Genomic DNA, 144,179 nt, shown 5'->3' on the forward strand with positions numbered 1-144,179 from the left:
AGTTGGATGTATTATGAAATGGTGTGCATACCGTCAACTTTTGTTGTAAAGAAAGTTTGTCTTTTAAAAACGAATGCAATGTTTGTAAAATGTATCATATAGAGGTCAAATACCTCGCGATGTAATCAACTATTGTGAATCGTTTATAATGTATATGAACGGGTCCTTTCAGTTGGTATCAGAGCGGTGGTCTTAGCGAACCAGGTCTTGCATTAGTGTGTCTAACTGATAGTTGTTAAGATGCATTAGTGAGTCTGGACTTCGACCGTGTCTGCATGTCAAAAAGTTTGCTTATCAATTCTAGTCGGAAATCATCTACTTATCATCCTTAGGAAATTACTTGCTTATCATCTTAAGTCTAGACGCGTTTTCCTGCATTTATTGCTTAATAGTGTATAGACGGATTCTTATCTTAGCACATCTATTATTGTGAACTTTGACTGACATCTTTTCAAAGATTCTCCGTAATTTACGGAATTTTGGTATTATATATACATATGCAAATTATGTAATTGAAAAATACCAAATCTAAATTCTACAATCTATTTCATACCAAAAATTCTTTCCCTAATCCTACGAGATGGATCCCTCAACCAGTTCGAATTCCTCAGATTTCGACAGCTATTTCGATATGGATATCTACCTGAGCTCCGAAAGTAGCATCACTGGAATGGATCAACCAATTTCCCATCATCTATTTTGGATGAATTGGGGATGGGTCCGTAGTCAACTCAACCATTGGAGACAAGAAGAAGGTGATCCCTTCCATCCACCACATTGCCCTCTTGGCGATGAACCTGAAGCACTTACCGGCGAATCTGTTCGAGACACCATTTTCTCACTCATTGCTAGAGTATCTCGTCATGATTATATACAATCCCATATTGTGAATCTTATTCATTCGCTCGTTCCAACCGCCAATCATCCCGGTGTACTAGCAGAAATTAACGAACTTCGCGCCCGAGTAGTGGCTTTGGAACACATGGTGCAAGGATTACAAACACCATCAGCAGCACCAGCAGCATAACCAATACCGCCAGTAACATCCACATCGCAAGCCTCAATACCACAAGCTTCAGCAGCATCACCAGCAGTTACCGGCAGTATCATCAGCATCAACAATATCGTCAGCACCACCATCACCGTCAGTACTGTCAGCATCATCAGCACTAGCAGCACCTATAACATCACAAGTTCCGTCAGTTCAAGAATCGCCGTGGACGTCATCATTGATCAACAAAGAGTATTTTGTATCAACGAGTTATGAAGTATTAACTCATTCTTCTGAAGAAATTATATATATATATATTTTATATATATGAATGCTGAAACTATAAAAATCTTTCGTACTAAGCTATTGAATATGAATTGAAAAAGGGTAGATACTACTCAGTTAAATTCATATTACTAATATGCTATGATGTACATCCTTCGTTAACAACCTAACCATCGTAACTACAATCTTTGATTCAATTAAATGAATTCGGTTTCATAATAAACCAAGTGTATCATTCATTAACATGTTTGATTTTACACTTTCATCTTCAATGTACACGAAACTTACTGAAAAACAACATTCGTATCTTGTGAAGTTAGCAAGAGTTCTATGAGCATCAGCATAATTCACTAAGGAAATATCTATAAGAATAAATATTGAAGTATTGATTACATTAGCGAAATACTCCGCGAAGATTATGTAATATCTAATATTTTAGAGATTATTCTTTACTAATCCAAGCCGAAAATCAAATGAGCTTAATATGATATTAACTCATTAAATATGTATTACATCTGAAGAAAATATACATACATATATTTTCATAAAGACTGTAATGAAAAATTCTTGTTCAAAATATTATCTGTGACATTTTTTTTAACGGGTAGGTAATACTCAAGAGATATGTAAATGCACAATTAATATATTACATTCTTCGATTCTAATTCAGTATATCATCAACTACACTCCCTATTTTCACAACAATATACCTTCTTTTATAAGAAATCAAAACAACCATACTCATTCAAATTCAATCACCTATTGTGATTTTTAAAATCTCAGAATGCAACTCGAGATATAAGCAAAACCATCACTCTTAAATCCTTACATTTTTTCAAAGCTATACTTTGACTTCAAAACTGTGATAGAACATCACTTTTAATTGTAACACTCAAAAGGATACGAGAATCAATCGAGATTTATGACGAATTTATCCTTTGGATATTGACAATGACAAGCTACATTTAAAACGCTTCAAAATTTCAGAAGACACTTCAAATAAGGAACAATCGAGATGATGATCCAATCACACATTACCCGAAGTCTTGTACCTGAAAAACTCTCGAACCCAAAGTCATAGTTTAACACGTACCCGCTTTGAATTGTTTAGCATTTATTAGCAAAAACAACCTTACGATTCTTTTCAAAGTAGCCAGTTTTGTCACAGCTCCAACAAGTCAACTTCGACTTTTCAGTAAAACTAATTTTATTATAAATTCGATAGATACGCTGCCCTTTCACCATCGTTACTGGGGAACCTTTCATATCTCACCACATTAGCAGTAAACTTATCAACAACTTCATTAACCTTCAACCTCTCCGAAAAGTCACTATACTTATTCATTGAAACTCCATCTCTTACTCATCCGCATCTTGCAACAAGAATTGCCATACCAATTACTGAAAATCAGCAATCAGTATTTTGAAATCTCGCAGCGTTTCTACTTCAATAGTTATATATACATATAACGTCTATCTCCTAAACTTACACACTTCGAATGTGAAGTTTCTGAAAAACATCTCAAACTGTGAATTAGTTCTCGAAATGCTAATGAAGCAGCAGAAACTGTAAACGACTTTAACAGTCAAAAGTTTGATGACAAAGAATAATGTGTTGGTAAAGCCCAGAAAAAGAGAAGAGTTGGTACTGAACAATGGATTGAGCAGACCGTGAAGGAGACCAAGGACAAATACAAGGACTAAAGTCTGTATTTAAAGAATCTTGATGATTCTGTTTCTGACGAAGTCATTAACGAATACCTTGCTCCTAACTCTAAACCTTTGCGGACCTTATTCTTCATCATCATCTTATCTTAAATATTATAAGATATCTTCGTATCTCTCATTATATATATTCTCCATATTTCTGGAGATATTTTCACAACTATTCTTATCTGAGATCATTTATCTCTCCATAATATCTGCAACATAAAAGAAACTGTGTTGGTTTCTAAATTCTGAAAAAAAAAATTCAAATATGAATGTTTTGAAGTAGTGTTGGGAACTGAAGCATGAGTTAGTATAATATAATGACACTTGATCAACGTGATTATATTATAGTAATTCATGCTGAGTTTCTAATGGAATGTGATGATTCACAGAACATACCGTCATCATGTGCCATTTACATGACTCTTACATTCTACCAAATCTCCAATCATATTAAGAACATATCTTCTTGATAGTTCTATCTTTCTGGATATTCTGGTAATTTGCCAAATCAAGATCGTACCATTACGATTTCCTTCTTAGAACATAAACTATGTTCATCCAAAACTTCATACCTACTAATTCTAGACCATTATTCGCTTGACTTAAAGCCGGGAAGAGACAACAAAAGTATGAAACTCCGAAATGTAATGGAGAATATAAAGTCCAATAACAACACATAAATTACAAACCGTGTATATCAATGTTTATCGCAACATAAAGACACGGGAGAGTTAAAAACACTATAACCCCAAGGGCGAAGTAGAAGAAAACAGATTCCTCCGGTGGAAGTTGGAAAAGGAGAATGATTGTTGCGATAGTAAGGATAAGAACAAGGATTAGAACTGGATTAAGCATTTTCGCAATCTTTTGAAATTGGAATTGATTATAGAAGTGGTAAAAACTAATGGAATGGAAAAGGTAAATATATAAGGGAAATATCAGACGTAGTAATCGGGACAGATCATCGCATTTAATTAAAGAGATCCTAATTTCCTTAAATCTCGAAGAAACAGATCTTATAGATTTCCAAGATTTTTTTTTTCTTGAATCCCTTGAATTCCGGAATTCAACCATGACTACGTCAAAAATTATGACGAAACTTATTTTCCTCATTCCACTATTTTGTGATAGCTTCACTCATACGCTTCGAGTAATCGGATCATTTTATCCATATTACTCTATGGTAATAAAATCCTATTTATCAACACATATCCGTCATGAAAACATTTTTATGGTTAGCCATGACGACCTCGATCAAATTTCGGGACGAAATTTCTTTAACGGGTAGGTACTGTGACGACCCGGAAATTTTCGACCAAATTTAAACCTAACCTTTATATGTTTCCGATACGATAAGCAGAATTTGTAATGTTGAATCTCAAAAAGTTTGGAACTACATTCATGTAATCAATTACCCTTTGACCATGTTCGACGATTCACGAACAATTATGTGTATATAGATATGTATATATAATATATAATATTAACTAAAAACATTAACAAAGTATTAGATATAAGATACTTTACATGAACGTATTTGTTTCGATATATTTATCGACAAAATTAAGAGATAATATCAAATGATTGAATTATCAGATACATTATGATATGATTACGGGCCAATGTTATGAGGTCCACTGTGATTTAAGAAATCTATTCTTTTTGACAATATTCGAAAAATGGTAAAGTGATCTATAAGTAAGAACGTGGAGTGTAAATAACTTAGATGTTGGATATCGACAAGTTAAGTAACTCGACATTTTTCATTAAGATGATTTCATACGTTTATTAAACCTTTGGACTTTATCCCATGCTTCACCAACAGACTGTAATTTAAAAACTTAAAACCTATTATGAATATATATAATTCTACTTTTCTAAAATGTTTTATGATATAACGATTTAAATTAATATTAAATATATTTATACGCGTATTATACGTACATAGTTTTATACTTTTACTATACTTTAACTTTACCTTTACTTTACTTTTACTTTACTTTAACTTTAATAATTCACTTTAATAATTCATACTTTAATTTTACTTTACTTTAACTTTAATAATTCACTTTAATAATTCATACTTTAATAATTCACTTTAATAATTCATACTTTAATAATTCACTTTAATAATTCATACTTTAATAATTCACTTTAATAATTCACTTTAATAATTCATACTTTAATAATTCACTTTAATAATTCATACTTTAATAATTCACTTTAATAATTCAAAAATCTATTATAAATAGAATTCAATAGGTTTCATTATTTTATAGAAACTTGAAAATATATTTCTCTAAACTCTCTCAATCAAATTACATATATATATTTACTTAGTATTATTTCAAGATATTATTAGTATACATAAAATACTACGACGGAGTTATATTCAGACGATTTCAAAATAAGTTTTCAAACGGGATAGAGCTAAGGAAATTATGGGTTATAGCTATGGAGGTTATGGGTATTGTTCGAGGGTATTGCTCGTGAGGTCAACCTAACGTTTATCATTTTCGTTGCGTCTGCGTACTTTCCTGCAATATTGAATCACAATATTGATACGTGAGCATTTATATCTTATCTTTTATATATTAATAGTGTATCTCGGACTAGTGCTCGAGTATATATGATTATGCATGTTTGTATGCTTAGTTTCGTCGTTAAATAGTTTATGATAAATCACGAATTTGATACATATGCTACTGAGATAAGGTATATGATATGCATGTCGTTGAAAAGTTAAAGAAAAATTAATAACTTTTCATTCAGAAATCGTGTGGGTTCGATGAACGGATTAAAAGATATGGTTAACTGAATTCTTATTAATTTTAATATTATTATTAAAACGATTATTATAATTGTTATCGGTTGATGTTATTACTAAAATTATCTTTATTACTAAAAATTAATATTTTTATTGAAACTATCATTTTATTATTTTTATCATTATTATTATTATCAATATTATTTTATCAAATAAATATGCGTACAAAGATATTTTTACCACACGTAATATAATTACATTAATAATACATACCACTATATTTTTATTATATTAAGTGAATTTTATAAATTTTATTACTTGAGATATATAAAAGTATATTTTTATCATATATGAATTTAAATATAAATTTTTATTTATTAATAAATAACTTGTATTATTTAGTATAATAAGATCTGATAAATATATTTAAATATATAAAATGACTATATATAAGTTATATAATAAACATGTATAGATTTTGGAAGTCATTTTGGGTCAAGTTGAATTTTGTTGACTTTTGCATGTCGGTCTCGAGCATTAGGATTGTGATACACTACGACTTGACCTAAATTGTTAGACAAATATTGACCAACATTTAAATATATATACTTAATATAGGTTCGTGAATCCGAGACAAACCCTGCACTTGTTCAGTGCCGTCATATACATAATTGCTACGAAATACAGTATTGTGAGTTTCATTTGCTCCCTTTTATATATATTTTTGGGACTGAGAATACATGCGCTGTTTTTATAAATGTTTTACGAAATAGGCACAAGTACTAAAACTAATTCTACGTGGGTTTAAACCAGAAATATACCCTTAGCTTGGTAACATTAAACTACTTGTCTATGTACGGTAGGCGCGAATCCTAAAGATAGATCTATTGGGCCTGACAAACCCCATCCTGACTATGGGATGCTTTAGTACTTCGAAGTTATATTAAACACACCTGATCTGGTGTACTTTAGAGGGTAAAACATGAACGTTAAGGCTTGTTACCGGGTGCCTATAACTTATAGAATACTTTAATACACTTGCGAGTGTACATATATTTATAAACGGAAATCTTGTGGTCTATTAATATATTGAAATGATTGTTATGATAAACCTATGAACTCACCAACCTTTTGGTTGACACTTTAAAGCATGTTTATTCTCAGGTATTAAAGAAATCTTCCGCTGTGCATTAGCTCATTTTAAGGATATTACTTGGAGTCATTCATGGCATATTTTGAAAGACGTTGCATTCGAGTCATTGAGTTCACCAAGATTATTACTATGTCAATTATAGTTGGATGTATTATGAAATGGTGTGCATACCGTCAACTTTTGTTGTAAAGAAAGTTTGTCTTTTAAAAACGAATGCAATGTTTGTAAAATGTATCATATAGAGGTCAAATACCTCGCGATGTAATCAACTATTGTGAATCGTTTATAATGTATATGAACGGGTCCTTTCATCTTCTTTGACTTGGAACTAGATTGACTTATTGCTTGACTTTCCTGTTAAACACTTACATTTTCCGTTCTATGATTAATTGCAGCCTTAATATCATCCTCAGCCATTTTTGCCATAACAAAAGCTTGAGACAAAGTGGTGCCAATTCTTGCCATGGTTCTGTACTTTGGCAACAACATCTCCACAAAATGATCAATTTTGGATTGTTCATCAGGAACCCATTGATGTACAAACCTTAGTTTATCAGTATACTGTTCCATTGCATCGTCTACAGACATCTGTTCGGTCATCTTTAACTCCAAAAATTCTCTCCTCAACTTTCCAATCTCATACGGGGTACAATACTGTTCGCACACTTTTTCATAAAACTGCTCCCGAGTGATTTGATTGAATTGTTCCTTTGTTACATGGGTAATGACAGAATTCCACCATACCATAGTTTTATTCTTCAATAACCGACAAGCAAAATTAACTCTGAGTTCCGGTTTACATTGACACGCTTCAAATTCCCGGTCCACTTCTCTCAACCAATTTAAAGTGACATTCAGATTAGAACTGCCCGAATACGTAGGAGGATTATAATTTAAAAACTATTTATAGGTACACTTCTTCTTGGTTTCTATTAATGATTGCTGAAATATCTGATATGGATACATCACTTGGTCAGAATGTGAATAATTGAACTGGGGTGAAATTTAGAATTGTGGTTGTAGTTGTTGTTGTGCGTCTCTAACAGGCACAGACGCATATTGTGGTATTGAAAAACCTGGCGGTGCTGATGAATTAGTTACGGTTGGGGTAATAGTGGTATTAACTGGTTGTGACTGTTGTTGCTCTAATTCCCGTATTCTATCCCTCATTTCTTTCAACTGACTATGTAATTAGACTTTCGCAAGTCATCTTCTGCACTATGCTCCTCTGAGGACGCTCTCACTATTCTGGGGATCAAGGGGGTATCGATGTCTCAAGTTTGATCATCCATACCTGTCTTATCACAACATCTCACAAAAGCTTAGTGGATAATCGGTTAGTACCTAGCAACTAACACGTATTCCACCTACATTCGCTTTCCCTTTCCCCCACTAGGATGTTTGACACAAATCCAATCAAGATTTGGGAATATGACATTCATTATAATGTACATGCTACCAAACCTATGCTCTGATACCAACTTGTAACACCGTATTTTTTTTTAAATCACAGCGGAAGTATTTAAAGCATATAACATTTACATATTATAATACAACTGGTGTTACTTTTCAAAACAGTTATCCATTGTTATATTAAACATCAGAGTTCTTCAGTGTGTCAAACATAACCCAAGCACGATTATCTTCTCCCGTCCCTAGCATGCAAAACAATATAACCTGCAGGGAAGAAAATGTGGGGGATTAGCATAACGCTAAGTGAATGAGATATCCCAACAGATATTACTATCAAGTACCAAGCCTAGCTTTTAGGGATCATGCATATGGTCTTGGTCATGTGGACATAGCGTTACATAGCTATCATATAATAAAGCATCACACATCGGTATCATACAGAGCTAGGCCACCAATCAGAACAGCAATAGCATAAACAAGCTCTACACAGTTATACAATAAGGGTATCAATAGCTCTACAGTCACTACACTAACATAGCTCTACACAGTTATACAATAAGGGTATCAATAGCTCTACACAGCTATTCACTAAGTATGAATAGCTCTACACATCTATTCACTCTCATAGCACTAACGGCTATACATAGCACTAACGGCTATAAATACAAGAGGATCGTTGACCCTGTCAGGTCTACAACTACTAGCTGATCAAGCTAGAGCTGTACCGATAGCCCTCATTATTGTCACACAGTATACCTCTCCTGGCGTTTACATACATCAATTGCAATATACTGTCATTACAATAACCAATGAGCCAACCCTTCTATACACGGTTGACCTCTTCTGTCCCTTCTATACACGGACAGTTCTCACATATGAATATAAACCACCTACAACCTCATGGTAGGTAACATCACTAATAACCACAGGGTACCCTAATCAAGCACGCTATAGATTCAATAAATCGGGCAACCTGATAACAGCAGTATCACCTACTACTTATAATTACAACAGTAATCAACATGCATATATAGATTATCATAATCTTTAATAACATAAGAGCGGGTAGTAACTACACTTGTTACTAAATACCAATATCTATAAGGATAGTCCCACTCACCAATTACCAGCAAGAACTCAGTGGTCTAATGTTACTGAGTCTTCTCTGTTCCTTTATCACCTGAGAATGATACAATCCGAGTCAGTAATCATATCATGATAACAACCCGACAATAAGAAAACAACACCAAAACCAACACTTAATCACTTTACAAGTGGTCTGCCAACCGTACGAGTAACACCATCACACGCACGTTTGAGAACACTCAACCGTGCGGTTGACAACTCACTCGTACGTTTAGTCTATGACCAAACATCTTACAATGAATCACATGATCCGTACGGTTCATCACATGAGTAACTAGTGACTCGTACGAGTCACGTATCATCCGTACATATCATCACAATCAAAACATAAGTTGCTCATCACCACTCACTCGCACGGTTCACCACACGGTTGACTACCTCAACCGTACATGTGAATGCTTACTCGTGCGAGTGATGAAGAACAGTAGTAACATTCAACAAATAATAGATATCATACCATAAAATCATGCTATTAAGTCACTCAAATAAGTCTATGATCCATTATGGGCAAGTTTACCCAAAATCCCCTTCCATAGTAACTCCCGTATGAGTGTAAAATGGAGCATACACGCCTCCGAATAACTTCGACCCAAAATAAATTTGTATTTAGTGTTTTAAAACCTTATCATTAGATACTACACCTCAAGATGATTCCAACGATAGTTTATTCGTCGAAAACGGAGTTACGGTTTGAAAGTTACAGCCCTTTCAATTTTCCCAAAAACTGGCCACTGCTCACTCGCACAGCTGAGGTCTCACTCGTGCGAGTGACTCCTCAACTGCGTGGTTGAGCCTCAAAAGTGTGTTCATGCGTACAGTTGAGCTGCAAAAGTGTGGGTGTTGAAAATCAGTTCCAGCGTGCTGTTTTCGCGTTTTTTGCACACAAAACTCGATTTTTGCTTGTTTTGGTTGACTCAATACATCAAGAATACTACATAATACATATATAAACTATTTCTAACATCAATTGAACATAACAAACACATATAATCAAGAATCAAACCCAAAAATCATCAAAACCCTTTTTAACCCAAAACCCACTTTAAAACCCAATTTAATTCATCAAATTCAGAGTTGTTTACCTTGTTTTGATCAGTGAAATCAGTAGAATAATATCATTAAATTACAAGCTTTGATCTTAACACTTTGATTTTATGATTAAGGAGAGCAAGGAGGTGTTTAGGGTTTATATTTACCAAAAATGGTAAGTAAAAGGAAAGTATGGTGTATATATCTATTTGGGGTTTCTTCATTGTAAGGAAACCTCATTCCTCCCTACACACGAGTATTTGCCACTTATCTAAAACACAATGTACCTAATTAGGTGGCCCTAACGAGGTCCAATTCACATAACGAAACCTGTTCTGTGTAGTGACCCAAACTTTTCCATGTTTATATATATTAAATGAAATTGATATTTATATGATTAAGTGTTTCCAACATCTTAAGCAATCAAACTTGTTAAGACTTGATTAATTTAAATAGGTTTTATATAGACAATTGACCACCCAAGTTGACCGGTGATTCACGAACGTTAAAACTTGTAAAAACTATATGATGTCATATATATGGATATATATATATATATATAGTTAACATGGTATTATGATAAGTAAACATATCATTAAGTATATTAACAATGAACTACATATGTAAAAACAAGACTACTAACTTAAGGATTTTGAAACGAGACATATATGTAACGATTATCGTTGTAACGACATTTAATTGTATATATATCATATTAAGATATATTAATACATCATAATATCATGATAATATAATAATTTAACATCTCATTTGATATAATAAACAATGGGTTAACAACACTTAAAAGGATCGTTAACCTAAAGGCTTCAAAACAACACTTACATGTAACGACTAACGATGACTTAACGACTCAGTTAAAATGTATATACATGTAGTGTTTTAATATGTATTCATACACTTTTGAAAGACTTTAAGACACTTATCAAAGTACTTCTACTTAACAAAAAATTGTTACAATTACATCCTCATTCATTTTCATCAACAATTCTACTCGTATGCACTCGTATTTGTACTCGTACAATACACAGCTTCTAAAAGTATTTACTATACACTCTAATGATCAGCTCTTAGCAGCCCATGTAAGTCACCTAACCATGTGGGAACCATCATTTAACATCTAGTATGAAATATCTCACAAAATAACAAACTAATGGAGCCTATATGACACCTCCATTTTCACGTGAATGATGAAGTCCACAAACACTTTCATTTTGTAACTTACATGCATCAAACTACTATCTCTCAAGTGTTCTTACTTTGTTCTAAGTGTTCTTCATCATCTTCAATAAAATCTAGCTCAATCTAGTTCATAAATCCATATATAAACCAAGTTATAAAACAACTACTCAAGAACACACCAACAACACTTCCAAGTTTGCTAGCTTACTTCCAATCTTGCATATCCACTTTGAGTGATCATCCAACCTCAAGAAATCTTTATTATTTACAGTAAGATATCTTTCTAATAAAAGGTAATATTCATATTTAAACTTTGATTCATTTTCTATAACTTTAACAATCTTATTTCGAGTAGAAATCTTACTTGAATTTGTTTTCGTGTCATGATTCTACTTCAAGAACTTTCAAGCCTTTCAAGGATCCTTTGAAGCTAGATCTATTTTTCTCATTTCCAGTAGGTTTATCCAAAAAACCTGAGGTAGTAATGATGTTCATAACATCATTCGATTCATATATATAAAACTACCTTATTTGAAGGTTTAAACTTGAAATCACTAGAACATAGTTTAGTTAATTCTAAACTTGTTCGCAAACAAAAGTTAATCCTTCTAACTTGACTTTTAAAATCAACTAAACACATGTTCTATATCTATATGATATGCTAAATTAATGATTTAAAACCGGAAAACACGAAAAACACCGTAAAACCGGATATACACCGTCGTAGTAACACCGCGGGCTGTTATGGGTTAGTTAATTAAAAACTATGATAAACTTTGATTTAAAAGTCGTTCTTCTGGAAAAATTATTTTTCTTTTGAACATGAAACTATATCCAAAAATCATGGTTAAACTCAAAGTGAAAGTATGTTTTCCAAAATGGTCATCTAGACGTCGTTCTTTCGACTGAAATGACTACCTTTACAAAAACAACTTGTAACCTGTATTTTTGACTAAAAACTTGTACTTTTTCTGTTTAGATTCATAAACTTAAGTTCAATATGAAATCTTAGCAACTTGAAACACTCAAAACGGATTTAAAACGAAGACGTTATGGGTAAAACAAGATTGGATATTTTTGCTTGTTGTAGCTACGTGAAAATTTGTAACAAATCTATATTAATCATATCCTAGCTAACTTATATTGTATTATACATGTATTCTAATATATTATGTAATCTTGAGATACCATAGACACGTATGCAAATGTTTTGACATATCATATCGACCCATCTATATATAGTATTTGGAACAACCATAGACACTCTATATGCAGTAATGTTGGAGTTAGCTATACAGGGTTGAGGTTGATTCCAAAAATATATATACTTTGAGTTGTGATCTAGCCTGAGACGTGTATACACTGGGTCGTGGATTGATTCAAGATAATATATATCGATTTATTTCTGTACATCTAACTATGGACAACTAGTTGTAGGTTACTAACGAGGACAGCTGACTTAATAAACTTAATACAGTAAAACGTATTAAAAATGTTGTAAATATATTTTGAACATACTTTGATATATATGTACATATTTGTTATAGGTTCGTGAATCGACCAGTGGCCAAGTCTTACTTCCCGACGAAGTAAAAATCTGTGAAAGTGAGTTATGAAATGTCCCGTTCTTATTGATTAAAAACGTTCCATATTAATTGATTTCGTTGCGAGGTTTTGACCTCTATATGAGACGTTTTTCAAAGACTGCATTCATTTTAAAACAAACCATAACCTTTATTTCATCAATAAAGGTTTAAAAAGCTTTACGTAGATTATCAAATAATCATAATCTAAAATATCCTGTTTACACACGACCATTACATAATGGTTTACAATACAAATATGTTACAACAAAATAAGTTTCTTGAATGCAGTTTTTACACAATATCATACAAGCATGGACTCCAAATCTCGTCCTTATTTAAGTATGCGACAGCGGAAGCTCTTAATAATCACCTGAGAATAAACATGCTTAAAACGTCAACAAAAATGTTGGTGAGTTATAGGTTTAACCTATATATATCAAATCGTAACAATAGACCACAAGATTTCATATTTCAATACACATCCCATACATGGAGATAAAAATCATTCATATGGTGAACACCTGGTAACCGACATTAACAAGATGCATATATAAGAATATCCCCATCATTCCGGGACACCCTTCGGATATGATATAAATTTCGAAGTACTAAAGCATCAGGTACTTTGGATGGGGTTTGTTAGGTCCAATAGATCTATCTTTAGGATTCGCGTCAATTAGGGTGTTTGTTCCCTAATTCTTAGATTACCAGACTTAATAAAAAGGGGCATATTCGATTTCGATAATTCAACCATAGAATGTAGTTTCACGTACTTGTGTCTATTTTGTAAATCATTTATAAAACCTGCATGTATTCTCATCCCAAAATATTAGATTTTAAAAGTGGGACTATAACTCACTTTCACAGATTTTTACTTCGTCGGGAAGTAAGACTTGGCCACTGGTTGATTCACGAACCTATAACAATATATACATATATATCAAAGTATGTTCAAAATATATTTGCAACACTTTTAATATATTTTGATATTTTAAGTTTATTAAGTCAGTTGTCCTCGTTAGTAACCTACAACTAGTTGTCCACAGTTAGATGTATAGAAATAAATCGATAAATATTATCTTGAATCAATCCACGACCCAGTGTATACGTATCTCAGTATTGATGACAACTCAAACTATATATATTTTGGAATCAACCTCAACCCTGTATAGCTAACTCCAACATTCATATATAGAGTGTCTATGGTTGTTCCGAAATATATATAGATGTGTCGACATGATAGGTCAAAACATTGTATACATGTCAATGGTATCTCAAGATTACATAATATACAATACAAGTTGATTAAGTTATGGTTGGAATAGATTTGTTACCAATTTTCACGTAGCTAAAATGAGAAAAATTATCCAATCTTGTTTTACCCATAACTTCTTCATTTTAAATCCATTTTGAGTCAATCAAATTGCTATGGTTTCATATTGAACTCTATTTTATGAATCTAAACAGAAAAATTATAGGTTTATAGTCAGAAAAATAAGTTACAAGTCATTTTTGTAAAGGTAGTCATTTCAGTCGAAAGAACGACGTCTAGATGACCATTTTAGAAAACATACTTCCACTTTGAGTTTAACCATAATTTTTGGATATAGTTTCATGTTCATAATAAAAATCATTTTCTCAGAATAACAACTTTTAAATCAAAGTTTATCATAGTTTTTAATTAGCTAACCCAAAACAGCCCGCGGTGTTACTACGACGGCGTAAATCCGGCTTTACGGTATTTTTCGTGTTTCCAGGTTTTAAATCATTAAGTTAGCATATCATATAGATATATAACATGTGTTTAGTTGATTTTAAAAGTCAAGTTAGAAGGATTAACTTTTGTTTGCGAACAAGTTTAGAATTAACTAAACTATGTTCTAGTGATTACAAGTTTAAACCTTCGAATAAGATAGCTTTATATGTATGAATCGAATGATGTTATGAACATCGTTACTACCTTAAGTTCCTTGGATAAACCTACTGGAAAAGAGAAAAATGGATCTAGCTTCAACGGATCCTTGGATGGCTCGAAGTTCTTGAAGCAGAATCATGACACGAAAACAAGTTCAAGTAAGATCATCACTTGAAATAAGATTGTTATAGTTATAGAAATTGAACCAAAGTTTGAATATGATTATTACCTTGTATTAGAATGATAACCTACTATAAGAAACAAAGATTTTTTGAGGTTGGATGATCACCTTACAAGATTGGAAGTGAGCTAGCAAACTTGAAAGTATTCTTGATTTTATGTAACTAGAACTTGTAGAATATATGAAGAACACTTAGAACTTGAAGATAGAACTTGAGAGAGATCAATTAGATGAAGAAAATTGAAGAATGAAAGTGTTTGTAGGTGTTTTTGGTCGTTGGTGTATGGATTAGATATAAAGGATATGTAATTTTGTTTTCATGTAAATAAGTCATGAATGATTACTCATATTTTTGTAATTTTATGAGATATTTCATGCTAGTTGCCAAATGATGGTTCCCACATATATTAGGTGACTCACATGGGCTGCTAAGAGCTGATCATTGGAGTGTATATATCAATAGTACATACATCTAAAAGCTGTGTATTGTACGAGTACGAATACGGGTGCATACGAGTAGAATTGTTGATGAAACTGAACGAGGATGTAATTGTAAGCATTTTTGTTAAGTAGAAGTATTTTGATAAGTGCATTGAAGTCTTTCAAAAGTGTATAAATACATATTAAAACACTACATGTATATACATTTTAACTGAGTCGTTAAGTCATCATTAGTCGTTACATGTAAGTGTTGTTTTGAAACCTTTAGGTTAACGATCTTGTTAAATGTTGTTAACCCAATGTTTATAATATCAAATGAGATTTTAAATTATTATATTATCATGATATTATCGTGTATGAATATCTCTTAATATGATATATATATACATTAAATGTCTTTACAACGATAATCGTTATATATATGTCTCGTTTAAAAATCATTAAGTTAGTAGTCTTGTTTTTACATATGTAGTTCATTGTTAATATACTTAATGATATGTTTAATTATCATAGTATCATGTTAACTATATATATATCCATATATATGTCATCATATAGTTTTTACAAGTTTTAACGTTCGTGAATCACCGGTCAACTTGGGTGGTCAATTGTCTATATGAAACATATTTCAATTAATCAAGTCTTAACAAGTTTGATTGCTTAACATGTTGGAAACATTTAATCATGTAAATATCAATCTCAATTAATATATATAAACATAGAAAAGTTCGGGTCACTACAGTACCTACCCGTTAAATAAATTTCGTCCCAAAATTTTAAGCCGTTGAAGGTGTTGACGAATCTTCTGGAAATAGATGCGGGTATTTCTTCTTCATCTGATCTTCACGCTCCCAGGTGAACTCGGGTCCTCTACGAGCATTCCATCGAACCTTAACAATTGGTATCTTGTTTTGCTTAAGTCTTTTAACCTCACGATCCATTATTTCGACGGGTTCTTCGATGAATTGAAGTTTTTCGTTGATTTGGATTTCATCTAACGGAATAGTGAGATCTTCTTTAGCAAAACATTTCTTCAAATTCGAGACGTGGAAAGTGTTATGTACAGCCGCGAGTTGTTGAGGTAACTCAAGTCGGTAAGCTACTGGTCCGACACGATCAATAATCTTGAATGGTCCAATATACCTTGAATTTAATTTCCCTCGTTTACCAAATCGAACAACGCCTTTCCAAGGTGTAACTTTAAGCATGACCATCTCTCCAATTTAAAATTCTATATCTTTTCTTTTAATGTCAGCGTAGCTCTTTTGTCGACTTTGGGCAGTTTTCAACCGTTGTTGAATTTGGATGATCTTCTCGGTAGTTTCTTGTATAATCTCCGGACCCGTAATCTGTCTATCCCCCACTTCACTCCAACAAATCGGAGACCTGCACTTTCTATCATAAAGTGCTTCAAACGGCGCCATCTCAATGCTTGAATGTTAGCTGTTGTTGTAGGAAAATTCTGCTAAAGGTAGATGTCGATCCAAACTGTTTCCGAAATCAATAACACATGCTCGTAGCATGTCTTCAAGCGTTTGTATCGTCCTTTCACTTTGCCCATCAGTTTGTGGATGATAGGCAGTACTCATGTCTAGACGAGTTCCTAATGCTTGCTATCATGTCTGCCAGAATCTTGAAATAAATCTGCCATCCCTATCAGAGATAATAGAAATTGGTATTCCATGTTTGGAGACGACTTCCTTCAAATACAGTCGTGCTAACTTCTCCATCTTGTCATCTTCTCTTATTGGCAGGAAGTGTGCTGATTTGGTGAGACGATCAACTATTACCCAAATAGTATCAAAACCACTTGCAGTCCTTGGAAATTTAGTGATGAAATCCATGGTAATGTTTTCCCATTTCCATTCCGGGATTTCGGGTTGTTGAAGTAAACCTGATGGTTTCTTGATGCTCAGCTTTGACCTTAGAACACGTCAAACATTCTCCTACGTATTTAGCAACATCGGCTTTCATACCCGGCCACCAAAAATGTTTCTTGAGATCCTTGTACATCTTCCCCGTTCGAGGATGTATTGAGTATCTGGTTTTATGAGCTTCTCTAAGTACCATTTCTCTCATATCTCCAAATTTTGGTACCCAAATCCTTTCAGCCCTATACCGGGTTCCGTCTTCCGGAATATTAAGATGCTTCTCCGATCCTTTGGGTATTTCATCCTTTAAATTTCCCTCTTTTAAAACTCCTTGTTGCGCCTCCTTTATTTGAGTAGTGAGGTTATTATGAATCATTATATTCATAGATTTTACTCGAATGGGTTCTCTGTCCTTCCTGCTCAAGGCATCGGCTACCACATTTGCCTTCCCCGGGTGGTAACGAATCTCAAAGTCGTAATCATTCAATAATTCAATCCACCTACGCTGCCTCATATTCAGTTGTTTCTGATTAAATATGTGTTGAAGACTTTTGTGGTCGGTATATATAATACTTTTGACCCCATATAAGTAGTGCCTCCAAGTCTTTAATGCAAAAACAACCGCGCCTAATTCCAAATCATGCGTCGTATAATTTTGTTCGTGAATCTTCAATTGTCTAGACGCATAAGCAATCACCTTCGTTCATTGCATTAATACACAACCGAGACCTTGCTTTGATGCGTCACAATAAATCACAAAATCATCATTCCCTTCAGGCAATGACAATATAGGTGCCGTAGTTAGCTTTTTCTTCAATAACTGAAACGCTTTCTCTTGTTCATCATTCCATTCAAATTTCTTCCCTTTATGCGTTAATGCAGTCAAGGGTTTTGCTATTCTGGAAAAGTCTTGGATGAACCTTCTGTAGTAACCAGCTAGTCCTAAAAACTGGCGTATGTGTTTCGTAGTTTTCGGGGTTTCCCACTTTTTAACAGTTTCTATCTTTGCCGGATCCACCTTAATACCTTCTTTGTTCACTATGTGACCGAGGAATTGAACTTCTTCCAACCAAAATGCACACTTTGAAAACTTAGCGTACAATTCTTCCTTCCTCAATACTTCTAACACCTTTCTCAAATGTTCACCGTGTTCTTGGTCATTCTTTGAGTAAATAAGTATGTCATCAATGAAAACAATGACAAACTTGTCAAGGTATGGTCCACACACTCGGTTCATAAGGTCCATGAACACAGCTGGTGCATTAGTTAAACCAAACGGCATGACCATAAACTCGTAATGACCGTAACGTGTTCTGAAAGCAGTCTTTGGAATATCATCTTCTTTCACCCGCATTTGATGATACCTGGAACGTAAGTCAATCTTTGAATAAACAGACGAGCCTTGTAGTTGATCAAATAAGTCGTCGATTCTCGCTAGTGGATAGCGGTTCTTGATGCTAAGTTTGTTCAACTCTCGGTAGTCGATACACAACCTGAATGTACCATCTTTCTTCTTGACAAACAAAACAGGAGCTCCCCACGGTGATGTGCTTGGTCGAATGAAACCAAGCTCTAAAAGTTCTTGTAATTGGCTTTGCAGTTCTTTCATCTCGCTGGGTGCGAGTCTGTAAGGAGCACGAGCTATTGGTGCAGCTCCTGGTACAAGATCTATTTGAAATTCAACGGATCGATGTGGGGGTAATCCCGGTAATTCTTTCGGAAATACATCGGGAAATTCTTTTGCAATGGGAACATCATTGATGCTCTTTTCTTCAGTTTGTACTTTCTCGACGTGTGCTAGAACAGCATAGCAACCTTTTCTTATTAGTTTTTGTGCCTTCAAATTACTAATAAGATGTAGCTTCGTGTTGCCCTTTTCTCCGTACACCATTAAGGGTTTTCCTTTTTCTCGTATAATGCGAATTGCATTTTTGTAACAAACGATCTCTGCTTTCACTTCTTTTAACCAGTCCATACCGATTATCACATCAAAACTCCCTAACTCTACTGGTATCAAATCAATCTTAAATGTTTCGCTAACCAGTTTAATTTCTCGATTCCGACATATATTATCTGCTGAAATTAATTTACCATTTGCTAATTCGAGTAAAAATTTACTATCCAAAGGCGTCAATGGACAACTTAATTTACCACAAAAATCTCTACTAATATAGCTTCTATCCGCACCCGAATCAAATAAAACGTAAGCAGATTTATTGTCAATAAGAAACGTACCCGTAACAAGCTCCGGGTCTTCCTGTGCCTCTACCGCATTAATATTGAAAACTCTTCCGCGGCCTTGTCCATTCGTGTTCTCCTGGTTCGGGCAATTTCTAATAATGTGGCCCGGTTTTCCACATTTATAACAAACTACATTGGCATAACATGCTCCGACACTACTTGATCTACCAATACTCGTTCCGACACCATTTGTTCCTTTCGTTCTATTAACCCCTGGTCCATAGACCTCACACTTCACTGCGCTATGACCATTTCTTTTACACTTGTTGCAAAATTTGGTGCAGAACCCTGAGTGATACTTTTCACACCTTTGGCATAGCTGCTTCTGATTGTTGTTGTTGTTGCGGTTATTATTGTTGTTGGGATGATTGTTGTAATTGCTGTTGTTGTTGTTGTTGTTGTTGTTGTTGGGCCGTTTGTTGTAGTTGCGATTGATGTTGCGATTGTTGGGATAATTGTTGCGATTATTGTTGTAATTGCTGTTGTTGTTTTATTGGTGATTCTTATCACCGTTTTCCTCCCACTTTCTTTTGACTTGCTTCACATTGGCCTCTTCAGCAGTCTGTTCTTTAATTCTTTCTTCAATCTGGTTCACTAGTTTGTGAGCCATTCTACATGCCTGTTGTATGGAGGCGGGCTCGTGTGAACTTATATCTTCTTGGATTCTTTCCGGTAATCCTTTCACAAAAACGTCGATCTTCTCTTCCTCATCTTCGAATGCTCCCAGACACAATAGGCACAATTCTGTGAATCGTCTTTCGTACGTGGTAATATCAAATCCTTGGGTTCGTAACCCTCTAAGTTCTGTCTTGAGCTTATTGACCTCGGTTCTGGGACGGTACTTCTCGTTCATCAAGTGCTTGAATGCTGACCACGGTAGTGCGTACGCATTGTCTTGTCCCACTTGCTCTAGATAGGTATTCCACCATGTTAACTCAGAACCTGTGAAGGTATGCGTAGCGTACTCCACTTTGTCCTCTTCAGTACACTTACTTATGGCAAACACCGATTCGACCTTCACCGTCCACCATTTCAATCCGATCGGTCCTTCGGTTCCATCAAATTCCAAAGGTTTGTAGGCAGTGAATTCTTTGTAGGTGCATCCTACACGATTTCCTGTACTGCTAGATCCAAGGTTATTGTTGGTATGTAGCGCAGCCTGTACTACGGCTATGTTTGAAGCTAGAAAAGTACGGAATTCCTCTTCATTCATATTCACGGTGTGTCGAGTAGTCGGTGCCATTTCCGTCAAAATAGTCAAATGGAACAAGTTAATCATACAGAATATTAAGAGTAGTTAATAGTATTTCGTAGCATAATATGAACTCATTTATAAAAGCTTTTTCTTCATATTAGCGTTTTATAAGTTTAAATTCGGGTAGTACCTACCCGTTAAGTTCATACTTAGTAGCTAATATACAATTCAACTACTACAATTCTATATGAAAAACTGATTATAATAATATTTCGCGTTCAAACTTTTACACAATATTTTACAAACTTACAATACCGCTTATTTTACATATAGCATGAAATATAGCACACAATAAATTTGATACAAGATGGTTGTGAAGATAATTCTAGCTAGTACACAAGTCGTTCAGCAAAGGCAATAAAGACACGTAATTCATACGTCCAGAAACAAGTCATGCATTCTGGTTTTACTAGGATTACTTCCCATCCTTGGTCTTGTGGAACATAACCGTTATGGCCGTTGATAACATAGTGTGTTGTAACGTCGTCAAAGGGACGAAGGTTACGTAATGTCCAACAGACCCGTAACAATCTAAAAACCTCATTTCTTACCCCAATTACCGACTCCGTCACTTGTGGGAACGTTTTGTTTAATAGTTGTAGCCCGATGTTCTTGTTCTCACTTTGGTGAGAAGCGAACATTACTAATCCGTAAGCATAACATGCTTCTTTATGTTGCATGTTTGCCGCTTTTTCTAAATCACGAAGTCCAATATTCAGATATATTGAGTCAAAATAATTTCTTAACCCATTGCGTAAAATAACATTTGGGTTCCCCGCAATATATGCGTCAAAGTAAACACATCGTAACTTATGGATTTCCCAATGTGATATCCCCCATCTTTCGAACGAAAGCCTTTTATAAACCAAGGCATTCTTGGAATGTTCTTCAATTGTCTTACAAACTGATCTCGCCTTAAATAGTTGTGCCGAAGAATTCTGACCGACTCTAGACAAGATTTCATCAATCATGTCTCCGGGTAGGTCTCTTAAAATATTGGGTTGTCTATCCGTTTTGTGTTTTTATACTATGAAATAGACAAGTGTTAGATTCATAAAAAAAAATACTTATTAATACAAGCAATTTTTACATTTATCATAAAGCATAAGCACACTATATTGCATATATTACACTACACGAATACAACTATCTTATTCCGACTTGCTTGTTTCTTCTTCTTCGGTTTTGGTTCGTTTTGCCAAGTTTCTAGGGATATATGATGTTCCCCTAATACGAGCCGTCATTTTCCACATTGGTTTAGAAAAACCTGGTGGTTTAGAGGTTCCCGGGTCATTGTTACAACTTAAGGACTTCGGGGGTTGACGATACATATAAAGTTCATCGGAGTTGGAATTAGATTTCTCTATTTTTATGCCCTTATTATTTTCTTTTGCCTTTTTAAATTCAGTTGGGGTAATTTCTATAACATCATCGGAATTCTCGTCGGAATTCGATTCATCGGAGAATTGGTAATCCTCCCAATATTTTGCTTCCTTGGCGGAAACACCATTGACCATAATTAACCTTGGTCGGTTGGTTGAGGATTTTCTTTTACATAACCGTTTTATTATTTCCCCCACCGGTTCTATTTCTTCATCCGGTTCCGATTCTTCTTCCGGTTCCGATTCTTCTTCCGGTTCCGACTCTTCTTCCGGTTCCTCTTCGGGAACTTGTGAATCAGTCCACGAATCATTCCAATTTACATTTGACTCTTCATTATTATTAGGTGAGTCAATGGGACTTGTTCTAGAGGTAGACATCTATCACATAATATCAAACGCGTTAAGAGATTAATATATCACATAATATTCACATGTTAAAAATATATAGTTTCCAACAAAATTTGTTAAGCAATCATTTTTCAAGTAAACACGGTCGAAGTCCAGACTCAATAATGCATCCTAACAAACTCGATAAGACACACTAATGCAAAATTCTGGTTCTCTAAGACCAATGCTCGGATACCAACTGAAATGTCCCGTTCTTATTGATTAAAAACGTTCCATATTAATTGATTTCGTTGCGAGGTTTTAACCTCTATATGAGACGTTTTTCAAAGACTGCATTCATTTTAAAACAAACCATAACCTTTATTTCATCAATAAAGGTTTAAAAAGCTTTACGTAGATTATCAAATAATGATAATCTAAAATATCCTGTTTACACACGACCATTACATAATGGTTTACAATACAAATATGTTACAACAAAATAAGTTTCTTGAATGCAGTTTTTACACAATATCATACAAGCATGGACTCCAAATCTCGTCCTTATTTAAGTATGCGACAGCGGAAGCTCTTAATAATCACCTGAGAATAAGCATGCTTAAAACGTCAACAAAAATGTTGGTGAGTTATAGGTTTAACCTATATATATCAAATCGTAACAATAGACCACAAGATTTCATATTTCAATACACATCCCATACATAGAGATAAAAATCATTCATATGGTGAACACCTGGAAACCGACATTAACAAGATGCATATATAAGAATATCCCCATCATTCCGGGACACCCTTCGGATATGATATAAATTTCAAAGTACTAAAGCATCCGGTACTTTGGATGGGGTTTGTTAGGCCTAATAGATCTATCTTTAGGATTCGCGTCAATTAGGGTGTCTGTTCCCTAATTCTTAGATTACCAGACTTAATAAAAAGGGGCATATTCGATTTCGATAATTCAACCATAGAATGTAGTTTCACGTACTTGTGTCTATTTTTTAAATCATTTATAAAACCTGCATGTATTCTCATCCCAAAATATTAGATTTTAAAAGTGGGACTATAACTCACTTTCACAGATTTTTACTTCGTCGAGAAGTAAGACTTTGCCACTGTTGATTCACGAACCTATAACAATATATACATATATATTAAAGTATGTTCAAAATATATTTACAACACTTTTAATATATTTTGATGTTTTAAGTTTATTAAGTCAGCTGTCCTCGTTAGTAACCTACAACTAGTTGTCCACAGTTAGATGTATAGAAATAAATCGATAAATATTATCTTGAATCAATCCACGACCCAGTGTATACGTATCTCAGTATTGATCACAACTCAAACTATATATATTTTGGAATCAACCTCAACCCTGTATAGCTAACTCCAACATTCACATATATAGTGTCTATGGTTGTTCCGAAATATATATAGATGTGTCAACATGATAGGTCGAAACATTGTATACGTGTCTATGGTATCTCAAGATTACATAATATACAATACAAGTTGATTAAGTTATGGTTGGAATAGATTTGTTACCAATTTTCACGTAGCTAAAATGAGAAAAATTATCCAATCTTGTTTTACCCATAACTTCTTCATTTTAAATCCGTTTTGAGTGAATCAAATTGCTATGGTTTCATATTGAACTCTATTTTATGAATCTAAACAGAAAAAGTATAGGTTTATAGTCGGAAAAATAAGTTACAAGTCGTTTTTGTAAAGGTAGTCATTTCAGTCGAAAGAACGACGTCTAGATGACCATTTTAGAAAACATACTTCCACTTTGAGTTTAACCATAATTTTTGGATATAGTTTCATGTTCATAATAAAAATCATTTTCTCAGAATAACAACTTTTAAATCAAAGTTTATCATAGTTTTTAATTAACTAACCCAAAACAGCCCGCGGTGTTACTACGACAGCGTAAATCTGGTTTTACGGTGTTTTTCGTGTTTCCAGGTTTTAAATCATTAAGTTAGAATATAATATAGATATAGAACATGTGTTTAGTTAATTTTAAAAGTAAAGTTAAAAGGATTAACTTTTGTTTGCGAACAAGTTTAGAATTAACTAAACTATGTTCTAGTGATTACGAGTTTAAACCTTCGAATAAGATAGTTTTATATATATGAATCGAATGATGTTATGAACATCATTACTACTTCAAGTTTAGTAGGTAAACCTACTGGAAGTGACAAGAAATGATCTAGCTTCAAAGGATCTTGGATGGCTTGAAAGTTCTTGAAGTAGGATCATGACACAAAAACAAGTTCAAGTAAGATTTTTACTCGAATTAAGATAGTTTATAGTTATAGAAATTGAATCAAAGTTTGAATATGAATATTACCTTGAATAAGAAAGATAACCTACTGTATATAACAAAGGTTTCTTGATCTTAGATGATTACTTGGAATGGATTAGAAAGCTTGGAAGTAAATTATTAAACTTGAAGGGATTTTTGAAGTGTTCTTGAAATGTTCTTCCTATGATGATTATAGCTTGATTCTTGAAGTGATTTTTGATGAAGATGATGATTAACTACTAGAAAAATACGTTCATAATAGTGTGTGTGTGTGTTGAGAGAGAATTAGAAAGAGAATTGGAAGTGAAATGGAGTAAATGATGAGTGGTAATTGGTGAGTGGTGAGTGGGGTTAAAAGGAGTTCTAGTTAGTTGACTAGCTCATGGTAGAAGTTAAAATTGATTAGTCATACATGACATAATTAAGAGTGGAATCCAATGCTAGTTCCTATTGGTATATACCCATAGTAAGTACGTTTTGAAGCTGTGTATAATACGGGTAAGAATACGACTAGAATTCTTGATGAAAGAAAAGAATGGGAAAGTAACTGTAACCATTTTCGTTAAGTATGAGTGTTTTGATATATGTCTTGAAGTCTTCCAAAAGTATTTTAATACATCTAAAAACACTACATGTATATACATTTTAACTGAGTCGTTAAGTCATCGTTAGTCGTTACATGTAAGTGTTGTTTTGAAACCTTTAAGTTAACGATCTCAATTAATGTTGTTAACCCATTGTTTATTATATCTAATGAGATGTTAAATTATTATATTATCATGATATTATGATATATTAATATATCTTAATATGATATATATACATTTAAATGTCGTTACAACGATAATCGTTACATATATGTCTCGTTTCGAAATCCTTAAGTTAGTAGTCTTGATTATATGTATATAACTCATTGTTAATATACTTATGGAGATACTTAATTATCATAATCTCATGTTAACCATATGTATATCCATTTATATATCGTCATGTCGTTTTTACAAGTTTTAACGTTCGTGAATCGCCGGTCAACTTGGGTGGTCAATTGTCTATATGAAACATATTTCAATTAATCAAGTCTTAACAAGTTTGATTGCTTAACATGTTGGAAATATTTAATCATGTAAGTATCAATCTCAATTAATATATATAAACATGGAAAAGTTCGGGTCACTACAGTACCTACCCGTTAAATAAATTTTGTCCCGAAATTTTAAGCTGTTGAAGGTGTTGACGAATCTTCTGGAAATAGATGCGGGTATTTCTTCTTCATCTGATCTTCACGCTCCCAGGTGAACTCGGGTCCTCTACGAGCATTCCATCGAACCTTAACAATTGGTATCTTGTTTTGCTTAAGTCTTTTAGCCTCACGATCCATTATTTCGACGGGTTCTTCGATGAATTGGAGTTTTTCGTTGATTTGGATTTCATCTAACGGAATAGTGAGATCTTCTTTAGCAAAACATTTCTTCAAATTTGAGACGTGGAAAGTGTTATGTACAGCCGCGAGTTGTTGAGGTAACTCAAGTCGGTAAGCTACTGGTCCGACACGATCAATAATCTTGAATGGTCCAATATACCTTGGATTTAATTTCCCTCGTTTACCAAATCGAACAACGCCTTTCCAAGGTGCAACTTTAAGCATGACCATCTCTCCAATTTCAAATTCTATATCTTTTCTTTTAATGTCAGCGTAGCTCTTTTGTCGACTTTGGGCGGTTTTCAACCGTTGTTGAATTTGGATGATCTTCTCGGTAGTTTCTTGTATAATCTCCGGACCCGTAATCTGTCTATCCCCCACTTCACTCCAACAAATCGGAGACCTGCACTTTCTACCATAAAGTGCTTCAAACGGCGCCATCTCAATGCTTGAATGGTAGCTGTTGTTGTAGGAAAATTCTGCTAACGGTAGATGTCGATCCCAACTGTTTCCGAAATCAATAACACATGCTCGTAGCATGTCTTTAAGCGTTTGTATCGTCCTTTCGCTCTGCCCATCAGTTTGTGGATGATAGGCAGTACTCATGTCTAGACGAGTTCCTAATGCTTGCTGTAATGTCTGCCATAATCTTGAAATAAATCTGCCATCCCTATCAGAGATAATAGAGATTGGTATTCCATGTCTGGAGACGACTTCTTTCAAATACAGTCGTGCTAACTTCTCCATCTTGTCATCTTCTCTTATTGGCAGGAAGTGTGCTGATTTGGTGAGACGATCAACTATTACCCAAATAGTATCAAAACCACTTGCAGTCCTTGGCAATTTAGTGATGAAATCCATGGTAATGTTTTCCCACTTCCATTCTGGGATTTCAGGTTGTTGAAGTAGACCTGATGGTTTTTGATGCTCAACTTTGACCTTAGAACACGTCAAACATTCTCCTACGTATTTAGCAACATCGGCTTTCATACCCGGCCACCAAAAATGTTTCTTGAGATCCTTGTACATCTTCCCCGTTCCAGGATGTATTGAGTATCTGGTTTTATGAGCTTCTCTAAGTACCATTTCTCTCATATCTCCAAATTTTGGTACCCAAATCCTTTCAGCCCTATACCGGGTTCCGTCTTCCCGAATATTAAGATGCTGCTCCGATCCTTTGGGTATTTCATCCTTTAAATTTTCTTCTTTTAAAACTCCTTATTGCGCCTCCTTTATTTGAGTAGTAAGGTTATTATGAATCATTATATTCATAGATTTTACTCGAATGTGTTCTCTGTCCTTCCTGCTCAAGGCATCGGCTACCACATTTGCCTTCCCCAGGTGGTAACCAATCTCAAAGTCGTAATCATTCAACAATTCAATCCACCTACGCTGCCTCATATTCAGTTGTCTCTGATTAAATATATGTTGAAGACTTTTGTGGTCGGTATATATAATACTTTTGACCCCATATAAGTAGTGCCTCCAAGTCTTTAATGCAAAAACAACCGCGCCTAATTCCAAATCATGCGTCGTATAATTTTGTTCGTGAATCTTCAATTGTCTAGACGCATAAGCAATCACCTTCGTTCGTTGCATTAATACACAACCGAGACCTTGCTTTGATGCGTCACAATAAATCACAAAATCATCATTCCCTTCAGGCAATGACAATATAGGTGCCGTAGTTAGCTTTTTCTTCAATAACTGAAACGCTTTCTCTTGTTCATCATTCCATTCAAATTTCTTCCCTTTATGCGTTAATGCAGTCAAGGGTTTTTCTATTCTGGAAAAGTCTTGGATGAACCTTCTGTAGTAACCAGCTAGTCCTAAAAACTGGCGTATGTGTTTTGGAGTTTTCGGGGTTTCCCACTTTTCAACAGTTTCTATCTTTGCCGGATCCACCTTAATACCTTTTTTGTTCACTATGTGACCGAGGAATTGAACTTCTTCCAACCAAAATTCACACTTTGAAAATTTAGCGTACAATTCTTCCTTCCTCAATACTTCTAACTCCTTTCTCAAATGTTCACCGTGTTCTTGGTCATTCTTTGAGTAAATAAGTATGTCATCAATGAAAACAATGACAAACTTGTTAAGGTATGGTCCACACACTCGGTTCATAAGGTCCATGAACACAGCTGGTGCATTAGTTAAACCAAATGGCATGACCATAAACTCATAATGACCGTAACGTGTTCTGAAAGCAGTCTTTGGAATATCATCTTCTTTCACCCGCATTTGATGATACCCGGAACGTAAGTCAATCTTTGAATAAACAGACGAGCCTTGTAGTTGATCAAATAAGTCGTCGATTCTCGGTAGTGGGTAGCGGTTCTTGATGGTAAGTTTGTTCAACTCTCGGTAGTCGATACACAACCTGAATGTACCATCTTTCTTCTTGACAAACAAAACAGGAGCTTCCCACGGTGATGTGCTTGGTCGAATGAAACCACGCTCTAAAAGTTCTTGTAATTGGCTTTGCAGTTCTTTCATCTCGCTGGGTGCGAGTCTGTAAGGAGCACGAGCTATTGGTGCAGCTCCTGGTACAAGATCTATTTGAAATTCAACGGATCGATGTGGGGGTAATCCCGGTAATTCTTTCGGAAATACATCGGGAAATTCTTTTTCGACGGGAACATCATTGATGCTCTTTTCTTCAGTTTGTACTTTTTCGACGTGTGCTAGAATAGCATAGCAACCTTTTCTTATTAGTTTTTGTGCCTTCAAATTACTAATAAGATGTAGCTTCGTGTTGCCCTTTTCTCCGTACACCATTAAGGGTTTTCCTTTTTCTCGTATAATGCGAATTGCATTTTTGTAACAAACGATCTCTGCTTTCACTTCTTTCAACCAGTCCATACCGATTATCACATCAAAACTCCCTAACTCTACTGGTATCAAGTCAATCTTAAATGTTTCGCTAACCAGTTTAATTTCTCGATTCCGACATATATTATCTGCTGAAATTAATTTACCATTTGCTAATTCGAGTAAAAATTTACTATCCAAAGGCGTCAATGGACAACTTAATTTAGCACAAAAATCTCTACTCATATAGCTTCTATCTGCACCCGAATCAAATAAAACGTAAGCAGATTTATTGTCAATAAGAAACGTACCCGTAACAAGCTCCGGGTCTTCCTGTGCCTCTGCCGCATTAATATTGAAAACTCTTCTGCGGCCTTGTCCATTCGTGTTCTCCTGGTTCGGGCAATTTCTAATAATGTGGCCCGGTTTTCCACATTTATAACAAACTACATTGGCATAACTTGCTCCGACACTACTTGCTCCGCCATTACTCGTTCCGACACCATTTGTTCCTTTCGTTCTATTAACCCCTGGTCCGTAGACCTCACACTTCACCGCGCTATGACCGTTTCTTTTACACTTGTTGCAAAATTTGGTGCAGAACCCCGAGTGATACTTTTCACACCTTTGGCATAGCTGCTTCTGATTATTGTTGTTGTTGCGGTTATTATTGTTGTTGGGATGATTGTTGTAGTTGCTGTTGTTGTTGTTGTTGTTGTTGTTGTTATTGTTGTTGGGCCGTTTGTTGTAGTTGCGATTGATGTTGCGATTGTTGGGATAATTGTTGCGATTATTGTTGTAATTGCTGTTGTTGTTGTATTGGTGATTCTTATCACCGTTTTCCTCCCACTTTCTTTTGACTTGCTTCACATTGGCCTCTTCAGCAGTCTGTTCTTTAATTCTTTCTACAATCTGGTTCACTAGTTTGTGAGCCATTCTACATGCCTGTTGTATGGAGGCGGGCTCATGTGAACTTATATCTTCTTGGATTCTTTCCGGTAATCCTTTCACAAACGCGTCGATCTTCTCTTCCTCATCTTCGAATGCTCCCGGACACAATAGGCATAATTCTGTGAATCGTCTTTCGTACGTGGTAATATCAAATCCTTGGGTTCGTAACCCTCTAAGTTCTGTCTTGAGCTTATTGACCTCGGTTCTGGGACGCTACTTCTCGTTCATCAAGTGCTTGAATGCTGACCACGGTAGTGCGTACGCATCGTCTTGTCCCACTTGCTCTAGATAGGTATTCCACCATGTTAACGCATAACCTGTGAAGGTATGCGTAGCGTACTTCACTTTGTCCTCTTCAGTACACTTACTTATAGCAAACACCGATTCGACCTTCTCGGTCCACCGTTTCAATCCGATCGGTCCTTCGGTTCCATCAAATTCCAAAGGTTTGTAGGTAGTGAATTCTTTGTAGGTGCATCCTACACGATTTCCTGTACTGCTAGATCCAAGGTTATTGTTGGTATGTAGCGCAGCCTGTACTGCGGCTATGTTTGAAGCTAGAAAAGTACGGAATTCCTCTTCATTCATATTCACGGTGTGTCGAGTAGTCGGTGCCATTTCCTTCAAAATAGTCAAATGGAACAAGTTAATCATACAGAATATTAAGAGTAGTTAATAGTATTTCGTAGCATAATATGAACTCATTTATAAAAGCTTTTTCTTCATATTAGCGTTTTATAAGTTTAAATTCGGGTAGTACCTACCCGTTAAGTTCATACTTAGTAGCTAATATACAATTCAACTACTACAATTCTATATGAAAAACTGATTATAATAATATTTCGCGTTCAAACTTTTACACAATATTTTACAAACTTACAATACCGCTTATTTTACATATAGCATGAAATATAGCACACAATAAATTTGATTCAAGATGGTTGTGAAGATAATTCTAGCTAGTACACAAGTCTTTCAGCAAAGGCAATAAAGACAAGTAATTCATACGTCCAGAAACAAGTCATGCATTCTGGTTTTACTAGGATTACTTCCCATCCTTGGTCTTGTGGAACATAACCGTTATGGCCGTTGATAAGACAGCGTGTTGTAACGTCGTCAAAGGGACGAGGGTTACGTAATGTCCAACAGTCCCGTAACAATCTAAAAACCTCATTTCTTACCCCAATTACCGACTCCGTCACTTGTGGGAACGTTTTGTTTAATAGTTGTAGCCCGATGTTCTTGTTCTCACTTTGGTGAGAAGCGAACATTACTAATCCGTAAGCATAACATGCTTCTTTATGTTGCATGTTAGCCGCTTTTTCTAAATCACGAAGTCCAATATTCGGATATATTGAGTCAAAATAATTTCTTAACCCATTGCGTAAAATAGCATTTGAGTTCCCCGCAATATATGCGTCAAAGTAAACACATCGTAACTTATGGATTTCCCAATGTGATATCCCCCATCTTTCGAACGAAAGCCTTTTATAAACCAAGGAATTCTTGGAACATTCTTCGAATGTCTTACAAACTGATCTCGCCTTAAATAGTTGTGCCGAAGAATTCTGACCGACTCTAGATAAGATTTTATCAATCATGTCTCCGGGTAGGTCTCTTAAAATATTGGGTTGTCTATCCATTTTGTGTTTTTATACTGTAAAATAGACAAGAGTTAGATTCATAAAAAAAATACTTATTAATACAAGTAATTTTTACATATATCATAAAGCATAAGCACACTATATTACATATATTACACCACACGAATACAACTATCTTATTTCGACTCGCTTGTTTCTTCTTCTTCGGTTTTGGTTCGTTTTGCCAAGTTTCTAGGGATATATGATGTTCCCCTAATACGAGCCGTCGTTTTCCACATTGGTTTAGAAAAACCTGGTGGTTTAGAGGTTCCCGGGTCATTGTTACAACTTAAGGACTTCGGGGGTTGACGATACATATAAAGTTCATCGGGGTTGGAATTAGATTTCTCTATTTTTATGCCCTTTCCCTTATTATTTTTTTTTTGCCTTTTTAAATTCAGTTGGGGTAATTTCTATAACATCATCAGAATTCTCGTCAGAATCCGATTCATCGGAGAATTGGTAATCCTCCCAATATTTTGCTTCCTTAGCGGAAACACCATTGACCATAATTAATCTTGGTCGGTTGGTTGAGGATTTTTTTTTACTTAAACGTTTTATTATTTCCCCCACTGGTTCTATTTTTTCATCCGGTTCCGATTCTTCTTCCGGTTCCGATTCTTCTTCTGGTTCCGACTCTTCTTCCGGTTCCTCTTCAGGAACTTGTGAATCAGTCCACGAATCATTCCAATTTACATTTGACTCTTCATCATTATTAGGTGAGTCAATGGAACTTGTTCTAGAGGTAGACATCTATCACATAATATCAAACGCGTTAAGAGATTAATATATCACATAATATTCACATGTTAAAAATATATAGTTTCCAACAAAATTTGTTAAGCAATCATTTTTCAAGTAAACACGGTCAAAGTCCATACTCACTAATGCATCCTAACAAACTCGATAAGACACACTAATGAAAAATTCTGGTTCTCTAAGACCAACACTCGGATACCAACTGAAATGTCCCGTTCTTATTGATTAAAAACGTTCCATATTAATTGATTTCGTTGCGAGGTTTTGACCTCTATATGAGACGTTTTTCAAAGACTGCATTCACTTTAAAACAAACCATAACCTTTATTTCATCAATAAAGGTTTAAAAAGCTTTACGTAGATTATCAAATAATGATAATCTAAAATATCCTGTTTACACACGACCATTACATAATGGTTTACAATACAAATATGTTACAACAAAATAAGTTTCTTGAATGCAGTTTTTACACAATATCATACAAGCATGGACTCCAAATCTCGTCCTTATTTAAGTATGCGACAGCGGAAGCTCTTAATAATCACCTGAGAATAAACATGCTTAAAACGTCAACAAAAATGTTGGTGAGTTATAGGTTTAACCTATATATATCAAATCGTAACAATAGACCACAAGATTTCATATTTCAATACACATCCCATACATAGAGATAAAAATCATTCATATGGTGAACACCTGGTAACCGACATTAACAAGATGCATATATAAGAATATCCCCATCATTCCGGGACACCCTTCGTATATGATATAAATTTCGAAGTACTAGAGCATCCGGTACTTTGGATGGGGTTTGTTAGGCCCAATAGATCTATCTTTAGGATTCGCGTCAATTAGGGTGTCTGTTCCCTAATTCTTAGATTACCAGACTTAATAAAAAGGGGCATATTCGATTTCGATAATTCAACCATAGAATGTAGTTTCACGTACTTGTGTCTATTTTGTAAATCATTTATAAAACCTGCATGTATTCTCATCCCAAAATATTAGATTTTAAAAGTGGGACTATAACTCACTTTCACAGATTTTTACTTCGTCGAGAAGTAAGACTTGGCCACTGTTGATTCACGAACCTATAACAATATATACATATATATTAAAGTATGTTCAAAATATATTTACAAGACTTTTAATATATTTTGATGTTTTAAGTTTATTAAGTCAGCTGTCCTCGTTAGTAACCTACAACTAGTTGTCCACAGTTAGATGTATAGAAATAAATCGATAAATATTATCTTGAATCAATCCACGACCCAGTGTATACGTATCTCAGTATTGATCACAACTCAAACTATATATATTTTGGAATCAACCTCAACCCTGTATAGCTAACTCCAACATTCACATATATAGTGTCTATGGTTGTTCCGAAATATATATAGATGTGTCAACATGATAGGTCGAAACATTGTATACGTGTCTATGGTATCTCAAGATTACATAATATACAATACAAGTTGATTAAGTTATGGTTGGAATAGATTTGTTACCAATTTTCACGTAGCTAAAATGAGAAAAATTATCCAATCTTGTTTTACCCATAACTTCTTCATTTTAAATCCGTTTTGAGTGAATCAAATTGCTATGGTTTCATATTGAACTCTATTTTATGAATCTAAACATAAAAAGTATAGGTTTATAGTCGGAAAAATAAGTTACAAGTCATTTTTGTAAAGGTAGTCATTTCAGTCGAAAGAACGACGTCTAGATGACCATTTTAGAAAACATACTTCCACTTTGAGTTTAACCATAATTTTTAGATATAGTTTCATGTTCATAATAAAAATCATTTTCTCAGAATAACAACTTTTAAATCAAAGTTTATCATAGTTTTTAATTAACTAACCCAAAACAGCCCGCGGTGTTACTACGACAGCGTAAATCTGGTTTTACGGTGTTTTTCGTGTTTCCAGGTTTTAAATCATTAAGTTAGCATATAATATAGATATAGAACATGTGTTTAGTTAATTTTAAAAGTCAAGTTAAAAGGATTAACTTTTGTTTGCGAACAATTTTAGAATTAACTAAACTATGTTCTAGTGATTACGAGTTTAAACCTTCGAATAAGATAGTTTTATATATATGAATCGAATGATGTTATGAACATCATTACTACCTCAAGTTTAGTAGGTAAACCTACTGGAAGTGACAAGAAATGATCTAGCTTCAAAGGATCTTGGATGGCTTGAAAGTTCTTGAAGTAGGATCATGACACAAAAACAAGTTCAAGTAAGATTTTTACTCGAATTAAGATAGTTTATAGTTATAGAAATTGAATCAAAGTTTGAATATGAATATTACCTTGAATAAGAAAGATAACCTACTGTATATAACAAAGGTTTCTTGATCTTAGATGATTACTTGGAATGGATTAGAAAGCTTGGAAGTAAATTAGTAAACTTGAAGGGATTTTTGAAGTGTTCTTGAAGTGTTCTTCCTATGATGATTATAGCTTGATTCTTGAAGTGATTTTTGATGAAGATGATGATTAACTACTGTAAAAATACGTTCATAATAGTGTGTGTGTGTTGAGAGATAATTAGAAAGAGAATTGGAAGTGAAATGGAGTGAATGATGAGTGGTAATTGGTGAGTGGTGAGTGGGGTTAAAAGGAGTTCTAGTTAGTTGACTAGCTCATGGTAGAAGTTAAAATTGATTAGTCATACATGACATAATCAAGAGTGGAATCCCATGCTAGTTCCTATTGGTATATACCCATAGTAAGTACGTTTTGAAGCTGTGTATAATACGGGTAAGAATACGACTAGAATTCTTGATGAAAGAAAAGAATGGGAAAGTAACTGTAACCATTTTCGTTAAGTATGAGTGTTTTGATATATGTCTTGAAGTCTTCCAAAAGTATTTTAATACATCTAAATACACTACATGTATATACATTTTAACTGAGTCGTTAAGTCATCGTTAGTCGTTACATGTAAGTGTTGTTTTGAAACCTTTAAGTTAACGATCTCAATTAATGTTGTTAACCCATTGTTTATTATATCTAATGAGATGTTAAATTATTATATTATCATGATATTATGATATATTAATATATCTTAATATGATATATATATACATTTAAATGTCGTTACAACGATAATCGTTACATATATGTCTCGTTTCGAAATCCTTAAGTTAGTAGTCTTGTTTATATGTATATAACTCATTGTTAATATACTTATGGAGATACTTACTTATCATAATCTCATGTTAACCATATGTATATCCATATATATATCGTCATGTCGTTTTTACAAGTTTTAACGTTCGTGAATCGCCGGTCAACTTGCGTGGTCAATTTTCTATATGAAACATATTTCAATTAATCAAGTCTTAACAAGTTTGATTGCTTAACATGTTAGAAACATTTAATCATGTAAGTATCAATCTCAATTAATATATATAAACATGGAAAAGTTCGGGTCACTACAACATTGACTCACCTAATAATAATGAAGAGTCAAATGTAAATTGGAATGATTCGTGGACTGATTCACAAGTTTTCGAAGAGGAACCGGAAGAAGAGTCGGAACCAGAAGAAGAATCAGAACCGGAAGAAGAATCGAAACCGGATGAAGAAATAGAACCGGTGGGGGAAATAATAAAACGGTTAAGTAAAAGAAAATCCTCAACCAACCGACCAAGGTTAATTATGGTCAATGGTGTTTCCTCTAAGGAAGCAAAATATTGGGAGGATTACCAATTCTCCGATGAATCGGATTCTGACGAGAATTCCGATGATGTTATAGAAATTACCCCAACTGAATTTAAAAAGGCAAAAGAAAATAATAAGGGAAATTGCATAAAAATAGAGAAATCTAATTCCAACCCCGATGAACTTTATATGTATCGTCAACCCCCGAAGTCCTTAAGTTGTAACAATGACCCGGGAACCTCTAAACCACCAGGTTTTTCTAAACCAATGTGGAAAACGACGGCTCATATTAGGGGAACATCATATATCCCAAGAAACTTGGCAAAACGAACCAAAACCAAAGAAGAAAAAACAAGCGAGTCGGAATAAGATAGTTGTATTCGTGTGGTGTAATATATGTAATATAGTGTGCTTATGCTTTATGATATATGTAAAAATTGCTTGTATTAATAAGTATTTTTTTTTATGAATCTAACTCTTATCTATTTTACAGTATAAAAACACAAAATGGATAGACAACCCAATATTTTAAGAGACCTACCCGGAGACATGATTGATGAAATCTTGTCTAGAGTCGGTCAGAATTCTTCGGCACAACTATTTAAGGCGAGATCAGTTTGTAAGACATTCGAAGAACGTTCCAAGAATGCCTTGGTTTATAAAAGGCTTTCGTTCGAAAGATGGGGGATATCACATTGGGAAATCTATAAGTTACGATGTGTTTACTTTGACGCATATATTGCGGGGAACCCAAATGCTATTTTAAGCAATGGGTTAAGAAATTATTTTGACTCAATATATCCGAATATTGGACTTCGTGATTTAGAAAAAGCAGCTAACATGCAACATAAAGAAGCATGTTATGCTTACGGATTAGTAATGTTCACTTCTCACCAAAGTGAGAACAAGAACATCGGCCTACAACTATTAAACAAAATGTTCCCACAAGTGACGGAGTCAGTAATTGGGGTAAGAAATGAGGTTTTTAGATTGTTACGGGACTGTTGGACATTACGTAACCCTCGTCCCTTTGATGACGTTACAACACGCTGTCTTATCAACGGCCATAACGGTTATGTTCCACAAGACCAAGGATGGGAAGTAGTCCTAGTAAAACCAGAATGCATGACTTGTTTCTGGACGTATGAATTACGTGTCTTTATTGCCTTTGTTGAACGACTTGTGTACTAGCTAGAATTATCTTCACAACCCTCTTGTATCAAATTTATTGTGTGCTATATTTCATGCTATATGTAAAATAAGCGGTATTGTAAGTTTGTAAAATATTGTGTAAAAGTTTGAACGCGAAATATTATTATAATCAGTTTTTCATATAGAATTGTAGTAGTTGAATTGTATATTAGCTACTAAGTATGAACTTAACGGGTAGGTACTACCCGAATTTAAACTTATAAAACGCTAATATGAAGAAAAAGCTTTTATAAATGAGTTCATATTATGCTACGAAATACTATTAACTACTCTTAATATTCTGTATGATTAACTTGTTCCATTTTACTATTTTGAAGGAAATGGCACCGACTACTCGACACACCGTGAATATGAATGAAGAGGAATTCCGTACTTTTCTAGCTTCAAACATAGCCGCAGTACAGGTTGCGCTACATACCAACAATAACCTTGGATCTAGCAGTACAGGAAATCGTGTAGGATGCACCTACAAAGAATTCACTGCCTGCAAACCTTTGGAATTTGATTGAACCGAAGGACCGATCGGATTGAAACGGTGGACCGAGAAGGTCGAATCGGTGTTTGCCATAAGTAAGTGTACTGAAGAGGACAAAGTGAAGTACGCTATGCATACCTTCACAGGTTCTGCGTTAACATGGTGGAATACCTATCTAGAGCAAGTGGGACAAGACGATGCGTACGCACTACCGTGGTTAGCATTCAAGCACTTGATGAATGAGAAGTACCGTCCCAGAACCGAGGTCAATAAGCTCAAGACAGAACTTAGAGGGTTACGAACCCAAGGATTTGATATTACCACGTACGAAAGACGATTCACAAAATTGTGCCTATTGTGTCCGGGAGCATTCGAAGATGAGTAAGAGAAGATCGACGCGTTTGTGAAAGGATTACCGGAAAGAATCCAAGAAGATATAAGTTCACACGAGCCCGCCTCCATACAACAGGCATGTAGAATGGCTCACAAACTAGTGAACCAGATTGAAGAAAGAATTAAAGAACAGACTACTGAAGAGGCCAATGTGAAGCAAGTCAAAAGAAAGTGGGAGGAAAACGGTGATAAGAATCACCAATACAACAACAATAGCAATTACAACAATAATCGCAACAATTATCCCAACAATCGCAACATCAATCGCAACTACAACAAACGGCCCAACAACAACAACAACAACAACAACAACAACAACAACAACAACTACAACAATCATCCCAACAACAATAATAACTGCAACAACAACAACAATCAGAAGCAGCTATGCCAAAGGTGTGAAAAGTATCACTCGGGGTTCTGCACCAAATTTTGCAACAAGTGTAAAAGAAATGGTCATAGCGCGGCGAAGTGTGAGGTCTACGGACCAGGGGTTAATAGAACGAAAGGAACAAATGGTGTCGGAACGAGTAATGGCGGAGCAAGTAGTGTCGGAGCAAGTTATGTAGCGACCCGACCAAATCGTCATTGACGGCGCCGTCTACTTAGGTCCCGTTACGTGGTCATAAGTCTTTAAAACAACATTTGATCAAAAGATATGTCGCATTCATTTCAAATGTAAAGGTTGTTCAAGTTTACAAGAATAGTTCCACCACAAGTTACGATACAAAGTTTTAAGTACAAATGAAACTTATGCGACACAATTTAAAAGTATCCAAAAGACGCTCCATGTATGCATATATACTCGACATCCAATGCAAGTATCAAAATAATGAGCGGAAGCATGTATCATGTATCGTTCAAGGACCTGAGAAAAACATAGAAATCTGTCAACGAAAACGTTGGTGAAATCATAGGTTTAAGTAAGTAAGTACAAGTGAACCACAAGATTTGCATCAATGAAATAATGGTAATACATTCCAAAAGTTTGTTTCACGAGCACCCAATTATCAATGCTTAACATTCCTTCCATAGAACCCCATCACTTAGTGCTAGAACATACACTGTTTCTCGAAAATATATTTCATTCGTAAACGGTAGCGAACCGTTTGAATGAGGGTTTGTCAAACCCATATGGATCCATACAACATAAGTTCTCGCTTACACCCGGCAAGTGTAACTAATGATAATCGAATTGAGGATTTTGTTCTAAACTCGTATGTAGAATGTTTGTTTTCCTGTACTTGTGTTCACTTAGTAAAGAAATGTTTATGTTTTCTCATCCCAAATGTAAGTTCAAAAAGAGTAAAAGTGGGACTATGATCTCACCTTGAGTGCACGAGTAGTAAAGTACTTCAACAAGTAAACGTGTGCAAAGAACAATGCTAGTCTTGACCTAAACAATAGGTTGTATCAATAACGGTAAACACGATAGGTCAAAGATGTTCAATTAGTCCTATGGCTCGTTACGACTCGATTATGTAGCACGTGAAATCAAATTGTCAAGTTTCATGCAAGGTACAAGTATATAAACAAGTTAGGAGGGTTGCATAATCATTTGGTTAAGTTTGACAAAAAGTCAAACTTTGGTCGGTCAAAGTCAACAAAAGTCAACACGTTCGGGTCGGGTCCCGGATAAATTTTCTATGCTAATTATTCATATACAAGTATATTAAAACAAGTTTCATGTGAATCGGAGGTCCGTAGGTCATCAAACATTTCACGTGAAATGGGACGAGGAGGTCAGAATCTGACCAGGCACATCTGCGCGTCGCGCGGGGATGGGGCGCGCCGCGCCACCATCTGTGCAGGTCTGTTTCTGTTTTTCCCAAGTATGCACGAGCCAAAATCAATTCTAACACAACAATTGACCCGCAAACACTTATAATGCCTATCATATATCGTTGGAAAGGTATTTTGACGAGGAATACAACTAAGCACTTATGGTCCAACAATAACATCATTTACAATAGCCGAAATCTCATCAAGCGAACAATAAAAGTCCATTTTCAAAGTTTCAAGTTCATCAATCGCATTTTGAGTTTCGGGAAACCAATTCACACATATGATATGCCGTTTTGAAGGTAATCAAGCATACAATCCAACTAAACACTTACTAATAATAATCCATGGCATTCAATGCATCAAAAGTCCATTTCAAGCTCATTAAACCCTAACCCAAATTCACCAAAATCAATAATCAAGTTCATGAAGTTTTCTAAGGCAACCTACACATCAAATTGAAGCTAGTGATGCTAGTAACACAATTAAAACATCAACTTTTAACATCTAACAACATATGATCATCCAAAATTCAAGAACAACACACCAAAATTCAAGTTCATGCTAGTTACACTAAAACAACGAGATCGAGCATATAAATCATATATTCATGTTAGACTTGAGCCATAGACACTAATTAACACTTTTATAAGCTAAAAACATCAAGAACACAAAATCTAGTGATTTTAGAAAGTTACCCAAATGAGATGAAGTTGGTACCAAAATGAAGAGGATGAAGAGAGGATCACAAATATGTAGTTTATTTTGTTGTAAGCCTCCTAGATCGAATTTAGATGATGATTGAATGAATATGGTTTTTGGGTGTGTGTGTTCTTGCTAGAGAGAAAGAGAGAGAGATGGAGATGAAAATGAATGGGTGAAAGGGGTTTGACCCTTTGACCTAGTCAAGGGTTTGATCCCTTGTCAAGTTTAGTCCCTCAACTTTCGTTCGGGTGCGGGAATTACCTAAACGAGATAATTTAAAACGCGTATCAACGGGAGATGTTATAAACATATAACGGACTTTATATTAGTATAACGGAAAAGTAAATGGAAAAAGGCGGGATGTTACATTACCTACTCCTTAAAAGAAATTTCGTCCCGAAATTTAAGTAGGCGTAGTAGTCGTTGTTTCTTCCTCGAGATCTTGCGTTTCCGAATTCACGAATAGATGAGGATACTTCCTTTGCATTTGATCTTGTCTTTCCCAAGTAAACTCGGGTCCTCTTTTGGCATTCCAACGAACCTTGACAATCGGGATTCGGCTTTGTTTCAATGTCTTGACGGAGGTGTCCACAATTTCAACCGGTTCCTCCACAAAATGAAGTTTGTCATCAATAGTAAGTTCTTCGAGAGGGATGACGATATCGGGTTCGGCAAGACACTTTTTCAAGTTAGATACATGGAAGGTAGGATGAACGGAGTTCAATTGAGGCGGAAGATCTAAACGATAAGCAACGGTTCCAATACGCTCCAAGATTTCGAAAGGACCAATATACCGCGGATTTAGCTTCCCGCGTTTCCCAAAACGGATTACACCCTTCCAAGGTGCGACTTTTAACATTACTCGGTCACCGACTTGAAATTCAAGATCGTTGCGTCGTTTGTCGGTATAGCTCTTTTGACGACTTCGGGCCGTCCTAAGCCTATCTCGGATTTGAACGATTTTCTCGGTGGTTTCGTGAATGAGTTCGGGTCCGGTGATTTGCACGTCGCCTACCTCGGCCCAACAAAGAGGTGAACGACATTTGCGGCCATATAGCGCTTCAAAAGGTGCGGCTTTAATACTCGCGTGATAACTATTGTTGTAAGAGAACTCGGCGAGAGGTAAGTGCTTGTCCCAAGCTTTTCCGAAATCAACCACGCAAGCTCGTAACATGTCCTCTAAGGTTTGAATTGTACGTTCGCTTTGTCCATCGGTTTGAGGATGATATGCGGTGCTCATGTCTAAACGCGTTCCCAACGCTTCTTGCAATGTACGCCAAAATCTAGAAACGAAACGGCCATCTCGGTCGGAGATAATCGATAATGGTACACCGTGTCGGGCTACGATCTCCTTAATGTAAAGTTGTGCAAGTTTCTCCATTTTGTCCGTTTCTTTCATGGCAAGGAAGTGTGCGGATTTGGTGAGACGGTCAACAATAACCCAAATGGTATCATAACCGCCCGTCGTTTTTGGTAGCTTGGTGATAAAATCCATCGTTATCCTTTCCCACTTCCATTGCGGGATCTCGGGTTGTTGAAGTAGTCCGGACGGTCTTTGGTGTTCGGCTTTGACTTTGGAACATGTCAAACACTTGGAAACATAAGTAGCTACGTCCCTTTTGATGTTCGGCCACCAATATAGTTGTTTAAGGTCGTGGTACATCTTATTGGCACCGGGGTGAATCGAGTATCGTGACTTATGGGCTTCATCTAAAATAAGGCTTCGTAGATCCCCATAACTAGGCACCCAAATTCTTCCGGCGAAATATCGGAGTCCGGTTTCTTTAACTTCGAATCGAGAGGTGAGGACGTTCAAGTGTTCGAGAGAGATGTTTTCATCCTTGAGAGCCTCATCTTGGGCTACCCGAATTTGGCTATTAAGGTTTGTGTGGATGGTGATGTTTAAGGCTCGGACACGAAGAGGCACCGCTCTTTCTTTTCGACTTAAGGCATCGGCTACTACGTTTGCCTTCCCGGGATGGTAACGAAGCTCGCAATCGTAATCGTTCAAAGTTTCGATCCACCGTCGTTGTCTCATGTTTAGTTGCTTTTGATCGAAAATGTGTTGGAGGCTTTTGTGATCGGTGAAGATAGTACTCTTGGTTCCATAAAGATAGTGTCTCCACATTTTAAGTGCAAAGACAACGGCTCCGAGTTCGAGATCATGTGTCGTATAGTTTCGTTCATGAATTTTGAGTTGTCGAGAAGCATAAGCAATGACTTTCGTTCGTTGCATCAATACACACCCAAAACCATGTTTTGAGGCATCGCAATATACAACAAAGTCATCATTGCCTTTGGGAAGTGACAAGATAGGAGCGGTGGTTAGCTTCGTTTTCAAGATTTGGAATGCGGATTCATGTTCGGTCGCCCAAATGAATTTCTTTCCCTTGTGAGTCAATGCGGTTAGAGGACGTGCAACCAAAGAGAAATTTTCGATGAATCTACGATAGTACCCGGCGAGACCCAAAAATTGACGAATGTGAGTAGGAGTAGTAGGAGTCTCCCATTTGCTAATGGCTTCGATTTTCGTTGGATCGACTTTAATACCTTGGTCACTTACAACATGACCAAGAAATTGAACTTCCTTTAACCAAAATTCACACTTGGAGAATTTGGCATAGAGTTGTTCTTGTCTTAAAAGTTCAAGCACAAGTCGGAGATGTTGTTCGTGCTCTTCTTCATTTTTAGAATAGATCAATATGTCATCGATGAACACAATAACGAATTTATCGAGATACGGTTTGCACACGCGGTTCATAAGATCCATGAACACCGCCGGTGCGTTAGTGAGACCAAATGGCATGACAAGGAATTCATAACTACCATAACGAGTTCGGAAAGCGGTTTTGGAGACATCTTCCCCCTTAACCCTCAATTGATGATAACCCGAGCGGAGATCGATTTTCGAATATACACAAGACCCTTGTAGTTGATCAAAGAGGTCATCGATGCGAGGAAGAGGATATCGGTTCTTAACCGTCAATTTATTTAGTTCACGATAATCAATGCACATTCGTAGGGATCCGTCTTTCTTTTTAACAAACAAAATCGGAGCGCCCCAAGGTGAATGGCTAGGTTGGATAAAACCACGATCAAGTAGTTCTTGGATTTGACTTTGCAATTCTTGCATTTTAGATGGAGCGAGTCTATATGGTGCACGTGCTACGGGTGCGGCTCCCGGAATAAGATCGATTTGGAATTCAACCGGTCGATGAGGCGGAAGACCCGGAAATTCGTCGGGAAATACATCGGAATAGTCACTAACAATTGGCACATCATCGATGTGCTTCTCATCGGACTCGACTTTCTTAACGTGAGCAAGGATCGAAAAACAACCCTTACGGAGTAGTTTTCTAACTTTAATACACGAAACGAGGTTGAGTCCGGTGCAACTCTTATCGCCATAGACGATCAAAGGTTCACCATTCTCGATAGGAATTCGGATTGCGTTAAGATCACAAAGAATGTGAGATTTCGTTTTGACTAACCAATTCATACCGATTATTACATCAAAGCTTCCTAGTTCCATGGGTATCAAGTCAATTTCAAATTCCTTACCCAAAATGTTTAACGTACACCCCCGGTAATATGTGTTGGCACTTAATAGTTTCCCGTTAGCCACTTCAATGGTATAAGTGGTATCTAATGGAAGAGGTGGAGTGCTAAAAGAATGAGTCAAAGTCTTGGATACAAAGCATTTATCGGCACCCGAATCGAATAAGCAAGAGACATAAGAATTGTTGAGAAGAAACGTACCCGTGACTAGTTCAGTGTCATCCCGGGCTTCCTCGGTGTTGATGTTGAAAGCTCGGCCGCGCGTGTTGGGGTTATCTTTCTTCTTTGGGCATGCATTTCTATAATGACCCGTTTGACCACATTCGTAACAAGTGCCCGTCTTTGGTGCATTGGGCCACTTTCGAACAACGGGAGTGGCACTTTTACAATCGTTGGCCTTATGACCAACTCCTTGGCACCGGTGGCAAATTAACTTGCCACATTCACCAAAGTGATGTTTGTTGCATTTGTTGCAAAGAGGTAGGTTCCCGGCATAACCCCTCTTGCCGTCGGAAGTGAAAGATTTCTTGGCAAAGTTGTTGTTGCTTGATTGGGAGGGTTCCCACTTTCTTTTGTTGCCGCCCGATTTATCCTCGGCCTTAGGTGCCGGAACTACGATTTCGTCAACCGTTTCAATTAGTTGGCGAGCCATGTTCATAGCGGCTTGATGAGTAGTGGGTTTGGATGACATCACCCCTTGTTTGATGCTTTTTAGAAGACCGAGCATGTAGAGCTCAATCCTTTGAGATTCGGGGTTAACAAGATTAGGACACATCAAGGATAGTTCGGCGAAACGTTGATTATAAGCTTTAAGATCGTTTCCGACCGCTTTCAAAGCTCTTAGTTCTTCCTCAAGCTTTCGGGTTTCTTCGCGCGGAAAATACTCAACAATCATCTTTTCCTTTAGATCGGCCCAAGAGAGGGCATGAGCTTCATCGGTACCCACCGATTGAACATAGGTGTTCCACCATGTTAGAGCAATTCCGGAGAAAGTGTGAGTGGAGTATTTGACCTTGTCTTGGTCCCGACAACCGCTTATGCTAAAGACGGCTTCCGTTTGCTCAAACCATCGGGTGAGCACGACCGGTCCCCCGGTTCCATCAAAAGTGTGAGGTTTGCACCCCATGAAAGCTTTATAGGAGCATCCCTCGTTTGAGTTTCCGGCTCCATTGTTGTTGTTGTTGTTGTTGTTGTTGTTGTTGTTGTTGTTATTATTATTGTTGTTGGGTGAGTGACCGGCCATGGCCGCATCTACGGCGGTAGCTATCATCCGTTCGAGAGCTTGTTCAGGAGTTTCATTGCGGCGTACACGACGAGGAGCCATTGTTCCTTCAAGACACAAGAATATCATTGATTAGTATTCTCAATAATACTAACCGTGATATAGAATAAAGATAAAGAGAAGTTTTTTTTTTTTTTTTTTTTTTTTTTGTTTTGTTTTTTTTTTTTGTTTTTTTTTTTTTTGTTTTTTTTTTTCCTCGACTCGCCTTAAATTCTTTATGTCATAATGCCGGAACGTTCATATGAGTCACCGTAATATAATCCCGGAAATTATATTACCCTGATTCATATGTGCATTCGACATCATTTCATATAGTCAAGGTGGCGCGTCAATCAAATTAAACAACGTGAGATTAAGATGAACTAAGAGTAGATATGAGTAGAAGCGTTCGAGTATAAATGCACAAGTAGTCAAGTAATTCCTACTTCAAGTCTATATGCCGGTTGTAGTCTAGACTCACCAATGTACCCTATGACTCGAGGTTGACACTAATGAACTCTAAATCCCTACAACCAACGCTCTGATACCATCTGTAGCGACCCGACCAAATCGTCATTGACGGCGCCGTCTACTTAGGTCCCGTTACGTGGTCATAAGTCTTTAAAACAACGTTTGATCAAAAGATATGTCGCATTCATTTCAAATGTAAAGGTTGTTCAAGTTTACAAGAATAGTTCCACCACAAGTTACGATACAAAGTTTTAAGTACAAATGAAACTTATGCGACACAATTTAAAAGTATCCAAAAGACGCTCCATGTATGCATATATACTCGACATCCAATGGAAGTATCAAAATAATGAGCGGAAGCATGTATCATGTATCGTTCAAGGACCTGAGAAAAACATAGAAATCTGTCAACGAAAACGTTGGTGAAATCATAGGTTTAAGTAAGTAAGTACAAGTGAACCACAAGATTTGCATCAATGAAATAATGGTAATACATTCCAAAAGTTTGTTTCACGAGCACCCAATTATCAATGCTTAACATTCCTTCCATAGAACCCCATCACTTAGTGCTAGAACATACACTGTTTCTCGAAAATATATTTCATTCGTAAACGGTAGCGAACCGTTTGAATGAGGGTTTGTCAAACCCATATGGATCCATACAACATAAGTTCTCGCTTACACCCGGCAAGTGTAACTAATGATAATCGAATTGAGGATTTTGTTCTAAACTCGTATGTAGAATGTTTGTTTTCCTGTACTTGTGTTCACTTAGTAAAGAAATGTTTATGTTTTCTCATCCCAAATGTAAGTTCAAAAAGAGTAAAAGTGGGACTATGATCTCACCTTGAGTGCACGAGTAGTAAAGTACTTCAACAAGTAAACGTGTGCAAAGAACAATGCTAGTCTTGACCTAAACAATAGGTTGTATCAATAACGGTAAACACGATAGGTCAAAGATGTTCAATTAGTCCTATGGCTCGTTACGACTCGATTATGTAGCACGTGAAATCAAATTGTCAAGTTTCATGCAAGGTACAAGTATATAAACAAGTTAGGAGGGTTGCATAATCATTTGGTTAAGTTTGACAAAAAGTCAAACTTTGGTCGGTCAAAGTCAACAAAAGTCAACACGTTCGGGTCGGGTCCCGGATAAATTTTCTATGCTAATTATTCATATACAAGTATATTAAAACAAGTTTCATGTGAATCGGAGGTCCGTAGGTCATCAAACATTTCACGTGAAATGGGACGAGGAGGTCAGAATCTGACCAGGCACATCTGCGCGCCGCGCGGGGATGGGGCGCGCCGCGCCACCATCTGTGCAGGTCTGTTTCTGTTTTTCCCAAGTATGCACGAGCCAAAATCAATTCTAACACAACAATTGACCCGCAAACACTTATAATGCCTATCATATATCGTTGGAAAGGTATTTTGACGAGGAATACAACTAAGCACTTATGGTCCAACAATAACATCATTTACAATAGCCGAAATCTCATCAAGCGAACAATAAAAGTCCATTTTCAAAGTTTCAAGTTCATCAATCGCATTTTGAGTTTCGGGAAACCAATTCACACATATGATATGCCGTTTTGAAGGTAATCAAGCATACAATCCAACTAAACACTTACTAATAATAATCCATGGCATTCAATGCATCAAAAGTCCATTTCAAGCTCATCAAACCCTAACCCAAATTCACCAAAATCAATAATCAAGTTCATGAAGTTTTCTAAGGCAACCTACACATCAAATTGAAGCTAGTGATGCTAGTAACACAATTAAAACATCAACTTTTAACATCTAACAACATATGATCATCCAAAATTCAAGAACAACACACCAAAATTCAAGTTCATGCTAGTTACACTAAAACAACGAGATCGAGCATATAAATCATATATTCATGTTAGACTTGAGCCATAGACACTAATTAACACTTTTATAAGCTAAAAACATCAAGAACACAAAATCTAGTGATTTTAGAAAGTTACCCAAATGAGATGAAGTTGGTACCAAAATGAAGAGGATGAAGAGAGGATCACAAATATGTAGTTTATTTTGTTGTAAGCCTCCTAGATCGAATTTAGATGATGATTGAATGAATATGGTTTTTGGGTGTGTGTGTTCTTACTAGAGAGAAAGAGAGAGAGATGGAGATGAAAATGAATGGGTGAAAGGGGTTTGACCCTTTGACCTAGTCAAGGGTTTGATCCCTTGTCAAGTTTAGTCCCTCAACTTTCGTTCGGGTGCGGGAATTACCTAAACGAGATAATTTAAAACGCGTATCAACGGGAGATGTTATAAACATATAACGGACTTTATATTAGTATAACGGAAAAGTAAATGGAAAAAGGCGGGATGTTACAAGTTATGCCAATGTAGTTTGTTATAAATGTGGAAAACCGGGCCACATTATTAGAAATTGCCCAAACCAGGAGAACACGAATGGACAAGGCCGCGGAAGAGTTTTCAATATTAATGCGGCAGAGGCACAGGAAGACCCGGAGCTTGTTACGGGTACGTTTCTTATTGACAATAAATCTGCTTACGTTTTATTTGATTCGGGTGCGGATAGAAGCTATATGAGTAGAGATTTTTGTGCTAAATTAAGTTGTCCATTGACGCCTTTGGATAGTAAATTTTTACTCGAATTAGCAAATGGTAAATTAATTTTGGCAGATAATATATGTCGGAATCGAGAAATTAAACTGGTTAGCGAAACATTTAAGATTGATTTGATACCAATAGAGTTAGGGAGTTTTGATGTGATAATCGGTATGGACTGGTTGAAAGAAGTGAAAGCAGAGATCGTTTGTTACAAAAATGCAATTCGCATTATACGAGAAAAAGGAAAACCCTTAATGGTGTACGGAGAAAAGGGCAACACGAAGCTACATCTTATTAGTAATTTGAAGGCACAAAAACTAATAAGAAAAGGTTGCTATGCTGTTCTAGCACACGTCGAGAAAGTACAAACTGAAGAAAAGAGCATCAATGATGTTCCCATTGCAAAAGAATTTCCCGATGTATTTCCGAAAGAATTACCGGGATTACCCCCACATCGATCCGTTGAATTTCAAATAGATCTTGTACCAGGAGCTGCACCAATAGCTCGTGCTCCATACAGACTCGCACCCAGCGAGATGAAAGAACTGCAAAGTCAATTACAAGAACTTTTAGAGCATAGTTTCATTCGACCAAGCACATCACCGTGGGGAGCTTCTGTTTTGTTTGTCAAGAAGAAAGATGGTACATTCAGGTTGTGTATCGACTACCGAGAGTTGAACAAACTTACCATCAAGAACCGCTACCCACTACCGAGAATCAACGACTTATTTGATCAACTACAAGGCTCGTCTGTTTATTCAAAGATTGACTTACGTTCCGGGTATCATCAAATGCGGGTGAAAGAAGATGATATTCCAAAGACTGCTTTCAGAACACGTTACGGTCATTACGAGTTTATGGTCATGCCATTTGGTTTAACTAATGCACCAGCTGTGTTCATGGACCTTAAGAACCGAGTGTGTGGACCATACCTTGACAAGTTTGTCATTGTTTTCATTGATGACATACTTATTTACTCAAAGAATGACCAAGAACACGGTGAACATTTGAGAAAGGTGTTAGAAGTATTGAGGAAGGAAGAATTGTACGCTAAATTTTCAAAGTGTGCATTTTGGTTGGAAGAAGTTCAATTCCTCGGTCACATAGTGAACAAAAAAGGTATTAAGGTGGATCCGGCAAAGATAGAAATTGTTGAAAAGTGGGAAACCCCGAAAACTCCGAAACACATACGCCAGTTTTTAGGACTAGCTGGTTACTACAGAAGGTTCATCCAAGACTTTTCCAGAATAGCAAAACCCTTGACTGCATTAACGCATAAAGGGAAGAAATTTGAATGGAATGATGAACAAGAGAAAGCGTTTCAGTTATTGAAGAAAAAGCTAACTACGGCACCTATATTGTCATTGCCTGAAGGGAATGATGATTTTGTGATTTATTGTGACGCATCAAAGTAAGGTCTCGGTTGTGTATTAATGCAACGAACGAAGGTGATTGCTTATGCGTCTAGACAATTGAAGATTCACGAACAAAATTATACAACGCATGATTTGGAATTAGGCGCGGTAGTTTTTGCATTAAAGACTTGGAGGCACTACTTATATGGGGTCAAAAGTATTATATATACCGACCACAAAAGTCTTCAACACATATTTAATCAGAAACAACTGAATATGAGGCAGCGTAGGTGGATTGAATTATTGAATGATTACGACTTTGAGATTCGTTACCAACCGGGGAAGGCAAATGTGGTAGCCGATGCCTTGAGCAGGAAGGACAGAGAACCCATTCGAGTAAAATCTATGAATATAATGATTCATAATAACCTTACTACTCAAATAAAGGAGGCGCAACAAGGAGTTTTAAAAAAGGGAAATTTAACGGATGAAATACCCAAAGGATCGGAGAAGCATCTTAATATTCGGGAAGACGGAACCCGGTATAGGGCTGAAAGGATTTGGGTACCAAAATTTGGAGATATGAGAGAAATGGTACTTAGAGAAGCTCATAAAACCAGATACTCAATACATCCTGGAACGGGGAAGATGTACAAGGATCTCAAGAAACATTTTTGGTGGCCGGGTATGAAAGCCGATGTTGCTAAATACGTAGGAGAATGTTTGACGTGTTCTATGGTCAAAGCTGAGCATCAGAAACCATCAGGTCTACTTCAACAACCCGAAATCCTAGAATGGAAATGGGAAAACATTACCATGGATTTCATCACTAAATTGCAAAGGACTACAAGTGGTTTTGATACTATTTGGGTAATAGTTGATCGTCTCACCAAATCAGCACACTTCCTACCAATAAGAGAAGATGACAAGATGGAGAAGTTAGCACGACTGTATTTGAAGGAAGTCGTCTCCAGACATGGAATACCAATCTCTATTATCTCTGATAGGGATGCCAGATTTATTTCAAGATTCTGGCAGACATTACAGCAAGCATTAGGAACTCGTCTAGACATGAGTACTGCCTATCATCCACAAACTGATGGGCAGAGCGAAAGGACGATACAAACGCTTGAAGACATGCTACGAGCATGTGTTATTGATTTCGGAAACAGTTGGGATCGACATCTACTGTTAGCAGAATTTTCCTACAACAACAGCTACCATTCAAGCATTGAGATGGCGCCGTCTGAAGCACTTTATGGTAGAAAGTGCAGGTCTCCGATTTGTTGGAGTGAAGTGGGGGATAGACAGATTACGGGTCCGGAGATTATACAAGAAACTACCGAGAAGATCATCCAAATTCAACAACGGTTGAAAACCGCCCAAAGTCGACAAAAGAGCTACGCTGACATTAAAAGAAAAGATATAGAATTTGAAATTGGAGAGATGGTCATGCTTAAAGTTGCACCTTGGAAAGGCGTTGTTCGATTTGGTAAACGAGGGAAATTAAATCCAAGGTATATTGGACCATTCAAGATTATTGATCGTGTCGGACCAGTAGCTTACCGACTTGAGTTACCTCAACAACTCGCGGCTGTACATAACACTTTCCACGTCTCGAATTTGAAGAAATGTTTTGCTAAAGAAGATCTCACTATTCCGTTAGATGAAATCCAAATCAACGAAAAACTCCAATTCATCGAAGAACCCGTCGAAATAATGGATCGTGAGGTTAAAAGACTTAAGCAAAACAAGATACCAATTGTTAAGGTTCGATGGAATGCTCGTAGAGGACCCGAGTTCACCTGGGAGCGTGAAGATCAGATGAAGAAGAAATACCCTCATCTATTTCCAGAAGATTCGTCAACACCTTCAACAGCTTAAAATTTCGGGACGAAATTTATTTAACGGGTAGGTACTGTAGTGACCCGAACTTTTCCATGTTTATATATATTAATTGAGATTGATACTTACATGATTAAATGTTTCCAACATGTTAAGCAATCAAACTTGTTAAGACTTGATTAATTGAAATATGTTTCATATAGACAATTGACCACCCAAGTTGACCGGCGATTCACGAACGTTAAAACTTGTAAAAACGACATGATGATATATATATGGATATACATATGGTTAACATGAGATTATGATTAGTAAGTATCTCCATAAGTATATTAACAATGAGTTATATACATATAAACAAGACTACTAACTTAAGGATTTCTAAACGAGACATATATGTAACGATTATCGTTGTAACGACATTTAAATGTATATATATCATATTAAGATATATTAATATATCATAATATCATGATAATATAATAATTTAACATCTCATTAGATATAATAAACAATGGGTTAACAACATTAATTGAGATCGTTAACTTAAAGGGTTCAAAACACCACTTACATGTAACGACTAACGATGACTTAACGACTCAGTTAAAATGTATATACATGTAGAGTATTTAGATGTATTAAAATACTTTTGGAAGACTTCAAGACATATATCAAAACACTCATAGTTAACGAAAATGGTTACAGTTACTTTCCCATTCTTTTCTTTCATCAAGAATTCTAGTCGTATTCTTACCCGTATTATACACAGCTTCAAAACATACTTACTATGGGTATATACCAATAGGAACTAGCATGGGATTCCACTCTTGATTATGTCATGTATAACTAATCAATTTTAACTTCTACCATGAGCTAGTCAACTAACTAGAACTCCTTTTAACCCCACTCACCACTCACCAATTACCACTCATCATTCACTCCATTTCACCTCCAATTCTCTTTCTAATTCCCTCTCAACACACACACACTATTATGAACGTATTTTTCCAGTAGTTAATCATCATCTTCATCAAAAATCACTTCAAGAATCAAGCTATAATCATCATAGGAAGAACACTTCAAGAACACTTCAAAAATCCCTTCAAGTTTACTAATTTACTTCCAAGCTTTCTAATCCATTCCAAGTAATCATCTAAGATCAAGAAACCTTTGTTATATACAGTAGGTTATCTTTATTATTCAAGTTAATATTCATATTCAAACTTTGATTCAATTTCTATAACTATAAACTATCTTAATTCGAGTAAAAATCTTACTTGAACTTGTTTTTGTGTCATGATCCTACTTCAAGAACTTTCAAGCCATCCAAGATCCTTTGAAGCTAGATCATTTCTTGTCACTTCCAGTAGGTTTACCTACTAAAATTGAGGTAGTAATGATGTTCATAACATCATTCGATTCATATATATAAAACTATCTTATTCGAAGGTTTAAACTCGTAATCACTAGAACATAGTTTAGTTAATTCTAAACTTGTTCGCAAACAAAAGTTAATCCTTCTAACTTGACTTTTAAAATCAACTAAACACATGTTCTATATCTATTGATATGCTAACTTAATGATTTAAAACCTGGAAACACGAAAAATACCGTAAAACCGGATTTACGCCGTTGTAGTAACACCGCGGGTTGTTTTGGGTTAGTTAATTAAAAACTATGATAAACTTTGATTTAAAAGTTGTTATTCTGAGAAAATGATTTTTATTATGAACATGAAACTATATCCAAAAATTATGGTTAAACTCAAAGTGGAAGTATGTTTTCTAAAATGGTCATCTAGACGTCGTTCTTTCGACTGAAATGACTACCTTTACAAAAACGACTTGTAACTTATTTTTCCGACTATAAACCTATACTTTTTCTGTTTAGATTCAAAAAAAAGAGTTCAATATGAAACCATAGTAATTTGATTCACTCAAAACGGATTTAAAATGAAGAAGTTATGGGTAAAACAAGATTGGATAATTATTCTCATTTTAGCTACGTGAATATTGGTAACAAATCTATTCCAACCATAACTTAATCAACTTGTATTGTATATTATGTAATCTTGAGATACCATAGACACGTATACAATATTTCGACCTATCATGTCGACACATCTATATATATTTCGGAACAACCATAGACACTCTATATGTGAATATTGGAGTTAGCTATACAGGGTTGAGGTTGATTCCAAAATATATATAGTTTGAGTTGTGATCAATACTGAGATACGTATACACTGGGTCGTGGATTGATTCAAGATAATATTTATCGATTTATTTCTGTACATCTAACTGTGGACAACTAGTTGTAGGTTACTAACGAGGACAGCTGACTTAATAAATTTAAAACATCAAAATATATTAAAAGTGTTGTAAATATATTTTGAACATACTTTAATATATATGTATATATTGTTATAGGTTCGTGAATCAACAGTGGCCAAGTCTTACTTCTCGATGAAGTAAAAATCTGTGAAAGTGAGTTATAGTCCCACTTTTAAAATCTAATATTTTTGGGATGAGAATACATGCAGGTTTTATAAATGATTTACAAAATAGACACAAGTACGTGAAACTACATTCTATGGTTGAATTATCGAAATCGAATATGCCCCTTTTTAGTAAGTCTGGTAATCTAAGAATTAGGGAACAGACACCCTAATTGACGTGAATCCTAAAGATAGATCTATTGGGCCTAACAAACCCCATCCAAAGTACCGGATGCTTTAGTACTTCGAAATTTATATCATATCCGAAGGGTGTCCCGGAATGATGGGGATATTCTTATATATGCATCTTGTTAATGTCGGTTACCAGGTGATCACCATATGAATGATTTTTATCTCTATGTATGGGATGTGTATTGAAATATGAAATCTTGTGGTCTATTGTTACGATTTGATATATATAGGTTAAACCTATAACTCACCAACATTTTTGTTGACGTTTAAAGCATGTTTATTCTCAGGTGAATATTAAGAGCTTCCGCTGTTGCATACTAAAATAAGGACAAGATTTAGAGTCCATGTTTGTATGATATTGTGTAAAAACTGCATTCAAGAAACTGATTTCGATGTAACATATTTGTATTGTAAACCATTATATAATGGTCGTGTGTAAACAGGGTATTTTAGATTATCATTATTTGATAATCTACGTAAAGCTTTTTAAACCTTTATTTATGAAATAAAGGTTATGGTTTGTTTTAAAAATGAATACAGTCTTTGAAAAACGTCTCATATAGAGGTCAAAACCTCGCAACGAAATCAATTAATATGGAACGTTTTTAATCAATAAGAACGGGACATTTCACAATAGATCTATCTTTAGGATTCGTGTCAATTAGGGTGTCTGTTCCCTAATTCTTAGATTACCAGACTTAATAAAAAGGGGCATATTCGATTTCGATAATTCAACCATAGAATGTAGTTTCACGTACTTGTGTCTATTTTGTAAATCATTTATAAAACCTGCATGTATTCTCATCCCAAAAATATTAGATTTTAAAAGTGGGACTATAACTAACTTTCACAGATTTTTACTTCGTCTGGAAGTAAGACTTGGCCACTGGTTGATTCACGAACCTATAACAATATATATACATATATATCAAAGTATGTTCAAAATATATTTACAACACTTTTAATATATTTTGATGTTTTAAGTTTATTAAGTCAGTTGTCCTCGTTAGTAACCTACAACTAGTTGTCCACAGTTAGATGTATAGAAATAAATCGATAAATATTATCTTGAATCAATCCACGACCCAGTGTATACGTATCTCAGTATTGATCACAACTCAAACTATATATATTTTAGAATCAACCTCTACCCTGTAAAGCTAACTCCAACATTCACATATAGAGTGTCTATGGTTGTTCCGAAATATATATAGATGTGTCGACATGATAGGTCGAAACATTGTATACGTGTCTATGGTATCTCAAGATTACATAATATACAATACAAGTTGATTAAGTTATGGTTGGAATAGATTTGTTACCAATTTTCACGTAGCTAAAATGAGAAAAATTATCCAATCTTGTTTTACCCATAACTTCTTCATTTTAAATCCGTTTTGAGTGAATCAAATTGCTATGGTTTCATATTGAACTCTATTTTATGAATCTAAATAGAAAAATTATAGGTTTATAGTCAGAAAAATAAGTTACAAGTCATTTTTGTAAAGATAGTCATTTCAGTCGAAAGAACGACGTCTAGATGACCATTTTAGAAAACATACTTCCACTTTGAGTTTAACCATAATTTTTGGATATAGTTTCATGTTCATAATAAAAATCATTTTCTCAAAATAACAACTTTTAAATCAAAGTTTATCATAGTTTTTAATTAACTAACCCAAAACAGCCCGTGGTGTTACTACGACGGCGTAAATCCGGTTTTACGGTGTTTTTCGTGTTTCCAGGTTTTAAATCATTAAGTTAGCATATCATATAGATATAGAACATGTGTTTAGTTGATTTTAAAAGTCAAGTTAGAAGGATTAACTTTTGTTTGCGAACAAGTTTAGAATTAACTAAACTATGTTCTAGTGATTACAAGTTTAAACCTTCGAATAAGATAGCTTTATATGTATGAATCGAATGATGTTATGAACATCATTACTACCTTAAGTTCCTTGGATAAACCTACTGGAAAAGAGAAAAATGGATCTAGCTTCAACGGATCCTTGGATGGCTCGAAGTTCTTGAAGCAGAATCATGACACGAAAACAAGTTCAAGTAAGATCATCACTTGAAATAAGATTGTTATAGTTATAGAAATTGAACCAAAGTTTGAATATGATTATTACCTTGTATTAGAATGATAACCTACTGTAAGAAACAAAGATTTCTTGAGGTTGGATGATCACCTTACAAGATTGGAAGTGAGCTAGCAAACTTGAAAGTATTCTTGATTTTATGTAACTAGAACTTGTAGAATATATGAAGAACACTTAGAACTTGAAGATAGAACTTGAGAGAGATTAATTAGATGAATAAAATTGAAGAATGAAAGTGTTTGTAGGTTTTTTGGTCGTTGGTGTATGGATTAGATATAAAGGATATGTAATTTTGTTTTCATGTAAATAAGTCATGAATGATTACTCATTTTTTTGTAATTTTATGAGATATTTCATGCTAGTTGCCAAATGATGGTTCCCACATATTTTAAGTGACTCACATGGGCTGCTAAGAGCTGATCATTGGAGTGTATATACCAATAGTACATACATCTAAAAGCTGTGTATTGTACGAGTACGAATACGGGTGCATACGAGTAGAATTGTTGATGAAACTGAACGAGGATGTAATTGTAAGCATTTTTGTTAAGTAGAAGTATTTTGATAAGTGTATTGAAGTCTTTCAAAAGTGTATATATGATGACCCGGAAATTTCTGACCAAAACACTCGAAAGTTTAAGATACACTTTGAATGATATAGTTTATTGATAATTTAAGGCTATATTTTGACAAAGGTACGAGTCACAAAACGTAAATTGCGAGTTTTCTAAGCGTACAAAAATGCGTTCGAGAAATCGGAACCGGGACATAAGTCGAGTGACAACGTACGAGTCATCGGAACGAAAATTACAAGTCAACTATGCACATGAATTTAATATAATATATAATTAATTATTTAAATTATATATATTATAAAATATTATGTCGACAAACAAGAAGTTAAAAATTTGTGAGCTGTCCCAGGGTGCCATGCGATCGCATGGCCTTGAAGCACAAATCCCATGCGATCGCATGGGGAACTTTTTCAGAAAAGGTTCTATAAATTCAAACGATTTCATTTCAATCACACACATATTTATTTATGTTACTTCCTCCGTATTTAAATTATTATTATTATTATTATTATTATTAAGATTAATATTATTATTAATCTTATTAATTATTAGTATTATTAATTATTAATTAGTAATATACATAAAATACTACGACGAGGTTATGAGCATGTCACTTTCAAAAATGGGTTTTTGAGTGGGATAAAGTTAAGAAAATTATGGGTTATAGCTATGGAGGTTATGGGTAATGTTTATGGGTATTATTTACAAGTCAAACCTACTGTTATCATCTATGTTGTGTCTACATACTTTTCTGCAATATTGAATCACAATATTGATACGTAAGCATTTATATTTTATCTTTTATACATTAATTGTGTATCCATGTCTAGTGCTCGAGTATATATATTTATACATGTTTGTATGCTAAATTTCATCGTTAAACAGTTTATAATGAATCACGAATTAAATACATATATTACTGGTAAAAGGTATATGATATACATGTTTTCGGAAAGCTGGCGAAAAATCAATAACTTTTCATTTAGACACCGAATAGTTTCGATGAACGGATTAAAAGATATGATCAACTGAATTATGATTGACGTTAATTGAAATTGCTTTTGAATCTGCAATTAAGATTTAAACAACTTATTTACGAGATTGATAATGTGAACTTTTAAATATTACCAACCGAGTAAATGACTCCTTATATAAGGTATGTCTCGTTTTGTTGAACTATTGTCAAAATTGACTTTTTGAAACGACTTTGGATAACTTTTATATGTCGATCTCGAGCATTAGGATTGTGATACACTATGACCTGACCTAGATTGATAGACATTTATTGACCAACATATGTTCTCTAGGTTGAGATCTACGATTCTTTGATATACCGAGTTTCGGTTACATTACGATGAACAACTGTATGTGCTGCTAAGGTGAGTTTCATTTGCTCCCTTTTTAATTGCTTTTGCAATATATATTTTTGGGCTGAGAATACATGCACTTTATTTTAAACACAATGGATATAAGTACATACTAAATTCTACACTGAGTTTGAACCGAAAATCCCTTAGCTTTGGTAACTAGTAACTGCCAGTTATAAGAACTGCTAGGCGCGAGTAGTAGTATATGGATCCATAGGGCTTGATATCCCCGTCCGAGCTAGAGCACTAGCCTTTTAACGGACGTATGCTATTTGAGAAGCGTACACGTTGGTTTGCGTGTATTATTAAGATGATTATACAAAGGGTACAAATTATATATACGTTAAGTTTAGTTACCAGGGTGCTCAATTTCATAGAATATTTTGATAAACGTTTCTGGATGAAACAACTGAAATCTTGTGATCCATCTTTATATACAGATTATGCGAAACATACAAACTATGAACTCACCAACCTTTGTGTTGACACTTGTTAGCATGTTTATTCTCAGGTTCCCTAGAAGTCTTCCGCTGTTTGCTTATATGATAGACAAGCTATGTGCATGGAGTCTTATATGGCATATTTTTCAAGAAAACTTTGCATTCACCAATTCATCATCATGTACCTTATTTTGACTGCATTGTCAACGGAAATACTATTGTAAACTATTATATACGGTGATTGTCTATATGTAGAAATCATCAGATGTTGAAAACCTTTGATTTAAATATTCATTTATGGTATGCCTTTTCAAAAGAATGCAATGTTTACAAAACATATCATATAGATGTCAAATACCTCGCAATGAAATCAATGAATGACGTGTTCGTCCATATGGATCTGGAGCGATCGTCACAGTTGGTATCAGAGCTTGAGGTCATAGGGAACCAGAATTTGCATTAGTGTGTTTAACTAGTAATCGTTAGGATGCATTAGTGAGTCTGGACTATGACCGTATCTGTTTTTACCGAGTTTTTCTTATCATTTCTTGTCGAAAATTACCTGCTTATCATTCTTAAGTCTAGACACGTTTTCCTGCATTTATTGCATAAATAGGGTATAGTCAAAAATTCATATCTTAGCATATCTGTTACTGTAAACTTTACTTGACACCTTCCGAAAATTTCTCCGTAATTTATGGGATTTTGGTATTATATATACATATGTAAATTATGTATCGGAGAATACCAAACTTAATCCTATAATTTATTTCATATCAAAAACCCTTTATCCGATCATATAATATGGATTTCTCACTTGATTCCTCGAACTCCTCGAGCTCCGAAAGCAGTGTAACCGGAATGGATCAACCAATCAGCCATCACCTATTCTGGATGAATTGGGGATGGGTTCGTAGCCTCCTCAATCATTGGAGACAAGAAGAAGGTGATCCCTTCCATCCACCACATTGCCCTCTTGGCGAAGAACCTGAAGCACTTATCGGCGAACCTATTCGAGACACCATTTTCTCTCTCATTTTCAGAGTGTCTCGTCACGATTATATATTATCTCAAATTCTAGATCTTATTCGTCCACTCGTCCGAACCAACAATCACCCTGGTGTAATAGAAGAAGTCAACGAGCTTCGCGCTCGGGTAGTGACTTTGGAGAATGTGGTGCAAAGGTTACAAACACCAGCAGCGGCACCGGCTGCAACAGTACCACCATTAGCAACACCAACAGTACCATCACCACCACCAACAACAACATCCGCATCCCACACCTCAACATCACAATCTGTACCTCGAACATCAACGTCATACGCACCATAGATACCAAGGAATACCAACAACAACAAATGATGAAGTATTGATTCATAACTTCATCAAAGAAATATTTTGCAGAGAATTTGTAGTTTCTAAAAGTTTTGGAGATTATATATTCTAGTCCTAGTCGAAAACCAGATGAGATTAATATTATGTTAACTCATTAAATCCATGATTACATCTAAGGAAAATATATAAGTAGGTATATTTTCATAAAGATTGTAATTAAGAAAATTCTTTTGTATAAACTGTTAATGGTGAGAATATTTTAACGGGTAGGTAATACCCGAGAGATATATAAATTCACAATTAATATGTTACATTCTTCAATTCTGATTCAAAAAATCATCAACTATACTCACTACTTTCACACAATATATATATATTCTTTTATAAAAATCAAAACAACCATCCTCATCTAAATTTGATTACATATTTTGATTTTGACAAATCAAAATCCGAGTCAAGATTTAACAAAAGACATTATTCTTAGACTCCTAAATCCTTCAAAGCTATACTTTGACTTCAAAACTGTGCTAGACCATTATATGTATATTAACGATTACAATCCATGTTCAAACCCTTTGAAATTCCTGAAGACACTTCAAATCATGAATCATCGAGATGATGATCCAACCACATGTTAACCGCGGTCTTGTACCTGAAAAACCCCCAAAATCAAAGTCATAGTTTAACACGTATCCGTGTCAGACCCTTTGGCATTTATTAGCTCAAATAACTTTTCAATCCCTTTTCAAAATAGACAGTTTTGTCACAGCTCCAACAAATCAACTTCAATTATTCATTCGAATAAGCCTTATTATAACTTTGATATATAAGTTTGTCCTTCGTCATTGTTACCGATGAACCTTTTATATCTCGCCACATTAGCAGTAAACTTACCAGCAATATCATTGATCTTTAACTTTTCGAAAAATCATTATACTCATTGAAACCCTATATCTTGTAACGAGAATTGCCATACGAATCATCGAGAATTAGCAATCAGTATTTTGAAATCTCGCAGCATGTCTACGCCAACAGCTATATGTGTACATATAACGTCTATCTCCTAGATTTACACACTTCGAATGTGAAGATTCTGAAAATCACCCTAAACTGAGAATTAGTTCTACGAATTTTGGAAAAATGCTGATGAATCATCAAAAACTATAAACGACTTACAGTCGAAAGTTTGATGATAAAGAGTAGTGTGTTGGAAAAGCACAGAAAAAGAGAAGGTTTGAAACTGGAAAACGGGTTGAGCAAAGTATGAAGGAAGCTGTAGACAAATCACAAGGACGAAATCTACCTTCAAAGAATCCAAATGATTCAGTGTCTGCTGAAACCATTAGTAAGAATCTTACTTCTTATTCTAAACCTTCACAGACAGATTTTCCGCATCATCCTCCGATATTAAAAATTCTAAGATATCATCGTATCTTCCATTATAAATATCCTCCATATTTCTGAAGATATTTTCATAACTATTCTTATCTGAAATCATTTATCTCTTCACGCTATCTGTGTCATATCATAAAAGAAACTATTTTAGTTTCTAATTTCTGAAAATTTCAAAAAATGGATGTTTTTGAAGTAGTGTTGGGAATTGAAGCATGAGTTAGTATAATATAATGACACTTGATCAACGTGATTATATTAAAGTAAGTCATGTTAAGTTTCTAATGGAACGTGATAAAGGTTCACAGATCCCACCCTCATCATGAGCCATGTTACATAACTCTTTCATTCTATTTAACCTCTAAACATATCAAGAAAATATTTTTCTTGATGATTCGGTTTTTTTCGAGGTATTCTGGTAATTTGACAAGTCAGATTGTGCCATTACCGTTTCTTTCTTAGAATATTAATTATGTTCATTCTGAAATTCATACCTACGAATTCTGGACCATTATTCGCTTGACTTAAAGTCGGGAAGAGAAAATGAAAGAATGAAGTTCCGAAATATAATGGAAAATATAAAGCCCGAAAACAACCCCGAAATTACAAACCGTGTATATCAATGCGTATAGCAATATATAGACACGGGAGAATGAAAAACAATATAACCCCAAGGTGTAAAGACCCCGACTTAATCTGTCCAGACGAAGTCTTCAACATTTGGTTCCATTACGATGATCTGACTTAAATATGCCATGAATGACTCCAAGTAATGTCTTTAAAATGAGCAAATGCACAGCGGAAGACTTAATTCGTACCTGAGAATAAACATGCTTAAAAGTGTCAACCAAAAGGTTGGTGAGTTCATAGGTTTATCATAACAATCATTTCAATATCTTAATAGACCACAAGATTTCATATACACAAACATTTTAATAAAGATATTCTAAGTGGTTGAGCACTTGGTAACCATACTTAACATTTAATCAACGTCGCATATTCCCTTTATTATGAAATCTCACTACACCGTACCAAGTGTAGTCACTGAACGAAGTACTGTGCAACCGTTGAATACTGGTCGTCCAGTCCGGTTGGGGTTGTCAGGCCCGATAGATCTATCAACAGGATTCGCGTTTACAATACCCATGTAAATAGTAGTTACCAAGCTACAGGGAAATATGCCAGTGGTACAACTCAACGTAGAATATATTTTTAAGTACTTGTGTCTATTTTGTAAACATTTATAAAAGCAGCGCATGTATTCTCAGCCCAAAAATATATATTGCAAAAGCAATTAAAAAGGGAGCAAATGAAACTCACCATACTGTATTTTGTAGTAAAAATACATATGACATCATTTAACAAGTGTAGGGTTGACCTCGGATTCACGAACCTATATCATTTGTATATTCATTAATACATATATATAATCGTAATCGAATATATGTATAATTATTAGTGATTTTAATTGTTATTTTTACCTATGTTTTTCATTAATAATCTACTGAATTAAGATTTATATCTTTATAATATATTTGTATATATAAGTTGTATGTATAATAATAGAGTTAATAATAATAATAAAAGTGTCATATTTTATAACGATAATGATAATAGTAATACATATAGTAATAATGGTAATACTTAATAATAATTTTAACCATAATAACAATAGAATTAATAATAATATTATTAATAATAATAAAAATAATAATATCAATAACAATACTTAATAATAATTTTATTAATGTCAAATAATACCTTAGGAGTAATAAAAAGAACTAAATTGCCAAGGACGGGAAACGAACCCATGACCTCTCGTTCCACTATCAACACCCCTGACCATCGAGCTATCTATGATTCCTTGTTTTAGTTAGTAATTTAAATTCATTTAACCTTATTATTAACGGTTATCATAATCAGACAACATCATCGGGCGAAGGTTTATCATCATATCATACATCTATCTTCATCACCACACGGCCCAATCACAAAAACATAATCAAACTTCGGCCCAACACCAATTCTTGGATCACGACCCAATAATCTGTTAAAACATATAAACTGCTCGATGTAATTGTTGGCTATGGGATTCGTCTGATAACAGGATCAAAAACACATCATTATCTCAGCTCATCTTCATCGTTACATCATTATTAACTTTCATCATCATCCACTTTATTTACGAGATCATCGTATAAATTATCAAGACATAACATCATCAATCTTTATTATAAGGGGTCCCATGACCCATGATGTTTTCGTTAAATCCGTGACCCATGAGAAAGGTTATGGCCACATTAGGATATAATATTAGAACTTTAAAGTAGTGATATTTCATATCGACAATAATTAGTGTTGTATTAGGTTGAGTTCGGCCCACCATGTACTAGCTTCCACGAACTCCATATGGATCCAATCACTACATTATCCCCACACCTCTTATTTTAATTGCATCATAAAAGAGAATGACCAAATTTCCACCAAAGTTGTTGGCCATTATTCATAAACCGTCCCACTTTGGTCGGCTATAGAGGTTTGATCGTTCCACTTGCTATTTGATAAAACACCGTATTAATATATTATATCAAGTTGTATCTGTTTAATGTCTCTACCACAACCATCCACTTACGAGTCTAGTAATCATCATTGTCGCTATATATTGTCTTTTATCGTCACTCATTTTATTCGAGTTTTAGAAGCAGAAATTGAGTAGTAGCAGCAACAAAAATAGAAGTGAATCGAAACATGTCAGTAGTGGAGTGGTGATGGTTTATATTGCAGGTTCTTGGACATTACATAAGCGAGAGAGAGAAGAGAAGAGAGAGAAAAGGTGGTGATGTTCATGTTCGATTAAAAGAGAAACAGAAATAACAGTTGGCTTTCATGAAGTGGGTTGTGGTTTTGGGTTGGTTGTTTGTTGATCGTTCTCGGGCTAAAACGGATATAGTGATACATTTATAGCAGCAACTGAACCTGTTTTGGAGTTGTTTTAAGCTTTAGAATTACTTGCAACATTAGCTATTCGAAGTATTGGATTTGAATAGGACCGATGATCCACGAGTGGTAGCAGTTTCTATTGGGTGGCCCCTAGAACAAAATTATAAATAGGTGATCATAACAGGAACATAATGGGTTGTGTTCAATTGCAAGTGAGTTTCAAGGTGTATGGTGTTCTAGTGGTTCGATCAAAACTGAAAAAAAAAGACTGTAGCAACAGCAATGGAGCTGCAGGGTTCAAACAATTAAAAGGGTCATGGAAATGGTGCTTAAAGGTAATATGTGAAGTTTTGTTGGGTTAATGAGGTACTTATGGTAGTAGTAGTTTAACAGTATTCGAATGAAAGAACAATAATAGTGGTGGTGGTTTGATTGAATTCCTCAATACAATGAACAACTAATTATTTTATAATGGGAATTGGGTCGATCGGATATTTGAGCAGGAGAAGAGGTCAGGGAAAAAAAATAAGAATTGATAGTGAAAGGAAACCGATTGTACAATTGATATTGATACGTAAGAAATTGGAGTAGGAAACAAAATATATAAAGCTTGATGGGATCGTAACTGTTATGAGATTCGATCTATTAACTAGCTTAGAGACAGAATAATCCAGTAAAATAGAGGAAACAAAATTTGGAAAGCAGAAAGTGAGAGATAACAACTCATTCTAATTATTGACTTTTGGATTTATTTAATTAATTTAAATAATTAATTAGATTATTAATATAATAATAAGAGTGATTCATAGGTATCTATATATATTAGTATATCTATTTATAACTATCTTTATATATCTGTAATTAATAAATAATCTTATTTATTAATATATAATTAGTAAATATATATAAATAATCTAATGATTTATATATATATATATATATATATATATATATATATATATATATATATATATATATATATATATATATATATATATATAATTACATTTTATAATTAATCTAATTAATTAATATATATATAATTATAATAATACTCTTATTGTTGTAAATAATAATAATAACACTTTATAATAATAATAATAATAATAATATTATTATTATTGATGGTAGTAATATCTACAATATTAATAATAATAACTCTTAATTTGAATGATTTAATTTTATTATTTTCAATTATTATGTATTTATCTCTATATACGTATACACCTATACATATTTAAAAAAATAAAATAATTGTTCGTGAATCGTTGGGAATAGTCAAGGTCAAAAGTATATACGAGCACAGTTCAATGTTTTCAAGATTAAATTAAATATACTTTACTTCTTGTGTCAAGATCAAATAAAGTTTAAGTTTAAATTTGGTCGAAAATTTCCGGGTCGTCACAGTACCTACCCGTTAAAGAAATTTCGTCCCGAAATTTGATCGAGGTCGTCATGGCTAACTCTAAAAATGTTTTCATGACGAATACGAGTTAGAAATTAGAGTTTTGTCATCATTGATTAATATAGACAAAACGATTCGATTTTGTGAAGCGTACAAGTGAAGCTGTCACAAAAGATAGAGATAGCGGTTTAACTTTTGACGTAGTCACGGTGAATTTCCTGAATTTAAGGGATTTAGAAGAAAATTTTTCGAAATCTATAAGATCTGATTCTTTGGGATTTATGGAAATTAAGATCTCTATAATTAAATGCGACGATCTGCTTTGATTGCTCGGTCCGGTATTTCCATTATAAATGAACCTCTTCCGTTCCATTATTCTCACCATTCCTATACCTTCTTTTTTAGTTCATACATCCAAAAGATTGTGAAAAATGCTTAATCCAGTTCTGATTCTTGTTCTTATCCTTACTATCACAACAATTCTTCTCCTTTTCCAACTACCTCCAGAGGAACCTGTTTTCTTCTACTTTGCCTTTGGGGTTATAATGTTTTTAATCCTCCCGTGTCTTTATGTTGCAATAAACATTGATATACACGGTTTGTAATTTATGTGTTGTTTTCGGGTTTTGTATCCTCCTTTATATTTCGGAGCTTCATGCTTTTGTTTTCTCTTCCCGACTTTAAATCAAGTGAATAATGGTCCAGAATTCGTAGATATAGAGTTTCGAATGATTATAATGTTCTAAGCAGAAACGAACGTAATAGCACGATTTGATTTGTCAAATTACCAGAATCCCAGAGGGTGGAACTATCAAGAATATATTTTCTTGTTATGTTTAGAGGTTTATTAGAATAAAAGAGTTATGTAACATGACACATAATGACGGTATGATCTACTATGAACCATCATCACATTTCATTAGAAACTCAGCATGACTTACTGTAATATAATCATGTTGGCCAAGCGCCATTATATTATACTAACTCATGCATCCGTTCCCAACACTTCTCCACAATTCATTCATAATTTATACTTAGATTTTAGAGAAGTTACAATATAATGGAATACAGAAAACACGAAGAGATAGGTAATTTCGAACAAGAATATTTATGAAATATCCTCAGAAATATCAAAGATATTTATGATGATATTTTGGAATTTCTAAGTTCGAAAGTTGATGAAGAAAAAAAAAATTCCGCAAGATTTTAATATGATTTCGAAACAAGTTATTCTCTAAAGATTTCATTGGATCCAGAATCCCCTGGATTCTTTGAATATAGGGTTTGGTCCTTGTATTTGTTCTTAGTCTCTTTCATGGTTATCTCAATCCGTTTTTCAGTACCAAAATTTTAATCGAGCGTTCCCAACACTTCATTCTTATTGTCAAGCTTTTGACCATTAAGACCATCTATAGCTTCCGCTGCTTCGTCAGCATTTTCAAAGTTAACGGATTTGGATCATTGGTTATCAAATCGAGGTGTTTTCAAGAGAATTGTGTTTTTAGATGATTAAACGCTGATGGTAATATGGTGGAATATAAAAGGTTCTCCAATAGCAATAAAAGAGCACGTATATATATCAAGGTTATAATAAGATTGTTTCGAATGAAAAGTCGAAGTTTTCTTGTTGGAGCTGTGACAAAATTGGCTATTTTGAAAAAGAACTGCAAAGTTATTTTGGGTAATAATAACACTAAAGGAATTAGTACGGCTATGTATTAAACGTTTACTCAGGTTCCGAGAGTTTTTTAGGTGCATAACTATATGCATCAATCTTTTCTGCTGTAGATGAAGTGCGGTTGGTTCATCCTATCGATTAAAGTATTTTCAAGAATCATGAAAGGTTTGAACACGGATTGGAATCGTCAAGATTCAAATGAGGTTTAAGATGATGTCAAGTGGCAACTTGAAGAATTATTTAGTTTCATATGTTATAATCAGTATTTTAATTCATTTTAATTGTCCACTGTCATTAGTCCATAGTCGATAGTCCGCAGTAACAGTCCAATAATTCATATATAGTTTAATATTTAATATTCGAATTAATTAATACGTTTCGTGACCCGTCTACGTCTCAGACTCGATCACAACTCAAACTATATATATTATTGTAGAATCAACCTCAACCCTGTATAGCTAACTCCCGCATTACTGCATATAGAGTGTCTATGGTTATTCCAAATAATATATATAGATGCGTCGATATGATATGTCAAAACCTTGTATACGTGTCCCGATATTTAAAGTGCGTAAAAATAAATAACAAAAATTAAATGATGATAAATAAAGTACATAAAGCAAATAACAGAAATTAAATGACGATAAATAAAATTGCGAGAATGTAAATTTTGATAAATAAATTGTGATAAATAAAATGTAATCAGTTAGCTAGAAACAATTAGCTAGGAACCGTTAGCGTGGATTTTTAACAAAATTTCTCATAGTTAATTTGTTTGTTTCTAATAAATTTTATTTTGTCAAATGTTTTCTTCATTATGCCACTTGTTGGATTATGATAAATCAAAATCCCAATATGAAATTGGATGAATATGGTTATTCTGCGGTGAATGGATTTATATATCGGTGGATGTAAGTAGGATAGTAAATGACTGTTGAATCAGCTTCGAAGAATGTACAGTGTAACTTATTAATGTGAAATCTAAATATTCCTCGGGTATTACCTACCCGTTAAAATATTTTCATCATTAACAGTTTGTACGAAAGAATTTTTAATTACAATCTTTATGAAAATATATGTACATATATATATTCTTCAGATATAATCATGGATTTAATGAGTTAATGTGATATTAGTCTCATTTGATTTACCGTTAGAACAAGAATATATAATCTCTGAAACATTATTGATTACATAATCGCCATGTTCTGTAAAGATAAATGATATAGAACGATTCATAGAACGAAAATTAATCGATGTAGAACAAGGTGTAAAATGAAGATTATGCTCGAGGTACAGAATGAGATGTTGAGGCATGGATTGTTGATGGTACTGATGCTGTTATTGATGGTACTACTGGTGCCGGTGATGTTGCTGAAGCTGGTACGTTTTGCACCATATTTTCCAAGGCTACAACTCGGGCTCGAAGCTCATTAAATTATTACTCCAGAATGATTGTCGGTAGGAACGAGCGAATGAATAAAGTTTTAGAATTTTTGATATCATAATATCATTGCGTGGTATCCTGGAAATGAGTGTGAAAATGGTGTTTCGGACAGGTTCGCCGGTAAGTGCTTCAGGTTCTTCACCAAGAGGTGAATTTGGTTGACGGAAAGGATCGCCTTCTTCTTGTCTCCATTGGTTAAGTCGACTACGAACCCATCAGATGAATTGGGGATGGCTGATTGATTGGTTCATTCTGGTGACGCTGCTTTCGGAGCTTAGGTGAACATCCATATCAGAATAGCTGTCGGAATCCGAGGAATTCGAACTGGTTGAGGGATTCATCTCGTACGATCAGATGAACGATTTTCGATAAGAAATAGATTATAGGATGTAGATTAGTACCCTGCAATACATAATTTACATATGCATATATAATACTAAAATCCCATAAGTTACGGAGGAATCTACGGAAACTGTCAGAAAAGTCTACAGTAACAGATACGCTAAGATATGAACTTTTGTCTATACACTATTCATGCAATCAATGCAGTAAGATGTGTCTAGACTAAGAGTGATAAGCAAGTGATTCCCTAAGAATGATAAACAGGTAATTTTCGACACAAAATGATAAGCAAAACTTTTGACGTACAGACACGGTCGAAGTCCAGACTCACTAATGCATCTAAACAACTATAAGTTAGACACACTAATGCAAGACCTGGTTCGCTAAGACCACCGCTCTGATACCACCTGTAAAGACCCCGACTTAATCTGTCCAGACGAAGTCTTCAACATTTGGTTCCATTACGATGATCTGACTTAAATATGCCATGAATGACTCCAAGTAATGTCTTTAAAATGAGCAAATGCACAGCGGAAGACTTAATTCGTACCTGAGAATAAACATGCTTAAAAGTGTCAACCAAAAGGTTGGTGAGTTCATAGGTTTATCATAACAATCATTTCAATATCTTAATAGACCACAAGATTTCATATACACAAACATTTTAATAAAGATATTCTAAGTGGTTGAGCACTTGGTAACCATACTTAACATTTAATCAACGTCGCATATTCCCTTTATTATGAAATCTCACTACACCGTACCAAGTGTAGTCACTGAACGATGTACTGTACAACCGTTGAATACTGGTCGTCCAGTCCGGTTGGGGTTGTCAGGCCCGATAGATCTATCAACAGGATTCGCGTTTACAATACCCATGTAAATAGTAGTTACCAAGCTACAGGGAAATATGCCAGTGGTACAACTCAACGTAGAATATATTTTTAAGTACTTGTGTCTATTTTGTAAACATTTATAAAAGTAGCGCATGTATTCTCAGCCCAAAAATATATATTGCAAAAGCAATTAAAAAGGGAGCAAATGAAACTCACCATACTGTATTTTGTATTAAAAATACATATGACATCATTTGACAAGTGTAGGGTTGACCTCGGATTCACGAACCTATATCATTTGTATATTCATTAATACATATATATAATCGTAATCGAATATATGTATAATTATTAGTGATTTTAATTGTTATTTTTACCTATGTTTTTCATTAATAATCTACTGAATTAAGATTTATATCTTTATAATATATTTGTATATATAAGTTGTATGTATAATAATAGAGTTAATAATAATAAAAGTGTCATATTTTATAATGATGATAGTAATACATATAGTAATAATGGTAATACTTAATAATAATTTTAACCATAATAACAATAGAATTAATAATAATATTATTAATAATAATAAAAATAATAATATCAATAACAATACTTAATAATAATTTTATTAATGTCAAATAATACCTTAGGAGTAATAAAAAGAACTAAATTGCCAAGGACGGGAAACGAACCCATGACCTCTCGTTCCACTATCAACACCCCTGACCATCGAGCTATCTATGATTCCTTGTTTTAGTTAGTAATTTAAATTCATTTAACCTTATTATTAACGGTTATCATAATCAGACAACATCATCGGGCGAAGGTTTATCATCATATCATACATCTATCTTCATCACCACACGGCCCAATCACAAAAACATAATCAAACTTCGGCCCAACACCAATTCTTGGATCACGACCCAATAATCTGTTAAAACATATAAACTGCTCGATGTAATTGTTGGCTATGGGATTCGTCTGATAACAGGATCACAAACACATCATTATCTCAGCTCATCTTCATCGTTACATCATTATTAACTTTCATCATCATCCACTTTATTTACGAGATCATCGTATAAATTATCAATACATAACATCATCATTCTTTATTATAAGGGGTCCCATGACCCATGATGTTTTCGTTAAATCCGTGACCCATGAGAAAGGTTATGGCCACATTAGCATATAATATTAGAACTTTAAAGTAGTGATATTTCATATCGACAATAATTAGTGTTGTATTAGGTTGAGTTCGGCCCACCATGTACTAGCTTTCACGAACTCCATATGGATCCAATCACTACATTATCCCCACACCTCTTATTTTAATCGCATCATAAAAGAGAATGACCAAATTTCCACCAAAGTTGTTGGCCATTATTCATAAACCGTCCCACTTTGTTCGGCTATAGAGGTTTGATCGTTCCACTTACTATTTGATAAAACACCGTATTAATATATTATATCAAGTTGTATCTATTTAATGTCTCTACCACAACCATCCACTTACGAGTCTAGTAATCATCATTGTCGCTATATATTGTCTTTTATCGTCACTCATTTTATTCGAGTTTTAGAAGCAGAAATTGAGTAGTAGCAGCAACAAAAACAGAAGTGAATCGAAACATGTCAGTAGTGGAGTGGTGATGGTTTATATTGCAGGTTCTTGGACATAACATAAGCGAGAGAGAGAAGAGAAGAGAGAGAAAAGGTGGTGATGTTTATGTTCGATTAAAAGAGAAACAGAAATAACAGTTGGCTTTCATGAAGTGGGTTGTGGTTTTGGGTTGGTTGTTTGTTGATCATTCTCGGGCTAAAACGGATATAGTGATACATTTATAGCAGCAACTGAACCTGTTTTGGAGTTGTTTTAAGCTTTCGAATTACTTGCAACATTAGCTATTCGAAGTATTGGATTTGAATAGGACCGATGGTCCACGAGTGGTAGCAGTTTCTATTGGGTGGCTCCTAGAACAAAATTAGAAATAGGTAATCATAACAGGAACATAATGGGTTGTGTTCAATTGCAAGTGAGTTTCAAGGTGTATGGTGTTCTAGTGGTTCGATCAAAACTGAAAAAAAAAAAAGACTGTAGCAACAGCAATGGAGCTGCAGGGTTCAAACAATTAAAAGGGTCATGGAAATGGTGCTTAAAGGTAATATGTGAAGGTTTGTTGGGTTAATGAGGTACTTATGGTAGTAGTAGTTTAACTGTATTCGAATGAAAGAACAATAATAGTGGTGGTGGTTTGATTGAATTCCTCAATACAATGAACAACTAATTATTTTATAATGGGAATTGGGTCGATCAAATATTTGAGCAGGAGAAGAGGTCAGGGAAAAAAAATAAGAATTGATAGTGAAAGGAAACCGATTGTACAATTGATATTGATACGTAAGAAATTGGAGTAGGAAACAAAATATATAAAGCATGATGGGATCGTAACTGTTATGAGATTCGATCTGTTAACTAGCTTAGAGACAGAATAATCCAGTAAAATAGAGGAAACAAAATATGGAAAGCAGAAAGTGAGAGATAACAACTCATTCTAATTATTGACTTATGGATTTATTTAATTAATTTAAATAATTAATTAGATTATTAATATAATAATAAGAGTGATTCATAGGTATCTATATATATTAGTATATCTATTTATAACTATCTTTATATATCTGTGATTAATAAATAATCTTATTTATTAATATATAATTAGTAAATATATATAAATAATCTAATGATTTATATATATATATATATATATATATATATATATATATATATAATTACATTTTATAATTAATCTAATTAATTAATATATATATAATTATAATAATACTCTTATTGTTGTAAATAATAATAATAACACTTTATAATAATAATAATAATAATAATAATAATAATAATAATAATAATATTATTATTATTGATGGTAGTAATATCTACAATATTAATAATAATAATTCTTAATTCGAATGATTTAATTTTATTATTTTCAATTATTATGTATTTATCTCTATATACGTATACTCCTATACATATTTAAAAAAATAAAATAATTGTTCGTGAATCGTTGGGAATAGTCAAGGTCAAAAGTATTTACGAGCACAGTTCAATGTTTTCGAGATTCAATTAAATATACTTTACTTCTTGTGTCAAGATCAAATAAAGTTTAAGTTTAAATTTGGTCGAAAATTTCCGGGTCGTCACACAAGGTAATAGTAGAAGAAAATAACCTCCTCTGGTGGCAGATGAAAAAGAAGACTGAATGATATGATAGCCAAGAAAATATCAAGAATCAGAACTGGATGAAGCATTTTCACAAATCTTTTGTAAGTATGAAATAAGGAAGAAGATTATAGGAGTGGTGAAAATAAATGAAACGGAAAAGGTCAATTTATAGCAAAATATCAGACATAGCAATCGAGGCAGATTACGCATTTAATCAAAGGAAATCTTAATTTCCTTAAATTTCGAAGAATCAAATCTTATTTAAATTATGAAGATTTTCTATTCCTTAAATTCCGAAAATCAATCGTTACTACGTCAAGAGATAAGATGAATCTCTATTCTCCATTTCACTCTATTACGATAACTTCCCTCATATGCTTCGAGTAATTGGATTTTTTTTCTTATCTATATTATTCAACGGTGATAAAAATTCTATTTATCAACACATAATTGTCATGAAAACATTTTTATTGTTAGCCATGACGACCTCACTCAAATTTCGGGACGAAATTTCTTTAACGGGTAGGTACTATGATGACCCGGAAATTTCTGACCAAATTTAAACTTAATCTTTGTATGATTAACATTTCCGACACGATAAGCAAAGTCTGTAAAACTGAATCTCAAAATTTTTGAACCACTTTCATATATTCAAATACCTTTCGGTTATTCTTGACGATTCGCGAACAATTATATGTATATAGATATATATATATATATATATATATATATATATATATATATATATATATATATATATATATATATATATATATATATATATATATATATATATACTATAACTTGAAAACGTAAAAATGTATTAATTGTTTGATACTGTACATTAAACTTATTGGTTTAAATATTTATTTGAATATATATGATAAGTTGGAATATTAATTATATGAATAACTTGCGACGTATATTTAAAACGTGTTTATGAATGTTGAAAATATATATTAACTTGGTCATAAAACGATTTGTTATTATATATATATATATATATTAACAAATAGCGAGACAACGATTTAAAGAAGTAAATGACCAAAACACTCGAAAGTTTAAGATACACTTTGAATGATATAGTTTATTGATAATTTAAGACTATATTTTGACAAAGGTACGAGTCACAAAACGTAAATTGCGAGTTTTCTAAGCGTACAAAAATGCGTTCGAGAAACCGGAACCGGGACATAAGTCGAGTGACAACGTACGAGTCATCGGAACAAAAATTACAAGTCAACTATGCACATGAATTTAATATAATATATAATTAATTATTTAAATTATATATATTATAAAATATTATGTCGACAAACAGGAAGTTAAAAATTTGTGAGCTGTCCCAGGGTGCCATGCGATCGTATGGCCTTGAAGCACAAATCCCATGCGATCGCATGGGGTACTTTTTCAGAAAAGGTTCTATAAATTCAAACGATTTCATTTCAATCACACACATATTTATTTATGTTACTTCCTCCGTATTTAAATTATTATTATTATTATTATTATTATTATTATTATTATTATTATTATTATTATTATTATTATTAAGATTAATATTATTATTAATCTTATTAATTATTAGTATTATTAATTATTAATTAGTAATATACATAAAATACTACGACGAGGTTATGAGCATGTCACTTTCAAAAATAGGTTTTTGAGCGGGATAAAGTTAAGGAAATTATGGGTTATAGCTATTGAGGTTATGGGTAATGTTCATGGGTATTATTTACAAGTCAAACCTACTGTTATCATCTATGTTGTGTCTACGTACTTTTCTGCAATATTGAATCACAATATTGATACGTAAGCATTTATATTTTATCTTTTATACATTAATTGTGTATCCATGTCTAATGCTCGAGTATATATATTTATACATGTTTGTATGCTAAATTTCATCGTTAAATAGTTTATAATGAATCACGAATTAAATACATATATTACTGGTAAAAGGTATATGATATACATGTTTTCGGAAAGCTGGCGAAAAATCAATAACTTTTCATTTAGACACCGAATAGTTTCGATAAACGGATTAAAAGATATGATCAACTGAATTATGATTGACGTTAATTGAAATTGCTTTTGAATCTGCAATTAAGATTTAAACAACTTGTTTACGAGATTGATAAAGTGAACTTTTAAATATTACCAACCGAGTAAATGACTCCTTATATAAGGTATGTCTCGTTTTGTTGAACTATTGTCAAAATTGACTTTTTGAAACGACTTTGGATAACTTTTATATGTCGATCTCGAGCATTAGGATTGTGATACACTATGACCTGACCTAGATTGATAGACATTTATTGACCAACATATGTCCTCTAGGTTGAGATCTACGATTCTTTGATATACCGAGTTTCGGTTACATTACGATGAACAACTGTATGTGCTGCTAAGGTGAGTTTCATTTGCTCCCTTTTTAATTGCTTTTGCAATAAATATTTTTGGGCTGAGAATACATGCACTTTATTTTAAACACAATGGATACAAGTACATACTAAATTCTACACTGAGTTTGAACCGAAAATCCCTTAGCTTTGGTAACTAGTAACTGCCAGTTATAAGAACTGGTGGGCGCGAGTACTAGTATATGGATCCATAGGGCTTGATATCCCCGTCCGAGCTAGAGCACTAGCCTTTTAACGGATGTATGCTATTTAAGAAGCGTACACGTTGGTTTGCGTGTATTATTAAGATGATTATACAAAGGGTAAAAATTATATATACATTAAGTTTAGTTACCAGGGTGCTCAATTTCGTAGAATATTTCGTAGAATATTTGGATGAAACAACTGAAATCTTGTGATCCATCTTTATATACAGATTATGCGAAACATACAAACTATGAACTCACCAACCTTTGTGTTGACACTTGTTAGCATGTTTATTCTCAGGTTCCCTAGAAGTCTTCCGCTGTTTGCTTATATGATAGACAAGCTATGTGCATGGAGTCTTATATGGCATATTTTTCAAGAAAATGTTGCATTCACCAATTCATCATCATGTACCTTATTTTGACTGCATTGTCAACGGAAGTACTATTGTAAACTATTATATACGGTGATTGTCTATATGTAGAAATCATCAGATGTCGAAAACCTTTGATTTAAATATTCATTTATGGTATGCCTTTTCAAAAGAATGCAATGTTTACAAAACGTATCATATAGAGGTCAAATACCTCGCAATGAAATCAATGAATGACGTGTTCGTCCATATGGATTTGGAGCGATCGTCACAGTATAAATACATATTAAAACACTACATGTATATACATTTTAACTGAGTCGTTAAGTCATCATTAGTCGTTACATGTAAGTGTTGTTTTGAAACCTTTAGGTTAACGATCTTGTTAAATGTTGTTAACCCAATGTTTATAATATCAAATTAGATTTTAAATTATTATATTATCATGATATTATCATGTATGAATATCTCTTAATATGATATATATACATTAAATGTCTTTACAACGATAATCGTTACATATATGTCTCGTTTAAAAATCATTAAGTTAGTAGTCTTGTTTTTACATATGTAGTTCATTGTTAATATACTTAATGATATGTTTACGTATCATAGTATCATATTAACTATATATATATATCCATATATATGTCATCATATAGTTTTTACAAGTTTTAACGTTCGTGAATCACCGGTCAACTTGGGTGGTCAATTGTCTATATGAAACATATTTCAATTAATCAAGTCTTAACAAGTTTGATTGCTTAACATGTTGGATGAAATGTCCCGTTCTTATTGATTAAAAACGTTCCATATTAATTTATTTCGTTGCGAGGTTTTGACCTCTATATGAGACGTTTTTCAAAGACTGCATTCATTTTTAAAACAAACCATAACCTTTATTTCATCAATAAAGGTTTAAAAAGCTTTACGTAGATTATCAAATAATGATAATCTAAAATATCATGTTTACACATGACCATTACATAATGGTTTACAATACAAATATGTTACAACAAAATAAGTTTCTTGAATGCAGTTTTTACACAATATCATACAAGCATGGACTCCAAATCTCGTCCTTATTTAAGTATGCGACAGCGGAAGCTCTTAATAATCACCTGAGAATAAACATGCTTAAAACGTCAACAAAAATGTTGGTGAGTTATAGGTTTAACCTATATATATCAAATCATAATAATAGACCACAAGATTTCATATTTCAATACACATCCCATACATAGAGATAAAAATCATTCATATGGTGAACACCTGGTAACCGACATTAACAAGATGCATATATAAGAATATCCCCATCATTCCGGGACACCCTTCGGATATGATATAAATTTCGAAGTACTAAAGCATCCGGTACTTTGGATGGGGTTTGTTAGGCCCAATAGATCTATCTTTAGGATTCGCGTCAATTAGGGTGTCTGTTCCCTAATTCTTAGATTACCAGACTTAATAAAAAGGGGCATATTCGATTTCGATAATTCAACCATAGAATGTAGTTTCACGTACTTGTGTCTATTTTGTAAATCATTTATAAAACCTGCATGTATTCTCATCCCAAAAATATTAGATTTTAAAAGTGGGACTATAACTCACTTTCACAGATTTTTTTACTTCGTCGGGAAGTAAGACTTGGCCACTGGTTGATTCACGAACCTATAACAATATATACATATATATCAAAGTATGTTCAAAATATATTTACAATACTTTTAATATATTTTGATGTTTTAAGTTTATTAAGTCAGCAGTCCTCGTTAGTAACCTACAACTAGTTGTCCACAGTTAGATGTACAGAAATAAATCGATAAATATTATCTTGAATCAATCCACGACCCAGTGTATACGTATCTCAGTATTGATCACAACTCAAACTATATATATTTTGGAATCAACCTCAACCATGTATAGCTAACTCCAACATTCACATATAGAGTGTCTATGGTTGTTCCGAAATATATATAGATGTGTCGACATGATAGGTCGAAACATTGTATACGTGTCTATGGTATCTCAAGATTACATAATATACAATACAATCTGATTAAGTTATGGTTGGAATAGATTTGTTACCAATTTTCACGTAGCTAAAATGAGAAAAATTATCCAATCTTGTTTTACCCATAACTTCTTCATTTTAAATCCGTTTTGAGTGAATCAAATTGCTATGGTTTCATATTGAACTCTATTTTATGAATCTAAACAGAAAAAGTATAGGTTTATAGTCGTAAAAATAAGTTACAAGTCGTTTTTGTAAAGGTAGTCATTTCAGTCGAAAGAACGACGTCTAGATGACCATTTTAGAAAACATACTTCCACTTTGAGTTTAACCATAATTTTTGGATATAGTTTCATGTTCATAATAAAAATCATTTTCTCAGAATAACAACTTTTAAATCAAAGTTTATCATAGTTTTTAATTAACTAACCCAAAACAGCCCGCGGTGTTACTACGACGGCGTAAATCCGGTTTTACGGTGTTTTTCGTGTTTCCAGGTTTTAAATCATTAAGTTAGCATATCATATAGATATAGAACATGTGTTTAGTTGATTTTAAAAGTCAAGTTAGAAGGATTAACTTTTGTTTGTGAACAAGTTTAGAATTAACTAAACTATGTTCTAGTGATTACAAGTTTAAACCTTCGAATAAGATAGCTTTATATGTATGAATTGAATGATGTTATGAACATCATTACTACCTTAAGTTCCTTGGATAAACCTACTGGAAAAGATAAAAATGGATCTAGCTTCAACGGATCCTTGGATGGCTCTAAGTTCTTGAAGCAGAATCATGACACGAAAACAAGTTCAAGTAAGATCATCACTTGAAATAAGAATGTTATAGTTATACAAATTGAACCAAAGTTTGAATATGATTATTACCTTGTATTAGAATGATAACCTACTGTAAGAAACAAAGATTTCTTGAGGTTGGATGATCACCTTACAAGATTGGAAGTGAGCTAGCAAACTTGAAAGTATTCTTGATTTTATGAAACTAGAACTTTTGGAATTTATGAAGAACACTTAGAAATTGAAGATAGAACTTGAGAGAGATCAATTAGATGAAGAAAATTGAAGAATGAAAGTGTTTGTAGGTGTTTTTGGTCGTTGGTGTATGGATTAGATATAAAGAATATGTAATTTTGTTTTCATGTAAATAAGTCATGAATGATTACTCATATTTTTGTAATTTTATGAGATATTTCATGCTAGTTTCCAAATGATGGTTCCCACATGTGTTAGGTGACTCACATGGGCTGCTAAGAGCTGATCATTGGAGTGTATATACCAATAGTACATACATCTAAATGCTGTGTATTGTACGAGTACGAATACGGGTGCATACGAGTAGAATTGTTGATAAAACTGAACGAGGATGTAATTGTAAGCATTTTTGTTAAGTAGAAGTATTTTGATAAGTGTATTGAAGTCTTTCAAAAGTGTATAAATACATATTAAAACACTACATGTATATACATTTTAACTGAGTCGTTAAGTCATCGTTAGTCGTTACATGTAAGTGTTGTTTTGAAACCTTTAGGTTAACGATCTTGTTAAATGTTGTTAACCCAATGTTTATAATATCAAATGAGATTTTAAATTATTATATTATCATGATATTATCATGTATGAATATCTCTTAATATGATATATATACATTAAATGTCTTTACAACGATAATCGTTACATATATGTCTCGTTTAAAAATCATTAAGTTAGTAGTCTTGTTTTTACATATGTAGTTCATTGTTAATATACTTAATGATATGTTTACTTATCATAGTATCATGTTAACTATATATATATCCATATATATGTCATCATATAGTTTTTACAAGTTTTAACGTTCGTGAATCACCGGTCAACTTGGGTGGTCAATTGTCTATATGAAACATATTTCAATTAATCAAGTCTTAACAAGTTTGATTGCTTAACATGTTGGAAACATTTAATCATGTAAATATCAATCTCAATTAATATATATAAACATGGAAAAGTTCGGGTCACTACAGTACCTACCCGTTAAATAAATTTCGTCCCGAAATTTTAAGCTGTTGAAGGTGTTGACGAATCTTCTGGAAATAGATGCGGGTATTTCTTCTTCATCTGATCTTCATGCTCCCAGGTGAACTCGGGTCCTCTACGAGCATTCCATTGAACCGTAACAATTGGTATCTTGTTTTGCTTAAGTCTTTTAACCTCACGATCCATTATTTCGACGGGTTCTTCGATGAATTGAAGTTTTTCGTTGATTTGGATTTCATCTAATGGAATAGTGAGATCTTCTTTAGCAAAACATTTCTTCAAATTCGAGACGTGGAAAGTGTTATGTACAGCCGCGAGTTGTTGAGGTAACTCAAGTCGGTAAGCTACTGGTCCGACACGATCAATAATCTTGAATGGTCCAATATACCTTGGATTTAATTTCCCTCGTTTACCAAATCGAACAACGCCTTTCCAAGGTGCAACTTTAAGCATGACCATCTCTCCAATTTCAAATTCTATATCTTTTCTTTTAATGTCAGCGTAGCTCTTTTGTCGACTTTGGGCGGTTTTCAACCGTTGTTGAATTTGGATGATCTTCTTGGTAGTTTCTTGTATAATCTCCGGACCCGTAATCTGTCTATCCCCCACTTCATTCCAACAAATCGGAGACCTTCACTTTCTACCATAAAGTGCTTCAAACGGCACCATCTCAATGCTTGAATGGTAGCTATTGTTGTAGGAAAATTCTGCTAACGGTAGATGTCGATCCCAACTGTTTCCGAAATTAATAACACATGCTCGTAGCATGTCTTCAAGCATTTGTATCGTCCTTTCGCTCTGCCCATCAGTTTGTGGATGATAGGCAGTACTCATGTCTAGACGAGTTCCTAATGCTTGCTGTAATGTCTGCCAGAATCTTGAAATAAATCTGCCATCCCTATCAGAGATAATAGAGATTGGTATTCCATGTCTGGAGACGACTTCCTTCAAATACAGTCGTGCTAACTTCTCCATCTTGTCATCTTCTCTTATTGGCAGGAAGTGTGCTGATTTGGTGAGACGATCAACTATTACCCAAATAGTATCAAAACCACTTGCAGTATTTGGCAATTTAGTGATGAAATCTATGGTAATGTTTTCCCATTTCCATTCCGGGATTTCGGGTTGTTGAAGTAGACCTGATGGTTTCTGATGCTCAGCTTTGACCTTAGAACACGTCAAACATTCTCCTACGTATTTAGCAACATCGGCTTTCATACCCGGCCACCAAAAATGTTTCTTGAGATCCTTGTACATCTTCCCCGTTCCAGGATGTATTGAGTATCTGGTTTTATGAGCTTCTCTAAGTACCATTTCTCTCATATCTCCAAATTTTGGTACCCAAATCCTTTCAGCCCTATACCGGGTTCCGTCTTCCCGAATATTAAGATGCTTCTCCGATCCTTTGGGTATTTCATCCTTTAAATTTCCCTCTTTTAAAACTCCTTGTTGCGCCTCCTTTATTTGAGTAGTAAGGTTATTATGAATCATTATATTCATAGATTTTACTCGAATGGGTTCTCTGTCCTTCCTGCTCAAGGCATCAGCTACCACATTTGCCTTCCCCGGGTGGTAACGAATCTCAAAGTCGTAATCATTCAATAATTCAATCCACCTACGCTGCCTCATATTCAGTTGTTTCTGATTAAATATGTGTTGAAGACTTTTGTGGTCGGTATATATAATACTTTTGACCCCATATAAGTAGTGCCTCCAAGTCTTTAATGCAAAAACAACCGCGCGTAATTCCAAATCATGCGTCGTATAATTTTGTTCGTGAATCTTCAATTGTCTAGACGCATAAGCAATCACCTTCGTTCGTTTCATTAATACACAACCGAGACCTTGCTTTGATGCGTCACAATAAATCACAAAATCATCATTCCCTTCAGGCAATGACAATATAGGTGCCGTAGTTAGCTTTTTCTTCAATAACTGAAACGCTTTCTCTTGTTCATCATTCCATTCAAATTTCTTCCCTTTATGCATTAATGCAGTCAAGGGTTTTGCTATTCTGGAAAAGTCTTGGATGAACCTTCTGTAGTAACCAGCTAGTCCTAAAAACTGGCGTATGTGTTTCGGAGTTTTCGGGGTTTCCCACTTTTCAACAGTTTCTATCTTTGCCGGATCCACCTTAATACCTTCTTTGTTCACTATGTGACTGAGGAATGGAACTTCTTCCAACCAAAATGCACACTTTGAAAACTTAGCATACAATTCTTCCTTCCTCTATACTTCTAACACCTTTCTCAAATGTTCACCGTGTTCTTGGTCATTCTTTGAGTAAATAAGTATGTCATCAATGAAAACAATGACAAACTTGTCAAGGTATGGTCCACACACCCGGTTCATAAGGTCCATGAACACGGCTGGTGCATTAGTTAAACCAAACGGCATGACCATAAACTCGTAATGACCGTAACGTGTTCTGAAAGCAGTCTTTGGAATATCATCTTCTTTCACCCGCATTTGATGATACCCGGAACGTAAGTCAATCTTTGAATAAACAGACGAGCCTTGTAGTTGATCAAATAAGTCGTCGATTCTCGGTAGTGGGTAGCGGTTCTTGATGGTAAGTTTGTTCAACTCTCGATAGTCGATACACAACCTGAATGTACCATCTTTCTTCTTGACAAACAAAACAGGAGCTCCCCACGGTGATGTGCTTGGTCGAATGAAACCACGCTCTAAAAGTTCTAGTAATTGGCTTTGCAGTTCTTTCATCTCGCTGGGTGCGAGTCTGTAAGCAGCACGAGCTATTGGTGCAGCTCCTGGTACAAGATCTATTTGACATTCAACGGATCGATGTGGGGGTAATCCCGGTAATTCTTTCGGAAATACATCGGGAAATTCTTTTGCAATGGGAACATCATTGATGCTCTTTTCTTCAGTTTGTACTTTCTCGACGTGTGCTAGAACAGCATAGCAACCTTTTCTTATTAGTTTTTATGCCTTCAAATTACTAATAAGATGTAGCTTCGTGTTGCCCTTTTCTCCGTACACCATTAAGGGTTTTCCTTTTTCTCGTGTAATACGAATTGCATTTTTGTAACAAACGATCTCTGCTTTCACTTCTTTCAACCAGTCCATACCGATTATCACATCAAAACTCCCTAACTCTACTGGTATCAAATCAATCTTAAATGTTTCGCTAACCAGTTTAATTTCTCGATTCCGACATATATTATCTGCTGAAATTAATTTACCATTTGCTAATTCGAGTAAAAATTTACTATCCAAAGGCGTCAATGGACAACTTAATTTAGCACAAAAATCTCTACTCATATAGCTTCTATCCGCACCTGAATCAAATAAAACGTAAGCAGATTTATTGTCAATAAGAAACGTACCCGTAACAAGCTCCGGGTCGTCCTGTGCCTCTGCCGCATTAATATTGAAAACTCTTCCGCGGCCTTGTCCATTCGTGTTCTCCTGGTTCGGGCAATTTCTAATAATGTGGCCCGGTTTTCCACATTTATAACAAACTACATTGGCATAACTTGCTCCGACACTACTTGCTCCGCCATTACTCGTTCCGACACCATTTGTTCCTTTCGTTCTATTAACCCCTGGTCCGTAGACCTCACACTTCGCCGCGCTATGACCATTTCTTTTACACTTGTTGCAAAATTTGGTGCAGAACCCCGAGTGATACTTTTCGCACCTTTGGCATAGCTGCTTCTGATTGTTGTTGTTATTGCGGTTATTATTGTTGTTGGGATGATTGTTGTAGTTGCTGTTGTTGTTGTTGTTGTTGGGCCGTTTGTTGTAGTTGCGATTGGTGTTGCGATTGTTGGGATAATTGTTGCGATTATTGTTGTAATTGCTGTTGTTGTATTGGTGATTCTTATCACCGTTTTCCTCCCACTTTCTTTTGACTTGCTTCACATTGGCCTCTTCAGCAGTCTGTTCTTTAATTCTTTCTTCAATCTGGTTCACTAGTTTGTGAGCCATTCTACATGCCTGTTGTATGGAGGCGGGCTCGTGTGAACTTATATCTTCTTGGATTCTTTCCGGTAATCCTTTCACAAACGCGTCGATATTCTCTTCCTCATCTTCGAATGCTCCCGGACACAATAGGCACAATTCTGTGAATCGTCTTTCGTACGTGGTAATATCAAATCCTTGGGTTCGTAACCCTCTAAGTTCTGTCTTGAGTTTATTGATCTCGGTTCTGGGACGGTACTTCTCGTTCATCAAGTGCTTGATTGCTGACCACAGTAGTGCGTACGCATCGTCTTGTCCCACTTGCTCTAGATAGGTATTCCACCATGTTAACGCAGAACCTGTGAAGGTATGTGTAGTGTACTTTACTTTGTCCTCTTCAGTACACTTACTTATGGCAAACACCGATTCGACCTTCTCGGTCCACCGTTTCAATCCGATCGGTCCTTCGGTTCCATCAAATTCTAAAGGTTTGCAGGCAGTGAATTCTTTGTAGGTGCATCCTACACGATTTCCTGTACTGCTAGATCCAAGGTTATTGTTGGTATGTAGCGCAGCCTGTACTGCGGCTATGTTTGAAGCTAGAAAAGTACGGAATTCCTCTTCATTCATATTCACGGTGTGTCGAGTAGTCGGTGCCATTTCCTTCAAAATAGTCAAATGGAACAAGTTAATCATACAGAATATTAAGAGTAGTTAATAGTATTTCGTAGCATAATATGAACTCATTTATAAAAGCTTTTTCTTCATATTAGCGTTTTATAAGTTTAAATTCGGGTAGTACCTACCCGTTAAGTTCATACTTAGTAGCTAATATACAATTCAACTACTACAATTCTATATGAAAAACTGATTATAATAATATTTCGCGTTCAAACTTTTATACAATATTCTACAAACTTACAATACCGCTTATTTTACATAAAGCATGAAATATAGCACACAATAAATTTGATACAAGATGGTTGTGAAGATAATTCTAGCTAGTACACAAGTCGTTCAGCAAGGGCAATAAAGACACGTAATTCATACGTCCAGAAACAAGTCATGCATTCTGGTTTTACTAGGATTACTTCCCATCCTTGGTCTTGTGGAACATAACCGTTATGGCCGTTGATAAGACAGCGTGTTGTAACGTTGTCAAAGGGACGAGGGTTACGTAATGTCCAACAGTCCCGTAACAATCTAAAAACCTCATTTCTTACCCCAATTACCGACTCCGTCACTTGTGGGAACGTTTTGTTTAATAGTTGTAGCCCGATGTTCTTGTTCTCACCTTGGTGAGAAGCGAACATTACTAATCCGTAAGCATAACATGCTTCTTTATGTTGCATGTTAGCCACTTTTTCTAAATCACAAAGTCCAATATTCGGATATATTGAGTCAAAATAATTTCTTAACCCATTGCGTAAAATAGCATTTGGGTTCCCCGCAATATATGCGTCAAAGTAAACACATCGTAACTTATAGATTTCCCAATGTGATATCCCCCATCTTTCGAACGAAAGCCTTTTATAAACCAAGGCATTCTTGGAACGTTCTTCGAATGTCTTACAAACTGATCTCGCCTTAAATAGTTGTGCCGAAGAATTCTGACCGACTCTAGACAAGATTTCATCAATCATGTCTCCGGGTAGGTCTCTTAAAATATTGGGTTGTCTATCCATTTTGTGTTTTTATACTGTAAAATAGACAAGAGTTAGATTCATAAAAAAAAATACTTATTAATACAAGCAATTTTTACATATATCATAAAGCATAAGTACACTATATTACATATATTACACCACACGAATACAAATATCTTATTTCGACTCGCTTGTTTCTTCTTCTTCGGTTTTGGTTCGTTTTGTCAAGTTTCTAGGGATATATGATGTTCCCCTAATACGAGCCGTCGTTTTCCACATTGGTTTAGAAAAACCTGGTGGTTTAGAGGTTCCCGGGTCATTGTTACAACTTAAGGACTTCGGGGGATGACAATACATATAAAGTTCATCGGGGTTGGAATTAGATTTCTCTATTTTTATGCCCTTTCCCTTATTATTTTCTTTTGCCTTTTTAAATTCAGTTGGGGTAATTTCTATAACATCATCGGAATTCTCGTCGGAATCCGATTCATCGGAGAATTGGTAATCCTCCCAATATTTTGCTTCCTTGGCGGAAACACCATTGACCATAATTAACCTTGGTCGGTTGGTTGAGGATTTTCTTCTACTTAACCATTTTATTATTTCCCCCACCGGTTCTATTTCTTCATCCGGTTCCGATTCTTCTTCCGATTCCGATTCTTCTTCCGGTTCCGACTCTTCTTCCGGTTCCTCTTCGGGAACTTGTGAATCAGTCCACGAATCATTCCAATTTACATTTGACTCTTCATTATTATTAGGTGAGTCAATGGGACTTGTTCTAGAGGTAGACATCTATCACATAATATCAAATGCGTTAAGAGATTAATATATCACATAATATTCACATGTTAAAAATATATAGTTTCCAACAAAATTTGTTAAGCAATCATTTTTCAAGTAAACACGGTCGAAGTCCAGACTCACTAATGCATCCTAACAAACTCGATAAGACACACTAATGCAAAATTCTGGTTCTCTAAGACCAACGCTCGGATACCAACTGAAATGTCCCGTTCTTATTGATTAAAAACGTTCCATATTAATTGATTTCGTTGCGAGGTTTTGACCTCTATATGAGACGTTTTTCAAAGACTGCATTCATTTTTAAAACAAACCATAACCTTTATTTCATCAATAAAGGTTTAAAAAGCTTTACGTAGATTATCAAATAATGATAATCTAAAATATCCTGTTTACACATGACCATTACATAATGGTTTACAATACAAATATGTTACAACAAAATAAGTTTCTTGAATGCAGTTTTTACACAATATCATACAAGCATGGACTCCAAATCTCGTCCTTATTTAAGTATGCGACAGCGGAAGCTTTTAATAATCACCTGAGAATAAACATGCTTAAAACGTCAACAAAAATGTTGGTGAGTTATAGGTTTAACCTATATATATCAAATCATAATAATAGACCACAAGATTTCATATTTCAATACACATCCCATACATAGAGATAAAAATCATTCATATGGTGAACACCTGGTAACCGACATTAACAAGATGCATATATAAGAATATCCCCATCATTCCGGGACACCCTTCGTATATGATATAAATTTCGAAGTACTAGAGCATCCGGTACTTTGGATGGGGTTTGTTAGGCCCAATTGATCTATCTTTAGGATTCGCGTCAATTAGGGTGTCTGTTCCCTAATTCTTAGATTACCAGACTTAATAAAAAGGGGCATACTCGATTTCGATAATTCAACCATAGAATGTAGTTTCACGTACTTGTGTCTATTTTGTAAATCATTTATAAAACCTGCATGTATTCTCATCCCAAAAATATTAGATTTTAAAAGTGGGACTATAACTCACTTTCACAGATTTTTTTACTTCGTCGGGAAGTAAGACTTGGCCACTGGTTGATTCACGAACCTATAACAATATATACATATATATCAAAGTATGTTCAAAATATATTTACAATACTTTTAATATATTTTTATGTTTTAAGTTTATTAAGTCAGCTGTCCTCGTTAGTAACCTACAACTAGTTGTCCACAGTTAGATGTACAGAAATAAATCGATAAATATTATATTAAATCAATCCACGACCCAGTGTATACGTATCTCAGTATTGATCACAACTCAAACTATATATATTTTGGAATCAACCTCAACCCTGTATAGCTAACTCCAACATTCACATATAGAGTGTCTATGGTTGTTCCGAAATATATATAGATGTGTCGACATGATAGGTCGAAACATTGTATACGTGTCTATGGTATCTCAAGATTACATAATATACAATACAAGTTGATTAAGTTATGGTTGGAATAGATTTGTTACCAATTTTCACGTAGCTAAAATGAGAAAAATTATCCAATCTTGTTTTACCCATAACTTCTTCATTTTAAATCCGTTTTGAGTGAATCAAATTGCTATGGTTTCATATTGAACTCTATTTTATGAATCTAAACAGAAAAAGTATAGGTTTATAGTCGGAAAAATAAGTTACAAGTCGTTTTTGTAAAGGTAGTCATTTCAGTCGAAAGAACGACGTCTAGATGGCCATTTTAGAAAACATACTTCCACTTTGAGTTTAACCATAATTTTTAGATATAGTTTCATGTTCATAATAAAAATCATTTTCTCAGAATAACAACTTTTAAATCAAAGTTTATCATAGTTTTTAATTAACTAACCCAAAACAGCCCGCGGTGTTACTACGACGGCGTAAATCCGGTATTACGGTGTTTTTCGTGTTTCCAGGTTTTAAATCATTAAGTTAGCATATCATATAGATATAGAACATGTCTTTAGTTGATTTTAAAAGTCAAGTTAGAAGGATTAACTTTTGTTTGCGAACAAGTTTAGAAGTAACTAAACTATGTTCTAGTGATTACAAGTTTAAACCTTCGAATAAGATAGCTTTATATGTATGAATTGAATGATGTTATGAACATCATTACTACCTTAAGTTCCTTGGATAAACCTACTGTAAAAGAGAAAAATGGATATAGCTTCAACGGATCCTTGGATGGCTCGAAGTTCTTGAAGCAGAATCATGACACGAAAATAAGTTCAAGTAAGATCATCACTTGAAATAAGAATGTTATAGTTATAGAAATTGAACCAAAGTTTGAATATGATTATTACCTTGTATTAGAATGATAACCTACTGTAAGAAACAAAGATTTCTTGAGGTTGGATGATCACCTTACAAGATTGGAAGTGAGCTAGCAAACTTGAAAGTATTCTTGATTTTATGAAACTAGAACTTTTGGAATTTATGAAGAACACTTAGAACTTGAACATAGAACTTGAGAGAGATCAATTAGATGAAGAAAATTGAAGAATGAAAGTGTTTGTAGGTGTTTTTGGTCGTTGGTGTATGGATTAGATATAAAGGATATGTAATTTTGTTTTCATGTAAATAAGTCATGAATGATTACTCATATTTTTGTAATTTTATGAGATATTTCATGCTAGTTGCCAAATGATGGTTCTCACATGTGTTAGGTGACTCACATGGGCTGCTAAGAGCTGATCATTGGAGTGTATATACCAATAGTACATACATCTAAAAGCTGTGTGTTGTACGAGTACGAATACGGGTGCATACGAGTAGAATTGTTGATGAAACTGAACGAGGATGTAATTGTAAGCATTTTTGTTAAGTAGAAGTATTTTGATAAGTGTTTTGAAGTCTTTCAAAAGTGTATAAATACATATTAAAACACTACATGTATATACATTTTAACTGAGTCGTTAAGTCATCGTTAGTCGTTACATGTAAGTGTTGTTTTGAAACCTTTAGGTTAACGATCTTGTTAAATGTTGTTAACCCAATGTTTATAATATCAAATGAGATTTTAAATTATTATATTATCATGATATTATCATGTATGAATATCTCTTAATATGATATATATACATTAAATGTCTTTACAACGATAATCGTTACATATATGTCTCGTTTAAAAATCATTAAGTTAGTAGTCTTGTTTTTACATATGTAGTTCATTGTTAATATACTTAATGATATGTTTACTTATCATAGTATCATGTTAACTATATATATCCATATATATGTCATCATATAGTTTTTACAATTTTTAACGTTCGTGAATCACCGGTCAACTTGGGTGGTCAATTGTCTATATGAAACATATTTCAATTAATCAAGTCTTAACAAGTTTGATTGCTTAACATGTTGGAAACATTTAATCATGTAAATATCAATCTCAATTAATATATATAAACATGGAAAAGTTCGGGTCACTACATTGGAAACATTTAATCATGTAAATATCAATCTCAATTAATATATATAAACATGGAAAAGTTTGGGTCACTACAAGTTATAGTTCCACTTTTAAAAATCTAATATTTTGGGATTAGAATACATGCAATTTTATAAATATTTTATGAAATAGACACAAGTAAATGAAACTACATTATATGGGTGAATGATCGAAGCCGAATATGCCCGTTTTTAGCTTGGTAGCCTAAGAATTTGGGAACACACCCCCAAATTGACGCGAATCCTAAAGATAGATCTATCGGGCCCAACAAGCCCCATTCTTGAATTTGGAATGCTTTAGTACTTCGAAATTATCATGTCCGATGGGTGTCCCGGAATGATGGGGATATTCTATATGCATCTTGTTAATGTCGGTTACCAGGTGTTCACCATATAAATGAATTTTATCTCTATGTATGGGATGTATATTGAAATATGAAATCTTGTGGTCTATTATTATGATTTAATAATATATAGGTTAAACCTATAACTTACCAACATTTTTTATTGAAGTTTTAAGCTTGTTTATTCTCAGGTGATTATTAAGAGCTTCCGCTGTTGCATATAAAAATAAGGACAAGATTTGGAGTCCATGCTTGTATGATATTATGTAAAAACTGAATTCAAGAAACTTATTTTTGATGTAATATATTCTTATTGTAAACCATTATGTAATGGTCGTGTGTAAACGGTATATTTTAGATTATCATTATTTGATAATCTACGTAATGCTTTTTAAACCTTTATCGATAAAATAAAGGTTATGGTTGTTTTAAAAATGAATGCAGTCTTTGAAAAACTTCTCATATAGAGGTCAAAACCTCGCGACGAAATCAATTAATATGGAACGTTTATAATCAATATGAACGTGACATTTCATTCTGTGACCCTTGTCACAAAGCGCACTTTTTCCCATACACTACTAATTATGAAAACATAATTATTAAAATCACTAATATTAATAAATTAATATTAACTAAGAATAAAAAGGTCATTTACTACTAGACCCAGTTTAAGGGTGTTACAGCTCCGATCCTATACCCAAATCTCTCAATACTCCCCAGAACTTGCATCCTACGGAGGAGTTTGGTAACGACGGTTCCCAAAACCGGCACAACTATTCTCGCGATGTTCCTTTCATTGGTGAATGCCTGAGCCAGAAGGTGTGCGACTTGAATGTTCTAGTTGTGGATCATGGCGTGCATCAGGCGCATATCGTTAATGGTAATGGCACCACCATGTTGGGCTTTCGGGTGAAGGGTTTTAGTGATGAGGTGGTGAAGAATGCGGTATACGGGATTGATGAATTTCGAAGCCTTTTTACTTGACCTCCATGGCTCATTATCGGAGGTGTATTCACGCCAGAAAGCTTGATGGTCTATGTTGTTCAAGATGGTGTACCCTCTCTTGAATATAGAACGGTTAAGCTGTGATGGCTTGTACAGTTCCAGATACCTTGCGAATTGTGCAAAAGATAGGTGATACGTCTAATTTTGATGGAGGAAGTGGATGCACTCGTGATCATTGTAATCCTCTTGATCAACATTCGACTCAAACCTCCAAGTTGCAATAAACTCTGTGTATGGCTCCTCAAACACCTTTCAATTTATCTCAAACAGGTTTTGTCAGGCTCTGTTTGTTCTCCCGTTTACTCTAACATTCAAGATTGCCCTAAGCTGATCGGCTCATCCACACTGTTCCATAATTACCCAGTTAATATATTTGTTGGCCCCTTTTTGCCGATTAATCCAGGTTCTCATAAACTGTTCATTGTCTGCTGGATCATCTTGCCCAAGAAGGTAATGGAGCAACTCATATTCTGATTGTATATCATTAGCCATCTGCAAAGGCTAAGTAACATAGGTTATGTTCCAAAATATTAAGACTTAGAATAACACTTAGAATTTGAAAATGCATATATTTTTCCAAAAAAATTCGAAATGAGGGCTTTAAAAATGGCATTTTCCAAATTCCTGTTATAGTCAATTATAGCCAAAATTACCGCAATCAATATCTAATCTTACTACAAACTTATTTTAAGCAAAATTCAAAGCGTACCCGTGATTGCAATAAATAATGCTAAAAATAATAATTATAGCGAGTTAGTCGTATAAGCAATTTTGATCAAAATGTGATGATTTTTAAGCATACAATGATTCTAACAACCATTTTTGATTACCTTAACTATTTTTAATCACCAAACTTGAGCTATAACATTCTTAAGTCAAAGATTAAGACTGATTTACCGAAAAATAATCATTTTGCTAAAACGTACAAAATAAGGACAATCAAAGACTAAGCTACATTTTCATTAACAAGTCAATGATATCTTCATTTGGGCTAGTTTTAAGGCAATCCTAAGTTTTAAAAAATGTTTTACCTATAGGAAAAACCCTAATCCTAATTAAGTGTAGTTTTACCAAAATGTCAAATTCAAGCAAACAAGCCTACATTGTTCCAAAATTAGTTTCTAAGCATCCTAAATGAATCACTAAGCCTAAATAAGCTAGCAAAACATCAATTTTCCAAAAATTTCACCAATTCCTAGCATAAAACCTCAACTAATGAATCTGTGATGACCCGGGAATTTCTGACCAAATTTAAACTTAATCTTTATATGATTTCGACACGATAAGCAAAGTCTATAATGTTGAGTCTCGAAAATTTTGGAACTATGTTTATGTATTCAATTACCTTCGACCAGTATCGACGATTCACGAACCATTAATTGTAAATAGATATGTGTGTGTGTCTGTGTGTGTGTGTGTGTCTATATATATATATATATATATATATATAAATGTGAGTATTAGAAAATATAAAATGTTATCAACTCATTCAAAAATTAAAAATGTAAAATAATATAAAAAATAAGTTGTTACTAAAATAAATCTATGTATAAATGATTTCTATAATAATTATTAGCATATGTATATTGGAATATATATATAAAAGTTATAAATATTATATGTTGAAAGTATTTTTTTAATAAAAGGAAATAAATATCAAGTACATATATATAATACATATAAATACATAAGACAATTATAATTAATATGCAAACACATGTTATATGTTAAAATGTATAAATAATAAACACATGATCATATAATATACATGGTATAATTATAATATTAATATATAATATTAATATGATGAATGTAATTACAAACATGATTATTATACTGATATCAATATTAATACTAATATTAATATTAAAATTTAATGATAGTATTATTATTATTATTTTCAAAAGAGAATATGTGAATATGAAAATTGATACATATAAATTGATATGATATTATTATTACTAATATTATTGTTAACATTATTAAAAGTAAAAACTATTATTTTAGTTGTTATGAATACCAAAAACTATCATTTATTATTATTAAAATTGTTATTACTATTATTATCATTATTATTATAATTAGTAAAATTATAACTTTTAAATATGATTATTATTATTATTATTATTATTATTATTATTATTATTATTATTATTATTATTATTATTATTATTATTATTATTATTATTATTATTATTATTATTATTATTATTATTATTATTATTTTATTATTACTAAAAATAAACAATTTTATTATTATCATTATTCTTAGTATTTTAGTATTATTTTTATTATTATTAACATTATTATTATTTACATTAGCATTATTATTAGTATATTGTGATTAATAATTATCAGTATTTTTAACATATTTATATTTTAATGATCAGATGAAAACAAGTTACTAGATGTCAAAATCTCTCGTACGAATTAGTTGATCCATTTTATTCTCTTTTAATTTTTTCTCTCCTTCTTCTATTCCTGATTGAATTGTGTCGAACCAATAATCACTACAATACAACATTAATAATTCATGTAACAACATTCAACTAACCACTTGCTCTATAATATCCTTACTGCAAATCATGAATAAAAAGCAGAAATATAAACTGAAAACCAGTCGATACTTCTGTTCCTTCATAATTTTTAAAAAATTCGAATTCGAAAATTATTTCAAAAAGTAATGTTGCAGTGTTGTTAGGTTTATTTCACTCATACTATCTGCAAAATATAAGGTTCCAATTCATGTTATTGATCGAGAATTTTGGAGTCAAAGTTTCAATTTAAAAAGTCAATCTTTTTGTTCTTGAAGAAATTCGTAATTTTCTTGATGTTATGGGATTAATTGATGATTACAGAAGCTTCTATGAGGGATTTAATACCTATTTCATTTAAAAAATTTTGTCTAAAACGTTCAAAATCTTGAAATTTAAGTTTGAGTTCACGTCGTGTTTTCTTTAAACCTATACAGCTATTTTTTTTTATTTCTGTTTTCAAACACAGACAATCGTTTTCTGTTTCTATTATACAACCTAATTCAATTTGGTAATTAGTGTATTTGATTGTATTTGAAAATGGGTCGTGTTGATTTTGAAGAGGATGAAGAAGATCAATTTAATTACACGGGTTATATTGATTTAAAACTGGTATTAATCAGAAAATTTGCAACGGTTCAATGGTTAAGGTGTTGGTTGGGTGAACGAGGGGTCAAGGGTTCGAACCCGAGCGTGGGCAGCTTTATTTTTTTGGACTCTTTTTTTGTGAGGTAGTTTCCTTATTAATATTGATTATTATTATTATTATTATTATTATTATTATTATTATTATTATTATTATTATTATTATTATTATTATTATTATTATTATTATTATTATTATTATTGTTATCATAATTATTATTGTTATTGTTGTTATTATTTTTATTATTGTTAGTAAGTATTGGTAATATTATCAATAGCATTATTATTTTAAGTATTATGAATATCATAATTATTAATATTATCACCATTAGTATTATTACTATTGCCATTAGTATTGTTATTAATATTGTTATTGAAATTATCATAAACCGTAACCTTAATAACAGTATAATGATATATGTATAAAAATTGTTATGATTATGATCATAATTATATGAGCATATGAATATAAAAGGTTATAAAAATATTAACACAATGCATAAAAGTATATGTATATAAAAGATTAGGAATACCGATAGCATTTTGAGAACGATTAAACTTATCATTTTTATTATGTTATTATTATTTTCATTAAATATTAGTATTAGTATCATTTATAAACATTAATAGTATTATTAACCTAGTTATAATTATTATTACCATTATTATCATTATTAATAGTATTATAAGTATTATTATTATTATCACTATTATTATTATTAGTAAAAGTAATACTACTATATATATTATGGTTATTATTATTATTACTATTATTATTAGTATCACTAGTATTATAATTACTATTGGTATTATAATCATCATTATAAGTACTATAGTCATTATTATGATTATTATTGTTATAAGTATTATTATATATCTTATCATGAGTATTATTATGTAAATACTAAAACCATTACCATAACTATCATTAACAGTAAAATTAATATTTTTACATTATTAGAATTATTAACATTATTATTAATAATATTAAGTATTATAATTATTATCATTTTTACCACTATTAATATTATTTTGGTGTATTTATAATTACTATCACTGATATACAAAGGATATGTTTAATACATATAATATAACAAAAATTAATATTTTTATATACATAATGAATATATATGAAATATATATATTATTAATATAAAAATGATATGACTAATAAATATATATATATATATATATATATATATATATTTATATATATATATATATATATATATATATTTGTTCGATTGCAATTATGAATATTAATAAATACACAAATGATATAGGTTCGTGAATCCGAGGTCAACCCTGCATTGTTCAGTTGTTAAATGTCGTTATATGTATTTTTACTACAAAATACATTATAGTGAGTTTCATTACTCCCTTTTTAAATGCTTTTGCAATATATATATTTTTGGGACTGAGAATACATGCGCTGCTTTTATAAATGTTTTACGAAATAGACACAAGTGATCAAAAACTACATTATATGGTTGGATTATTAAACCGAATATCGCCCTTCAAGTCTGGTAACCTAAGAATTTAGGGAAATGGCCCCTGATTGACGCGAATCCTAAAGATAGATCTATGGACCTTGACAAGTCCCATTCTGGGTACGAATGTTTTAGTACTTCGAGATTATTATATAGACGAGAGGTTCTGTTTTGGGGATATTCTATGCATTAAGTTAACGTCGGTTACCAGGTGTTCAATCCATATGAATGATTATTTTTGTCTCTATGCATGGGACGTATGTTTATGAGAAATGAGAATCTTGTGGTCTATTAAAATTATGAAACGATTATATATGATAAACTAATGAACTCACCAACCTATTGGTTGACACTTTAAAGCATGTTTATTCTCAGGTACGAAAGAAATCTTCCGCTGTACATTTGCTCATTTTAGAGACATTACTTGAGGTCATACATGACGTATTTCAAAAGACGTTGCATTCGAGTCGTCGAGTTCATCAAGATTATTATTAAGTCAATTATAGTTAGATATATTATGAAATGGTATGCATGCCATCAACTTTGGATGTAATGAAAGATTGTCTTTTCAAAAATGAATGCAGTGTTTGTAAAATGTATCATATAGAGGTAAAGTACCTCGCGATGTAACCCACTGTTGTGAATCGTTTATAATCGATATGGACTTCATCCGGATGGATTAGGACGGGTCTCTACAGTTGGTATCAGAGCGGAGGTCTTAGCGAACCAGGTCTTGCATTAGTGTGTCTAACTGATAGTCGTTAGGATTCATTTGTAAGTCTGGACTTCGACCGTGTCTGCATGTCAAAAGTTTTGCTTATCATTCGTGTCTAAAATCATCTACTTATTATCCTTAGGAAATTACCTGCTTATCATTCTTAGTCTAGACACATCATACTGCAATGATTGCATGAATAGTGTATAGACAAAATTCGTATCTTAGCGTATCTGCTAATTCATATCTTAGCATATCTGTTACTGTAGACTTTGTCTGACAGTTTCCGTAGATTCCTCCGTAACTTATGAGATTTTAGTATTATATATGTATATGTAAATTATGTATTGCAAGGTACTAATCTACATCCTATAATCTATTTCTTATCAAAAATCCTTCATCTGATCGTACGAGATGAATCCTTCAACTAGTTCGAGTCCCTCGGATTCCGACAGCTATTCCGATAGTTATCCCGACAGTTATTCCGAATGGATAGTCATCTAAGCCCCGGAAGCAACATCACCAGAATGAATCAATCAATCAGCCATCCCCAATTCATCTGATGAGTTCGTAGTCGACTTAATCAATGGAGACGAGAAGAAGACGATACTTTCCATCAACCGAATTCACCTCTTGACGATGAACCTGAAACACTTACCGGTGAACTTATTAGAAACACCATTTTCACCCTCATTTTTCGAATATCTCGCTATGATTATATACTATCTCAAATTCAAAACCTTATTCACTCACCCGTTCCTACCGGAAATCATCCCGAAATAATAAGTCAACGAGCTTCGCACCCGAGTTGTAGCCTTGAAAAAATATGGTGCAAAACGTACCAGCTTCAACAACATCAACGACACCAACAGTACCATCAATAACGGCACTAGTACCATCAACAATCTATGCCTCAACATCAGTTTATGTACCTCGAGCATAATCATCAATCTACGAATCGTTCTACATCATTTATCTTCCTTCGACATGGCGATTATGTAATCTCTAATGTTTTAGAGATTATATAGTATTGTTCTAATGATAAATCAAATGAGTTTAATAACATATTGACTCATTAAATCCATGATTACATCTGAAGAAAATATATATGTAAGTATATTTTCATAAAGATTGTAATTAAAAATTCTTTCGTACAAACTGTTAATGATGAAAATATTTTAACGGGTAGGTAATACCCGAGGAATATTTAGATTTCACATTAATAAGTTACACTGTACATTCTTCGAATCTGATTCAACAGTCATTTACTATCCTATTTACATCCACCGATATACGTATTCGTTCACCATAGAATAACCATTTTCATTCAACTTCATATTTGGATTTTGACTTATCAGAATCCAACAAATGGCATAATGAAGAAAACATTGGACAAAATAAAATTTGTTAGAAACAAACAAATTAACTATGAGAAATTTTGTTAAGAATCCACGCTAGCGAAATCCTAGCTAACTGTTCCTAGCTAACTGTTAATTCTGTATTATATTTTAATTATCGCAATTTATTTATCACAATTTAATTATCGCAATTTATTTTATCACAATTTTAATTCTCGCAATTTTATTTATCGTCATTTAATTTCTGTTATTTATTTTATGCACTTTATTTATCATCATTTAAATACTGTTATTTACGCATTTAAATATCGGGACACGTATACAAGATTTTGACATATCATATCGACACATCTATATATATTATTTGGAATAACCATAGACACTCTATATGCTGTAATGATCAAGTTCGCTATACAGGGTTGAGGTTGATTTTACAATAATATATATAGTTTGAGTTGTGATCGAGTCTGAGACGTATACGGGTCACAACACGTAATAATTAATTCGAATATTATATATTAAACTATATATGAATTATTGGACTGTTAACTGTGGACTATCGACTGTGGACTAATAATATTGGACAAATTAAAATGAATTAAAATATTGATTATAACATATGAAACTAAAAACAATTCTTCAAGTTTGCCACTTGATTTCATCTTAAACCTCATTGTATCTTGATGATTACAATCTGCATTCAAACCTTTAATGATTCTTGAAAACACCTCAATCGAGAGGATGAACCAACCGCACTTCATCTATGGAAGGAAAGATTTATGTATATAGTATTGCACCTGAGAAACTCTCAGCAACTGAGTAAAAGTTTAACACGTAGCCGCGTCAGATCCTTTGGCATTTATTAGCAAAAAAAAATAAAAAAAAATAAAAAAAATAGTTTGTTGGAAAAGCTCAGAAAAATTAAAACTGGAAAACGGATTGAGCTAACCATGAAAGAAACCGAGGACAAATACAAGGACCATACCCTATATTCAAAGAATCCAGATAATTCTGGATCCGTTAAAATCTTTAGAGAATATCTCGCTCCGAAGTCATGTTAAAATCTTGCGGAAAATCTTTCTTCATCAACTATCGAACTTAGAAATTCCAAAATATCATCATAAATATCTTCGATATTTCTGAAGATATTTTCATAAATATTCTCGTCCAAAATTATTTATCTCTTCATGCTATCTATATTACATCACAGAGGAAACTACTTTAGTTTCTAAATTTCTTTAAAATTCAAGTTTGAATTATGAATGATTTTGAAGTAGTGTTGGGGACTGAAGCACGAGTTAATATAATATAATGACACTTGATCAACGTGATTATATTACAGTAACTCATGCTGAGTTTCTAATGAAACGTGATGATTCACAGACCATAACGTCATCATGTGCCATGTTACACAACTCTTACATTCTACCGAATCTTCAAACATATCAAAAACATATTTTCTTGATAGTTCTATCTTTCCTCTTAAATTTTGGTAATTTAACCAATCAAGATCGTGTAGGGATTTAACAAGTTTGATAAGTCTTAAAACCTTTTAAGAATCATAATAAACGGAAGCGTGTAATTCACCAAATTTAAACTTGTTATCTTTAAACCAATTAAAGCTAAATCCCTTCTTGGATCAAGTTGTGAATATTATGCTTACTAATTAACAAGAAAAGATAGAATTTTATACCTCCTTAAACTAAGTTTAAGGGCTGAAAATTGCTTGAATGATGATGAGAAAGATGATGAAACAAAGTACCAACACACCCTTGTATTGGCTAGACTTTAAGCACCTTGAATCCTAGCTTCAAACCCTCTTTCTTCTCTTTGTAAAAACCGAACAGCAGCACCTCTGAAAAGTGCAGAAACTAATGAAGGAGATGATGAGAATGTAGCCTCTAACTTGAAGCCTCAAGTGTGTTATACCCCAAGCAATAACCCCAACACCTTTGCCTTTAGTTAGGGTTTGATTGACACTTAAAATGAACTTGCAAAAGCAAACTTAGAACCCTCCTTTTGTTCCTCAACAGCCACGGCAGTAGCAGCAGCTATATGCTGTATTTTTCTGCTTTTTTTTTCACACTTGAGAATGTGTATGCATGTATATCTTTAGTCTTTGGTCAAGGGACATACATATGTGTAATTGTGTCATAGAAAGCAACAAGAATAAGCATGGGATGACATTTCTTGGGGCTCTAAAATCTGCACATTCCATATATATATTTTATACCAAGATTTATTTTATAAAACTTGTAATTGTTTTATAAAACTTGTACAAAATAAAAGTGTATTTGTTACTTGTAATAATTTTATAAACCATTTTATAAAATATAACACAAAATAATTATTTAAACCTATAAATAATTAAATCCACATCATATATAAATTATCCAAATAATTTATCTCAAGTGATTATAATTTAGAAAACCGATTTTCTAAAGTTCAAGTGTCGCGTATTCATTTAACAATCCAATCGTTAAAATAAATACATATAAAGTGTTGGTAAGCTTGTTATTGGGTATGACCCGACTTGGATCGTAACATAGTGGCCACGTTAATTTAATATGTCTCTCGGGCATACGAAATACCTTCAATCTCCCACTTGCACGAGAAACATAAGAAATTAATGCAAGTGATGGATACCACCTAACTACCGTCCATCACCCCCAATATGTTATGACTTTGTGCCATTCAATAACATCATCCTTTTCGAGTTCCCGTCTCGAACATGAATAGGTGAATCTTTTATTATTTCCTTTCGTCCAAGATGTCATGTTAAATCCAAGAGATACAGAGTGATCACTCTCTTATAGATTTAACTTTATCAGGCCTTAGACATCTGACTCTCAACGAATAAGAGGGACAAATTCCATCTTGACTACATACGTCCAAGATATACACTTTACATTATACCTGAGTTCTCCCTTATGTACTACCATATTTCAGAATAGCGGAGGAAAGAATCAAGGCACAATATTTGGTGAATATCCGAACCCAATATGTATCTCAGGTCAGAGGATACAATGATATTCTCCTTTACTCAAGATTACATGTGATCAACCACAAAGGCTCTATACAGTAATTCTTAAGAGCGGGTCTTCCAATATTTGTATCCCACAAATATCTATGAACCTTGGTTGCAACCTTGCCCCACATTCAACCTGAATGTATACCAATCCGAGTTCATAATAGTCTAAACCTCACACTTGTTCCCACAAATGTGATCGACTACGGAATTTAGAATAATAGTTTATTCATGGATAAAATATGCAAAATTGGAACATGACTCATAATTAAATTTATACCATAATTATATTAATGAGTTTGAACTAATTCGTTCCGTTACAATACATAAAATAGATCATTTCCAATCACTAGAATATCGAAGCCCCAATGCACAAACATGTCCCTCATGTTTTGGCCCATGTAAAAGCTTCGTGAGTGGATCCGCAACATTTTGATCTGTGTGAACTTTGTGAATACATATCTTTCCCTTTTCAACCTCATCCCTGATGTAGTTGAATCTCCGCTCAATGTGATGAGTCTTTTGATGAGCACGAGGTTCCTTGATTTGAGCAATCGCACCCTCGTTGTCACAAAAGATCTCAAGAGGGTCCTGAATGGAAGGGACCACTCCTAAGTCGTGTATGAATTTCTTCATCCATGCAGCTTCCTGAGCTGCCAGTGAGGCGGCAATGTACTCTGACTCTGTAGTGGATAACGCAACAACCTCCTGTTTCGAACTCTTCCAAGAGACCGCACCACCATTTAACATGAAGACATAACCGGATTGTGATCGAGAGTCATCTCGATCAGTTTGGAAACTCGCGTCCACGTAACCTTTTACAGCGAGTTCCTCCTCATCAGACCCATATATTAGAAACATATCCTTAGTCCTCCTAAGGTATTTCAATATACTTTTAACAGCAATCCAATGACTGTTTCCTGGGTTATTCTGGTATCTACTTGTCAAGCTTAGAGCGCATGACACATCCGGTCTAGTACATATCATTGCATACATGATAGACCCAATAGCAGATGCGTATGGGACTTTCTTCATTCTCTCTTGTTCATCTTTCGTGGTAGGACACTGAGATGAACTGAGAACGGTTCCTCTTTGAATAGGTACCAAACCTTTCTTAGAGTTTTCCATCTTGAACCTTTTCAAGATTTTGTCAATGTATGTACTTTGACTTAAACCTATCAATCTCTTGGATCTATTCCTATAGATCCCAATCCCCAATATGTATTGTGCTTCTCCAAGATCCTTAATGGAGAAGCAACCTTTTAGCCAAGTTTTGACCTCTTGCATTGTGGTTATATCATTCCCAAACAATAATATATCATCCACATATAGCATAAGGAACATTATAGAGCTCCCACTAGCCTTCTTGTATACACAAGCTTCATCACCATTTTTAATGAAGCCAAATTTCTTTGCCTCTTCATTAAAACGATGATTCCACATTCTAGATGCTTGTTTCAATCCGTAGATTGAGTTCTTTAACTTGCATACCTTTTTAGGATTTTTCGGATCAACAAAACCTTCGGGCTGTACCATATAAACATCTTCCTCAAGATATCCATTTAGGAAAGCGGTTTTGACATCCATTTGCCATATTTCATAGTCATAGTGAGCAGCAATGGCAAATAATATCCTAATAGACTTTAGCATTGCCACTGGCGAGAAAGTTTCATCATAATCAATCCCTTGAGTTTGAGTGAAACCTTTTGCTACAAGTCTAGCTTTGTATGTATCCAAGTTTCCATGTATGTCGGTTTTCATTTTGAAAAGCCATTTACAATCAACTAGCCTAGAGCCAGGAGGTTGCGTAACAAGTTCCCAAACTTGGTTGTCATACATGGATTGCATCTCAGATTTCAAGGCTTCCTGCCATTTATCTTTATCAGTCCTTGATAAAGCATCTTGGTAGTTTGTTGGTTCATCCAAATCAACCGTATAGCAACCATCTATGAGAAAACCATATCTCTCAGGAGGATTGCTAATCCTACCAGATCTACGAATGTCTTGTGTATTTTGATCATCCATTTGATCACTATCAACATTTTCATGTTGAGTGCTAGTGTCAACCAATTGTGTATCATCTATTTGATCTTGAACCTCTTCAAGATCTATCTTCCTTTCACTATTTCCTTCCATTAGGAACTTAGTTTCAAGGAATTCCGCCTTCCGAGCAACAAATACATTTTGTTCAGATGGATCATAGACATAGTATCCCATATCATCCTTGGGATATCCTATGAAGATACACTTCGTGGATCGAGCATTCAACTTATTAGGGACGTAACGCTTAGGATAAGCTTCACATCCCCATATCTTTAAGTATGATAGAGAAGGAGGTTTTCCAAACCACATCTCGTGAGGAGTTCGTTCCACTTTCTTGGTTGGGGCCATATTTAAAATACGAGCCGCGGAGCTTAGACAATAACCCCAAAATGATAGAGGTAGCGAGCTTCTTGCCATCATAGATCGAACCATATCCATTAGGGTTCGGTTCCTCCATTCGGAAACTCCATTAAGTTGGGGTGTTCCGGGTGGAGTAAGTTGTGAGATAATCCCACAACTCCTAAGATGATCTTGGAAAGCATCGCTTAGGTATTCACCTCCTCTGTCGGTACGAAGTACCTTAATTGTCTTATTGAGTTGATTTTGTACTTCGTTTTGATATTCTTTGAATGCTTTAAACGTTTCATCCTTGTGTCTTAATAAGTAAACATATCTGAAACGACTAAAGTCATCAATGAAAGTAACGAAGTATCTTTCACCATTCCTAGTCATGGGCTTAAAGGGTCCACATACATCCGAATGTATTAATCCCAATAAGTCTTTAGCCCTTTCATAGGTCCTTTTGAAAGGCGCTTTAGTCATTTTGCCTTGTAAACAAGATTCACATACATCAAACGAGTCCATTTCATTTGATTTCAAAAGTCCATTCCTTTGAAGTGTATGCATACGATTCTTGTTTATGTGACCAAGGCGACAATGCCATAAGTAGGAATCACTCAAATCCCTTTTGAGTTTCTTGGTGCTAGTATGGTACATTGAGCTACTAGATGATGCATCATCATGAACCAATTCATAAATTCCATTTGAAGGCGATGCCTTGAAATAGAATACATTATCTAAATAAACATGGATATCATCATTAACAAAATTAAGATTAAAACCACATTGTTTTAAGCGAGAAATAGAAATAATGTTTCTACACAAATCCGGAGCATACAAAACATTTTCTAAAATAAGTTCCAATCCGCTTGGAAGCTTCAAAACAAAATCTCCTTGAGCTTTAACATGCACCTTTGCACCATTGCCCATATAGAGACTTGATGTTCCCGCCATATGATCACTTCTTTTGAACCCCTGCAAAGAATTGCAAATATGAGTTCCACATCCTGTGTCTAATACCCATGTATTAGAAGAAGTAATATTAAGCTCAATATATACCATATATATGTTACCTGAGGTTTGCCCTGCATCCCTCTTGTCCTTCAACTCCTTAAGATAGACCGGGCAATTTCGTTTCCAGTGACCCATTTCACCGCAACCGAAACACGGGTCTTCTTTGGGGTTTGCCTTCTCAGCTACCTTTTGCTTCTTAGCCTTGTTGATGGTTGGGGTAACCATCTTCCCCTTCCCTTTGCCTTGATAGGCGGGTCCTTTTCTCTTAGCCACCTTTGGCTTAGAGGTCTTACCTTTGGATCCACCTTGATCGATTGCTAACACGGGTAAAGCCCTTTTACCCATGCTAGTTTCCGCCATTCTAAGCATACCGTGAAGCTCACCTATGCTTTTATCCATCCCATTCATATTGTAATTAATTACAAATTGATCAAACCTTTTTGATAGGTAGTTAAGGATAAGATCGGTGGCTAACTCATTTGATATGTTTAGGTTAAGACGGTTAGCACGACCAATAAGGCTTTTCATCTTAAGCACATAAGATGAAACCGATTGGGTATCGTCCATACGACAAGCATGTAGCGCCCGAACGGTCTCGAAACGCTCGACACGCGCTTGTTGAAGGAACATCTCCTTCAATTGTGTTATCATGTCGTATGCACTATGATGCTCGAAATCCTTTTAGAGTTCGGGAATCATAGTCCCAAGCATTAGGCATGAGACTTGAAGGGAGTCGCGGCAATACTTATCGTAAAAGGCCATTGCCTCCTCATCATCCTCATCCGGTTGATCGGGAATGGGGTCCTCAAGTACATACGCTTTATCCTCTTGTTTGAGGACAATCCGAAGATTGCGGAACCAATCCATAAAGTTGGTATGGTTGAGTTTGTCTTTCTCTAAGAGAGACCTTAATGATAGGTTGTTTAGGTTAAGTGGTGCGTTTGGTATGTTGTTGTTGTTATTGGCGGCCATCTACAAAATTAACAAAGTTCATTTAAGTATCGATTTTAATTTAACATTCAATACCCTTTAAATCAAATTGAACTATTAAATTCTAGAATCCAACGGTAAACCAAATTTCAGTTAGGTGACCTTTATCTATCAATTTGATTTAGCTAGGTAGTCAATAAATGACAATTGCAATCCATTTGCAACTTCTAGAGTATGGGATCATGCAATCCTTTTGCATGGCATATTTATCCCATCAACGCCTATTTGTTCCTCATGCTTCGGTGACCCTAAGTTCATGATTCCCAAATCAAGTCGTCCTACTTGTATAGACTTGTAAATTCAGCATACATGTGGTTAGGTGACCTTTATCCCACAAGCATGCGAAATTTACCTTAATCATATTAGTTTGTTCATAACGGTTAGGTGACCTTTATCCCATTATGAGTTCCCTAGTACTTTTAAGTGTCACACAATAGGATGGCGTTTAACTTGTTTGCCTTGTAATAAGGGATTTTAAGTTTTCATTAATTCTAGTTTGAGAAAACTTTTATGTCATACACCAACATGCATTTAGTGTATGGTACTTATGAAAAACCAATTTCATGTCTTGTAATATGCCAATAAACCATTTTATATATAGGTGATCTTTTTCTTGTTCTTAATAACCATTTATTAAGGTCTTTAGATGCTTTTAATTTAACCAATTAAATTGTCGTTTTGCATGTACTTAGTACGTCTAATTTAACCAATTAAATTGTCATTTTGTTTGATGTTATCTTGTGATTAATTGTATCAACCAAACATACAAAACAATAATCATACAAACAACCACACATGCAAAATAAGTGTGTTCACAATCTAGCCATTTTGGTGGACATTTGTTTAGCTGAAAACAAATGTCACCGGGTTAAGGGGTAATAATACAAAGTAGGAGATAAAAATCTCCCACTTAACCTTGCATCCATATGCTCCTTGTGTTCTTCAAGTCTTCATCATCTTGTATCTTCATTTTTACAAAATATGTATCCTAATACATTTTATCTAGAAAATGAAAATACAACCTAATCTATTTTACATACCAAATATAAAATAAAATTACATAGCCTTATGAATGAACTATTACATGCCAAATGAATAAATATTACAACCATATGAATGATTAATAATTACATACCAAATGAATCATACAAATCATTCAAACATTCAACCAAACACAAGGTCAAGGCATAGATTATGAACTTTAACATGCAACCAAGTATGATCAAAAGAGAGAGTCCAAAACCCATTTTTGGACTTCAAAACTTTCGGCCATTTTGAGTAACCCACCCAAACCCATGAATTTTTTGCATTCTTCTTTCATGCATGTACTTAGAATGCAAAGTTGATGGGTTTTAAAGCAACAATTCGAAGCATATTTCAACAACTTCGGCTCTAGATACCATTGTAGGGATTTAACAAGTTTGATAAGTCTTAAAACCTTTTAAGAATCATAATAAACGGAAGCGTGTAATTCACCAAATTTAAACTTGTTATCTTTAAACCAATTAAAGCTAAATCCCTTCTTGGATCAAGTTGTGAATATTATGCTTACTAATTAACAAGAAAAGATAGAATTTTATACCTCCTTAAACTAAGTTTAAGGGCTGAAAATTGCTTGAATGATGATGAGAAAGATGATGAAACAAAGTACCAACACACCCTTGTATTGGCTAGACTTTAAGCACCTTGAATCCTAGCTTCAAACCCTCTTTCTTCTCTTTGTAAAAACCGAACAGCAGCAGCTCTAAAAAGTGCAGAAACTAATGAAGGAGATGATGAGAATGTAGCCTCTAACTTGAAGCCTCAAGTGTGTTATACCCCAAGTAATAACCCCAACACCTTTGCCTTTAGTTAGGGTTTGATTGACACTTAAAATGAACTTGCAAAAGCAAACTTAGAACCCTCCTTTTGTTCCTCAACAGCCACGGCAGTAGCAGCAGCTATATGCTGTATTTTTCTGCTTTTTTTTTCACACTTGAGAATGTGTATGCATGTATATCTTTAGTCTTTGGTCAAGGGACATACATATGTGTAATTGTGTCATAGAAAGCAACAAGAATAAGCATGGGATGACATTTCTTGGGGCTCCAAAATCTGCACATTCCATATATATATTTTATACCAAGATTTATTTTATAAAACTTGTAATTGTTTTATAAAACTTGTATAAAATAAAAGTGTATTTGTTACTTGTAATAATTTTATAAACCATTTTATAAAATATAACACAAAATAATTATTTAAACCTATAAATAATTAAATCCACATCATATATAAATTATCCAAATAATTTATCTCAAGTGATTATAATTTAGAAAACCGATTTTCTAAAGTTCAAGTGTCGCGTATTCATTTAACAATCCAATCGTTAAAATAAATACATATAAAGTGTTGGTAAGCTTGTTATTGGGTATGACCCGACTTGGATCGTAACATAGTGGCCACGTTAATTTAATATGTCTCTCGGGCATACGAAATACCATCAGATCGTGCTATTACAATCACTCTCTTAGAACGCTAGTCATTTTCATTCAAAATTCATACCTACGAACTCTGGACCATTATTCGCTTGATCTAAAGTCGGGAAGATAAAACAAAAGCATGAAGCTTCAAAATATCAATGGGAGTATAAAGCACAGTAAACTGGAGAGAGTATTAACTGTGGATATCAATGATTATGGAAAGATAGAAGCAGGAACACCGAAATATAAGGGAAGATATAAAACTCAACAACAACGCAGAGGTTACAAACTATGGATATTAATATAAATAGCAATATAAAGACATAGTATAATTAAGATTAGTATCACCCCAAGGTAATAGTAGAAGTAAACAGAATCTTCTGATGGAAGATTGAAAAGAAGGATGACAGAAATGATAATTAGAAAAATATCAAGGATTAGAACTGGATTAAGCATTATCACAATCTTTTGGATGTATGAACTAAGAAAGAAAGTATAGGAATGGTGAGAATAATGGAACGGAAGAGCTTAATTTATAATGGAAATATCAGACAGAGTAATCGAGGCAGATCACCGTATTTAATTATAGAAATCTTAATTTCCTTACTCGCCGAAGAATCAAATCTTTTAGATTTCGAAGATTTTCTTTAAATCCCTTGAATTCCAGAATTCAACCAAGACAACGTCAAAAGTTAAGACGCACCTTATTTTCTAAAATCAACCATGACTACGTCACCAGAAAAGAAGAATCTGCATTTATTCATTTCACTCTTTTGTGATAGCTTCATTCGTGCTCTTCGAATAATCGAATTATTTTATCTGTATTATTCAATAATGATAAAAACTTTATTTATCAGCTCATATTCGTCAGGAAAACATATTTATTGTTAGCCATAACGACCTCACTCAAATTTTGGGACGAAATTTCTTTAACGGGTAGGTACTGTGATGACCCGGGAATTTCCGACCAAATTTAAACTTAATCTTTATATGATTTCGACACGATAAGCAAAGTCTATAATGTTGAGTCTCAAAAATTTTGGAACTATGTTTATGTATTCAATTACCTTCGACCAGTATCGACGATTCACGAACCATTAATTGTAAATAGATATGTGTGTGTGTCTGTGTGTGTGTGTCTGTGTGTGTGTATATATATATATATATATATATATATATATATATATATATATATATATATATATATATATATATATATATATATATATAATATAAATATAAATATATATATATATATATATATATATATATATATATATATATATATATATATATATATATATATGTGTGAGTATTAGAAAATATAAAATGTTATCAACTCATTCAAAAATTAAAAATGTAAAATAATATAAAAAATAAGTTGTTACTAAAATAAATCTATGTATAAATGATTTCTATAATAATTATTAGCATATGTATATTGGAATATATATATAAAAGTTATAAAATTATATGTTGAAAGTTTTTTTAATAAAAGGAAATAACATATCAAGTAAATATATATAATACATATAAATACATAAGACAGTTATAATTAATATGCAAACACATGTTATATGTTAAAATGTATAAATAATAAACACATGGTCATATAATATACATGGTATAATTATAATATATAATATTAATATGATGAATGTAATTACAAACATGATTATTATACTGATATCAATATTAATACTAATATTAATATTAAAATTTAATGATAGTATTATTATTATTATTATTATTATTTTCAAAAGAGAATATGTGAATATGAAAATTGATACATATAAATTGATATGATATTATTATTACTAATATTATTGTTAACATTATTAAAAGTAAAAACTATAATTTTAGTTGTTATGAATACCAAAACTATCATTTATTATTATTAAAATTGTTATTACTATTATTATCATTATTATTATAATTAGTAAAATTATAACTTTTAAATATGATTAGTATTATTATTATTATTTTATTATTACTAAAAATAAACAATTTTATTATTATCATTATTCTTAGTATTTTAGTATTATTTTTATTATTATTAACATTATTATTATTTACATTAGCATTATTATTAGTATATTGTGATTAATAATTATCAGTATTTTTAACATATTTATATTTTAATAATCAGATGAAAACAAGTTACTAGATGTTAAAATCTCTCGTACGAATTAGTTGATCCGTTTTATTCTCTTTTAATTTTTTCTCTCCTTCTTCTATTCCTGATTGAATTGTGTCGAACCAATAATCACTACAATACAACATTAATAATTCGTGTAATAGCATTCAACTAACGACTTGCTCTATAATATCCTTACTGCAATTCATGAATAAAAAGCAGAAATATAAACTGAAAACCAGTCGATACCTCTGTTCCTTCATAATTTTTAAAAACTTCGAATTCGAAAATTATTTCAAAAAGTAATATTGCAGTGTTGTTAGGTTTATTTCACTCATACTATCTGCAAAATATAAGTTCCAATTCATGTTATTGATCGAGAATTTTGGAGTCAAAGTTTCAAATTAAAAAGTCAATCTTTTTGTTCTTGAAGAAATTCGTAATTTTCTTGATGTTATGGGATTAATTGATGATCACAGAAGCTTCTATGAGGGATTTAATACCTATTTCATTTAGAAAATTTTGTCTAAAACGTTCAAAATCTTGAAATTTAAGTTTGAGTTCACGTCGTGTTTTCATTAAACCTATACAACTATTTTTTTTTATTTTTTTTATTTCTGTTTTCAAACACAGACAATCGTTTTCTGTTTCTGTTATACAACCTAATTCAATTTGGTAACTAGTGTATTTGATTGTATTTGAAAATGGGTCGTGTTGATTTTGAAGAGGATGAAGAAGATCAATTTAGTTACACGGGTTATATTGATTTAAAACTGGTATTAATTAGAAAATTTGCAACGGTTCAATGGTTAAGGTGTTGGTTGGGTGAACGAGGGGTCAAGGGTTCGAACCCGAGCGTGGGCAGCTTTATTTTTTTGGACTCTTTTTTTTATGAGGTAGTTTCCTTATTAATATTGATTATTATTATTATTATTATCATTATTATTATTATTATTATTATTATTATTATTATTATTATTATTATTATTATTATTATTATTATTATTATTATTATTTTTATTATTATTATTATTATTATTATTATTATTATTATTATTATTATTATTATTATTATTATTATTATTATCATAATTATTATTGTTATTGTTGTTATTATTTTTATTATTATTAGTAAGTATTGGTAATATTATCAATAGCATTATTATTTTAAGTATTATGAATATCATAATTATTAATATTATCACCATTAGTATTATTATTATTGCTATTAGTATTGTTATTAATATTGTTATTGAAATTATCATAAACCGTAACCTTAATAACAGTATAATGATATATGTATAAAATTTGTTATGATTATGATCATAATTATATGAGCATATGAATATAAAAGGTTATAAAAATATTAACACAATGCATAGAAGTATATGTATATAAAAGATTAGGAATACCGATAGCATTTTGAGAACGATTAAACTTATCATTTTTATTATGTTATTATTATTTTCATTAAATATTAGTATTAGTATCATTTATAAACATTAATAGTATTATTAACCTAGTTATAATTATTATTACCATTATTATCATTATTAATAGTATTATAAGTATTATTATTATTATCACTATTATTATTATTAGTAAAAGTAATATTACTATATATATTATGGTTATTATTATTATTACTATTATTATTAGTATCACTAGTATTATAATTGCTATTGGTATTATAATCATCATTATATGTACTATAGTCATTATTATGATTATTATTGTTATAAGTATTATTATATATCTTATCATGAGTATTATTATGTAAATACTAAAACCATTACCATAACTATCATTAACAGTAAAATTAATATTTTTACATTATTAGAATTATTAACATTATTATTAATAATATTAAGTATTATAATTATTATCATTTTTACCACTATTAATATTATTTTGGTGTATTTATAATTACTATCACTGATATACAAAGGATATGTTTAATACATATAATATGACAAAAATTAATATTTTTATATACATAATGAATATATATGAAATATATATATTATTAATATAAAAATGATATGACTAATATATATATATATATATATATATATATATATATATATATATATATATATATATATATATATATATATATATATATATATATATATATATATATATATATATATATATATATATATATTTGTTCGATTGCAATTATGAATATTAATAAATACACAAATGATATAGGTTCGTGAATCCAAGGTCAACCCTGCATTGTTCAGTTGTTAAATGTCGTTATATGTATTTTTACTACAAAATACATTATGGTGAGTTTCATTACTCCCTTTTTAAATGCTTTTGTAATATATATTTTTGGGACTGAGAATACATGCGCTGCTTTTATAACTGTTTTACGAAATAGACACAAGTGTTCAAAAACTACATTATATGGTTAGATTATTAAACCGAATATCGCCCTTCAAGTCTGGTAACCTAAGAATTTAGGGAAATGGCCCCTGATTAACGCGAATCCTAAAGATAGATCTATGGACCTTGACAAGTCCCATTCGGGGTACGAATGCTTTAGTACTTCGAGATTATTATACAGACGAGAGGTTCTGTTTTGGGGATATTCTATGCATTAAGTTAACGTCGGTTACCAGGTGTTCAATCCATATGAATGATTATTTTTGTCTCTATGCATGGGACGTATGTTTATGAGAAATGAGAATCTTGTGGTCTATTAAAATTATGAAATGATTATTTATGATAAACTAATGAACTCACCAACCTTTTGGTTGACACTTTAAATCATGTTTATTCTCAGGTACGAAAGAAATCTTTCACTGTGCATTTGCTCATTTTAGAGACATTACTTGAGGTCATACATGACATATTTCAAAAGACGTTGCATTCGAGTCGTCGAGTTCATCAAGATTATTATTAAGTCAATTATAGTTAGATATATTATGAAATGGTATGCATGTCGTCAACTTTCGATGTAATGAAAGATTGTCTTTTCAAAAATGAATGCAGTGTTTGTAAAATGTATCATATAGAGGTCAAGTACCTCGCGATGTAACCCACTGTTGTGAATCGTTTATAATCGATATGGACTTTGTCCAGATGGATTAGGACGGGTCTCTACAGAATCGAGAGCTAAAAACTATCCAAAATGCTTCAATCGAACCTAAAAACTAACACATAACAATCACATTATCTAACTAAGCATAAAGGAATCCAAAATTGGGCATAAAACACAATTTTTCTTAAAAGTCAAAAATTTGACTTTGAGTACAAACTCGAATTTTAACCGTGAAAGAGTACCTTTTACATCAAACTGATGATGGAAACTCATTTAAGAGGCTCGAGAGAATAGGATTTGAGCTTTGAATCGCTTAATTTGGTTAAGATTTGAGGTTGGTGGTGTGTGGGTGATGGCGACGGTCGAAGAATACAGAAGGGGGAGAAGGAAAAAAGAAAAAGGAAGAAGAAAAGGATAGGAGGAGAAGAAAAGAGGAGGAAAATTTGGCCCGTGTGGCTCGCGGGCTTATTTCCCCGACCCGACTCACGAAATTTTTATATATTTGGTAAAATTTTAAAATTTTCACTAGATTAATAAAAGGTAAATAAAAATTTGCTTTGGATCTTAATCCGGTTATTTTTATTAATTAAACTAAAATTTAAAAGATAAAAACAAATGGACGGAGTAAAATACTTTATTTTATTATTATTAAAAACACAAATTACACAGGTTCCACAACTAAGTTCCAAAAATGACGTGGGAAGAAAGACAAGTTTAAAGCTTCTTCGACTATCAAGAATAAATCAGCGGAGTGTACTGAAAATATTTCAAAATCACTTAGCATCTTGCGCTCACACTTTTGTAAATCTCCGATATCATCCATAAGTTTAACCAAAGCCCTTCTAACTTTTTTAATGTTCGAAATTCCTTCCCTTTGTCCAGTATCTCGATAATTGAGTTCAAAAAGAAGTTTTGACACTGTATCTTGAAACAAAAGATCTTTCGCGCAGTCTGGATCACCGATAGTAAATTTAAAATTTGTAGATATTTTTCAAATGGTCTTTCTTTGCGGGGTTGTAAATGTAAATTTTGATATAGTGAGGATTTGTACGAGATCAGAGTATATTTCCCTTCTTTTTACGAGTTCAGAATATATTGCCATTCGATGTCGTCTAGATTCCAAAAAAGACATCTTTCCTCGAAAAATTGCAACACGCACCAAACACCACCGACGGTTCGTGGTGCTTGGTGTTTTGTGTCTTTGCCCAAAATGTTAGATCTATCGTATCTTTTGACTCGTAGCTCCGATTTAGTCACCGTTTTGTTTCAAATCGTGTATTTTTTTCGAGAACTATCCATTGGTAAACGTCCGTAGACGGTTTCTCACAAATATTTTTTGAAAAGAGACCTCGAAAGCCTTCAATTTTGCCTTTTTTCGATTTTGACCGTTTTGAATTTCATTCATATTATTCTTTTTGTGTATGCATGACTTAGCATGGTGCATATTGTTTCAAGGCCTATTATTTCACTCGTAATGTAAATTATGTATAACTCATATAAATTTGAATCTAATATCACTTCATTAATACCGCTTTTTTAAATCATTAATATGTGCCGCCGGATGGAGTACCATTTGGCGGCGCATAACCTTCGGTTTCAGATTGTGCTGAAATTCTTGAGATCACCCTAAAACGACCTTAACATCAAGACTCCTGGATAGTGTCTTGACATTCGAGGTTGTCAGGATGCTGAAAAAAGACATCTTACTCATTTTTAATATTCTCTTTGAACGTTTTCAATTTATATCTTATTATTAGTTTTGTGTATGCATGACCTAGCATGGTATATATCGTTTTAAGGCCTATTAATTCACTCGCAATGTAATTATGTATAATGGGTATAAATTTGAATCTAATGTCACTTCATTAAACACAATTTTATAAATCACTAGTATGCGCCGCCAGATGGAGTACCATTTGGCGGCGCATAACCTTCGATTTCAGATTGTGCTGAAATTCTCAAGATCACCTTAAAACTGCCGAACGAGCAAGACTCTATGAACTTTCTTGCCATCTGAGGTCGTCTAGATTTGAAAAAAGATATATTTCCTCGAAAAATTGCACCATGCACCAAACACCACCGACGGTTCGTGGTGCTTGGTGTTTTGTGTCTTTGGCCAAAATGTTAGATCTATCGTATCTTTTGACTAGTAGTTCCGATTTAGTCACTGTTTTATTTAAAAGCGTGTATTTTTTCAGGATCTATCCGTTGGCAAACTTCCGTAGACAGTTTTTCCCAAATATTTTTCGAAAAGAGACCTCGAAAGCCTTCAATTTTACTTTTTTCGATTTTGACCGTTTTGAAATTCATTCATATTATTCCTTTTGTGTATGCATGACTTAGCATGGTACATATTGTTTTAAGGCCTATTATTTCACGCACAATGTAATTATGTATAACGCATATAAATTTGAATCTAATGTCACTTCATTAAACATGCTTTTTTTAATCATTAATATGCATCACCGGATGGAGTACCATTTGGCTGCGCATAAGCTTCGGTTTCGGATTGTGCTGAAATTCTCGAGATCACCCTAAAACGACCCTAACATCAAGACTTTTGGATAGTGTCTTGATATTCGAGGTCGTCAGGATGCTGAAAAAAGACATTTTACTCATTTTTAATATTCTCTTTGAACGTTTTCAATTTATATCTTATTATTAGTTTTGTGTATGCGTGACTTAGCATGGTATATATCGTTTTAAGGCCTATTATTTCACACGCAATTTAATTATGTATAATGGGTATAACTTTTGAATTTAATGTCACTTCATTAACCACGTTTTTTTAAATCGCTAGTATGCGCCGCTAGATGGAGTGCCATTTGGCAGCGCATAACCTTCGGTTTCAGATTGTGCTGAAATTCTCAAGATCACCCTAAATGACCGAACGAGCAAGACTCTATGATCTTGCTTGCAATTCAAGGTCGTCTAGATTCCGAAAAAGACATCTTTTCTCGAAAAATTGCACCACGCACCAAATACCACCGACGGTTCGTGGTGCTTGGTGTTTTGTGTCTTTGGCCAAAATGTTAGATCTATCGTATCTTTTCACTCGTAGCTCCGATTTAGTCACCGTTTTTTTTCAAATCGTGTATTTTTTCGGGATCTATCTGTTGGCAAACTTCCATACACTATTTGTGTCACGGCCCTACTTTTTCCGTTATCTTTTTCCGTTAATTATTTAACGACCGTTAACTGTTAGTGTGCCACGTCATTTCTATGACCTATATTATTATTTTTGTAATAATATATATATAATAATTATTATGTGTTATGTGAATATATGTATTCATATTTTAATTTATACGTTTCTACGTCTCGCGGATTTCCATCCGGCGAATCTTTTCGGTTTTTAAACCAACGGTCGAGCTTTCGGGATTTTTAAATCCTAAATATTTTAAATATGATATTTTATGATCATATTATTATTAGGTGTATTTATATTTATTTTTCGTCGCGCGTTTGTTATCTTTCCGGATTTTTAATCGCGTAAGCGTGTTTTCGCGTTTCGGGATTCGTTCGGGCTTTCGGGCCATCAGACTTTAAGCACTTAGCAAATTTGGCCCACCATGGGGCCCACCCTACCCATTTTCGGCCGAAGCCACAAGGGAGGGGGGATACACTCCCTTGTTTTCCCATATTTTGATTTATTTTATTTTTACAAAATCTTATCTAAACCTAAAACCAAATTTTTGCTTTCTTCCTCCCTTTCTCTCTTTTGGGCGACGACCACCACCACCATAAACATCATCACCATCAATCAAAATATTACTTGGATCATCAAATCGTTTATACAATCGTGTTCCTCTCTTCGTACTCTACGCGATCATATACTTTGATTCTCGATTTGGGTATAAACCCTAACCCTAGCTTTTTGATTTTTCATATATATTACTGATTTTGTATGTTATATTATTAGTATGATGTATATTAGTTGTTGTAATGTTGTTTGGATGCGTAGAATTACTCGTTTGCTTATGATTTCGGTTTGTAAATTTTGGACAGCAGCATAATTCGTATTTTCTGACTTTGTAACTGATATGAATGTTAAAATAAAGTACATAAATGAGTTCCTCTCATCAAGACATTAATTTTAGACTCCGGATTCATGTCGTTTCGATTCCCGGAGCCCTAGATATGCTTAATTTGGTTTTTGTTAAAGATTGAAAGGTGTTCTTGGCATGAACAAGGTTGGGTCCGACTTTGTGACCATCCTTGGTGTCTTTAGGGTGTGTCATTTGGTTAGGACTAATGGTGAGACGAATTTTCATGTTCGGGTCACCTAAATCCGAGCCACGGTTCACCCGTTGTGCCCGAATTACTGTTTTGAGTAAATTGATTTCCCAAATGTTGTCATGGCTGATATCCACGACCTAGGGACTATTCTTGGAGTGTTCTTGAGTTCATAATTGTGTCGGGTGGTTTGAGTAGGTGAAGTTGCATATGTGGCTTGCCCGAAACCGACACCCGGGGCTCAAGATACGACCCGATGAACTTTTAAACTTAAAACTTATGGTTAATGATTAAACTTATGTTAAAATTAATGGATTTCATTATTAATTAATTACTTATGATAAAAGAAGTAATTATTATTATTTAAAACTTATGATTTAAATATTTATTATATCATTTAATTATTAATTATGATTTAATTAACATTTTAATTAAACTTATGATTTATAATACTTTTATTATTAAAGGAAAATACTTATGATAAGTATTAAATTGTTTTTGAGAAATTATTAAAAAGACTTATAATAAAGATTAAATAATTATTTAATTATTATAAGACTTAATTATTATTTAATTATGATTTAATTATTAAATACTTATGATTTAATAATTTTAATTAGAAACTTATGATATGATTAATAATTCATTATTAATTAAAAATACTTATGATATAATTTAAAAATTATTATTATTAATAATACTTATATTATGATTAGTATTTAATTAATTTATTTAAATACTTATGTCGTACTAATTATAACATTTCAACTTATATTAACTTTAATAATTCATTTTATTTAATTAAACTTATGTTAAGACATTATTATACACTTTTGACTTTAAATAACATTATAACCTATGTTATTATTACAACTTACACTTTTAAAATTAATGTTGACTATGTTTGACCAAGGTTGACTTTTGAGTTGACTTTCGGTTGACTTTGACTTTCAGTTGACTTCTGTTGACTTTCTAAATAAGGAAACTTTCCTAACTTCAAAACTTTCTAAAAATAGAAACTTTCCAAAAATAGAAACTTTCCAAAAATAGAAACTTTCCAAAAATAGAAACTTTCTAAAAATAGAAAGTGTGTGTCCTTATGCTGTTCCAATCAAACCGATGCTTGATGAGTAATGTTCTATGTCTACTTGCAACATGTACAATAGCTATCATACTAAGACTTGACCTAAGTTAGTCATTTATATCGACCTGCTTTATTTATAGGTCGGCGTTGTGGTCTTTCTTGATCACTTTACTTTACTTGCTGTTCGCTTGTTTGTGAGATTTCTTCAGTTGCTATTTAAGGTGAGTTATAGTCCCGTTTTTACATACTTTTCAAAGTATACTTTTTGGGATGTGATTACATGCATATTTTTATTTACGGTTAGACACAAGTAACAGTTAAATTTAATTATTCATTGTGAGTTGGACAAAAATATTCCCTAGTCTGGTAACTGTAATCATTGGTTTCTACAGGTGAACGCGAATCCTACGGATAGATCTATCGGGTTTGACAACCCCATTTCGAGCTAGTCGCGCTAGCAATTTATAATCGGAATGTTTAGTACTTCGTAATTTGTTGTAGATACACTGTCCAAGTGTATATTTTTTTATTGTGTTTGGCAAGGGTAAATAAAGGGTTAAGTGGTTACCAGGTGGCTCATTGATAATGGAATAATGTTTAATGTTTTCTAACATTTTTAAATCTTGTGGTCTAAAGTTTACTTATTTATTTAAACCTATAATTCACTCAACCTTTGTGTTGACAGTTTACTTGCATGTTTTCACAGGTACTTGAGTTATATGATGCTTCCGCTGTCTTTAGAAGAGTCTGCATGCATTTGGGCAGATTTTTATTGAAACAATTATGAAACTTAAGTTTGCATTCTATTTTGGATAATTTAAATTGTGGGTTTGTTGGCAATGTTTTGTGTCAACTTTTGGTTCATTACTATGGTTGGTTGATTTTAAACTACTTAATTGGGTTTGTTTCCTTTTTGGGCAATATTTTGAAATAAAAGAATGCAACTTTGTTTATTTAATTCATTTAAGTCCGATCAAGCTATGGGACCAACTGACGGATCCGTTAAGTGTTTTGACGGGGTCGTCACATGTGGTATCAGATCTCTGGTTGTAGGGAACTAGGCGGTCTTAATGTGGTCAACCCGTGGTTATTAGGGTGCATTAGAGTCTAGTCTACAGCCCGACCTTTTTGCTATAGCATTATTATGCATTTCATTTCGTATAAGTTATATTATTAGCTTTCATATCTTTTAGTATGTGGTTTGCGGTTTTGCTGTTGCAGATGTCGACTTCGAGCGATAACTCTGTTGCTGCTCCTGCTCCACCGTCTCCTGCTAGACGTCGTGCTAATCAACCAGAGATCGATGATCCTGTTCATTACTATTTTTCTACCATTACTCATATGAACCGGGCTTATAATGAGGTGACACGTATTAACGCCTTTAGTGATTGTTTGCGCACTTTGCCACATAATGAAGTTATGGACGAGATCCGTGCCGACATGGGTAACTTTATCACTTTCAAGCATAGGGTTGAGGATGCGAACCGTAAGCGTGATCGAGAAGTTAATGCTAAGTTCGAGGCTCTCGAGAGCACTGTTCGTGTGTTGAAGGAAGAGTTGGATGTTGTGAAAGGGAAGTTGCGTAAGTATGAGGATCCTGCTGAGACTCATGCTGGACCAGCTTATCACACCCGCTCTAAGCGAATGTGATGTGATTATTCATATTGATTATCTATTTCATCAGACTTAATGTCCTTTTTATACATACATTTTGGGTTATGTACGGCGTTTTACCGAGGATTTTATTAAGATTTTGTTATGGGATATTTTTTTCATTATGTATGGATGGTTATTTTTTTATGACGTCTATTATCATGTTTTATTTATGATATTATGGCTCTTGGCATGTTATATTATGCGTAATATATGTTCATGTATGTTAGGTGCTATGTATGTTGTATGATGTTATCATAAAAAATGTATGCATGTGATGGTTATTTCTATAACAATCATAACTGTCATGTTATTACTCATAGTGTTAGTTGACTAATATCTTAATGGTTAGTCTTTTCGTGTTTTGATCTATTTCTTTATGACACTAGTATTATTCTTGGTACTAACAGATGTGTTATTCTATTTTGAAGATCATGCCTCCAAGAGAGTCCACTGAAGCGCGTATGCAACGCCTGATCAATGAAGGAATTGCTGCTGCTATGGCAGCAAATGCTAATGTTAATGCCAATGTGAACAACAACGTGGGATGCTCCCACAAAACTTGTATGGCTGGTCGAGCCCAAGAATTCAGTGGTACGGAAGGACCAATAGGGCTTACTCGTTGGTTCGAGAAAATCGAATCTATTTTCAGGGTCAGTCGGGTCCGTGAAGAGGACAAAGTTAGTTTCGCTAGTTGCACTCTCAAGGATAGTGCCTTGACATGGTGGAACAATCTGGTTAGTAGTTTGGGAAGCGATGTAGCTTATGGTTTGGCCTGGAATGATTTTAAGGAAAGATTGATCACCCGCATTAGACCTCGGGGTGAGCTTAAGAAGCTAGAGGTTGAGCTCAAGAATTTGAAAATGCATGGCACCGAGTTAGATGCCTATGAACGAAGGTTTTTCGAATTAACTTTGCTGTGTCCTAGGGTTTATGCGGATGAGGACCGCAAAATTGAGGCTTACATTGATGGGTTGTCCGAGAAGATTGAACACGGGGTTGAGTCCAGTGAACCCCAGACTATTGAGGCAGCTATGTCTATGGCCCACAAACTTAATGACAAGGTGTTGAGAAGAAGCAAGACTACAGTTGTTGAAAGTAGTGAGGAGGTTGTCAAGAAGGCTGATAATGGGAAACGAAAGTGGGATAACAACCGCAATCAAAACCAGGGTCAGCAGAAGAAACAGGATACCTCAGGTGCTAATAACAGAAATCAGCGTGTGTGTCCTCGTTGCTATAAAGCTCATGAAGGTTACTGTACTATTATTTGTAAGAGGTGCTCCAAGCAAGGGCACATTGCGAAAGATTGCACAGTGCTTTTGCCGGGGTCTGCTACTCCCGCGACTGGTGGTAATAATAATAATGTTGGTAATAGAGGTGGAAACGGTAACGATAATGGGAAATCGAATAATGGAGGTAATCCAAGGGTTTGTTATGAGTGTGGGAAGTCGGGGCATTTTCGAGATGCCTGTCCGAATAAGAAGACTGCCGAGACTGCACGCGGCCGAGCGTTCAACATTAATGCAAAGGATGCTGAAGAGGATCCTAAGCTTGTTACTGGTACGTTCTCAGTCAACGATTTATCAGTTTATGTTCTATTTGATTCAGGGGCTGATTTAAGTTTTGTGTCGAATAAGTTAAGTCCAAAGATCAAAACGCCGTTAACTCCCTTAGACAATACTTATGTTGTTGAAGTAGCTAATGGTAAAGAACTTACTACTAAGACTGTACACCGTAAGTGTAACATTAATTTGGGTGGTAGGGATTTTGACATAGATTTGATACCAATTGAACTTGGTAGTTTTGATGTTGTTATTGGTATGGATTGGTTGTCCGCGAACCGTGCCGAGATCGTCTGTTATGATAAGGCTATTCGTGTTACTGATGTTATTGGAGAGCCACTGATGGTCTATGGAGATAAGAAATGCGCACAGTTAAACCTTATTAGCTGTATGAAAGTTCGTAAACATCTCCGCAAAGGCTGTCATGCTATTCTTGCTCATGTTGTTGATCCTAGTAAAGAAGTGAAGAACGTTGATGACGTTCATATTGTTAGGGATTTTCCCGAGGTGTTTCCCGATGATTTACCTGGCCTTCCGCCGCAACGCGCGGTAGAATTCCAGATTGATCTTGTTCCCGGCACTGCTCCTGTAGCACGTGCTCCTTATCGTCTTGCGCCTTCTGAACTTCAAGAATTGTCAAGTCAACTCCGTGAGTTGTTAGACAAAGGTTTTATTCGTCCTAGTTCGTCCCGTTGGGGAGCTCCTGTTCTGTTTGTTAAGAAGAAGGATGGTTCTTTTCGTTTATGCATTAATTATCGTGAACTGAATAAGCTCACTGTTAAAAATCGTTATCCTCTTCCGAGAATTGATGATCTGTTCGATCAGCTTCAGGGTTCTTCTGTTTATTCAAAAATTGATCTTCGTTCTGGCTATCATCAGTTGCGTGTTAAAGAATCTGTTGTTTTAAAAACTGCTTTTCGCACCCGTTACGGTCACTTTGAATTTCTTGTTATGCCGTTCGGATTGACAAATGCACCTGCTGTGTTCATGGACCTCATGAACCGTGTGTGTAGACCCTATCTGGACAAGTTCGTTATAGTTTTCATCGATGACATTCTTATCTATTCTAAGAGTGATGAAGAGCACGAAGAACATTTGAGGTTAGTGCTTGATTTGTTAAAGAAAGAAGAGTTGTACGCTAAGTTTTCTAAGTGTGCATTTTGGTTAAAAGAAGTTCAGTTCCTTGGTCACATTGTTAGCAAACAAGGAATACAAGTTGATCCTGCTAAAATTGAGGCGATTGAAAAGTGGGAAACTCCGAAAACTCTTACTCAAATTCGTCAGTTCTTAGGATTGGCAGGTTACTATCGAAGGTTCATCCAGGATTTCTCTCGTATAGCGAAACCTCTGACTACTTTAACGCATAAGGGGAAAAAGTATGAGTGGAAGGATGAACAGGAGAATGCTTTTCAGATTTTGAAGAAGAAACTGACTACCGCTCCGATATTGTCCCTACCGGAGGGTAATGATGATTTTGTTGTTTATTGCGATGCATTACGACAAGGCTATGGTTGCGTTTTGATGCAACGAAAGAAGGTTATTGCGTATGCGTCACGTCAGTTAAAGGTTCACGAACAGAACTATACAACTCATGATTTAGAGTTGGGAGCTGTTATTTTTGCACTGAAGATTTGGAGACACTATCTTTTAGGTGTTAAGAGTACTGTGTACACCGATCATAAGAGTCTTCAACATATTCTCGATCAAAAACATTTGAACATGAGACAACGAAGATGGATTGAGACGTTGAATGATTATGATTGTGACCTTTTGTATCATCCGGGTAAAGCCAATGTTGTGGCTGATGCTTTGAGTCGTAAAGAAAGGGCTGAACCACGAAGGGTTAGAGCTTTGAATATGACAGTTAGATCAAACCTCGTTAGGCAGATTCTTGAGGCACAACAAGAAGCCTTAAAGGAGGAGAATTTCGTGAAAGAGAATGTAGCCAAAGTAGCTAAGAAGTTTGAAGTTCGAGCTGATGGAACTAGATACTTTGCGGGACGTCTTTGGGTTCCGAAGTTTGGAGGTCTTCGACAGTTGATTTTAGATGAGGCTCATAAGTCTAGATACTCTATTCATCCTGGTTCAGGGAAGATGTATCAGGATCTTAAGAAGCTGTATTGGTGGCATAATTTGAAGGGTGACATAGCTAAGTATGTGTCTAAGTGTTTGGCCTGTTCTAAGGTCAAAGCTGAACATCAAAAACCGTCCGGATTGTTGGTACAACCAGAAATTCCCGAGTGGAAGTGGGAAGGTATCACTATGGATTTTATCACTAAGTTACCAAGAGTTTCGGGTGGTTATGATGCGATTTGGGTGATTGTAGATCGACTCACTAAGTCGGCTCACTTTTTGCCGATTAGGGAAACCGATTCCATGGAGAAACTCACCCGTTTGTATTTGAAAGAGATTGTTTCGAGGCATGGTGTTCCCGTTTCTATTATTTCTGACAGAGATAGTCGATTTGTATCGAGATTTTGGCAATCGTTGCAAGAAGCCTTGGGCACTAGATTGGATATGAGCACTGCTTATCATCCTCAAACGGATGGTCAAAGTGAGAGGACCATTCAGACATTAGAAGATATGTTGCGAGCTTGTGTGATTGATTTTGGAAATGGGTGGGATAAGTATTTGCCGTTAGCTGAGTTTTCTTATAACAACAGCTATCACGCAAGTATTAAAGCCGCACCGTTTGAAGCTTTGTATGGTAGGAAATGTAGGTCTCCTATTTGTTGGAATGAGGTTGGGGATGCTCAACTTACAGGTCCAGAGATTATTCACGAGACTACTGAGAAGATTCTGCAAATTAAAGAAAGGTTGAGAACTGCTAGAAGTCGGCAAAAGAGTTATGCCGAGAAGGGAAGGAAAGATGTTGAATTTCAAGTTGGTGATCGTGTTATGTTAAAATTTTTGCCTTGGAAGGGTGTTATTCGTTTTGGTAAAAGAGGGAAGTTAAGTCCTCGTTTCGTGGGACCGTTTGAGATCATTGAAAGAGTTGGACCGGTGGCTTATCGTTTGAAGTTGCCACAAGAACTCAGTGTTGTTCACGATGTTTTCCATATTTCGAACTTAAAGAAGTGTTTGGCTGAATTTGATCAGACTATTCCTTTGGAGGAACTTCAAGTTGACAAGCAATTGCATTTTATTGAGGAGCCAGTTGAGATCATGGACCGAGAGGTTAAGACTCTTAAACAGAGCAGAATTCCTATTGTTCGGGTCCGATGGAACGCTAGACGCGGTCCCGAGTTCACTTGGGAGCGTGAAGACCAAATGAAGCAGAAGTACCCGCATTTGTTCTCAGATACCGAGTCAACCCCTGCGCCTGCTTAAATTTTGGGACGAAATTTTCGTAACGGGAAGGTACTGTCACGACCCTACTTTTTCCGTTATCTTTTTCCGTTAGTTATTTAACGACCGTTAACTGTTAGTGTGCCACGTCATTTCTATGACCTATATTATTATTTTTGTAATAATATATATATAATAATTATTATGTGTTATGTGAATATATGTATTCATATTTTAATTTATACGTTTCTACGTCTCGCGGATTTCCATCCGGCGAATCTTTTCGGTTTTTAAACCAACGGTCGAGCTTTCGGGATTTTTAAATCCTAAATATTTTAAATATGATATTTTATGATCATATTATTATTAGGTGTATTTATATTTATTTTTCGTCGCGCGTTTGTTATCTTTCCGGATTTTTAATCGCGTAAGCGTGTTTTCGCGTTTCGGGATTCGTTCGGGCTTTCGGGCCATCAGACTTTAAGCACTTAGCAAATTTGGCCCACCATGGGGCCCACCCTACCCATTTTCGGCCGAAGCCACAAGGGAGGGGGGATACACTCCCTTGTTTTCCCATATTTTGATTTATTTTATTTTTACAAAATCTTATCTAAACCTAAAACCAAATTTTTTCTTTCTTCCTCCCTTTCTCTCTTTTGGGTGATGACCACCACCACCATAAACATCATCACCATCAATCAAAATATTACTTGGATCATCAAATCGTTTATACAATCGTGTTCCTCTCTTCGTACTCTACGCGATCATATACTTTGATTCTCGATTTGGGTATAAACCCTAACCCTAGCTTTTTGATTTTTCATATATATTACTGATTTTGTATGTTATATTATTAGTATGATGTATATTAGTTGTTGTAATGTTGTTTGGATGCGTAGAATTACTCGTTTGCTTATGATTTCGGTTTGTAAATTTTGGACAGCAGCATAATTCGTATTTTCTGACTTTGTAACTGATATGAATGTTAAAATAAAGTACATAAATGAGTTCCTCTCATCAAGACATTAATTTTAGACTCCGGATTCATGTCGTTTCGATTCCCGGAGCCCTAGATATGCTTAATTTGGTTTTTGTTAAAGATTGAAAGGTGTTCTTGGCATGAACAAGGTTGGGTCCGACTTTGTGACCATCCTTGGTGTCTTTAGGGTGTGTCATTTGGTTAGGACTAATGGTGAGACGAATTTTCATGTTCGGGTCACCTAAATCCGAGCCACGGTTCACCCATTGTGCCCGAATTACTGTTTTGAGTAAATTGATTTCCCAAATGTTGTCATGGCTGATATCCACGACCTAGGGACTGTTCTTGGAGTATTCTTGAGTTCATAATTGTGTCGGGTGGTTTGAGTAGGTGAAGTTGCATATGTGGCTTGCCCGAAACCGACACCCGGGGCTCAAGATACGACCCGATGAACTTTTAAACTTAAAACTTATGGTTAATGATTAAACTTATGTTAAAATTAATGGATTTCATTATTAATTAATTACTTATGATAAAAGAAGTAATTATTATTATTTAAAACTTATGATATAAATATTTATTATATCATTTAATTATTAATTATGATTTAATTAACATTTTAATTAAACTTATGATTTATAATACTTTTATTATTAAAGGAAAATACTTATGATAAGTATTAAATTGTTTTTGAGAAATTATTAAAAGACTTATAATAAAGATTAAATAATTATTTAATTATTATAAGACTTAATTATTATTTAATTATGATTTAATTATTAAATACTTATGATTTAATAATTTTAATTAGAAACTTATGATATGATTAATAATTCATTATTAATTAAAAATACTTATGATATAATTTAAAAATTATTATTATTAATAATACTTATATTATGATTAGTATTTAATTAATTTATTTAAATACTTATGTCGTACTAATTATAACATTTCAACTTATATTAACTTTAATAATTCATTTTATTTAATTAAACTTATGTTAAGACATTATTATACACTTTTGACTTTAAATAACATTATAACCTATGTTATTATTACAACTTACACTTTTAAAATTAATGTTGACTATGTTTGACCAAGGTTGACTTTTGAGTTGACTTTCGGTTGACTTTGACTTTCAGTTGACTTCTGTTGACTTTCTAAATAAGGAAACTTTCCTAACTTCAAAACTTTCCAAAAATAGAAACTTTCTAAAAATAGAAACTTTCCAAAAATAGAAACTTTCCAAAAATAGAAACTTTCTAAAAATAGAAAGTGTGTGTCCTTATGCTGTTCCAATCAAACCGATGCTTGATGAGTAATGTTCTATGTCTATTTGCAACATGTACAATAGCTATCATACTAAGACTTGACCTAAGTTAGTCATTTATATCGACCTGCTTTATTTATAGGTCGGCGTTGTGGTCTTTCTTGATCACTTTACTTTACTTGCTGTTCGCTTGTTTGTGAGATTTCTTCTGTTTCTATTTAAGGTGAGTTATAGTCCCGTTTTTACATACTTTTCAAAGTATACTTTTTGGGATGTGATTACATGCATATTTTTATTTACGGTTAGACATAAGTAACAGTTAAATTTAATTATTCATTGTGAGTTGGACAAAAATATTCCCTAGTCTGGTAACTGTAATCATTGGTTTCTACCGGTGAACGCGAATCCTACGGATAGATCTATCGGGTTTGACAACCCCATTTCGAGCTAGTCGCGCTAGCAATTTGTTTATCGGAATGTTTAGTACTTCGTAATTTGTTGTAGATACACTGTCCAATTGTATATTTTTATTGTGTTTGGTAAGGGTAAATAAAGGGTTAAGTGGTTACCAGGTGGCTCATTGATAATGGAATAATGTTTAATGTTTTCTAACATTTTTAAATCTTGTGGTCTAAAGTTTACTTATTTATTTAAACCTATAATTCACTCAACCTTTGTGTTGACAGTTTACTTGCATGTTTTCACAGGTACTTGAGTTATTTGATGCTTCCACTGTCGTTAGAAGAGTCTGCATGCATTTGGGCAGATTTTATGAAACTATTTATGAAACTTAAGTTTGCATTCTATTTTGGATTATTAATATGTTGGGTTGTTTTAAACTACATATTTTGGTTTGTTTCCTTTTTGGGAAAACTTTTGAAATAAAAGAATGCAACTTTGTTTATTTAATTCATTTAAGTCCGATCAAGCTATGGGACCAACTGACGGATCCGTTAAGTGTTTTGACGGGGTCGTCACAATTTGTCCCAAATATGTTTCGAAAAGAGACCTCAAAAGCCTTCAATTTTGCCTTTTTCAATTTTAACCTTTTTGAATTTCATTCATATTATTCCTTTTGTGTATGCATAACTTAGCATGGTACATATTATTTTAAGGCCTATTATTTCACTCGCAATGTAATTATGTATAACGCATATAAATTTGAATCTGATGTCACTTCATTGAACACGCTTTTTTAAATCATTAATATGCGTCGCCGGATGGAGTACCATTTGGCGGCGCATAACCTTCGGTTTCAGATTGTACTGAAATTCTAGAGATCACCCTAAAACGACCCTAACATCAAGACTCCTGGATAGTGTCTTGACATTCGAGGTCGTCAGGATGCCGAAAAAAGACATTTTACTCATTTTTAATATTCTCTTTGAACGTTTTCAATTTATATCTTATTATTAGTTTTGTGTATGCATGACTTAGCATGGTATATATCATTTTAAGGCCTATTATTTCACTCACAATGTAATTTTGTATAACGGGTATAAATTTGAATCTAATGTCACTTCATTAAACACGTTTTTATAAATCACTAGTATGCGTCGCCAGATGGAGTACCATTTGGCGGCGCATAACCTTCGGTTTTAAATTGTGCTGAAATTCTCAAGATCACCTTAAAACGACCGAACGAGCAAGACTCTATGAACTTGCTTGCCATTCGTGGTCATCTAGATTTGAGAAAAGACATCTTTTGTCACGACCCTACTTTTTCCGTTATCTTTTACCGTTTATTATTTAACGCCCGTTAATTGTTATTCGTGGCACGTCATTTCTATGACCTATATTATTATTTTTGTAATAATATATTTATTATTAAGTGTTATGTGAATATTTGTATTCATATTTTAAATCATACGTTTCTACGTATCGTGGATTTCTATCCGGCGATTCTTTTCGGTATTCAAACCAACGGTCAAACTTTTGGGATTTTTAAAATCCAAATTATTTTAAATATGATATTTTGATGTCATATGATTATATATAGTGTGTATATATTTTATTCGTCGCGTATTTGTTATCTCTCTGAATTATTAATCGCGTAGTAGCGTTTTCGCATTTCGGGCTTCGATCGGGCGTTCGGGCTAAGAGCAATTACACATTTATCAATTTTGGGCCATGGGGCCCACCCCATAACCCACCCATCAGCCGAACCCCATGAGAAAGGGGGAGTGTTTAGTTTTTTTTCTCATTTGCATTTACATTTCAATGTTTACACCTTATTCCTCATTTAACCTAAATTCCCATTTCACTTCTCCTCTTCCTCTTTTTCTTTCTTGGCCGTCACCATCTAGCACCACCATCATCATCATTTGATCATCAAATACTTCTTGGATCAAGCAATCGTTTACATAATCGGATTCTACACATCGTTCTCTACGCATTCATACCATTCGATTCTTGATTAGAGTATAAAATCTAACCCTAGATATTTGATTTTTACATTATTTTTCTGTTTTTGATATCTAATATGATATTATAGTGCTTGTATGTTGTTGGATTATTGATTGTATGCATAGAATCGCTCATTATTACATGATCTCGGTTTGATTGAATTTGAACAGCGGAGTAATTGATCATTTCTGTAAACTAAACTGATGTATTTGTAAAATTAAAGTATCTAGATGTGTTCCTCTCATCAAGACATTGATTTTAGACTCTGGATTCATGTTATTTCGATTCCCGGAACTTAAGATATGATTAAAATGGTGTTTTCATGAAATCAAAATATAAAAACGAATGTGTTCAGGTTTGGTCCAACTTTGTGACCACTTTTGAAGTCTCTAGGGTGTACTAGTGTGTTATGATTGATGATTGGATGAACATTCATGTTCGGGTCATCGAAATCCGAGCCACGGATCACCCGGTATGACTAAAACATGTTTTTTGATCGGATTAAAGTCCCAAGTTGAATTATGGCTGTTGGTCATGACATGGGAGCTGTTCTTGGGGTGTTCTTGAGTGTACTAATGTGTCGGGTGGTTTAATTAGGCGAGGATATATATATATATAAGACTCACCGAAAACCGACACCCGAGGCTCAAGTTATGACCCGGCGAACGTTTTAATTAAAACTGATGGTTATAACATCTAACTTATGATATAAATAATGAATTTCATTATTATTAAATTACTTATGATATAAAAGTAATTATTTTAGTTTAAGACTTATAATATATATATATATATATATATATATATATATATATATATATATATATATATATATATATATATATATATATATATCATTTATTAATTACATTATGATTTAATTAAACATTTAATTAAATTTATGATTAATAATACTTTAATTATTAATGAAAAATACTTATGGTAAGAATTAAACCTATGTTATGAGATTATTATAATAAGACTTATAATAGGGATTAAATAATTATTTAATTATTATAAGGCTTATTTATTATTTAATTATAATTTAATTATTAAATACTTATGGTTTAATAATTATAATTAAATACTTATGATATGAATAATAATTCATTATTAATTAATAGAATTATGATATGATTAAAAATTATTATTAATTAATAATACTTATGTTATGACTAATATTTAATTAATTAATTAAATACTTATGTTATATTAATTATATCATTTAAACTTATGTTAACTTTATTAATTCAATTTAATTTAATTAATCTTATGTTATGACATAATTATACATATATGACTTTAAATAACATTATAACTTATATTATTATTATAACTTATACTTTAAAAATTAATGTTAACTATGTTTGACCAAGGTTGACTTTTGAGTTGACTTTTGGTTGACTTTGACTTTCAGTTCGCTTTTGTTGACTTTCTAATTAAGGAAACTTTTCTAAGTTAAAAAAGTTTCAAAAATAGAAACTTTCTAAATATGGAAACTTTCTAAATATAGAAACTTTTCTAAAATAGAAACTTTTCTAAAATAGAAACTTTCCAAAAATAGAAATTTTTCCAGAAATGGAAACCTGCCAAATATAGAAACTTTCTAAAAATAGAAAGTACGTGTTATACGCTATCCTGATCAAACCAAAACATACTGAGTGTTGTTCTATGTTTACTTGCAACAAGTACTCTAGCTATTATACTAAGACTTGACCTAAGTTAGTTATTTATATCGACCTGCTTTATTTATAGGTCGGCGTTGTGATCATTCTTGATCACTTTACTTCCTGCAGTTCACATTTTCTGTGTTATTACTTCGTTTACATTAAGGTGAGTTATAGTCCATTTTTTATTTTAAATCTTTTGGGATGAGAATACATGCAATTTATTTTACATATTGGACACAAGTGGAATTTGGTTTAAATTATTCATTGTGAGTTGAACAAAAATATTCCCTAATCTGGTAATTATAATCACTGGTTTGGTTTCTACTGGTGAACGCGAATCCTATGGATAGATCTATCGGGTTTGACAACCCCATTTCGAGCTAGTCGCGCTAGCAATTTATAATTGGAATGTATTAGTACTTCGTAATTATTTAAAGATACACCTGTTCAGTGTATATTGTTGTTTGGTAAGGGTATGGAAATGGTTAAGTGATTACCAGGTGGCTCACGGGTTAATGGAATAATGTTTTTATATGTTTTCGAGCATATAAATTTTGTGGTCCAAAATGAGTCTTTATGTTTTCAAACATAAGTTTTTATGGTTTAAATTGATTATTGTTTGCTATATCAAACCTATAATTCTCTCAACAATTTTGTTGACAGTTACTTGCGTGTTTTATTCTCAGGTTCATGATTGATTGCTTCCGTTGTGCTTAGAGAGTCTGCATATTTATGATGGCAACTTTTGTTAAACATTAACTTGCATTCTATTTTGATACATTAAATTGTGGGTATTTGTTAACATTGTTTTGGTCAACTTTTGGTTAAGTATTTAAGTATGGTTTTTCTAAACTTACATATTTTGGTAGGTTTCCTTTATAGGAAATCATTTTTAAATAAAGAATGCAAGGTTATTTATTAAATTCATTTGGAGTTATGATCAAGCTGTGGGACCAAGATAACGATGGTCGTCAAGTGTACTTTGATGGGTCATTAAAGTTGGTATCAGAGCCTTGGTTGTAGGGAATTAGGCTGCATTGATGTCGTTACCCGAGTCGATAGAGTGCATTAGTGAGTCTAGTCTACAACCCGACCTATAGTGTATTATTATATGTGGTTATTTGTATCCTATAAGTAGGTATATCGTTACCATACATCCACCTCTTCTATCTTCTAATTCCGGGAGGAACACTGATTCCGATTTAAACGTATCCTTCGATGCTTGAGAGTTTATCTTTTATAAGAACACCTCGGTTAGTGAAATCGAGGGATGCCATTCTTGACTTCTGGAATTCTCGACATTTCTATGTCATCTATTATGGTTATGTATATAACATTTGAGTTATATTACGCGAGATGTCATTCTTGACTTCTAAATGCTTGGCATTTCGATATCAGCTATTATGTTTAGGTATATAACATTCTTGTTATAATACGTGCATTTGTGTCGTTGTGCCTTTGTGCTTTGGTCTTCGAACCGAAAAACGTCATTCTTGACTTTTAAAGATTCTTGGTACTTCAAAGACATTTCTATGTCATCGTTACTCTTATTCATTACTGTTGATGTTTTGTCTCTTGTGCTATCCTTAGCACATTGTTTCAGAAATCGTTTTAGAGAAATTGTGTGGAAATTCGAGGTTGATCGCGTGTCCTGACCTCATGTAGTGCTATTGGAATGGAACTATGAATTAGTGTAATATAATGACGTCAGGCCAACGTGATTATATTACGGTAATTCATATAGAAGTTCCAATATCGTGACATGAGGAATAGAAAGCGAGTCAAAGAAAATTTTTACACCGCTCATTCGGAAATTCTGATGTATTACATGGGTAAGGAAAATACTCATTATCTTATTTGTTGATATACGAGAAGCTTGTTTTAACCAAACTACCTATCTCATGCTTTATCCTTCATACCTCACTTGTTAGCGACGGCTTCGCACGTGAACAGTTTTGGCCCAAGGACTTGTGTCTTGATAATAGTCAAAACAACATTTAGCTCATTGGTTTTCATGACCTCGTAACATTTGTTGGCCAATGTCGCATGACGATCCAAGTCCTCCACTCGATCTTCTACGATCTTACTTCAAATTGTAACCTCTGAAATACGAGTACTCTGTTTATCGAAAATTTTACACATTGGTTATTTATGCGGTCCTCACAAGATTTATGGACGAATGAAAGTAATAAAATTTTCTGTCACTTATGAAATTTATAAAATCATATATGTACGCATAAAATCAAATGAATAAATTTATTTTTGCCTATTTTGGGTAGTACATGCTAAATTATACCTTCAAACATTATTTTAAAACCACTCCTTTATTGAGTCGTTTAATTAAGTCAAATTGTTTTACGTAAAACGGTACACGTTGTACATACTTCTAAATTTACTAAGAACTTCGTTCCGTTTATGGGGTCACATTAGACGTTTAAAGTTTTTTCAAAACTTCTTGATTGATTATATTTAAAATTTTCGCATTACTCTACAGTGTGGTTGGATCACAGTTCTTCTCATCCTCCATTTAAGGATGGAACTTACCATTACGGTCGTTGATAAAAACTCTTACGCCACTTTGGAGGGCGGTTTTATAAAAATGTCGGGAAGTATTTGCGCTCATAAAATTTTTTCCCTCTTATAATTGGACATAAGCGAAACGCGGACCGATAAATCAGTTTTCTGAGGTACGTTCAGTGGTCACCCTGTTCTCAGGAAAGGCACTGGTTGGGTTTCTACCCCAACTGTTGTTATAGTTGGTATCACAGATAGATATTACACTAGACCGTTTGAGAAGTTTCTACTTTCGATATTCACGGCTAACCGCAACACCCTCGTAAACATCAATCCTATGATTCAATACTTTGAGGTACATGAAATCATTTTTGGATATTTTTCTTACCTGGAGTCGACTATTCTTTATAGTCCACGATTCACGTTTCTTTTCATCCGTACATAAATTGAAGAATAAGGATGAATCCTCGATTGACTCGCTCATTGTGTGAGGAGTACACTCTCGATGAAAGATCACACCCTTCGTACGTCTTCCTTTCGAAAATGTAATGAAAATTTACTCTGAAGTCCATGATCCTCGTTATCCCCTTGAAGGAATTGCCATAAACATCTATATCACTAATGTGGCCACTCTATATAATGTTTTCTTTGTTGGTTGCAACTATACTTCATCCGTCCTAGTTCGTCCCCTTGGGAAGCCCCTGTTTTGTTTGTTAAGAAGAAAGATGGTTCGTTTCGATTGTGTATTGATTATCGCGAGTTAAACAAGCTTACTATTAAGAATCGTTACCCTTTTTCAAGAATTAGTGATCTGTTCGATCAGTTTTAAGGTTCGTCCATTTATTCTAAGATTGATCTCCATTCTAGTTATCACCCATTGCGCGTTAAAGAAACCGATATTTCAAAAACCACTTTCTGTACCCATTATGGTCACTACAAATTTCTTGTTATACCATTCAGATTGACTAACGCACCGGCTGTGTTCATGGACCTCATGAACCGTGTGTGTAGACCTTATCTGGACAAGTTTGTTATCTTTTTCATCGGTGATATTCCTATCTATTCCAAGAGTGATCAAGAACACGAAGAACATTGGAAGTCGGTGCTTGATTTGTTGAGGACGAAAGAGTTGTACGCTAAGTTCTCTAAGTGTGCCTTCTGGTTGAAAGAAGTTCAATTCCATGGACACGTTGTTAGTAAGAAGGGAATTCAAGTTGATCCCGCTAAGGTTGAGGCGAATGAGAAGTGGGAAATTCCGAAAACTCCTACTCAAATTAGCCAGTTTCTAGGATTAGCAGGTTATTATAGGAGGTTCATTCAAGATTTCTTTCGTATAGCTAAATCTCTTACTGCCTTAAGGTTGACCGTTTTGAATTTCATTCGTATTATTCCTTTTGTGTATGCATGGTTTAGCATGGTACATATTATTTTAAGGCCTATTATTTCACTCGCAATGTAGTTATATATAACGCATATAAATTTGAATCTAATGTCACTTCATTAAACACGCTTTTTTAAATCATTAATATGCATCGCCGGATGGAGTACCATTTGGCGGCGCATAAGCTTCGGTTTCGGATTGTGCTGAAATTCTCGAGATCACCCTAAAACGACCCTAACATCAAGACTCCTGAATAATGTCTTGACATTCGACGTCGTCAGGATGCTGAAAAAAGACATTTGACTCATTTTTAATATTCTCTTTAACGTTTTCTATTTATATCTTATTATTAATTTTGTGTATGCATGAGTTAGCATGGTATATATCATTTTAAGGCCTATTATTTCACTCGCAATGTAATTATGTATAACGGGTATAACTTTTGAAATTAATGTCACTTCATTAAACATGTTTTTTTAAAATCACTAGTATGCGCCGCCAGATGGAGTACCATTTGGCGGCGCATAACCTTCGATTTCAGATTGTGCTGAAATTCTCAAGATCACCCTAAAATGAACGAACGAGCAAGACTATGAACTTGCTTGCTATTCAAGGTCGTCTAGATTCCGAAAAAAGACATCTTTCCTCGAAAAATTGCACCACGCACCAAACACCACCGACGGTTCATGGTGCTTGGTGATTTGTGTCTTTGGCCAAAATGTTAAATCTATCGTATCTTTTCACTCGTAGCTCCGATTTAGCCACCGTTATGTTTCAAATCGTGTATTTTTTAGGGATCTATCCGTTGGCAAACTTTCGTTGATGGTTTGTCCCAAATATGTTTCGAAAAGAGACCTCAAAAGCCTTCAATTTTTCCTTTTATCAATTTTGACCTTTTTGAATTTCATTCATATTGTTCATTTTGTATATGCATGACTTAGCATGGTACATATTGTTTTAAGGCCTATTATTTCACTCGCTATGTAATTATGTATAACGCATATAAATTTGAATCTCATGTCACTTCATTAAACACGCTTTTTTAATCATTAATTAGCGTCGCCAGATGGAGTACCATTTGGCGGCGCATAACCTTCGGTTTCAGATTGTGCTGAAATTCTAGAGATCACCCTAAAACGACCCTAACATCAAGACTCCTGGATAGTGTCTTGAAATTCGAGGTCGTCAGGATGCCGAAAAAAGACATTTTACTAATTTTTAATATTCTCTTTGAACGTTTTCAATTTATATCTTATTATTAGTTTTGTGTGTGCATTACTTAGCATGGTATATATCGTTTTAAGGCCTATTATTTCACTTGCAATGTAATTATGTATAACGGGTATAAATTTGAATTTAATGTCACTTCATTAATCACGTTTTTATAAATCACTAGTATGCGTCGCCAGATGGAGTACCATTTGGCGGCGCATAACCTTCATTCATATTGTGCTGAAATTCTCAAGATCACCTTAAAACGGCTGAACGAGCAAGACTCTATGAACTTGCTTGCCATTTGAGGTCGTCTAAATTTGAGAAAAGACATCTTTCCTCGAAAAATCGCACCACGTACCAAACACCACCGATGGTTCGTGGTGCTTGCTGTTTTGTGTCTTTGGCCAAAATATTAGATCTATCGTATCTTTTGACTCGTAGCTCCGATTTAGTCACTATTTTGTTTCAAATCGTGTATTTTTTCGGGATCTATCCGTTGGCAAACTTCCGTACGCGGTTTGTCCCAATATTTTTTGAAAAGAGACCTCGAAAGCCTTCAATTTTGCCTTTTTTGATTTTGACCGCTTTGAATTTCATTCATATTATTCCTTTTGTGTATGCATGATTTAGCATGGTACATAATGTTTTAAGGTCTATTATTTCACTCGCAATGTAATTATGTATAACGCATATAATTTTGAATCTAATGTTACTTCATTAAACACGCTTTTTTAAATCATTAATATGCGCTGCCGGATGGAGTACCATTTGGCGGCGCATAACCTTCGGTTTCAGATTGTGCTGAAATTCTTGAGATCACCCTAAAATGACCTTAACATCAAGACTCCTGGATACTGTCTTGACATTCGAAGTCGTCAGGATACCAAAAAATGACAGTTTACTCATTTTTAATATTCTCTTTGAACGTTTTCAATTTATATCTTATTATTTGTTTTGTGTATGCATGACTTAGCATGGTATATATCGTTTTAAGGACTATTATTTCACACGCAATGTAATTATGTATAATGGGTATAAATTTGAATATAATGTCACTTCATTAAACATGTTTTTTTAAATCACTAGTATGCGCCGCCAGATGGAGTACCATTTGGCGCCGCATAACCTTCAGTTTTAGATTGTGCTGAAATTCTCAAGATCACCCTAAAACGGTCTAACGAGCAAGACTCTATGAACTTGCTTGCCATTCGAGGTCATCTAGATTCCTAAAAAGATATCTTTCCTCGAAAAATCGTACCACGCAACAAACACCACCGACGGTGCGTGGTGCTTGGTGTTTTGTGTGTTTGCCCAAAATGTTAGATCTATCGTATCTATTGACTCGTAGCTCCGATTTAGTCACCATTTTGTTTCAAATTGTGTATTTTTTCGGGATCTATCCATTGGCAAACTTCCGTAGATGGTTTCTGCGAAATATTTTTCGAAAAGAGATCTCGAAAGCCTTCAATTTTGTCTTTTTTCGATTTTGATCGTTTTGAATTTCATTCATATTATTCCTTTTGTGTATGCATGACTTAGTATGGTACATATTATGTTAAGGCCTATTATTTCACTCGCAATGTAATTATGTATAACGCATATAAATCTGAATCTAATGTGTAACGACCCGGAAATTTCCGACCAAATTTAAACCTTAATCTCTATATGTTTCCGACACGATAAGCAAAAACCTTAATGTTAAGTCTAGAAAGTTTGAAATCTATATTCGGATAATCAATTACCCTCTGACTGTGCTCGACGATTCACGAACAATTAATTGTAAATAGATATGTGTGTATGTATATATTATATATATGTGATATTTAGATTTAATAGGGCATACTTTGATTTATTAAAATTTAAAATGTAAAATAATAATTAGAATAATTAAAGTTACTGATATAATAAATATATATATACGTTACTATGAATCTATATATGATTTCTATTAAAAGTATATAGATATTAACTATTTAACAAATGTCGTCTTATAATATAATAATACATAAATAATAAATGGTATTATATTAAATTTAATTACAAGTTTGAATATAACTGTATTATACTAATATATTGATCATTACCTTTCAAATTGTTATTATTGATATTAATGTTTGTATTAATAATATTATCAAATCTAATATATATAAAGATGTAAAATCTGATATGTAAAAGTATTAATAATATTATTGTTATTATCATTATTATTTCTATTATTCATATTATTATTAGTTTCATAATTGTTATAAAAAATTAATATTTAAATAAATAATATTATGTTTCTTTATATATTTTATTTATTGATACATAGTTATACAAATACTGATATATATATATATATATATATATATATATATATATAAACAAATATAGGTAAACCCGTTATATAAAAATTATATATATAAATTCATATATATAATACGGCTATATATATATATCAATACATACACCGTAGTGATACAGTTTATATGTAAACACACAGATAAGATATATACCCTGTAATATATCACAATCATGCTATCTGATATTAAGGAATTTAATTTGTACGAAGTATATATAAAATATAAATCAGTTTTATCTTTTTCTTTCTTTTTCTTCATCTGCTATTTATAATTGATTCCTTTGTCGAACGAAATCTGCTATAAAACAAACCAGTGACTAATTCATGTTCTCTATCAAATATTCAATCTCACTCTAAAAATTACTTTCTGCAAATATCAAAGGAAAACCCAGAATAATAGTTAATATCTCTGTTCTTCCTACTTTTTCGCCATAATTCGATTTCAAACGATTTTTCAAAATATAAATATGCAATCGTGTTAGGAATGATCAACTAGAACTATCTGTGAAGTTTCAGATTTCAATTCTTGTTATCGATCGAGAATTTGTGAATCAAAGTTCAAAAATCTAAAAGACAAACGATCTGATTTTATAAAAATTCGAAACTGTTTTAATGCTTTATGTTAAATTGATAATTTCTTAGGATTTTGTATATGATTTGGAGTATCTTTCATGTTGAAAATGTTATCTAAAATGGTCCAAATTTTAAAAGTGATGATGGAGTTCATCATCGACGAGCTTCTTCTGTTGCAGCTTCCTTGTATTTTTTTTTTTTGTGTTTTAATTAATTTAAAGCAATCGTTAATTGTTTCTGTGAAAGATTTCAGTCCTAAAACAAATTAAGAAACTTGATTTTAACATGAATTAGTCCTTGGTCGATTTTCTATTTGAAGAAGAAGAAGATAAAAGGGAACATAAGGATTGGCTATAAATAAATAATACGGATATAAAACAGATAAATGAGAACAGACGAGTGGTGCTGAGTGTTAGAATGGTAACTAGGGATCCTGGGTTCGATTCCCGTAACAGCCATATCTTTTTAAAGGAGAAATTATATGAGGTAGTTTCATAATTGTTATTTTCATTAATACTAATATTATCATTTATTATTATTACTATTATTATTATTGTTAAAGGTATTATCATTTTATTATGATCATTATTATTATTATTTTAATATTATTATAATTATTTTTTTTACAAACAAATGTTATCGATATAAAAATACATTTCAAATCAACTAATATTACATACTAATATGTTTTAACTAATATATTACCAATTATATTAAAAAAATTTAATTAAATTATATATCATATAATTATTATATGTACAATTATATTTAAAGATACTAACTTTAATAAATTATAAGATATAAGTAAATTTAGCTTAATTAAATGAGATATGTGTTAATGTATATGCAACGTATATAGGTTCGTGAATCCGAGGCCAACCCTACATTTGTTCAATGATGATATATGTATTTTTACTACAAAATACAGTATGGTGAGTATATAGTCCCTTTTAAACTCTAAATATTTTTGGGCTGAGAATACATGCGCTGTTTTTATAAATGATTTACGTTATGGACACAAGTGATCAAAAATAAATTTTACGTTGAGTTGTACCATGGCATATTTCTTTATACTTGGTAGCTAATATTTACGTGAGGAGCGTAAACGCGAATCCTGTTGATAGATCTATCGGGCCTGACAACCCCAACCGGGCTGGACGACCAGTTTTTAACGGTTGCACAGTACTTCGTTTCGTTACTACACTTGGTACGGTGTAGGGTTTATTTAAGAATATGCTGCTGTGATTTAAATGTTAAGTATGGTTACCAAGTGCTCAACGACTTTTTCATACACTTGCGAGTGTATTATGTATATGTATGAAATCTTGTGGTCCAATGTTATAACGCTGCTAGCATCAAACCTATATATCTCACCAACTTTATGTTGACGGTTTAAAGCATGTTATTCTCAGGTATGAATTAAGTCTTCCGCTGTGCATTAGCTCATGTTAAGGATAATACTTGGAGTCGACCATCGCAATGGGACCAACTGTTGATGATTTCGTCCAGAAGGATTGGGACCGGTTGTTAAAGTTGGTATCAGAGCGTTGGTCTTAGCGAACCAGGCCTTGCATTAGTGTGTCTAACTGGTAGTTGTTAGGATACATTAGTGAGTCTAGACTTTGACCGTGTCTATCTGCCAAAAAGTTTTGCTTATCATTTCTAGTCGGAAACCATCTGCTTATTATCCTTAGGGAATTGTCTGCTTATCATTCTCTAGTCTAGACACGTCTTACTGCAGTTACTGCATCGATAGTGTATAGACAAAATTCATATCTTAGTGTATCTGATAATTCCTATCTTAGCGCATCTGTAGATTTGCCTGACATATGCCGTAAATTCCTCCGTAGCCTACAAAATCTTTAGTACTATATACATAGATATTCTATGAAGTTAGAATATCATCCTATATTCGAAAATCATTTCACGACGAAGATCCTTTCCACCCACCGAATTGCTCTTTTGTCGATGAACCTGAAGCGCTTACCGGCGAACCTGTTTGAGAAACCATTTTCTCTCCCCTTTTCCGAGTACCTCGTCACGAATACATATTTCATCCGCTCGCTCCAACCGCCAATCATCCAGATGTACTAGCAAAAGTTAACGAACTTCGCGCTCGCGTGACGGCTTTGGAGAACATGATGCGAAGGTTGCAAACACCAGCAGCAGCACCAGCAGCATAATTCGTATCACCATCATCAACGCCAACAGTACCCTCATCACCCTCAACCACAACCGCGTCGTAAACCGCAACATTACAATCTGTACCTCGGATATCAACATCACACGCCTCAATATTACCATCTGTACTTTGAGTATGATCTTCGTTCTACATATCGTTCTACATCGATTATCTTCGCTTTACGTATCATCCTACCTCATTTATCTTCGCTCGACATGACAATTATGTAATCTCTAATGTTTTAGAGATCATGTAATCAAGTATTAACGATAAATCAAAAAAATTTAATATCTTATTGACTCATTAGATCCATGATTACATCTGAAGAAAATATATATACAAGTATATTTTCATAAAGATTGTAATTAAAAATTCTTTCGTACAAACTGTTAATGATGAAAATATTTTAACGGGTAGGTAGTACCCGAGGAATATTTAGATCTCACATTAATAAGTTACAGTGTATATTCTTCGAATCTGATTCAACAGTCATTTGCTATTCTACTTACAACCACCGATATTCGTATCTGTTCACCACCGAATAACCATTTTTATTCAAATTTCATATTTGGATTTTTATCTATCAGAATCCAACAAGTGGCATAATGAAGAAAACATTGGACAAAATAAAAAGTGTTAGAAACAAACAAATTAATTATGAGAAATTCTGTTAGGAATCCACGCTAACTGTTCCTAGTTAACTGTTCCCAGCTAACTGCTAATTCCGTATTACATTTTATCGCAATTTAATTTATTGTCATTTAAGTTCTGTTATTTATTTTACGCACTTTAAATAACGGGACACGTATACAAGGTTTCGACCTATCATATCGACCCATCTATATATATATTTCGGAACAACCATAGACACTCTATATGTGAATGTTGGAGTTGGCTATACAGGGTTGAGGTTGATTTCAAAATATATATATGGTTTGAGTTGTGATCAATACTGAGACCGGTACACGGGTCACGATACGCATTAATTAATTCGAATATTATATATTAAATTATATATGAATATATTGGACTAGTGGACAACTGGACTATTGAACTGCTAACTTTGGACAATTAAAATGAATTAAAATATTGATTATAACATATGAAACTAAACAATTCTTCAAGTTTGCCACTTGATTTCATCTTAAATCTCATTTATACCTCGACAGTTACAATTTGCGTTTAAATCTTTCATGATTCTTGAAAACACCTCGATCGAGAAGTTTAACCAGCCGCACCTCGTCTACGGAAGAAAGATTTATGCACCTGAAAAACTTTCGAATCCAAATTTATAGTTTAACACATATCGTGTTGAATCCTTTGCCATTTATTAGCAAAAACAACCCTACAATTTCTTTTCAGGAAGCTAATTATGTCACAGCTCCACTTCGACTTCTCAGTGAGACTACTCCTATTATAATCTCAATATTTATACCTTGTCCTTTCGCCGTCGTTACCGGAGAACCTTTTATATTTCACAACATCATCAGCAGACGTATTAGCAACTCGTTATCTCTTTGGCGAAATCCGCAATCAGTATTTTGAAAATCTTGTAGAAATTCTCCCAGTTATACCGAAAACGTCTATCCCTAAGAATTATATATTTCGAATGTGAAGTTTCTGAAAAACATCCTGGACTATGAAGTAGTTCTTAAAATGCTGATGAAGCAGCAAAAACCGTAAACGACCTTAATAGTCAAAAGTTTACGATGAAGTACAGCATGTTGGAAAAACCCAGAAAAAAAAAGAGAAGTGTTGAAACTGAAAAACGGATTGAGCAAAGTATGAAGGAGACCGTGGACAAATCATGAAAACTAAACCCGACTTCAAAGAACCCAAACGAT

This window comes from Rutidosis leptorrhynchoides, chromosome 10 (genome assembly GCF_046630445.1).
Source record: "Rutidosis leptorrhynchoides isolate AG116_Rl617_1_P2 chromosome 10, CSIRO_AGI_Rlap_v1, whole genome shotgun sequence".
Classification (NCBI taxonomy): Eukaryota; Viridiplantae; Streptophyta; class Magnoliopsida; order Asterales; family Asteraceae; genus Rutidosis; species Rutidosis leptorrhynchoides.